The 144179-nt window shown below is 40.8% G+C and overlaps 2 protein-coding genes across 2 annotated transcripts in view; both read left to right on the forward strand.

The window, feature by feature from the left end:
• Window positions 1-6017: 6017 nt before the first annotated feature.
• Window positions 6018-79072, forward strand: GAK (cyclin G associated kinase; the record flags this gene model as incomplete). Its single annotated transcript, XM_082012892.1, has 28 exons — window positions 6018-6159; window positions 18865-18926; window positions 20355-20414; window positions 22686-22800; window positions 23233-23375; window positions 25131-25256; window positions 26408-26497; window positions 32056-32191; window positions 32785-32897; window positions 33467-33578; window positions 35668-35791; window positions 44564-44613; window positions 44706-44854; window positions 48053-48175; window positions 52322-52455; window positions 53674-53868; window positions 54827-54944; window positions 57974-58053; window positions 58409-58602; window positions 60451-60609; window positions 61366-61839; window positions 63823-63993; window positions 70011-70145; window positions 70497-70616; window positions 74031-74243; window positions 75649-75797; window positions 77160-77336; window positions 78971-79072. The coding sequence occupies 28 exons, from the start codon at window positions 6018-6020 to the stop codon at window positions 79070-79072; spliced, it is 3966 nt and encodes a 1321-aa protein (XP_081869018.1).
• A 38047-nt stretch (window positions 79073-117119) lies between these two features.
• The window catches only part of PIGG (phosphatidylinositol glycan anchor biosynthesis class G (EMM blood group)), a gene marked incomplete at its 3' end in the record, with an annotated part of 92318 nt that continues 65258 nt past the window's right edge, over window positions 117120-144179 (forward strand). Inside the window, exons 1-7 of the mRNA XM_082013634.1 lie at window positions 117120-117227; window positions 118391-118600; window positions 120116-120304; window positions 121830-121968; window positions 124441-124653; window positions 133514-133731; window positions 136522-136803. Coding sequence (XP_081869760.1) covers window positions 117135-117227; window positions 118391-118600; window positions 120116-120304; window positions 121830-121968; window positions 124441-124653; window positions 133514-133731; window positions 136522-136803 — 1344 coding nt within the window. The 5' untranslated portion in view covers window positions 117120-117134. The remainder of the gene's footprint in view (window positions 117228-118390; window positions 118601-120115; window positions 120305-121829; window positions 121969-124440; window positions 124654-133513; window positions 133732-136521; window positions 136804-144179) is intronic.

Genomic DNA, 144179 nt, shown 5'->3' on the forward strand with positions numbered 1-144179 from the left:
GTGTCCAGCGCTGCAATAAAGGTGTCTGCTTAATAACACTTTGATATTATTGAGTTTAAATTTCTTTAAGTTTTTTGAATCATATGGCGACCCAGATGGGACATCCTCTGTTTGGCTGTGGGACCCAATGAGTCTGGGACTTTCGTGGGTACCCCCAGAGATCTTTTCCGGAGAGACTCCTGTCCTCAGTCAGATCACCGCAGGAACAGACAAAGACCCTCTGCTAAGAAGACATCTTTAAATCTTGAATTTGGTAATGATCAATTAATTTGGGGACCGTCCATAAGATGTGCACACAGGTCGGCGTATACCAGGTTGCTAGCACCTTACAGGCATACATTTGGGGGACTTATGTCCCATTTCGTAGGGGATTACATCCCCATTCGGAGGGGCTTAGTTCCCATTTGGTAGGGGATTACATCCACATTTGGAGGGGCTGCGTCCCCATTTGGAAACAAGATTGGTTAACTGTTATCTGACTTTTGGCTAATGCATTTCAGGTATTGATTATTGGTTTGTCATTTATTGGATTTTTGTTATTAATGGTAAAATTTGCAACAGATATGGGAGAGTCACAGAGTGGCCAAATTCTAAAGAAAAGTCCATTGGGATGTGTTTTACAGTGTTGGAAAGATCGCATGGGGAGTGCCAGGAGGAAATGTCAATAGAAAAATATTAATTAAGTATTGTAATCAGTGGTGGCCTCTCTATAAATTAGATGATGGAGAAAAATGGCCCTTTAATGGGACATTAAAATATAATACGTTATTACAATTAATGTTGTTCCTTCAGAGAGAAGGAAAATGGGATGAAGTGGTTTATGCAGATTCATTTTTCACTCTGCAAAACCATCCTGAATGGCAGAAAGAATGTGGAATCAATTTAGCACCCCAGGACTCTATGTTCCTGGCGATAGAAAAAGACAAAAATAAGCGAAATAGGAAGCAAAAAAGATGTTGCTCGGCTTGTAGCATTGGACAAAGATGTTTACAGGTTCACAGAATGGATTAGAGGATTAGAGGATTGTTTGACCCTGATTGGGAGGATGTACATGCAATGTTGGATGCGGTGTTTAGTAAGGCAGAAAGCAGATGGTTGTGAGAGAGAGCCCCAAGTACAGGCTCTGTTTTTGGCTGGAACTTTGCTGGGAACAGTGGATAACCATGTTCTGATTACCAATCCTGATTGGGACCCTAACCAGCCAGGAGCCTGGGACTTATCAATGCGGTACAGGGAATGGATTGCTTATGGAATAAGAAATGTTTATCCCAAGTCAGTAAATTGGTCTAAATTGTATGAAATTAAACAAGACAGATGATAGAAAAGAATCCCCTACTGATTTTTGGAACCGAGTAAAAGAAGGGATGCAGAAATATACTCCTTTAGACCCTACCTCTCAGGAGGGAAAGGGTCAGTTGATATTCCTGGTTTTGGGACAGCTGACAGACAATATCAGGAGAAAGTTACAGAAAGTGCAAGAAACAGATGTGAGAGATTTAGAGAAATTGCTGGAGACTGCTTGGCAAGTGTATCACAATAGAGACAGTCAGAAAGAGAGAGAGAAATGGGCAAAACAATTGCCAATGCTACAGTGGCTGCTTTGTGCACCACAGGGGGCCAGGTAACCTCTCGGAACCCACCAGGAAACACTAACGGGAGGAGAGGAGCCATGAGAAGTAGTGTAAGTGTCCCATCTAGGGGAAGTCAACCCCTCCCGAAAGATCAGTGTGCTTATTGTAAGCAAAGGGGACATTAGAGAAAGGATTGCCCGAGACTGGGCGAGTCTGTGATGATTACGGACTTGGAAGATAATTGACAGGGACAAGAGGAATCTTCCCTAATGGAACCCTTGGTAAAAGTTCAGCTAGGGAAAGAAGAGAAACTTGTAGAATTTTTATTAGATACAGGTGCCACATTTTCAGTATTAAATCAGACCTTATTACCTGTGAGTAGGCAAACTGTTTATATTGCGGGAGCAACTGGACAGGCTGAAAAGCGTTCTTTAGAAACTACTAAAATTCAAAATTGGGAAAAGTGTAAGGATTCATAAATTCCTCTACCTGCCTGAGGCTCCTAAACTATTTTTGGGAAGGGAATTCTTAGAACAACTGAATGCTGAAATAGGATTTAGAGATGGAGAAACTGAATTTAAAATACCAGAAGAGAACTATGTTGAAATTTTAAGTTTGGCTCTTACTGAACCCCAAATTAGGGAAGAAGAAATTATACAAGAAATAAAAGGCCAAGTATACCCAGGAGTATGGGCTTCAGGAATACCTGGAAAGGCTAAAAATGCAGAATTGGTTGTTGTTAAACTGAAAAAGGGAGCACGACCTGTTAGGGTAAAGCAATATCCCCTGAAATTGGAAGACAGGTGAGAAGTGAAAAGCATTATAGGAGAATTTATAAAATTCGGATTATTAAGTGAATGCTCTTGAGAGTGTAACACTCCTATTCTGCCTGTCAAAAAGCCTGATGGCAAAGCCTATAGATTGGCACAAGACCCATAGGCAATAAATAAGATAGTTAAAGATTTACACCTGGTAGTGGCAAACCTATACACCTTATTGACTAATTTAAAAGAAATGACTCACAGTATTAGATCTGAAAGATGCATTCTTTTGCCTCACCTTGGCCCCTGAAAGCTGCAATTTATTCGCCTTTGAATGATAAAACCCCGATTCAGGATGAAAAACCCAGCTAACTTGGACAGTGCTACCCCAAGGATTTAAAAACAGCCCCACAATCTTTGGAAATCAATTAGCTAAAGAATTAGAGGCCTGCGAAAGACCTCTAGGAAATGGGATTATTTTGCAGTATGTAGATGATATTTTGATAGCCACAGAAAAGGATAAAGAATGTAAAGAATGGACTGTGAGTTTGTTGAATTTTCTTGGACTAAGTGGTTACTGAGTCTCATTACAGGGATGCCCAGATCTTGAAGAAAGAAGTAATATACCTGGGATTTGTGATTTCTAAGGAACAGAGACAGCTCAGGAATGACTGAAAAGAAGCTATTTGGAGGTCTCCAGAACCGACCATGGTAAAAGAGCTTTGAACCTTTTTGGGAATGACGGGTTGGTGCCGGTTATGGATCTATAATTATGGACTTCTGGTTAAACATCTGTATGAACTACTGAAAATAGCCAGACACAATTAATATGGGTTGATGAAGTCAAGAGGGCATTCAAAGAACTGAAATTGGAGCTAATGAGGGCTCCAACGCTGGGCCTACCTGATATAACAAAGCCCTTCTGGCTGTTCTCGTATGAAAGGCAAGGAGTGGCTTTGGGAATTCTAGCACAGACGGTCAGTCCTCATAAGCGAGCAGTAGTGTACTTTACCAAACAATTGGATGAAGTCAGAAAAGGATGGCCAGGATGCCTGCGGACAGTGGCTGCCTGAAAATTCACTTTGGGGCAAAAGATGATTGTGCACACTTCCCTTGCTGCAACTTCCGTTTTGGAACAAAAAGGAGGACATTAGCTCTTGCCATCAAGGTTCCTATAATATCAAGCAATCCTTGATGGAACAGGATGATGTAGAAATTGTCACATCTACTGTTATAAACCCTGCTTCTTTTTGGCAGTGATAAGCAGGAAATGGAGGCTGTGGTACATGACTGCATAGAAACCACTGAGATCGTGTACGTAAGCAAGCCTGACTTGAAGGAGGAGCTGCTGGAGGAAGCTGAACACACTTGGTACACTGACGGGATTAGTTTTGTAAAGGATGGAGCTCGAATGGTGGGGTATGCCGTGACCACCACAGACCAAGTGGTGGAAGCAAAGTCACTCCCTAAAGGTAACTCTGCACAAAGAGCCTAATTAATTGCTTTAGTAAGAGCATTAGAGCTTGCTGAAGGACTGCAGTGAATATCTGGACAAATTCAAAATATGCCTTTGGTGTAGTTCATGCCCATGGGGCTATGTGGAAGGAACCGGGACTTCTGACAGCCCAAGGAAAACATATTGAGCATGCTGACATGATCCTAAGACTTTTGGATGCAGTACAATCGCCTTCGGCAGCTGCAATTATGCACTGCAACGGGCACCAAAAGGGTAACACTGCTCAGGTAGTGGGGGATAAATTGGCAGATTATGAAGCAAAAAGAGCTGTGGAACAAGGTGAGGTATTAAGTTTGATTCCTGAAAAAGCTTTGCCACTACCAGACTTGGTTGATTATGATAAGGATCTTAGATTAATTCAAGATTTGGAAGCAGAAGTTGAATCATCAGGTTGGGCAAAATTAAAAGATAACAGAATAATGGTTCCCTTTAGAATATTAGGGAAACTGGTAAAAGCAGAACACGACAAGACTCACTGGGGAACTGAAGCCTTGTATAATTCCCTATGAAGCAAATAGTAGCCAGGAATTTGTTTCAAAGTGTAAAAAACATGGTTAATAAATGTGAAATATGCTCAAAGAATAATCCAAGGTAGAAAATCTTGTAAAATTTGGAAGTATTGATAAAGGGAAAGTTCCAGATCAAAATCGGCAAATAGACTTTTCTGAACTCCCAAGAAAAGGGGGGTTTCGGTATTTGTTAGTATTAACAGATACCTTTTTGGGCTGGCCAGAAGCTTTCCCTTGTAGGACTAATAAGGCTAGGGAAGTGGCACGAGTACTTTTAAACAAGATTATTCCCAGATTTGGAGTACCAGCAGTAATATCTTCAGATAGGGGTACTCATTTTTGTGCGCAAATAGTGCAACAAGTTGGTAAAGTTTTAGGAACAAACTGGCAACCATACACCCCATTATCACCCCAAACTATGTGCAAACAGTTAATCACGAGGAAAGCAGGCCTCATGAAAATTAAAACAAAGAAGGGTTAAGAGCAAGGACTGAGAGATTAATGAGAACAGAGACGATATCTTAACCTTGAGCATAGAGACAGACTGGCAGGAGTGCTCCAACAAGGATGATAAGAAGGAACCGCTTGGCTGGACAACAGAAGGGGTGAACATCCAAGGAGAAGAAATTATCCTTGAGAGACCTGTGACCATAAAAGGGAAAAAGGAGTAGGGGGCTACCTCCCCAAACGACCACCGATGACCACCCGAGACCCCTGCGCATGCCTAATATAGTTTTGCAATGCCAGCATTACATAAATGTAATAGATGAGCAAGGAGGCAGTGATTTCTCAGAAAATGTCTGAATATTCATGTCTTTAGGGTATATAAAGGATGAACTTTTGTTTCAGCGCATGCATGTTAGAAAGAGAAATGTTCCATGCGTCCAGCGCTGCAATAAAGGTGTCTGCTTAATAACACTTTGATGTTACTGAGTTTAAATTTAACTTTTTTGAATCAAGTCTGTGGGAGAAGGGCACGCGCTACCCCACTGCCATCTAACGCAGGTCCCAGGTACCAACAGGCGGAACGCACTCTCTTGGTGACTGCCAAGCTGCTGAGCGCTAACGGCGGGAAAAAACCTGCCGCCCAGTGAATGGCGTCCCTGCTCCCTGCCCGCGCTCTTAGCCCCGGCCCTCCCTCCCGCTCTGCTTCCCGCCGCCCGCCGTCGCAACGCGTCTCGGGAAGCCGCCGCAGCACCTGGGCCAGCCTTTCCCGGGCCTCCGGCTCCAGCGGCGGAAAGCCCGCTGCCCCCTCCCGCCCCAGGACCCGCAGCCTGGACGCTCCCGGCCGCCCCAACCCGCCTCCCCCGGCAGCCCGGCCAGCCACCGCCTTCCGCGCGGGAAGGTGAGCTCCGCCTCGCCCCGTCGTGCGGCCGCTAGGGGCGAGGCTTCCCTCCAGTGGGGAGGGGCCGTCCGTGCGGTGCCCCGGCTGGCTGCAGCGGCGGGCGGGGCGGGGGCGGGCTGGGAGGAGGTGGCGCCGTGAGATCATAACTGACGCAGCGCTCCCGGAAGCAGCCGAGAGCGAAGAGAACGGCGGCCGAAGAGGTGGCTTCGTGTTGGTGCGGTCGGTAGCTTTGTGGGGCCACCCCAGCCGCCGCGCTCACCTCCCCTGTCCCCCTCCGTCTCGGCTGCCGCTGGCTGGGCAGCGCCTGCCGGCGCCATGTCGCTCTTCCAGTCCGCCCTGGACTTCCTGACGGGCCCCGGGTCCCTGGGGGCCGCCAGCCGCGACCAGAACGATTTCGTGGGGCAGACGGTGGAGATGGGCGACATGAAGCTGCGCATCAAGCGGGTCATCGCGGAGGGTAAGGGCGGGCGGTGCCGGCGGGCCGGCCCGGGCGGGGCGGGGCTTCCCCCGGGCGCCGGGCCTCCCGCTCCGCCTTACCCCTCGCCCCTGTCTCCGCCGAGAGGGCTCCCGTCTTGGCAGGCCGCGGCCTGCGAAGGGAGGCCCGGTGGGGGCGAGGCGGCGGCCGGCCTTTCCGAAAGGGCTGTTGCCTTCTTGTAGCTGCTTTAATTAGGGGCCACGCGTGCCCTGGGGTAACGTAGGTGCCGCGGAAGGCGTTTCGCCAGGGTCCGGTGTAGGAGCAATACTTGCTGTTACTGTTGTCGGCTCGCTTGAGGAATACCCGTGGAGAGCCAGCGTGTTGCGTGGCGACGTCCTTGCCTTGCCTTATGATTTAGAGTAATTTCGCCTTGTAACACAACTCTCAGAGGAGTTTATGATCTCCCTAGGAGCTCATGGAAATAGTGAATTACGTATATATTTTTGAAAGAATGACAACCTATGATACTATGCCAAAGGTGCAAGTTTGCCTGTGCCGTTTTGGATTGTTTGGAAAACTGTGAAATGCAGGAAAATATATTAACTTTTAAACACAAATATCAGGAGGCAGATCTCGTTCTACCTATAGACTTTGCCAGAGTACACGTATTAAATGTCTGGGTAGTTTTCATCCTCAGTGAATTTTTGGGTAGGCATCTTGACACACTGCTTGCTAGCCTGTTTTAAAAGAGGTGCAGTGTTTGGTGTGTGCCAATTACTTAGAAGTTAGCAGAAATTTGGATCTTGTTGTGCTTGTGGTGGTCAGAGGAATTACTTTATTTCTTCAAGCAGAAGAGACATTGAAGGCTTGTCTAAAGCCTAAACTGTGAATTTCTCGGTATTAATGCAGTTGCATAATTCATTAACTTCGTACAGGTCCTTGATGTTATTTAAACACCCCAAAGCTTTATTCAGAGCTCCTTTTCATTGTTGAAGTTATTTTCTGTAGTTGCTTCTTGTACTGTCTTCTATTTAAGCAGTTTTATAAATAGATTTATTATTTTTTCTTCTCAGTAGGTTTTTGTTGAAATCTTAGTGACCAGCATGAAAGAAAAATTCAGTTCTTCAAGATTAGCTACTTCAGTTAAACCTCCAAAAATTTGCTTATATAAAATAACAGGACATAGGTCTTCATCACTGTTTTATCATCTTAAGGGCAAATAAGTTTTTAGTTTAATGCTTAAGCACTTTTGACATATGATAAGAAACCTGGCAGTTTTTTAGGTAGTAAAGTGCATTTAAAACAGTACTAAAGGTCAAGTCCTATTCTGCCTTCTGCCTTCAGCCTTTACTTACAGTTTCTTTACGAAAGATTCAGTCACAGTTGTGTGTGAAATATAAGCACTCAATATGATATGACTGCAAGGTGAATGCTAAAGAAACTGGCTGGTGCTGCTGATACCATGACATTCCTGCCAGGAGTGACCACAGCAGTTTCCAGAGAACAGCAAAGTGAAGGGCAGGAAGCTACGTTTGAGATGTCTGCTGTTTAGTTCTTGGTTCTGAAAGAAATATTTCAAGCTCTACCTTGGCAGCAGCCTACTGTTTCCCAGGATCTGACAAGGGCTTTCTAAAATGTCAGGGGAAAGATACCAGGTTAGATAACTGAAAGCAGATGGGGACATGCTTTAAGCCTAGTGTTCTTGAGGGTTTATCTGTAACCACCGCTTCGTGTTCCATGTTTATCTCAGTATTATGGTTTTATTTCATTATGTTTTCCCTGTATTTCCCTAACTGAAATTGGGTCTCTCTGCTTGCTTTTGCTGGAAAGTAAGACTTTCTAGCCAACATAGCTGGGCTAAAACAACCCTTAGGGTATATTCAGTTTAAATATAAAATAGATATAAAATATGGAAGTGCCAGCCTCTCTTGCTGTCTTCAGACTTGAATTTGTCTTTAGCATATCATTTATTTTGTTGCTGAAATTTAATTTATGTTTGAGTTCTGCAGTTGTGTTTGACATCTTCTGATGCATGCTTGCATAACTGTGGCTTACAAGCATCCCCTTCCATGCTGACAAATATAGAATCTGTTTTTCTTCTAAATGAGACCTTTCATGCCAAATCCCATACTGGAAAGTCAAGTGCTACTTTCTGAATTTAGATTTCAAATCCATGGTGAACTGTCTGTGATCTGCCAATGCAGAAAGATGGACTTTTCTGTAAGATCATATGGTCTGCTTTGTTTTCAGTTGGTGTGAACAGAGTCTGTGGACTAGCATTACATGGTCATATGTCAGCATAAGTTCAGTTGTTCTCACACGCTGCAGCTCTTTCCAGCTCTGTAGTGTGCTGTCCATCTGTGTTGGTGCAAATACACTTTGGGCTGTGCTGTAAGCTGAGACACTAGCTGTGTGGTTCACTTGGATGCGTCTCCCCATTCATTTTGCAGAAGTACCATGCTAGGGCTAACTGAAAACGTGGTGTGCTGCCGCAGGAAGCGGAGAGCAACCCCGTGGAGACGGGCTGGTGGTGATCTCTAGCACTGATACTACCTCCAAATGCATGAACAGGCTGTGTCATAGGATGGACTGAGTGCTCCTAGAATATGGTCTCCTGTATTTTCTACTTGGGCATTTCAGTAGCTCACTGCAGTTAAGAAATTTTAGAGAATATAAGTTGGGGCCTTTACATTTAATCCCTACTTGCCCTTCGTATGATGCTGGCTTCAGGTGTCATGGTTCTTCTGGATCCTCTAGTTAAGTGCACAGACCACCATGCAGTTTTACTTAAGATAGTCATTGATTATGATATAATCAATGTCACAATTGATTATGACACAATAATTACTATGACATACCTAATTAGTAAATATTAGTAAATGTAAGTATTTCACACTTTTGTGACAGAGGCCCCTCTTTTATATGCCTGTAAGTCACTTGCCAGTCTGAGTATTCTGTACTTGTCTCCCTCACAACATGGGCATCTGCTCTCACCAGGGTGCCTGCATACACATAGTCCAGCTACCTGTGATAACAGTTCTACAAATGCTTACTAACATGTTTGATTTTTATAGGGTTAGGTGAAGGTGGCTTAAACTGTAGTCAGATCCCTTGTTGTTCATGTGAACTGTGTGTGCATTTTCATGCTGACTTCTTCAGTTGACATCCTGGAGTGTCCTTCCCCTTTGTTCAGGGGTGTCAGGGTTCCTGGATTAATCTGTACCAGATAGTTGAGGGACTGAGACAGTCCTTACTGATTCAACGATGGATATAGCCTGTGCATTTGACCTCGGGGGAGAGTGGGGAGAGCAAGTGACCACAGCAGGCTGAACAGTAGTTTTCAGCAATTTCTTGTTCCTTGCTCCTGAAAGCTGGCATATTTGCACAGACGAACAACCTTGCAAATTTATTTTTCAAATGCTGGATGCTGCTGGCTTTCATTTTTGCCTGTGTTGGACAAAGCCTCTCTTATAGATCTTATGCTTGTTTACCTGCTAATGGTGACACTTAAAGATGATGGATAAGTGAATATGGGGAATTTCTTCATCTCCGCCTATACTGTAGAAGGAATAGAACCCGGTCACTGAGGTGCCAGAGTAGTCATTGGGGGACTGCCAATGCTAAAGATGGTCCATGAATTACAGGAACTCGTTCTTCATTCTGTCTAGTAATGATAGTCCAGTGAGAGGGTAAACTGATGTGAGAATATCGTGTCCGGTGACATGCACTATCAAGTTCCAAAATGACAAAGTTGAATTTTTTGAAAATCATAAAATGTACAGTTGTAATTGTACAGCTAGCTTTGGTAGGTAGCTAATTGAAGAGAGAGGCCTGTTTGCTGTATGCTGAGTGAATGTTTAATAAAATATTGCTACCTTTTAGAGCACAAATGAAAGACGGGATGATGATTTGGTAACTAAGAAAGTTATTGACAAAACTCCTTATGTGCTTAAAAATTATGCAGTCTTTAAATATAACCATGTTCTTCCTTGAATGTTTTAATTTAATGTTTTTTGTAAAAGCAGGTAGCTGTTGCATTGATGGGGTAGCAGAAACAGTTACAGCAGTTCATAAATTATGTCATACCTCTTGACAAAGTAAAAATGGAATGTGTAAAAATACAGAACCTCTATTCTAGAGATCCTTCTCTATGAAAATAGAGAACTTCATCTTTATGGTGATCCATGGAACAAAACCTGATACTTTTCAATCTCTTATAAGGTTGAAAGGATGAAGGAATCTCCTGCACGTTTTATGTTATGTGTTTGGTTAGATTAGGTTACGTTTTTAAAAATTCAGTTGACAACTTCACTAGTGGTTCCTACTACCACTCAATGCATAATGTAATATCCCTACAAATACTCCACTGCCAGTAAGTGAGACTTTAATTTTCTTATTGAGTACTGCTGTTGGGTTTTGTAGGTTGCATAGAAAAGATGAAATTATTGTGTCCTATTTAGCTCTATGAAATTTTCTAGAACAGTGATCATACTAACAGAAAAATAATCTTTAAAAAGTTTTTATTATTTCTCTCCTGGCAAGCTGTTAAATGAGATAAACCACATAAAATACCTCTATTAGTCCTCTCAGTGACTTATTTTGAAACACTTTGAGTTACTCCGTTTTTTGATATCTGTGCTAAAGATTCAGGAGACCACTTTGTCATGATTACTGTTTAAAATTACAGTTTTCATCTTTCTCAACAACTAATTCAACTGCAGTCTGATTAACTTTTGAATATACTATGGCTTTCTCTTTAATTCTTGTGCATATAGTTGCTGTTCTGTGAAGTATAGGCCAAGTCTTTGATTTTATGTGAAATGGGACAGTGGTATCTTGGTTCAACTTGAAGAATTTATATAAAACAACTCAGGCTCTTGTGAGTGGAAGGCAGTGATGGAATGGAATGAGCAGCACTTGTCCCTCAGAGCATATTGAGAAATATACTGTCTGCTCGTCTGTAATGTGTTTGAAACTTGTTTGTGTTACTGCTTTAGCCAGGTGCTCTTTGGCCTGACAACTATGCAGCAAAAGCTGAGAATAAGTGATGAAATTAGTGTTCCAGTGTGTGTGAGGTTCTTCTGCAGAAGAATCAGGGGGTTGATACCCTCCAGTGAAGTCAAAGATGGAGATTTCACTATTCATGTTAATACCCTAATGAGCAGATTCTTGTGGGGTGCTTGCCAGCTCTTCAGATATCAGTTATATCTCATGAAACACGTTGACTTTATAGTGCTGATTTATGCATGGGATAGCTGAGGGAAGTTCCAGAAAATGGCTTTTCAGACAGTGGTTAGACAAAGCAGTGAAACTTCTGTGCCGTTTCATCATAACTTTCGTTGAGACTTTGGATAAAGTACAAGTTTATAATACACTCAGAGTCCATTTACCCTTGTTTTTTCTTCCAGAGAATGGGTTTTCCTTCCCACTACATTGTTTTATTTGTCCTTGTCCCTCAGTTTAGAAAGAACCACTTTGAGTATAGACATGGGTTTTTCTTCCTTCTTGTGGATGTTAGGACTGACTTTCAGTTCCTGCACCATTAAGTCTTTAAGGCTTTTTGGTATGACTTAATACTAGTCCTTTATTTTTTTAATAGAGAATTTTCCTCTCAATAGAATTGTATTTTGCAAATAAGACAAAATTAATCTTCCTTATGATGTGCCACTTTGTTCAGTTGTGCCACCATAAGAAGGAAGTCCTATCCCAGATGGTTAACGTAGTTTATCTGTATGCTGAAAAAAGCCAATGAAAATCAGGATTGAGATATATGGAAGGGAATTCCCTGAAATCTCGCTTTTTTTTTTAAAGGTACCTGGGTAAAAAAAGGAAATATAATTTCTAGTTCCTCTTTGCTTAACTATCCATGTATGCTTCACAACTTTCCAATGCTTTTGTTGCTTATTTTACATATGAGACTGAACAATTGAGAATAAACCAGATATACAGTTGTGTGAAAAGCAGGGAACAAGCAAGTTCTGTAGCAGGCATTTAACAGCTGTTTTTCATGTGTGTTGATTTCTTATGCTTCCTTTGAGCAACAGGCATGAGCAAAAGAATAAGAGCACAGAAGAGGAGAAACATGATGACAAAAATGCATTATTCAAACTGAGCCGAGTGTAAAACTTTCACCATGAAGAAGGAATCATTCCTTAGAAAGGTTAAGGAATAGGCTACAGACTTCATTTTTTTTGGGAGTTTAAAAAAGCTGTCGTGAACTGAAGCCATGTATGTGACTTGTTATAAGCTGCATTCTGACAAAGTGAAACTTGTGTCTGTCATTAAAGTATCAAAAAAATGCTGCTTTAGACTTCAAGGCTCCTTCAGGATTTTGAGTTACAGGCAATATTATAGTTTACCAATTTTTTTTTTTACAGTTTTCAATTTACAGATTTTACAGTTGTACAGTTTATAGGTACAACCTGATGGGCTCTGCAACTCCTGGATCCACAGGATGGTGCTAATGTAATTAAATGCTGATTTTTGGATATTCATAAAACTGGGCAGCAGAGGCATGATAACAGTCAAGCTTCTGTGCACATTGGTAGTTTGATTTGCTGGCAAGTGTTTGGAGTTACTATGAAGGAAGGAGGGCTCACATCAAGTCAAAGAAGTTGCAACAGCCTGTGTTGTAAAGGATGAACTGATAGTTACTCTGCAAACTATATGTGAGGCAGATGTCCTGGAAGTGGGGAAAAAAAGATGACAACCCCTAAAGAACAACTGAAGCACCCTGACCTAGCAGCATTCCAGTTCACATTCCCTTTACTGTAAATGTAGAGAAGTTTTTGAACATGATGCAGAACAGTGCTGTTTTTTAAAGCCTGTGTTTCTCAGTATAGCAGTTTCTCCTTGCAGGGGAGCTCTGAAAGTATCAAGGTGTTCTACCTCTCCACGTCTGAAGGTTATGGGAAAAAGTCCAGATCTTTGAGTTTGAGCCATGCTTCATTTTTAAGGCAGTTTCATCTTGTTATTAGGACTTTGCAATTGTCACAAATTGCATGACTGGACTTTAAAAGACATGCTTATCAGTTAAGCAAAAATTAATTAAACTTAAATATATTTGGCAATAATGACAGAGCATCCTTTCTGCTTTGATTAAGGTTGTTGCTTGTACTCTGATAGAAAAGCATGTGTCTGCTTGCAGGTAAGATGCACTGTAACTTGTAGTCCAGGCTCAAATTAGTGTGTTTCAATCAAGCTACTCAAAATTGATATGGGAACAAATCTGGTCAGTATTTGGGAGGGGAGCGGACAAGTCATATCAAATAGTTATAAACAGGAAGTTATTCATACCATCCCTTTCTCATGACTAGTGAAGTGTGTAATGAAATAATGCATCACAGTAGCAAGCAGTTTTATCTTGTGCTTGGTGTCCCTGTTATGATGCTTCACTAGTTGACAAGTAGGAAAACTGTCATTTCACTGAAATGGTTTGTCTGAATAAATGATGAAGATGGGAAAAACAGGGACAGGATAAAAAAACCTGACGTGTTTTAATTCCAATTTGATTGGTAGTACAGTGAACTTATTTGATATTATGTGATGCCTAGGTTTAACTCAAGGGAGAGGCAAATCTCATGACTGGAAAAGGTCTTCTAATTTTTATAAGAGGCGGATGAAGTACTGACAGGAGCAATGCCTGTGGGCTGTGGTGGTGTAAGGATGAGTCTAGAGTGCTCACTATTAAAGCAAATGAGGTAGGGTTAGTTCTCTGCTAGGAAAGGAAGTCATCAAATGGTCTCAATGTGGCCAGGAAGGTGAGACTGGTATGCTTTGTGGTCTAGCGTGTTTCTCTGGGTCTGCTATGGGGCAATACTGGCTGTTGTACTTCGACTACTCCATTTTCATGAATTGGTGTGCTCTATAGTGAATGTCTTATGTGTAAGTTTGTGTCTACAGAAAAGAAAGAAACCCAGTTTTCTTCTGCCATACTTACTCTGGCAGAAAATAATTATCTGAGACCATTCTTGAGAGTTTGGGCTGTGTTCTGAAGATGGGAATATGAAATGCTTCAGCAGTGAAACTTGCCTCAGGTCAGGTGCTTGGATGGGTGTGTACATATGGTAACCTGTATGGGGAAATACTAAGATTTTGCTGATAAAAAAAGCTTCAGAAAATTGACTTCAAACCATCTACAGATGTTTATATGAGTGGAAATAATGAGTGAGAACACCCCAAGTAAAACTACATTCTTTCTACACCAGGAAAGAAAGCAAAGCGGTCCTTCTGCTCTTAACTTACATTTTGTCATTTGCCTCAGTTGGGTCTACTATACAGGTGTTCATTCATACAGGTATGTTGATGTAGGGGTGTGATCGTTGACTGATGTGTCATGACTGTGAAAATTGTTGACTGTGAAATCATTGGTGTGGTTATAGTTAAGCAGGTGAAACTGCTTTTTTTTTTGTGGTGGTGTTTTTTTTTTCCAAATTATTTTGCAAACTACATTGGTCAGAGGGCCTGGTGTAAACTGTTAGGCAAAGGAGAAATTTTGCCAGTAAAGTTGTCCCTATTTAGGGTATATAAAAACTGTTTTAACAGACTAGCTCTACAAGGAAGCCAGCATCAAACCCTAAATGAAACTGCTTTTAATAATGAAGCAGTAGGACTAATTTTGCCTTTCAAGAAAGAATTGTTTTCACCAGTAACAGATGGCTTTAAAAAAAAGTAAATTATAAGTACCTTCACAACTTATTGTACCTCTTTTGATATCCCAGAAATCTATACATGTAAAATTGGTATCAGCTGTAGTGCTGCAGTACTAGTGAACTGATCACCACCTGGAATGAACAGTGTTGTATGGAACTGAATTGTGTTCAGGTGAAACAATGAAATGACAGAATGAGAAACTTGCTTAAAACTGATGTTTTGACAGGGGCATAGCTGTAAAGGATGACATTAGCGGCCACAGCAGTAAAATTCTCTATAAAATGGGTGCAATGAAGTAGGAATTTAATCAGGCATGATACCACTGGCTTTCGTTTAGAGTTCTGAAAAGTTTAATGCACTTAACTCTGTGTTTAGCATTTCAGTACTTGATTTTAAGGTACAATCGCTGAAATAAAAGCGTATCTTTTAAGCTACTTGTGTATTCTCAAGCTATCACTAATTTAATGATATTTCTACCTTCAGCTTTCTCTTCTAATACATCTGTTTATAGGTTGTGAGATCCTACTGCATAACTATGGCTAGGAGCATTGGTAGTAATGCCACCATTGAAAGGGTCTTAAAGAAGACACTCTTCATTACTTTTCCTTTGTTAACCCATGGTATGAAAATAAATAAACGAAGTATTCTGCTAATATAAATTAGCATAAAAGTATAAAAATAAAAAAATAAACGAAGTATTTTGCTAATATACACGTTGAGTCTCACCAGCTTTGAATTTGACTTAAGCAAAATCTTAGTTTGGACACTTTGTATGCAGATTTTACTGGATTTCTAGAAAAGGTCAATTATGCTTCACTTAAAGTCAAATAGCTGTGCTTTAACCTAAGCAAAGCTTGTATTAACTTGTGTTGTCAACAAGAATTTATAATTTTTGAATGGTTTGCATTGCTAGGCCAAAATGAACATTTATGATTTTCAGTGAGTATTGAAACATACAATTGGTGTATGTTCTGAAGTTATGAAGCTGAATATAAAATTGCCTTAGAATCCTAGTTAGCAATTAAAGAGGACTGAAATTAATTTTTTCATTTGGAAATGAGTTTCATTTAAGTGCAACAAAAATTACTTAAACTTCAGAAGCCTTTCTGAGGTGGTTGCAATGTTGTGATTCTGTTAAAAAAACCAGGCTTTTCTATTGAAATGAACTTGTGTGGTTGAGTTTTAGGCATGAATTTTGAGATTATTTGTGAACTGAGAGTGAAAATTTCAGGCAACTGTGAATGTGTCTAGAGTTTTGGGAGGACTGCATGATGACCAGCACTTATGTGAAAATTTGAAATATATCTTTTTTGAAGATGTACTATAATCTTTTTTAGTGCGGTAAACTACTCCTTTAACTCCTTTGTACTCAGTGTCCACAGGATTAAGCTTAGCCATAGTGTGAAACTTGGTCTCTATTTTAAGCATTTCTTATATTGGAGGAAGAGTTTGCAGGAAGGCGTATCAGTTGAAATAGTTGGAAAGGTAGCAAGGCCTTTTTCAGAGTTTGAGTCACCTTGGTTGTTAGTCAGATATAAGCTTGGAAATGGGGGATTGAATTGATTTGATGAGTTAATTCTGATGCGTAGGTTCTTTCACTTGTATAATTTCCAGGAGGGCATTTGATGCATTTGAATGAAGCATGGTTATATTTTGCAGTGCATGTATGTGAGTCTGTGGATGCTTGTATTTGTAGAGGTACTAGCAAGCTGTATGCTTGAAATGCAGAGTTAGACTTACTCCATTCCAGGCCTGGTACAACCCTTGGCAGTGTACACAGCTGAGCTGAGCTTGCAGAATAACTGTTCACTGGTTATTAATTATTAATCTGGGGTGCCTCTCTCACCATTTTGCTCTTAAGTGCCTCCCAGAAAACTAACTGTGAGGTAACTTTGTGTACTAGAAACTTGTGCTGTCCTGAAGGCTATAATTTTGTAAATCAAAGCATATGTTTTCAAGATGCAGCTTGCAAGGTTATCAGAATAAAATAAAAGAAATATGAATCAAGATGAATGTAAAGACTTTCTTCTGTAGGGCCATCAGTACTTTCACCATGTAGAAGCTCGGTGGGATCTGTGTAGGGCAAAGACATGCAGACAGTAGCTCTGGTGCAGTGGCTGGTGTACACTGGTGTAGGGACTTAAAACTCACTGGGACAGTGGACTCTGAAGCCTGGGGCCTGCTTCTGAATGTGAATAGGGAACTGGCTGGGTTCCCAGAACATGGCTTCCCAGCACCCAGCTTCAGTAGAAGGACGACTCACAGATTTTCTTGCTTGTTTTGCCAGCTCTGTGAAATCTTTAAACTGTAATCATAACTGATCAGCATTGCCCAGAGCCATGTTTTTCTTGCATATGTTCAGAAAGGAGAAAAGTGTTGTCAGGTAATACTCTTAAGATGGTGGTAAGTGCAGATTGTCCCACCAGTGCCCAAAATGCTGATTGTAATTACTGATCAGGACACTTGCACTGGGGGCTTTAGAAAAGCTAAGGGAACTTGCTATTCTGGGAAGTACTGAACCTGATTTTACAGAATGTGTCTGAGTAAATGTATAAACACAATGCATGCATGGGTAATGTATGCTGGGACTGAACTGCAGCCCTTGCTGTCTGTCATTTTTGGTGTTCTCATTGATAATTTTAACTCTTCTATGGTGCACTATTTACACTCTTTTCCTTGTCCTTCTGTAACTGGGACCTTGGTTTTGCTGTTTCTGTGTAAAATTCTCCTTTAGATACCAAAAGCAAGCTCCAATATCCAGGAGCTTGTCACTTACTAGTTTCATGTTGTGATTGCTATTGGGAAAGTAATTGTATGTGGGCAGTACCCACATGGCAGTACCATTCAGGAGTCTTGGAGAACAGTGATGGTCAATTGCCATGTAAAACTTTTGAGAGTACTTCTTGAAAAGCCTTGTATTTGATTGAATTGCACAAAGCAAATACTGTGTTCACTTCAGCCTGATGTTAGTATTCCTCATCCACAGAGAGGGTATTGGCTTGTAACATGACTGTACTGATTTGGATCCTGCATCTTTTAAAAGAAGTGCCTTGTCAACTTGTTTTTTGTCTGTGGTGTTTCATTCTTCAGTTATATTACTCTTAGCCTTTTTGACCAGTAAAATTTTGTAGTTCACTGACACCTTCTATGCTTATTCTCCAAATTCTTGCTAGAGAAGACATTGTGAAGTAGTTCAATGAAAATAAAATTTATATTAAAGGAGTAGAAGGCAAATCATGAAAGTTTGTCACTTTGGCTGTTAATCTACTAGAGATGCTTTGCAGTAAACGGAGTGCATATATGCAACCACACTGTTGGTCTAACCACAAGGACAACATTCCTCCCAAAAATGGAAATGACACTAGGATCTTTAAAACGGAGTAGAACTGTACAAATATGTTCTTTTGATACAGTTAGTTTAACATAATCAGCAGTTGAGAAAACTTAGCAGACCTGTAACTCTTTCTCAGTCTTTTTTACTTTGTGGAAATTTGCACAGTGTTCTTGAGCAAAGTGGTAGTATTTGATGAAATAGATACTCTGACAAAAGGAGTTTGAAGGAAAGTAATGTTGTATGGAATGACAAATTGCAATTTAGCAACAGCATCACCCTTATTGGGTGTGTACTTCAGTGCTTGAAAACACTTTCTGCTTTTAATATGAAGCTTGAAGCATGGCAATTATCCTAAAAGTATGAGGAGGTGTATACTTAACATTTTATCTTCCATGGAAATTGCTATTTTTATAGGAACACTAACAGTGTAAACCCAAGAATTAGTTTAATTCAAATAATTAGGTAATATTGTCTGTACTGAATCTTGGTTTTATAAGGACCTGCATTAAAAAATTACTCTGTGGGAAATCTGCATGTGCAGACTAACAAAATGCAGGAAAGTAACAAAGTCAGTGTGCTTCTGGCATGTATAAAAGAAAGGAAGAGAGTATCTTAGATTCCTGGCAAGCCACTGAATATCACGTATACTTCTTACATTCAGAAAAGCATCTAAATTCATGTATTAGCTCTGTTAGACTTAAAAAGAATTATTTATCTGAATGTTGAAATAAAAATTGACTTAATGTACCTTCTTCTTGTAGGTGGTTTTGCTTTTGTGTATGAAGCTCAGGATCTTGGAAGTGGCAAAGATTATGCTTTGAAGGTAAAATGAATTTACTTCACTACAGGTTTATAACGTCTGTCTTTTTGCTTGATGCTTTAACATGACAGTTAGTCCTTGATGTACGCCACTGAACAAGTCATTTGGAAAAATCCACAATGATGAAGTGGTATTTGTAGCACACTGTACCTATATTTAGAGTCGTCATTCCTTTTAGAACCCTGCATTTTATACTTAGATGTCAAAGATGGGAATTGTTCTATTAGGTACTACTGCTGTTTGTCTTCATTTGGTCTAGAAATTCATTACCCTGCCCCAAGCATTTTGTTGCATGGGTAAAAAGAATCTTCCCTACTTACTTGAAGTGGCGTACAGGATTTTTTCACCCCTCAGAAGCAGATTTAGCCTGGTGGTTAGCATACCTTTGTACTTCCAGAGTAAATTTCATCAGTATTAAAAATAATGTTCCACAGTTTGACTTGTTGATCAAACATTCAGCCTCGTGCTTTTCAGAGACACTCTGCTGGATTATTGTTTTCTGAAGGCTTCTAATAGTTATGTAACAGCTGAAAAACTGAAGTCTTATGGAAAGGACAATAAAGTGAAGTCATTTGCTGTATTTTGCTGCTAAAAAGTCATGGCACTTGTGTTCACTACAAAATGACTTCATTTTTGGAGTAGGGGTGTTATGTGGCTGTATCAGTGCAAAGACATCCATCTTTGAAGAGAAAGTGAGAAGGCTAGTAGTGTAAAAGGGTGGGAGAGATAAGATGGCATTATACCACTGGTAATGACTTGGCCTGGTTTTTTACTTTCATACCACATGCTACAGTAACAAAACATGTGATCAAACCCATATAGTGTGTTCCAAATGTCATCCAGAAGTAGCCTCATTTAAAATAACAGATGGAAGGTGAACCATTACTGTACTTCCTCTGTTTTGTAAGACTGGTGGCTTGTAGCAAATGCTCAGATTGATTCTAGTCAAATGTTGACTCAATATGAGCAATACTGGAAATAGCAATGCTTAATTTTACTGCTGATTACTTGGGTACCATTGAAAAAGTTGGGCTATGTAATTTGGAAGAAGTTTTATTTGGAGTGGGTTGAAGATTGTTACAAATTATTTGACGTGAAAGGTGAATCTTTTCTTGTCAGGGCACAATTCTGTAGCCAGGAGACTTCAGTGTTTTATGCAACAGAAAACTATCAGAGCAGTTACTTTACGAGTGTCAAAGGTTATGATGACTCACTTATTGCTAAACCTGAACAGTACAGGTAGCTGAAAAACTGGGTGTCGTATTTATGGCAGTATGTACAAATGTACAATAAGCTCACTTTTTTTACTGTCCCATCACAGTTCCTTTGGTTTTTTACTATAACTTGTCCTTTGTGTTTTGGAAAAAAATCTGTGCACTGTTTTTCTGTAAGTTATAATAACTATATCTTAATTATTCTGTTTTCTGATAGCGATTGTTGTCTAATGAAGAAGAAAAGAACAAAGCCATCATTCAGGAAGTTTGTTTTATGGTATCCTTTTCTGGAACATATTTTTATGTTTGATATTAGGCAATTTAATGGAAACATTTGTGAGAAACAGAGGACTGCTCTACAGTTTCAGTTATTCCTATGCCATACACTGCTTAAGAGGACTGACATTCTGAGGAAGGTCTGGGTTCCTGGTTTGTCATGAGTCTGGCACCAACATCCAGCAAGTTCAGTTATTCAAAAATTACGGGAATTTAATGTGTGCAGATAACTTTTGTAGCTAGTGTAGATTTTGTCATGTACTCTGTCTAGCAAGAAATGAAATTCTTATTTGGGCTTTCTTGCAGTCCTGTGACTGTGGTCAAAAGACCTTTCGTCTATTCAGATGATACTTAGATCTTAAGTAGACTTGCCTCACGTGCACTGGATTTATTGCCTTTTGACTACACAAAACTTATGCTTGTACTCTCAATGTTTCTTAATTTCTGCCTCAGATGCATCTGACGTTAAAAAGTAATACTGAATATTAAAGGAGGGAATTTGAGTAGAATCATAGAATCACAGAATAGTTTGGGTTGGAAGGGCCATTTAAAGGTCATCTAGTCCAAACCCACTGCAATGAGCAGGGATGTCTTCAACTAGACCAGGTTGTTCAGAGCCCTGTCCAACCTGACCTGGAATGTTTCCAGGGATGGGGCATCTACCACCTCTCTGGGCTACCTGTGCCAATGTTTCATCACCCTCATGGTGAAAAATTTCTTCCTTAGATCTAGTCTAAACATACCCTCTTCAGTTTAAAACCATTACCCCGTGTCCTATCACAACAGGCCCTGCTAAAAAGTCTGTCCCCATATTTCTTATAAGCTCCTCTTTAAGTACTGAAAGGACTTAAGAATACATACATCAGAAGCAGGAAGCAGATGTTTCTCAGTGTTGTTGCTGTCCTTTTTGTCTTCAGTGATGTTAGATGGTAGGTTATAATGTAATCTCAGAATGTTTTCAGTCTTTGGCTTTAGTAGACTCAGTATTTGCTCCCCAGCACCTGCTCTAAGACCCTCAGTTTGTTTCAAGAGTCAGTGAGAAGCTATGGTATGCTGTTTTGTTTTCTACTCCAACTATTCAGCTTCATTTTGAGTTACCAGGCAAAACCACTGATCTTCATTTAAGCTACTCACATATTTCTTTTTATGATTACTGGCTTGTTGGGCAAAATCTTACACTAAACACTGTTCACTAGATGTACACTTGCAAAGAACGGACTACCATAGCACTATACATTTTCTAGCTACTCTGACTACAGCTTGCCAGGAGTGAAGAACTGCATGTTCTTTGGATGTTTTTTCACAACTGAGGTTCATTAAAGCATATGTACGACATGAATGAGGGTTAACTGTTGCTAATGTACCAAGATATAACTGTGAAATTGAATTAATTCCTCCAGCTCTGAGAAAAAGGTTGTGAAGAGATGCATAAGGTATAAAACAGTTCTTTGGATTCATTCTAATCTAGTGGATCCAGCTTGCCCCTTTTTTGTAGCTTTGCTATACTTATGATGTCTTTTTCTTTTCAGACTTGGTGAATGCATCTTGTAAATAGAGTGTATTTGTCTCATAGGCTTGAGTCTCAGTATATGAGCACAGTGAAACACATCAGAGCAACACAAATAGGCATGATGCAGTGTAACTTCCAGGCAGGAAGTTCCAGGCAGGGAACTTACATTTTACTCTCCTTCACATAGTTCAAAAAATGATACCTTGGATTTTTGAACTGGAAGTGAAACATGACAAACATTTAGTATGAAGAGTTTTTACTAATGATGGCAGGATAAGTAAGTCCTTGGTCTTCTAGAGCTTTTATTTGTTTTGAATTTTATTTTAATTACTGAAATTGAAGCATAACATACTTGCTTTGAAAAGACAGGTGTTGATACCATAGCCCTTTTTTGATCAGCCAGCTCAAGAAGCAGCTGATAATTAAAAGGTCTCTCTGCTACTTGTGTAATGCCTTGCAGTCATTGTCAAAAGACAAAATGAAGTAACTAGGCCTGTTATGAAGTCCAATTTCCTCAGAGCCTTAATCACAAGGATTTTTTTAAAATGTTTTGACTTTTCATTATATTACTTTCAGTGGCTTCTTTTAAGTCTGTTTTTTTCAGCTGAGGCATGGTTTCCCTGTTCTGCTTAGTATTTTAATTGCAGCTGTAATGCTTTTTGTGGTTTTAAGCTAACATTGCAAATGAGATGTCTGTGAACTGCTGTATAAAATAGTATGAATAAACTTGGCAGTCATCTTCCTTGAACATGTTATCTCCAGAAAAAACTTTCAGGTCATCCCAACATTGTCCAGTTCTGCTCTGCTGCATCTATAGGAAAAGAAGAATCGGACACGGGACAGGCAGAGTTTCTTTTGCTTACGGAGCTGTGTAAAGGTAAACTTTATTTCTTTTCCAGCAATGCATGTTGCTTCTGACGGCTGTTTTGCACAGGGTGCTTCACAGCTTAGAAGCTTTGAAAGCCTCTTAAAGGTAGCATAGTTCAGTGGAGGTAGAGTTCAGCCTCATCTTTTATAGGATAAGCATCAAGTTCTTTGAGGCTGAAGTTCAACTGCATCTTAAATATAGGATAATCATTAAGTTCTTTGTTTGAGACTACTCAGAGGAAAAAAGGAGGAATAGTTCCTTAGAACACCATTTCCTTTGGCACTGCAGTCGGTGTGGGTTTGCCATTTTCAGAAGATCCATCTAATATTACAACTCAAGGCTATAAATGTTCCTTGATGAGAAGAGTGTCTATTCATGCCAAGCTTTCAGTATTTGTGGTCTTCTGTGTGTGCTTATATGAATTTCTTTGATTTTCTGCAGGACAGCTGGTGGAATTCTTAAAGAAAGTAGAATCCAAAGGACCTATCTCCTGTGACACAGTTTTGAAGATCTTTTATCAAACCTGCAGAGCAGTGCAGCATATGCATAAACAGAAGCCTCCAATTATCCATAGAGATTTAAAGGTGTGTTACAACATTTATTTAAATGCTGAATTTTTACAATTCTTTCTTACTACAATCAGGAGCCAAACAGGGATCACTTAATGATGCTGCCCTTCCCAGAAGGCTGAACTTGGATCAGCAGCATAAAAACCTGTAGGTCAGAGTTTTGAGCCAACCTCAAATGAGACCTGAGATGCTAGTGTAGCATTTTTTGGCGGGCGGGGTGGCTGGGGGGGACACACGGGCAGGCAGTAGGGTGGAGTCCTGACAGGTTTTTCTCAATTATTTTGACTAAAAGTATAAGGATTTGTGAACTTCTACAGTGCAGCTTCTAAACAAGTTCACCTTCATAGTGGTGGCTGCTTCTGTCTTCCTGTGGTTTCCTTTTCTTGCTTGTCAGTGTAGTTTATTCTTGTTCCTGAACCCCTTTGGATGAAGTTCTCACTTAAAATGCGTGTAATCAGCACTGGAAGAAACCAGCTAGTTAGAGTTGTAAAAATTCTAATCAAGTTAGAGGGCGATTTGTAAAACAGCAGTGCTTCTCTGACATTTTAATTGTCTGAATTTGATCTTTTCGGGATTTGCCATGCAGCACACAGCTAGTCTGTATAACACAGTTTGTAGAGCCTGTTAAAATCTGAATAATCAGGTGGAATGTTTTACATTATTAGCAACCTTTACCAAAGCACAAAAACCAGAACATATGTGCACAGAAGCTTGATCTCTGGTCCTGCTGTGACCATTTTTAGTGTATAAATTTAAATTGGTGTTGAATGCCCACCCTTCTTATTGTATATGAAGATAAGCAAAGGTTATCCAACAGAGAAGGGAATTCAGATTGCTTATTGAGATTGTTACTCTAACCGTATCATTAACAGAGCTTACGTCTTCCTGTAGGTTAATCAAAATTACTTTTATGGTGGAAGAAGTTGGAAGGGGCATGTGTAAGGGAGGTTAGTAGGCTGTTCTGAAAACAGGTTTTGCAGAAGAAAGTCCAGAAATGTTACGGTTTCAAAGGGAAAGGGGAGACAAACCTAGTTATCTGAAGTGTGGTGTTATAACGTTATTCATTTGCATCTTAACTTTTATACCTTTTCCTGACTTCATACAGAGATAAGAATTTTCAGCCTTTTGTGGTTATGACCCCACAATACTTCTGCCCAATACCTACTTTTACCCTCCCCTTAAGTTTCTTCCCCATTTTACTTAGCAATCCAGTTTTGGATTTTATGAAGTAGAAAAATGAACTATTCAGGCAGCACATGGTCCTCAAATAGCTGTTTTCTGTCTCTGCCCAGGGTCACGGCACCTCTTTCTGTGTGTCTCCTGGCAGCCTACTTCTCTACTAGTACCTTCCTGTTTTGCATCTACAGCAGTTCTAACCTCCACTCCACTGCAATTAAGCTAACAGCGTTCAGTTTTATGCATGAAGATATTTGGATTCCAAGATAACTGCTTCTGCAAGTGGTCTTCTGAAAAACTGGCCTCTTAGACATCAAGGAAATGATTTTTTTTTTTTTTTCCCCCTGCGGTTTATTTCTTGTTCTCTTGAATGTTTCCTGCTTGTAGTTTTTGGTGCTTCCTTTTAAAAATTGGCTGTATTACTACCATATACTTCTACAGTACTGTCTGAAATCTTTGTGCTCCTGTAAACAATATTGTGGGCTAAAGTGAGTATTTTTATATATATGCACAAATGAGTTGATGTTTAAAAGCATGTATGTTAGTGTACGGAAAAAAGACATTTTTACATTATTATTCTACCTTTTTTTGAAGGTGGAAAACTTGCTTATTAGTAACCAAGGGACGATTAAACTTTGTGATTTCGGTAGTGCTACAACTATAGCTTACTATCCTGACTACAACTGGTCTGCACAAAAAAGAGCACTGGTTGAAGAAGAGGTGAGACTATTTTAATATGATTAATCTTAATATCAACAATGGAGTCATTTAACTGTTAATATTAATGTGATATTGATTCATGGGATTTCCAAGATGACTGAAAATTTTCAGTTGTGGTGTTGTTTGTAAAGCTTTGCTTTTGTATTTGTGTTGCCAGAGTTCAAACACTGTCTGCAGTTATCAGAGCTTGTGTTTTGTAGCTGCGTATACCAATTCTGCTTCAACTTGAGCAGTGTCCATTCTGCAATCTGGTGTGAGAATAGAAGTGTTTACTAGACCTTCTTCTAATTGCACTCTTGACAAGAAGTAAAAAATTGGTTATGTCAAAGTGACTTCTACCTTCTCATCTGTTTTTCTCAGTTGAATGATATATAAAGAAGCAGCAGGTCTGCTCAGCAGAATTTGAATAGGCAGTATTGCAATGCCTTTAGGACTGCAGTGACAGTGTCAAGCATGCAGTGTGTTTTTGCAAAGTGCGTTTGTTCTTAGTTAAGAGTTGAGAGTAATGCTGGTAGATCTAATCTAATACATCAACTAGACTCAGACTTCTAAGTATAGAGAAATAGTGACACTTAAAATTCATGTGTGCAACTTCTGATATCATGAGTCTCTAAACTCCACCCGTGTTGGAATCCAGCATCCTTGGAGAGCAAGCCATTGGTTTTTGGAGAAGAAAAGATGGTGTTATACCACTGCCTTGTATATTCTATGCAAAAATATGGTAGAAAAAGTCTCTTCTCCTTGTGAACATAGCTTAACTCTTTGGATGTGTTTGCACTGTCATTAAGTGTGATGAGGAAGTGAGAAATACACACCGGAGCATGAATTAAGTTTTTGGTTTATTGCAGATTTTCTGTATTTGTGTTCATATTCCTCTTTGCCTCATGTAGAACAGTAATTTTATTTTACATGCTTTGTGGTTTGGAAGGACTCTTGAATATCACAATGTTACTTATTTAAGTACTACCATCTTTATCCAGCCTTATATCAAAGCTGTTGTGGCTATTGCAGGATTCAATTGATGGCTTCTGCCTTGACAAGTATTTCTGAAATTAATTTTCAAAGTGAGAATGCTATCCATTCTACATGGAGAGCTGTTTCCTTGGTTGAATTATTCAAGTTTCTGTTTCAAGAAATTCTGTTTTCTGCAGATCACAAGGAATACAACGCCATTGTACAGGACACCAGAAATGATAGACTTGTATTCAAATTTCCCAATTGGTGAAAAACAGGATATTTGGGTAAGAAATTTTTCTCTTGCTGTATTTTAGCTTCTTATGTCATAGTGAAACTGATTTTGCAGTCTTCATGTTAATTTGTTGATTAAATAAATAAAAGCACCAAAACAAACATAGGATAGACTGTCTTATGTCAAAATAAACTTAAATGGTATGAACTGTGTATCTAAATACTAAAAAGAATGAGACGCAGTATTTGAGTTTTTCTCCCAGATCTAACTTGACTTCCACTGTGAGAGGCAATGCTAAATTCCTTTGACATTCAGTAGAATGTCAAAGATCAAACTGTTACCTAGCTTGATCTTGCCACCCTAGGGACAGAATGCTTACAGTCCGTAGGTTCCAATTCTTGCCTTTCACACTCTGCCATGCATGTAATCCTGGGACAGCCTATTATTGAGTTGCAAATGGCTATGTCTAGGTATTGTGTCTGAATAAAATACTTACAGATAGCAAGGATGAGAACAACCCAGAGATCATTCATGCTTTGAAAGGATGATAAACTGTTAACATTCATTAAATGTTAAAATCTGTAGCCAGAATTAAAGCTAAATATTAAATCCTCATTTGTAGCTTTTTCAGTTGTGTAATACTGCAGTAGTATTGAGGTACTGCCCAGTGATTTGTGCTTAGGGACTAAGTTTAGTGGATGTCTTTTAGAGGCAGATGTCAAGCTGTTTGGCTGTTAGGTACGTTGGCAGTGTGTCAAAGGACAAATTGAGAAAATGTAGTACCGGTACTTCAAAAGTTTTTCTTTTGAATCTCAGAACTTCATTCAATTTCTTAATTTAGTTATAAGATATTGTGGAAACTCTTATTCAGCTTCTACAGCTGTTGGCGACTTTCCTCTGACATTTGAAGAAGCACCAAGAAAAATACATTTTTCTGACCATTTGGTCATTTCACATGTGTTAAATACTGTCAGTCTCGGGCAAGATTACATCCAGTTAAACACAAAGCTAGAAATGCATTTAACAAAAGCTTCACTCAAAAGCGCAGTTGCGATTTATTTTTTGTTTAGAATAACTGTCTGTTAGTGTTAACATGGTGGTTGTTTCCTCCTGTGTCTTTGGAAGATCTGTGCCATTTACCATACCTTTTGTTGGAACATGTTTTGTGTTTTTTTCCTTTACACTCTGGGTTCAATGAAAACGTGCAAAGTATTTGGCAATAGAATACATGGAAGCATAACTGATACTCTAGTTTGTGGTTAGGATAAACAAAGCAGTTTTCTGAAGAAAGCAAGTAGGGTGAGTAACACTCATGGTTGTGGTCTGTGTGCTTGTGACTGTGAGCTTAAAGCATAATGGAGATAAAGTCTTAGAACAGCAGCATAGATGAAACATTAGTTATCAACCACATAGACTCCACAATGGGAGTGCAATTTAGATATTGATTGTAAGATCAGAGGTTTTTAGGCTTGACCAGCTGCTTTCTGTACATTTCCTGCCTAAGTCTAGAGATTGTCAGAAAATAAACACAAATACCTTTGTTCCACATTTCTGGATTTAATGCGATTTCCTGAACTGAAATTCTCCATTGGAATTATCTTTTGGCTTGGAAGGGCCTTCATATGCTCCTATTCTTACAAATTTCTGAAAAAGCAGAATAGTGGGCTTTGGAATATGTTTGTTAAGGAGCAAAATTTCAAAGGTGGGTTGTCCTTACCAGTATCTTATGAAAAGTTTTTCTAGTCAGTACAAGACATCTTGCAGGTTTTAATTCTGTGTGAGCTTGAATGATCTCTTTAGATTTCATGTAGTTTAATACTGTTCAGAAAGTACTTTGGTGTAATACCTGTGTGTCATCCTGCAGCTATACTGTAGAACTTTTCATCATTTGAAGTGTGCTGCATATTGCCTGAAGCTGGTCAGTGGAAAAATAAGAGTATTTTGATTTGTTTCAGACAATCACCCCCCCACCAAACACTACCACAACCTGCCCAAAACTCCACTGTCGTTTTATGGTAGGGTTAAAGTAGCTGCTGGTAAAGGCCCAGTAGCAAGTCAAAAAGTTCTTAGTCATTTTTGGCCACTTTGTTACGCTGCTTTCTTACCTTCTGGCATGTGAGTGCTCAGACTGAACCAGGCAGCTTCTGTAGAGGGACTGTCTGCAGCTTCAGGGCAATGTTGTGGGGAAATGGCTCTTCTCTTAAATGTATCCATGCTGAGGCTATCTGAATGGCGTTTGCTTTGAGGAATTGCCTTGCTGCAACCGGAATGGCTGTTTAGACAAATTGAATCATAATTGGTGTTTAAAATATTCAGAATATATTACTGTTACAATCCAAAGTTACAGATAGGAACAGAGGGGAATGAAAAACATTCTCTAGCAATTAAAGCAAAGAACAAATCTAAGTGCTCTCTTTTCCTGTGTGTTCAGCTGATTGCCTTTGTGGTCTTCTCCTGTGTGTGGCTGTGAATGCTGTCTTCTGATGTGCATGGTGTCTCAGACTGCAGAGGGTGTAGTTTCAGTCCTCCAACGAAGTTATGATCTGCCTTCTTTGTAAACAGGCATTTCTGTGGCAGAGCAGCTGATATTTCCTGTACTCCCCTGCTGGATTAATTAATGTGGACTGTATGATGCTTCAGTGTGTACATGACACAGTTTTTTATCAACAGACTGACAAAAATGTACTTGCTTTACAATAATACAGAATTAATATATGCAGTTTATTTCTGGCCTTGGATTGAGAGACTCAGTATGTGTTTTAGAGTAACTAAATCTCAAACCTTTGAGACTTCAAATCTTTGAAACTGTTCTTGGCATAAATTGTCAACCAAGGAAGGTTGGAGACAGCGCATGCAGAGGACTGGAGGCAGTGAACAGATTTCTTAGCTAATGTCTTCACTGGCTTGTTTTGTTTGTGGAGGCTATAAAAGCCTGTATGATCAAGCAACTAAGCTGGGGTTCAGAAGAAACTTTGAGGAGGAATTTTCCAGTGTGTTGTGCAAACATTTTCTTGGAGGTATTGGATGCTTTATCATCAAACTTTTGTAGGCCAGATGGAACGTGGTTCTACTACAGTAGCATAACTCTGCCAATATGTTTCATATTTTAACTGATATGAAAAAATATATGTGAACTTACATTTACTTAAGTAACAGGTGAAATTACTCTAACTGATCCATAACACCTGGTCTGTTCAGAGATTAGAATTCAAAACTGACTTCTGGCTTTGGTGGTTTTTGTCTTGTCAGGTTGCACAGGTCTCAAGTCTCAAATCCTGTTCTTGAACATACCTAGTGTTACAAGACTACTTATTTTTGTATATTGTGAAAATCATAAAATGGATTTATTCTAATGATTTTTTTAAAAAGACAGGAATAGGAGAATCCCTGAAACTGAAAATTTCCATGAAAGGGAAAAAACTACCACAAACCTATTTAGGAGCGGTATTGCTGCTTGGAGCTCTCTAATTGACATGCCAAACTAATGAATGTTTCACTAAGTGTTCTGTCCTCAGAGAAACATCAAGAATAATTATTTCTAAAAGAGTGTGAAGCTGATCTCCAAAGCACTGGGAATATATAGAGTTGCATGAGTCAGTGTTGATGATTGAAACCTGCCATTTGCAAGCAGTATTAGGAAACTTAATTTCATAGTCTAAAATTCTGCTTTAAATATCATTGCCTCAATTAAAGATAGTACAAACAAGAAGAATCAGCCAATGGGTTCATGAATCGGAAAATTTGTATTTATAAACTTTTTTCAATCTGTAGTAAGTTTTAGACGAAGAAGGTGGGTGCTAGAGAGCTCCTTTTGTCCACAGCTGTGGGGACCTTCCAACTTCCTGTAGGACCATGATGCTGTGTATCAAAGGATATGGGATAAGGTGTAGAGGTACAGCATAAGGTGTTTCTTTATCCTTGGGTCAATATCCTTGTATAAAATTGCAACACACCTTTGAGTCGTGGAGGAGGAAGAGGACAGAAGTATGCCATAGTCTGCTTGTGTCCCTGTCTGGGACTGTAACTGTCAGACTCCTGACATCAAGTAAGGCAGCCACCCTCTGTTGCCACGGGCAGCCCCTGCCTCCATGCCTGGGGCTCTCCCAGCCTCATACCAAGCTTGTCCATTCCATGCCTCCCTGATGGCCAGGAAACACCCATCCTGGCCCAAAAATGCTGGCCACCACCAGTATTCTGCCCATTGATACAGCCGTTACAACACTAGGGCTAGTGCCAGGAGCTCAGTCCCAGGATACCCACTGAAAAAGGGCAGAGAGCTCCCTTGGCCTGTGGCTTTGGGGAGCTTACAGCTCCCTGTAAGACCACAATGGGGCAGGAGTTTGTGTAATCACTACTGTAGATGCTAACAGCTCTCCAGCACAGGGCACAGGAGGAAGTGGACGGGAGTGTGCTGTGGTCTGCTTGTTTCCCTGTCTGGACATTGAACTGTAGTACAAAGCAGCCACTTTGTCACCACCGGCAGCCCCTGCCACTGTGCCCTCCCCTCGCTACCCTTGCTTACCTGGCTGCTCATCAGTGTGCCGGGGCTGGCACAGCCCTTTTTATACCCATCCTGAGCTGCTGGTGTCACGAGCTACCAATGTTCTACTTGCTGTGACACCACCGTGACATCTGTATACTGCTCATTGGGTAAAAAAATGGATGGATGGCTAGGCCCAAATAATTGTGGTAAATGGAGTTAAATCCAGTTGGTGGCCAGTCACAAGTGTGTTCCCCAGGACTCAGTGCTGGGGCCAATTCTGTTTTAATGTCTTTATCAATGATCTGGATGAGGCGATTGAGTGCACGCTCTGTCAGTTTGCAGAAAACACCAAGTTGGGTGGGAGTGTTGATCTGCTTGAGGGTAGGAGGGCTCTACAGAGGGTTCTGGCCAGGCTGGGTTGATGAGCTGAGGCCAACTGTATGAGGTTCAACAAAGCTAAGTGTTGAGTCCTGCACTTGGTTCATAACAACTTTGGGGAAGAGTGGCTGGAAAGATGCCTGGTGGAAAAGGACCTGGGGGTGTTGGTCGACAGCTGACTGAATATAAGCTGGTGGTGTGTCCAGGTGACCAGGAAGGCCAATAGAATCCTGGCTTGTATCAGCCAGGCCTGTATGGCCAACAGGACTAGGGAATAAGAGCAGCGAAGCTGGTGAAGGACCTGGAGCATAGGTTCTGTGAGGAGCGGCTGAGGAAACTGGGGTTGTTTAGCCTGGAGAGAAGGAGGCTGAGGGGAGATCTTATTGCTCTCTACAACTACCTGAAAGGAGATTGTGGTGAGGTGGCTGTTGGTCTCTTCTCCCAAGTAACAAGCAACAGGACAAGATGAAATGGCTTCACTTTGCTCCAGGGGAGGTTTAGATTGGGTATTAGGAAAAATGTCTTTACTGAAAGAGTGGTCAAACATTGGAACAGGCTGCCCAGGAAAGTGGTTGAGTCACCATCCCTGAACGTATTTAAAAGATGTGTAGACATGGTGCTTAGGGACCTGGTTTAGTGGTGGACTTGTCAGCATTAGGTTAACAGTTGGATTCTATGATCTTAAGGGTTTTTCCGACCTAAATGATTTTGAGATTCTATGAAATATTTCTGCCTTTATCTCTGTGTAGGCTCTGGGCTGTATCCTGTACTTGCTGTGCTTTAGACAACATCCATTTGAAGATGGAGCTAAACTTCGCATAGTCAATGGAAAATATGTCATGCCACAAAATGACACCTGCTATTCTGTGTTTCATGATCTCATTCGTAAGTTTACCGTGTTATTTAATTTGATGTCTTTATGGATACATCTTACTATTGACGATGTCGTATTACTGATAGTTAAATGTTATTGGTATGTGATGGGGCAAAAGGTTAACTGCAGCAGCTTCTTGTTTTATTAAAAATTTAATCCATTGTCAAAAAACTTGAAAAGTTTAGATGAAACTTTGGGGTTTTTAGTGCTGTTCCTTGTCTTGCTTAGGATCTGAGTTAGACCATAGGAACAACTAGTGTTTTGATCTGATTTCTTTGAATTTGCTTTAGAGATTATATTCTTTAAATTTCAAATAGATTACTGGTGACTTTAATTTCAGTGCCAGAAATATGTCTACAGCTCCAACAGTATTAGATATAAACTTACTTCTGAGTTAATTCATTAATTAACTCTAAAGTATATTCTTTGAAATACAGTAATACCTGTTATGACAGTGATATTTGGATGTGGATTTAGCAGTTGCTCCACTCTGTTAATGCGTTTGATAGCTTGTTGCACTGGAGTGCTCTGAATAAATGACTAATCTTTCCTTCAAGAAAAGCTCTGAAGGGTTTCTGTTACGTGTCTGAATCTCCTTTTTTAGGCTCCACTTTGAAGGTGAACCCAGAGGAGAGATTGTCAATCAGTGAACTTGTGAATCAACTGCAGGAGATTGCAGCAGCTAGGAATGTGAATCCTAAATCCCCCATCACAGAGGTAAAGATTTTCTCATAAGGAGTATTACTGATTAGGTCTCCTTTCTCTCCTCTCTTATCCAGTGAGTGTGAGTTTAGTAGCAGATGTCAGAGCAGGTCCTCTGTTCCTTACTCTTTTGAAAATTTCACGCTAACTTGTTTTGAAATTCACTTCAATTGATCTGTGTCACTTGTAGGATCTTTGAAAGTAGGCCTTTTAGAGCACAGAGCTTGCATGATATTAAAGGAATCTAGTTGTTCTTACTGCTTGTTGAAAAACTTCTCATGATCTTGGATCACTCTTTAGAATGCAGGTGCTGTTCGACATGTTCTATCTAATCATAGTTAACTTGCAGAAAAAAAAATCTAGTATAGGAAGGCATTGCCTACACTGATGTGAAGCCCACTGAGGTGTCTTCTGTTTGCTTAATTTGTAAAATACTGCAAGTGAATCACTTAGTGCGTCTTAACTTCCTGGCTTTCTCCTGAGATTCAGCTTGCTTGTTCTCACCAAGTAAAAGTAATTTACAAAGCATAACAAGTTGGCTAAATTGGCAAGAAAATACTCATGGTGAGTATTAATCTCCTCAGCTCCTGGAACAAAATGGAGGCTATGGGAACAATGCTCAGCCTCGGTCATCTGTGACTTCCATTTTACAGAGCTCGAAGCCAGCAGGACAGCTCAACAATATGTACAATGCAGGTAAGTGCAGAAAGAAACATCATCTTAGCGTAAAACCAACTGCATATCTTGTACGTGTGGAAAAAAAAATCATTTTGGGATTTTAGACATTTTGCACAATTACTAGCTATTTTGCGTTTATATCACTGTTTCTAACCTTGTTTTATTTTTTGCAGGGTCTGAATGTATATTGATACATGCAAATGTGAATTTCTCAAGGTCATTGCTGGGCAAGATAAATTGGGTTTCCTATGTAAAACAATTGAAACTAAAATGCATTACTGACCTGTAGAGGTGGGAGAGTTGAAATAAGTGAACTTAAACTTGATGAAAGTGATGGATACAATAAACAATAATGCTCCTAAGAACAGGAGCTGTAGATAAAGTAGTCTTCATATTATGACAAATGAATAAAAATTGCTTATTTTAAACCAAAAACTTTCTGATTCAATGAGGCAACTATACTTGAAAGTATCTTGCACAAAGAGGAGAATTTAAGAGGAATTTAAATTTAACTGTTAAAAATGTCAGAAGTGCTGTTTTTTAACTGAAACCTTGTTACTTTGTGGCAGAAGTTACTGCAATTAGTACATATCCCGAGTTTGTGCACAATATTGGATCCTTGGTGTAAGAACGTGACAGTTGTCTTTTGCTTTCCAAGGACTACTTAACATCAGATACGTTACAGCTTAAAAAGATAGTAGCCATTCTGTGGCTTTTGGTATAACTTTATGCTTGGTCTTGTTGCTGTCTAGTGGCTGAGGTAGGCCAATAAACGTAGAAGCAATTGCGGGGATTTTGACTATGGACCAGAGTAATTCATTAATACTAAGGGGTTACTGACCTGACATGTATTTATTTTAGCCTGTGAGAAGCCTGCAGCATGTAGAAAGGCTTCTGTAAGCATCTGGGGTTCACCTCTCCCTCCTCTCTCCCCCCAAAAAAGACTTCTGGTCCCCTTTTTGATAGTTTGAAGTGCATTGAACAGAGTGATCATAGTCTAAAGCTGTTTAGTTTCATCACTTCCAAAAGACTCATGTCTGACAGACTCAAAAGGAAAAAGCAGCAGCCTAAACTCAGTTTATTTGTTATCCAGTCAGAGGAGTTGTGGTTCTGTGTGAGGAAAAACAGTAGCTGGACTGGAAGTACTAAATTGTGTCAACTAAAGCACATCTCATGACACAATTAAAAGCTGACATACCCATTCTGTAAAAATAGGTATTCCAGAGTTCATTCAGTTGAAAATATTTGCACGTAATAAAGAAAATGAGAAACTTGATACTTACTTGCATCTAATTTGTTATTAAAAGATAATCTCTGCACCCATCTTATCATATATCACGTGAATATGGAACATTACAATTCATGTAGAAGGTATCAAGGGAATATTTCATATTGTATTCAATTTTCCTTCCAGCTTGATATTTCTTGCTTAATATTACTTATGCTGAATTGCCAGCGAGACAGGGGATATTAATGTTCTAGGGAAACTTTTAAGATGGGGTAATATTTATTGCAGTAATGTTATCTGTATATCAATTTCCTTGGAAGAATCCAGCTTCCTAATAGGATTATAATCAAAAGGCTCTCTGGCCATCTGCTTTGTGCAAGAATGAGTACTGTTTGTTATATACAGTCATGTTAATAGGGATGTTATGCTGGGATGCTGTGCTATCTGGGAAGTAGAAGCTTAGAAAGTAACTGAATTAGGCCAGCTGCTTCTGAAACCCTGCACTGAAATGTCTCTGCTGGGGATGCTTAAGTAGATTTGCTAATGATAAGCTGCACTATGAGAGTGATACTAAAAAAAGACAGTAATCTGCTGCACTGGCAATATGAAATAAATGCTTTACTTTCAGAATTTTTTTACCTTATTTTCTCTTAAATGCAAACAATCAATTAAACAAGTGTTAAGTAATTTGCTAGTACTTTGTGACCGCAGGAAGTACTATTTTTTTGCATGGGTCATAGTTAACGAGAACTTTAGAACTGTGAGCAAGGCATAGCCTGTATGTGCATTCACTTCCAGCTGCTTAGGCAACTTGCTTTAGTATGGAGCTCATTCCAGGATATGACTTAAAGTACAATTATTTTTATTCGACTACTCTAGGCCTGACCGTTGCGGAATGTGACCAGACTTATGGAGGGTTCTTTGATATTCTGAGGGGTGGAACAGAGCGATTTTTCACTAATATTAAGGATACATCTTCTAAAGTTATCCAGTCTGTGTCCAAGTGAGTAAAAAAAAAAAAAAAAAGAAATTAAAATTGTGCTGGTAAAAGTTCTAAATGAAAGATGAGGAGCTTATTCCAGAAATGATAAAATTCAGCATACTTTTCCAAGTATGAGCTCTGATAGCTGGTAGCTAGCTATGAAGTTTTGTGAATGATATAAATATAAAAGTTACTTTAGTAATCATGTACTAGAAATGAGAATTTTGGGGGCAGAAGCCTGTCCATAGGTACTACTTTCCCTGCTGTATTTTAGATTCTGAAAGCTTGGGTGAGATGAGCAGGTGGGGGCTGGGACAGTGTGGAGAGGTATGGACTAGGGCTTGCATGGTTCAGAATGAATGAATTGACTTAGTAGATAGGGCCTCCATGAATAAGAGAGGAAGAAAAAAACATGGAGTGGTGAACAGTACAAATAAAGGGAAAGGAGGTGAGAATTAAAACTGCAGGGAAATAATGTATGAGCTCTTCTGCAGTTTAGTTTTCAGGTGGAATCCTATGCCCTCAAGGCAAAGCGAGAGGATCTGCACTGTTTGTCTCCTTTGCCCTGCATTACTTGGAAGAATACTCTCCTGTTTTTATGTATGTGTTCTCAGATACCTAGTGTGTGATTCTTTTAATCAGATTTTCAGTCCCATTCCAAATGCTTCTAGTACCTTTATATGATCAATATTAATCAATCTCTGATTCATAGATTTTTAACTCATAATAAAATTTTATGCAGTGTAAAAGTTTCTTCTTAATTCTAGGGAGAACAGGTAAGTCACTGCTGAATACCATAACTGAACTAGAGCTTCTAAAAGGAGGGTTTGTGGCCCTTTAATTGGGATACTTCACAATGGCTTGTGAAGTTTATTGCTTGCAACATGTTCTTCTGTCACTGAGTCTTAACTTTTTCATAGTGCTGCTCTAAAATGTTTGTAATGGTCAGATAAGTTAGATCTGTAGATCTTGCACCTCAGTAGCCACTTCAAGTGCATTTTTAGCTGTTTGGTCTTACACTTAATTTGTCTAAACTTCCTGTGTGTGGCTTAGGCCAGGCACTCTATTTTCAAAAGGTAGCAAAAGCTATGCAGCTTTCATTTGTCCTTAAGCTTGCTACACAAGCGGTTGACACAGTAGCATCAAACTTTTCACCCTGGGGAAACAACAGTGACTCAAGAGAAGACGAGGAGGTGTGCAAGGGGAATGAACTGTTGCATGATGAAAAGCGGTGACTTGTTAGCAGCTTAGGAGAACTATGGGAATTCCATGTATGAAGTAACATGATGAGCTACAACTTTTAAGCAACTGCTCTCCATTTTATTTTTGGCATGTGCTGTCTTGCAGGCCTCTGTTCTTTATCTCCTTGTACCTGCTACCTTCTGTGGAACTGATCTTCTCCCTTCCTCTTCAGTCCTACTTCTGTTCCTTTTGTGGTATCTTGTTAAACGAAATTTACTGTGTGGTAAAACATGGAAATATTCTGCAGATTCCTTGCCTTTGACAGCTCTACTATTTGTAAACTCCAAGGTACTTAATTCCTTGTCTTAAATTCTGCGAGTTTTGCTTAGATTTAAGTCTTGCAGCAGAGAAATTACTTTTCTTCCTTTGACAGATAACACTTAAATTCTTCTTTACCTTTGACAAAGTTATAAGCACTACTTTCCCATGCCTGTGTTCCTGTATTAGATCTTGCTCCGATACTATATTTTGATTGTACACATTGGTTCTGAAGTACTCCTGCACTTCAGTTTCTTGTGCTCTTGCCTTCACAGGACTTTCTGGATTGTTGTGCCTCCATCAGTCAGCTATGTTTGAAGAAGTTTCTTCTTCGTGCTCTTGCAAGTGGTTTCTTTCTTAAAGGCCACTGGAAGTTTTATTACTGTTTTGAATTTCATCTTGTGCCATTTTCCCTTTATCTAGTGGTGGATTAGGACTATCTAAAATTGTCTTTTTAATATGGAATGGCTTATTTTGTGCCTGCACGTTGTTTTTATTTCTCTTACCTAGCAGGTGTGTGTGGCTTTTTGTTTTGTGTGATTTCCTGTGGTTCCATAGTAAGTGTAGTGATCAAGGAGTAAAGCAGTAACTGTACATCCAACCACATTTGCAGAGCTTATCTGGCAGCTTCTGAAGTATACCACAGTGAGTACTTGCTGTCTGAAAAGATGCTGTTCAGTTCATATGCTCTTCTCTACAGTTGTTTAGATTATGGTGATTGCTGAAATTAAGTCTTGCATCTATCTTATTCTTAGAATTCCTATGGTACTTCTGAACTGCTAGTTAGTGTTCTATGGATGAACTATAGGTTTGGCACTTTAGTTAGAATCCCTTTTTGACAAAAATGAGATGGAACTTGAGGCTTGAGTCCTGCACAGAGCCTTATCATTTATGCCTTAAATTTGTGTAGGACATGAGGAACTGTTGGAATCCTCTAAGCTGCTTCAAACCTTATCTGGCATGACTGTTTACTTTGTGGTAGTGTTTGAGCCTCTGTCAGGAATGTGAGTGCTGTTAGAGACAGTTCATGTCTTGTGGAACTTAATAAATATTAGTCAGAGAAGTTCTTTACATCTTATTTGTATTAATTACAGAAAGTCACGTGGGTATTTACTAGAATTGAGTAGCTTGTGAATGTAATTTGACCTGGTTTTGGTTTGTACCCCTTAATGGGTGGGAGTATTGTAATATCCAAATTAGATCAGAGCCACAGGCCTTTTCCAGGTAACGGGGGGTACAGTACTTCCATGGTCTGTGATGGGTTGACAGAGGATTGTCAGACAGTGTATGTTAAGTCCCAAGGTTCATCATGAGGAGATCAGCCCCTCACAGATGTTTAGTCTGATTGAATAAGGGTTTATATTTAGGTGACTTGTGCACATCACCTCTGACAGAGCATGTGAGACTGTCAGAGTGTTGTTTAAGCTTTGCACTATCATAAACAAATCTTGGTTTTGTGGAGGACGCTCTGTCTTCATACAACTACCTTTTTGTTTTCTTGTGTTACCTATGTGGATTTGGTCATTGGGTTGGGGATTGAAAGAAAAGGAGGGAATGCACCAAGGACACAATTATGCTAGTGAGAACAAGTTGCTTCAATACTTATTTTCCAGATAATATTTAACCAATACTGAGAGAGAAACTCCACTAGTAATTTGCCAACATTCTTTAGTGGCCGTTAGTTCTGTAACTTTCATTCCATGATAAGTCTGTCATGTATTTTGAATCTTAACTGTATTTAACAGTTCACTGAAATGGCAAAACATGAATTAACATGAGCAATTCTTAATGTTATGCAGGACCTGAAGTAGTCTCAGGTTTTTTAGCATTTAACATTCACTGTGCTGCTGAGGGTCCCAACACTGGGCTTGTGCATTCTTAAACTATTTATGCTTTAACGAAGCCGAAGTGTGTTTTGTTTGCATCTACTATAGGACATACCTGTTCCTGTCATGGTCATTCTCTGCCTTTACAAACTTGTGTTGTGGCTATAGCTGACGCTGTCAGGGGAATGTGAGGATACCTCTTCTACTGTGGCATCCTTGACTGACTGCCTTTCCAAAACTCTTCAACCAATATGAGAAGCAGACATTCTGGAAAAACTAAAATTCCTCTTCCTTGTTGTGCATTTTCCTCACCACACTTAATGCATTCCTTGTGTTGGAGTCTGCAATCTCATTAGGTAGGCTTTCTCCTTCCTACTAATAATTGCTTTTCTGAATTGTGGAGTTATTTTATCTGCAGACAAACTTCTTTCTCACTGAATCCAAACTACAGTGGAAGAGTTAGTGTTTTGTAGTTGCTACAAAAATTAGGTTTTTTTCTTCTCTGTCATAGACACATTTATCTTAATTCAAGTTTTGGTCTCTTTGTTTATCCTAGTAAGTGAAAGTCTGAAAACTAAAACACATGTCACAGGCTACTAGGAACAGGGGAGTGAAAGAGAGCCATCTTGTTTGTACCACAGGCCACTTCACTTGCAGGTGTCACAATCTCTGTTGCAGATTCAAGTCAGGCAGAAGCAGTTTATAGTTACATGAGAGAGAACACAGAGCAACAGAAGTTCAGCCCTCTCTTGATGCCTGCTGACCAAAAAGAAAGTAGTAGGGTGTGTATACACATAGAGGAGATATGCACTGCTCTGTGAAGTGGCCAGATATGGCAAACCAGCGTCTGCGTAGAAGGCAACTTTGTTCCAGCAGATGTACCTGTGTGTGCCTGATAACTGCAGCCTGATAGTCTGATACTGATAGTCTGCAGCCATGTGGCTTCAATATACCTCTAATCAGCTTGTCCACCTCTCACTTGTGACGCTGCTGTACCCCAACCAGCTTTTATGCTTATTAAGGTCTGCATCCACACAGCTTACAGATGCCCTGCCAAAAAACATACATAAATGTTTAAGAATCCAGTCTTCACTGGTATTGAAAGGCAGCATGCAAAACTTATGATCAATCTTGTTTTGCTTTGTCAGAACAGTCTGTTTCACCAAAGAAATTACGATCTAGTAATCTAGGGAACAGTTAGCTGCCTTTTATTGTGTTGGGTTTGTGTGGCAGGGTTTTGGTAGCGGGGGAGCTGCAGGAGTGGCTTCTATGAGAAGCTGCTAGAAGCTTCACCTATGTCCAACGGAGCCAGTGCCAGCTGGCTCCAAGATGGACCTGCTGCTGGCCAAGGCTGAGCCCATCAGTGATGGTGGTAGTGCTTCTGGGATAACATATTTAAGAAAGGGGGAAGAAAAATACTGGACTGTAATTGCAGCTGGAGAGAGGAGTGAGAATATGTGAGAGCAACAACTCTGCAACCACCAAAGTCAGTGAAGAAGGAGGGGGAGAAGGTGCCCCAGGTGTTAGAGCAGAGATTCCCCTGCAGCCTGTGGTGAAGACCACGGCAAGGCAGGCTGTCCATTTGCAACCCATGGAGGTCCACGGTGGAGCAGATATCCACCTGCAGGCTGTGGAGGACCCCATGCCAGAGCAGGTGGAGATGTCCTAAAGGAGGCTGTGACCTTGTGCGAAGTCCATCCTGGAGCAGGCTGCTGGCGGGACTTGTGGACCCATGGAGAGAGGAACCCATGTTGGAGCAGGTTTGCTGGCAAGACTTCTTGTAACCCTGTGGGAAGCCCACACTGGAGCAGTCTGTTCCTGAAGGACGGCACCCTGCGGAAGGGACCCAGGCTGGAGCAGTTAGTGAAGAACTGCATCCTGTGGGAAGGACTCACGTTGGAGAAGTTTGTGGAGGACTGTGTCCTGTGGGAGGGACCCCAGGCTGGAGCAGGTGAGGAGTCCTCCCTCTGAGAAGGAAGAAGCGGTAGGAACTATGTGTGATGAACTGACCACAACCCCCTGTGCTGCTTCTGGGGAAGACAGAGAAAAAATCAGGAGTGAAGTTGAGCCTGGGAAGAAGGGAGAAGTGGGGGGCAGGTGTTTTAAGATTTGGGTTTAGTTTTCATTATCCTACTCTGATTGGTTTGGCAATAAATTAAATTTCCCCAAGTCAAGTCTGTTTTGTCTGTGACTGTAATTGCTGAATGATCTCTCCCTGTCCATATGTCGACCCATGAGTCTTTTGTTATGTTTTTTCTCCCCTGTCCAGCTGGGAAGGGGAATGATGAAGTGGCTTTGGTGGGCACCTGGCATCCAGCCAGGGTCAACCCACCACAGTTTCTTTGCTGCTAAGGTAATTTTGTTTCTGGTTTGTTGCTGCATTAACGTTTTATTTCATGGATCTGTGTTTCACTAGGTGGTTGAATTACTAATTCACTTTTATTAAGCAAAACCAAGTGAGAACAGATTGATGTGAATTTCAGTGCTGCATTTCTTCCTGGCTTTTAAAAAATAAACTACGAAAATGGTGGTGTTTAGCTAATGAATAGATGTTTTTCTACTCTTGTGAGCATAGAGATGTCTAGAGGAAAATTGCTTAGTATTAGAGCATTATTCAACTGAAGGTAATGGTTTGTGTGCTCACATTGTTGCTGTCATTCTTTATTCTTTCCTATCTTTAGCTGTTAGTAACACAAGGTAATTATGCACTGTTGTAGAATTTTGTGTTGTATGCTAACTAATAAATAGTGAGTTTATTTTGTGAGTTTAATTGTTATTTTAAATTAATTTGCTGGAATGATGTTTAGTATTAGTTAAGGTCCTTAAGTGCAGCTGTTCTCTGGCAAGGTTGATAATGCCAACCATTTACACAGTGAAAAGTTTTTAACATCTGATTAAACTTCTGATTTTGTTCAGGTATTTATTCTGCAAAATGAGCATTCCTATCTTATTTGCTACTTTTCCCATGACTTCTCACTAAAAAGCCTTGAAGTAGCCTGATATCATCAGGAAAGTTGACTAAATATTGGTGTCATAACATACTTCCCTGTTTAGCTTAATTAGAGCCTTAAAAAGTACACTGAGTTTTCCATATGGATCACAAGCCAGAAACCCTCCATGCAATCTCCTGATTTGTTTGCATGTTCTGCTCTTATTACATGCCAGGAACATCACTATGTAAATGTTAACATGAAAAGTAAGACCTTATTCCTGATTTTTAGTTAGAGATTATATCTTGAAATGTGTAGGAATGCTTACTGGTGTGAAGTATATGCATTTTTTCACCTTCCTGCCTTTTAAAGCCATCCCAGTTACCAGTCTGACATGAAACACTTCACTAAGAACAGAGTAGCTTGTGTTCAAGTCTTACTACTGAAATAGCTCTGAAATCTTCAGAATAAAGTTCAAGGAATTCAAGGACAAGGTCACATGTTTTAGGAGACTTGTGTTGATTTTGCAGTTTAGCAGGTATGTTTTAATTAAGACAGCACAAACATTCTGAAGCTTTTTCAGTTGTAACAAGCATACAGATTTCTCTCCTGCAAAACAGCAAGCTTGAGCTGGCTGTGTTCTGTTGTTGACATACCAAACTGCACTTTTTCAGCAATGTGTATATGGTGAGATCCATGCTCCTAATAATGTTGCATTTTAGTTTAGAGTAATGTAAAAAGCAAACCTGAATTGAGTGGTGTTGCTAGTGAGAAGTCAATATCTGAAAGTGTTCCTAAAGGAATGGGTGTGAGGGCTGCCTTATTTTGCTCTTTAGTTCTGTGTTTCTGTTTCAAGTTGCTGCTTAACCTCAGTGTTACAGCATTGAAGAGATAAAGGTTCTTTGTTCTCAGGCTATTGTATTAGGTGGTTCTTTATTTTGATATTAAAAAAAGTTGATATAATCAGTGATCTGCATGTTTTCTTGCTTGAAGCTAGTGAGTGTAAACAACAAATAACATTTGATGCAGTCATGTAAAGGACTATGCTCATCACTAGTTGTAGTAAGAAATCATGGTAAGCTCAATGTAAATTTCTGCCTTAATTCATTTGGCTTCAGCAGTGTTACCACCTGAGCTACATGATGAAGTCGTGTCCTTCCAAAGGTGCAAAGAATTTTGAAATAGTGTTTACTTGGCCATTTTGTCTACCTCCTTATGCAAGATTTTTCAAGGCTGAAGTTTTTAGTTCTTTGTCTAGTGAGACACTCAAAATTCCTTATAGTGATTTCAATTTCTCTTCACACCTTGGGTCATTATTATTGTTAGGACACTGATTATGCCATTCTGCATAAATAATGCTTAATGTCCTAGCGTTCAGGACAGCTGTTCTTTCCTTACCTAAAATCTTCCTCCCAATCCTTCTAAATTCAATAATCTTTTAATCAATTCCTCCAGACTCCTTCATGTTTACTAGCAAGCAGCAAGGAATCAAAACATAATGTTCTCTCTTGATGTTTCAAAATTTGAGTGCAATATCTTAGGTCTGCTCTTTCAAGCAGCATTGTGAAACTTTGTAGTAATACAGAAGTATTTCTTTGATAGTACCTCTGCATTCCTTAAACATGAATCATAGAGTTGTGATGACATTTGTACATTCTGGAGATACTATGTTACTGACCTAAGTTAGAGATAACTAAACCAAATTCTGTAGGTGAGGCTTGTTCTTATTTTGCCAATTAGAAGCGCAGGCCTGTGTGATTATACTCAAGTGTGTTGGCTTGCACTGGGGCTCTTCAGTCTTCTTCTTGAGTGTCTTTGTCCTGCTACATAGCAGATGTCCTAGAAACAAAAAAATAAGTGGCCTTAAAATAGTAAATTGGCATAATATGCGTGATTAGGTAGAGATGAAGGGAATGGACCCAAATACAAAAAAAAAACCCAACCCAAATGCTGGGAGGTTATTTTTCAAAAAGACTGCTCTTTGTGCACAACTGTATGAGAAAGAGATGGGTAATGATTAATGCCTTGCTTACTACGGGAATTTTGGAAGTGAATTTGTGGAGGAATGATTTAAATGGGGAAGGAGATTCTTCTCTTCATATGGAATCCAGAAATTGAGCAGCATCTGGGCCAGATAGTAACATGCCAGTTACATCATTTGACATTTCAACAAATGGTCTTTGTTTTAAGCATTATCATGTCCTCCATTAAGGATGTTAATGCATCCTCATTAGGCTTTCAAACTGATACCTACAGTGAATATTTATCAGTAAGAGCAGGGGCTAGAGGAATGAGTTAAACATTGAAGGCATCTGTACAAAATCCCCAGAGATGGTTCTCTTGTGACTGATGTAAATGAGTAACTGTTCAAATACGATGTCTATTCTGAAAACATTGAAGTGTCAGATAACAAGCCTCAGATGGAAGAAATGAAACATTATTCATGGTGGTGGGTTTAGCCTGAGAGACCTGGGTTTTAGACTTACGGCTTGAATGGTTCTATTTCACAGTATTAACTGCAATGTGTTCCATTTCAGTTATGCAAAAGGAGACTTGGATATATCATACATCACCTCCCGAATTGCTGGTATGATAGCTATGTCTCTCAAGAATAATTTCTGATTGTTCTTAATACATGAAAACTGTGAATACTTCACCTGGTGTTTGTTCTGTCTTCAGTGATGTCCTTTCCAGCTGAAGGTGTAGAATCTGCTATCAAAAATAACATAGAAGACGTGCGGTTATGTCTGGACTCTAAACATCCTGGCCACTATGCTGTGTACAATCTCTCTCCAAGAACATACAGGCCTTCAAGATTCCATAATAGGGTGTGTATAGTTTTTGTGTATTTCTGTAAAAGGTCTTTCAACACAATATCTTGATTATACCTTCAGCTTTTCATTGTGAAATATGTTAAAGTAGGCTGTATAATCAAAAAGATGACAAAAGTATAAACATAAGGTCAAAGACCTAACCTATGTTCTGCTTATCTTTGCTTTCAATCCAAACTTAGCTGATGCAAGACTAGTCTTACTGACTAAAGTCTGTGTTTCCTAGGCTAGTGATATCTTTGCAAACACGTACAGGTACCTTACATGTCTCAGATATAAATGGAAAATACTTAATGTAATTAAAAATCTTACTAAAATTTCATTTACCTACATTCAGAGGTTTTCCTTAACAGAGGTAGTATTCCTTTGGCAACTGATTTGCACAACCTGTTCACTGGACTTTCTTCTTGTACTACTACATACCATTTGACTCCCATATGGCTTAGTCCTAGCTGACTGCATGTTGCTACTGCCTGAAATACTGGTGTAGCTCAGCTGAGCCTCCATTAGCCTTTCTGGCTGTTTCTCTGATACTAAAATGATGACACTTGCCTAATTCAGTAACCAAGGTGGTGAGGACAAGTTGTTAGGTGCTGAGATACTGGACTTCAGTGTCTGATCCTTAATACACCCCAGCTATCCTGTAAGTAGCTCAACAGTGGAGGCCATTACTGTGTTGTGAGTTGTCTAGCACTGGCTATGTTAAACTTAACCTAAACAGTCTGTAGTGATCATACCCCTTCACCACAATACTGACAGCCTAGAGGGAGAGTCTAGAAGTGTTTATTTGTTACAGGAAGCCCCTTTTGGGCCTTATCCTCCAGAGCCATCCTTAGCATTACTTCAGTTATCCAAGTTCACTTAACCTGTCAGGCTGAGATATGTTTAATGTATTCTATCCAGTACTTGTCACTTCTTCCTTTTGTTTCCTTGCAAACTTGTAGACAAGACAAAGTATTGTCACACCTGAAAAAATTATTACTGCCTCTTTGGGTGGAGGCAATTAACTTCTTTATCTGCATCTGGTTCAGTATGAGGTTCAGGCAGAGGCTGTTCAACATGGAAGGCAAAGCTTAATCATGCAGGAAACCTCCTGCATGATTATTTGGAGCAGGTACCTCAAAGCAAAATCTTCAGCAATGCTTTTTAGTGATAGATTGCTGGAAAGTCCCCTGAGGCTGACATAGCAAGCTGATTTATTCCTCATCTTACAAAGCTATCAATTTCTATTTATGGAAGAATTCTGTGACTGGGAAATTTTTTACCCTGGGTATGGTTTTTTGGCTATGCAAGTCTGAGGTGCCTGTACACTGATATTCCTGATGTATTGGTACTGTGAATGGTAATATGAGCAGAGGTAAATCTACTGGTCATCTGGAACTCTTCTGGTCTACATTATCTTTTTGATGCTTGTTTTGTCTTATGATCTTTGTTTTTTCCTGGGAAACAAAGTTCGATCACAATTTGTAAAACATTGTAGGTTCCTGCCCACTTCATTGGCTGCGAGTATTTAGGAAGTTTCTACAAAACACTGTCTTCTGTTTAAAAACAAAAAAAAAGCAGCTGTTTTACTTGAAAAACAAACTATAAATATGTTGGGTAAATATTTCCTGTCCATCTTTGAAACCCAGATGCACAATGAGCAATACTGACCAACTTAACTTCATTATTCAGTGCTGGGTGAGAGCAGCCATGTAGGACGCTAAGGAATCTTACTCTTTCTTTAGTGTCTGCGAAGGATGATTGTGGCAAGCCTTAAACTTTATCAGAGAACAGCTTCTGAAGTTCTTAATTATGATGCTTGGCTTAGTAGGTGTTTATGAAATTATATATTCTGGCTTTCTTGCTACATACTATGTGTATGGAACTTTTACAAATGTCATTAACCTTGGTTAAAGTTAATGGTAGTTTTGGAGTCTTTTCTGCTAGTTTGGAGGCATCCTTGGAATACGTTGCTCAGAAGTTGTGCACTCTCCATCATTCTGCTAATGATCAGAACAATTTGAGCTTAAAACATAGCCAGATGCAAAGAAGATGATGTTGTATGGTATACATCTTGTAACAAAACTCGTGTTTGAGCAGAAAGTAAATGGTAAATCAGAAAGTCAGTTCTTTCTGCTTTTTTGAATACACCTGCTTTCCTAGACTGTTTTCTGGTTTGTAGCTGTAATGCTGCAATATGATTCTTTCACTGCTGTTGTAATATTTGAGATATACTTAAGCCCATATTGAATCCTGTGGTGAACAGGAATATAAAGGACTGCTTGCCTTAGCTTTTATTTGTTCAGTGGTGACTTTGTGTAAGCTTTCACTAACAAAAGAATGTTCAATTTAAATCTCTCACAAAGTAGTGCTTTCTGAAACTGCCCTCTCTGATTAAAATACTTGAATACAGTGAAAAGCAGCAGGAGACTTTGTATGTCAGAGTGTTTCTTTCAGCGTGTTTTCCTGAGCTTGGTAGAAAAATGAACTCACTGAGAATTTTTTGTGATGCTCAGTTCAGGTAATTAATCTCGGAGTAACCCTTGTACTCATTTATGTTAAGAAACTGATAGCTGTAGTTGCTGATAGCAAAACTTGGTCTTCCACATTCAATTGTGGTCCTGGCTAAAAAGAAAGAAGGAAAAAAAGCTTGCTTTGTAAGTTGCTTCCTTAGTCCTGGCAGAACATCTACTCTTCAGGTGTTGCAAGTGTTCAGGGATCAGGGTTTGTATACTGCACTCTGAATGGACAGCTGATTTTAAGAACATAGACTCTCAGCAGTAAAGCTGATTATTTGGTAGTGTTTTGTAGCACTAACTGCAGAAGGAATATTACTTAACTGTTGACACTCTTTGAATAAAGGACAAATGTAAAAGCAAACAAAGTCTTTCTGGTTTTGTTTTTGCTTAAGAATATGTGCATCAATCAAGTTGCAAGGTCTCTTACTTTATTTCTTACTATCTGAAATTTTCTTAGTCTGAGTTGTTGATACTTCTAGTGCAGCGGACTATAGACAGGACTGGAGTTTTATTGCACTTCATCCTATATAGTCGTACTGACACTGTTTGTAACTACTTTTCTTGAGCATCTTGCTTAATTTCTACCTGAAGGTGTCATTACAGTGTAAAATTGCCTCTTATATACACATATTAAGCTATGCAAATGTATGTGATTATGTAATCTTGTTTCTCACCTCTGCTGTCTCTGTTGCAGGTTTCTGAATGTGGCTGGCCAGCAAGACGAGCACCAAATCTTCAGAATCTTTATAGCATATGCAAGAACATGCATTTATGGCTGAAACAAGACCAGAAGAATGTTTGTGTTGTGCACTGCCTTGTAAGAAATTGGTTTAAGTCTGAAGTGCTTTGCTCAATCCAACTTTAAATTATGAATAAGGATACTAGTATCCGCTCAGTTTGTGAATATTACTGGCTTCACTGTGAGAGCTGGGTGCAATTCCATCCTGCTATGTCTTTAGGAAAGTTATTTGCATACATTTTCTCCTTAGGCAAATCAGTAGGGTAATGTAGCTCTTGCCTTCCATGCTACATGGAAGTAGGCAGTATATAGGAGGGATTAAGGCAAAGTAGCCTTTGGGAGACAGAATCTTCTCTACTATTTCAGTGTTTGCTCTAATTTTTGTTCATATTTCTGAGTGACAGCTGAATGTACGCTGCTTTTCCCACTACTGTTCATTTAGAATGTAATCTCTATCTGCAGAATTGCAGAAACTAAGTGAGCTAATTAAGTGAGCTCATTGGTGATGTCAAGATTGGAGGCAGCCTGGGTTGCAGTGATAATGCAATGGTCGAGTTTGCAGTCCTGAGAGGTATGGGGCAGGCAAAGAATAAAGTCAGGACCCTGAATTTTAGGGAAGCAAGCTTCCAACTCTTCAAGGGAGGTAGTCAATAGGACCCCCTAGGAACTGCACTCAGGCACAAGGGAGCAGGACAGAGCTGTCAGATCTTTAAGGATGTTTTCCACAGAGCACAAGAGCTCTCGATCCTCAGGTGTAAGAAATCAGGAAAAGAAGGCAAGAGGCCAGCATTAATGACTCAAGATCTGCTGGTCAAACTAAAGGGCAAGAAGGAAATGCACAGGCAGTGGAAGCAGGGATGGGTATCCTTGGAAGAGTACAGGGACTGCCCAGTTGTGTAGGGATGAGGTCAGTAGGGCCAAGGTGTAGCTGGAGCTGAACTTACCAAGGGATGCAAAGAGTAATAAGGGTTTCTACAGGTATGTCAGCCAGAAAAGGAAGGTCAAAGAAAGCATACCCCCCTTGATGAGCAAGACTGGCAAACTGGCAACAACAGATGAGGAGAGGGCTGAGGGACTCAACGACTTCTTTGCTTCAGTCTTCACTGGCATATTCTCTTCCCACACCTCTTGAGTGGATGGACTGCAAGACAGGGATGGGAGGAGCAAAGTCCCTCCCACTGTAAGAGAAGATCAGGTTCAAGATCACCTGAGGAACCTGAACATATACAAGTCTATGGGCCTGATGAGATGCATCCCAGAGCCCTGAGGTAATTAGCTGAGGTAGTTGTCAAGCCACTCGCCATGATTTTGAAAACTCAGAGCAGTCAGGTGAAGTCCCTGGAGATTGGAAAAAGGGAAACATTGCACCCATTTTTAAAAAGTGTACAAAGGCGGAGCCTGGGAACTACCGACCTGTCAGCCTCACCTCTGTGCCTGAGAAGACCATGGAACAGATCCTCATAGAAGTTATGTTAAGGCACACGGAGGACAGGGAGGTTGAGACAGCCAGCATGGCTTCAGCAAGGGCAAGTCCTGCCGGACCAACCTAGTGACCTTCTATGATGGAGTGACCATATCAGAGGACAAGGGAAGAGCTGCAGATGTTGTCTGTCTGGACTTCTGTAAGGCCTTTGACATGGTCCCCCATGACATCCTTCTCTCTTAATTGGAGATGTATATTGATGCATAGATTGTTGAGTGGATGAGGAATTGCTTGAATGGTTGCATCTAGGTGGTAGTGGTCAACAGCTCAATGTCCAAATTGAGTTTGGTGGCAATTGGTGTCCCTCAGGCATCTGTATTGGGACCAGTACTGTTAATATCTTCATCAGTCACATAAGACAGTGGGATCGAGTGCACCCTCAGCAAGCTTGCAGGTGACACCAAGCTGAGTGGTGTGGTTGACATGCCTGTGGGATGGGATGGGATGTCATTCAGAGGGACCTGGGGAAGCTTTGAGCAATGGGCCTGTGTGAACCTCATAAGGTTCAACAAGGCCAAGTACAGGGTCCTGCACCTGGGTTGGGGAAGCCACCAGTATCAATACAGGCTGAGAGCAGCCCTGCTGAGAAGGACTTGAGGGTACTGGTGGATGAGAAGCTGGACATGAGCCGGCTATGTGTCCTTGCAGCCCAGAAGGGCAATAGTGTGCTTAGTCTGGTAGAGATAGAATGTTTTAGTCTACTACACTTTCCTGGGTAACAAAACATAAGAGTTACTCCTTGTAAAGGTGAAACTAGGTAGGTCTTTTGATCTTTTACTGTAGAAGTTTGCAATAATGCAGTGTACTGTTAAATTTGTACATTGTAATTTGTCCAGTTGAGTTGAAACTGGTTTAAATGACTTAGTCGAAAACAAGGTTTAAATGGCAGCTCTGCGCTTCAGCTGCAGTTAAGTCTTTCTGGACTGGCAATGACTGGGAGCTGTTTTTAACTGCAATACTGTTCTGTTGGTATAAAGACTGTATGCCAGAGGCTGGACATCTGCACTAACACTTTGCTCTGTGTAATTATTTGGGGCCATGCAGTGGTGTGGTCATCCTTGAAAACTTGCACAGCTTTTAAGAAGGTATGAGTACAAGATCATCTTGGTGGAATTTAATAGCAAAGAAACTTGCAACTGGGTATGCTGCAGCTCTTTAAGTGTGCTTAAGTGTTCCATCAGATTTGGCTTGTGTTTAAATGAACGAAGTTAAGGTAATTATACACACACTAGGAAAAGTTATGTTTAACTTATTTTATAAAGTTTGTTTCAAAATAGTTTAGACGCAAAAATCCTTTAGCTTTTTGGTGCTTTGGGACAAAACTTAGGCTCAAAATCTAGCTTTTTCCAATCGTTGTTTCTCATTGCTGCCTTAATGATTGTTTATGCCTGAAGATTGTTTATTTTGGTAGCCAATCATCCTTGTAAAAAACATATAAGGAAAAATGGAAATTCTTACCAGCTCATCTCTGGGAATGTTTCTTTTGTTCCCATTCTGCAGCTTTCCAAGCTTTTCTGAAGAGCAGGGTTCTGTCATCAGATTTGTTTACTAATGAATAAGATTCTTTATTTTGTATGCCATATTTTTCTGGTTGTAAAGTGGTCTTTAAAGTCTTATTAAGTTGTCCTCTGACTTCATGCCACAGTTGAAAAAGATTTGCTGTGACTTGCTTGCTGACTACTTTACAGTGTTTTTTTTCCACTCAGTATGATGCTTTAATTAGGAAGTGGCTTTGTAATGCAAATGTACATAGTGTTGTTTCATTCTTCCCTGGTGTTCGTTAATGTTTTGTCCTAAGTGTAGGCATCTCAGGATAGGGACTATGTTTTTGTTCCATCTGTGAAATTTAACTGAAAGGCAGGCTCCAGCCCATAGAATCATAGACTAGTTTAGTGACTTCTGGAAATCATTGGGCTTGCTAGTTAAAGCAGCGGTAATAATATTGCTTTGCTGAACTGCTCTGTAAAGATCTGGCTCTTATGGTGCTGGCAGGCCTTCTTTTCATTGATCTAAGTAATAGTTAGAACAGAAGCCTGGCTTTGAAGGAAATGCCTGTTAAAACAAGTTGAGGAAAAACATTTCCTTCCTCCCCACTTCCACACTTAATACCAAATGACTGGAAAAAAATCTGTTCCATGTTGCTAGCAAAAGAACTTGAGAGGTCCTGTTCTGTCAGCCACTACCTGTTTGAATCTTCAGTCTTCTCTAACATAGGAGTGAACCTGGGATGTGTTTAGCTGTGGTCCCTGCAGAAAGACATTCAGTATTTTAATTTCCTTCTGTTAGTTTTGTGACAAGCTATTAATCTCAGACAGTCTTAGTCAGAAGACTAAAGAGTTTAGTGTGGCTTAGTTTTTCTGAATCTTAGGACTTCTTTTGTAGCAGAAGTCCATGGTTACCAGCCAAAAATAGCACTGAACTGAGGCTTCAGGTAGCAGCCAGGAAACAAACTTAAAAATGGGTATTAGTGATAGTAAGGTAATAAACATCTATTGAAAATTTCAAACAGTGTTAAGCCAAAGCAGTTACTCACATTTGAGGAAGCAGGTAATAGGTAGTATCTTTTGTATTGTGTGGAAATGAAATTAAAGCATTTCACATGCAGATGCAAACTTCAAATCTAATGAGTGCACTAGGCCTTGGACTTCATTACGTTAAAAAAGGAGATAGCATGTTCTTCAGTAACTTCTGTAATGCTTTTTCCACTAGGTTTAATAACAAAGTTGCAATTTTTTTTGTAGGATGGAAGAGCAGCATCTGCTGTTGTAGTTTGTTCTTTTCTGTGTTTCTGTCGTCTCTTCACTACTGCTGAAGCTGCAGTTTATATGTTCAGTATGAAACGCTGTCCTCCTGGCATTTGGCCTTCTCATAAAAGGTATGGTATTGGTCTGTGGAAGCAAGTAGTTAACGAAGCTGTGAATATGCTACTATTTTTACAGGATGCTTGTTAGGAAGATAAATTATTTCTATAGTGTCTATGTTCTAACAGCAAAATACTTGGAAAAGCGGATGTATCATGAGTGGAGAAAGTAGTTCTGAATTTTGGAGCCCTTAATTTAGTTGTGATGCTCTTATCAAAAGCGAGTCAAGTATGACTTGTAGTGAAGAACTGTTAGGAATGAAAGCAAGGGTATGCAGTGCTTTTGAATGCTCTCAAGTATAATATACTCTTCCACCTGTGTAAGACTTATTCCATGTTTAGTAGTTTGTTACAGTAGGTTTCACCGTGCCAGAATACTGCAAGTTCTATTGAAAGACCAATAATGATTTGTCAATCTTTTCTGTTTAGGTAAGAATGCCTTCTGCTTTTTAAAGGAGTGCATGCAGAAGTGACTTTGATATACTTTGACAAATGTTTTCAAATGATTATTTGATTTAATTTGATAGATCGTATAACAAAGTCTCAGTAGCAAGTGACACTGGTAGTAAGGGTGTTTCCTGCAAAAAGGATTAGATTTAGCAAGGTGAGAAGTCAGGATTAGTTAAGTGTAAATGACAGATTATGCTGTTGTACAGATTAACTTTGAGTATATTTAATGGGTCCTCTACAAAATAACTTACATTAATGAGGATAAATTTAAAGCCCTTAGGAAGCTTTGAGTTACGAGCTTCAGAATTGCTGAAGATACGAAATATTTCTAGTTGGGTGTTTTAAGGCCTTTGGAAAGAGCGGCTGGTTTGTTTTAGAAGTGAATATATGTAAAGCTACAGACCTAAGGCAGGGTCTGGAGTTGTCTGGAAGGCGGGACACAGGTGCAGATGAGTTCATACGCAGTGCTGCGTACAATTTTCTGGGCAGTCTATTTTTCTGTTGTGATGCAGTTATCAGGCTTTTGTACAGAAACTGTGTTGCTGGCCTTAAATTGAGAGGCTGGCTAGGGTTAAATAGTTCTCCATGTTTCTATTTTCCTTTTGTGAAATTCTATCAGATTTGAAAATCCATTTGCTGGAAGTGCTGTTAAGTGTTCTCAGTGTTTTATTGCTATAATTTGTCACTACTCAGTGGCTGGGTATGAACAGAAGTAAACCTATGTGTTCACCTATTTGTAGAATTTGGATCTCTGTCTAAATGAATACCTTTTGGTTTTGGCAGATACATTGAATACATGTGTGACATGATGGCTGAAGAACCCATTATTCCTCACAGCAAGCCCATACTTGTCAGATCAATTGTCATGACTCCAGTTCCTCTTTTCAGTAAGCAGCGTAATGGCTGCAGGCCTTTTTGTGAGGTCTATGTGGGAGATGAGAGAGTAACCACAACCTCTCAGGAGTATGACAAAATGAAGTAAGTACAGGTTATGATTTGCTCTGAAACAGCACGTTATGTTTTTCTAGACTAACTTAAATATGAAGTTGTTACTGTGAGAAGGAAGCATGATTTTGCATTTACCAGTTGAGCAGAAAGCTTCTTTAACATGTGGACAAGCTCCTCTCTCCCCCTCTAGTTGATCTTGAAAGGTAAATTGTGGGGAAGAGAACATGGTTATAATAGCAGCTTGGATCTGTTCCCACGGAAAGTGGGGATGATGGTGGGGTGGCACATTGGGAGGCAGAGGTGAGCAAGTCTTACCTTCCTCTTGCTCCATGTGGTGTAAACTAGGAAGATTGATCCCTGGTGTACATGTACTTAACTGAACATGATGTCTCAGTCATGGGAACAGTGAGGATCCCCCAGGCACTGTAGCTGTAAGGGAGTTCTTATTAACCCCTGTACACCTCCTCCGGTGTCTGCTATTGTAATACAGCACAGGAATTGCAAATGGTACCAGCAGTACTAGGTGTAGGTAGTCACAGACAGAGGGATGATGAGACAATACTAAAGTCCTTCTAGCTTTCCTATAAATCCAAGCCCCTAAAGAGTTTAATGAATTTGAAGAGAGCAGGAACAGAAACAGCTGTGGGGTGTTACAGTTTTTCTCTGCACCTTTCTTCAGAACAGCTTTCTTCATAAAATCCTGTCTTACATTCTTCAAGGAGCTCCTTGAATACATGTTTCTCCCATGTTTGATTTGAGAACTATGGGTCTGTATGTCTGTTTCTCTGCTGTAGGCAACCGTTAATCTTGTTATTTTTAGAGCAGCTTTTAAGTTTTAATCCTTTAGAGCAAATTCCTTCTTCGCAATAAGAACTTGAAGCAGATTTTTATAGGTTGATATTGAAGGCCTTGGAGAAAGCAAACCAAAGATGAAATAATACAGTATTTTTTTAAAACAAATTTAATTGTGGTTATGTTTTTTCTTCAGGGAGTTTAAAATTGAAGATGGGAGAGCAGTAATTCCACTAGGTATAACAGTTCAGGGGGATGTTCTCATTGTGATCTATCATGCCAGGTCAACACTAGGAGGCCGACTGCAAGCCAAGGTAATGATAAATTTAACAGCCTACATGGAGGACTTGCTTTTTCTTGTTGCAGTTTTGTATCGTATTTGTATTTGTTATCTCATCTCATATTTGTTATTTGCTATTCTTTGTTCAAAGAAATGTGTGAGGTTTCATGTACTCGGGAATGCAAAGTATGTCCATTCTTTAGTGCTCTGCATGTAGATGATTTGGTAAGCATTTCTGGAAATTTCTTCAGTAGTGATAGCTACTATATTTGCATGGAAAGCCTCTAGCCAGTTCTTTGAGGCAGCAATTGTTATCTGTTAGGTTGTACAACAAGCCAGAACTTTTTAATTCTGTACAGACAGACTGCAACCAAAGGAAAAAATACTACTCAATAGAATAGTGGAATTCCAAGGACTGCCTGTACAAAACAGGCTAGAAAAATCCATGTGGTTTTGTACCCTATTTCCAGACCCAGGTTGAGTTTTTATAGCTGATTTTCTTACTGGTCTTTGTTCTCCTAAGGAGAATGCATGATTCCTTTTTTTAATTCAACTATGGATGTAAATGTATTGCAGAATCACAAAAAATTTGCTAATGAAGCCTGTCTTCAAATTTCTAAAAGAAGCATCTGTTTTTTCCTCCAGATGAGTAACCCAAATTAAACTTGGAGATACATGTAAAAGGTAGGAAGGGTACTGCAAAGTTTAGGGTATCTTGGAGCATTGTGAAAATTGATCCAGAAATGGTACAGACAGTTTCCATACATTTGAGGCAAACAAGCATATTCATGCATATGTACTATTGCTGAAATAAATGGTTTTCACTGTTTTTTCTACTTTGTGTGTAGGAAAGTGAGTATCTAATCTTGGCATGTTGCAGAGGTTCAAGACTTTCTTAATGTCCCCAGAGTGCTATGGGGCAGATCTTCCAGAGCACCCTAAAACTGAAAGCTCAGCAAAGTGATTCTCTAATGCACAAAAATAACTAGTGTATGGTTCAAGGTCACCAGTGAAGAAGGCATACAACTGGGGAATATTCAGCAAAGATTAGCTTATACTTCTTGTGCAGTCAGTTTCATTGATGATAAGGTTTCTTTGTGGTTTCTCTGTCATTTATTCACTGATCGGAAAAGATTAGAATTTTCTCATCCATCTGCTATAACACGATACATCAACAGTGTTTGTGATAATCCTGGCTTGGAGCTTTGATGGAACAATATTCAATGTGTCCTTAGTTTACATACTCTAAATTGCTTCCTGAAGCTCTCTGCAGAACTCTTACGGAGATCAGCCAGATTTCATTATTACTGTTAAGTGCCTAGAGCTGGGCATTGTGAATGTCTTCTACTTGCTAGTTAGTCTGAGAGAGGATTTACTTTATCTTCTAGGAAATTAAGAAAACTGATTTAATCGGGTGTTCAGGTTTTCATATATAGTTAAGAGTAGAGATGGATGGATCAGAGAAACTCCCTCTAGTATGTCCATGTGTCTTCTGTACTGAGGAGCCCAGCACTGGACACAGGACTTCAGATGTAGCCTCACCAGTGCTGGATAGAGGAGAAAGATCACCTCCCTCACCCTGGTAATGCTTTGCCTGTTGCGTGACTTCTGGTTATGATGTTCAATAAATGCCCATTTACAGGGAAAGCTTTCATAATTCAGTTTTATCATATCATATTTACTGGACTCTTACTGTGTGACTTGCTTTGTAAGGACTGGCAAGACTGTTCCACATATGTTGTAACAGTGTGCCCAGGTAGCCAAGAAGACGAAGAGCATCCTGGCCTGTATCGGAAATAGTGTGGCCAGCAGGAATAGAGAAGTGATTGTTCCCTTGTACTCAGCACTGGTGAGGCTGCACCTTGAATACTGTGTTCAGTTTTGGGCCCCTCACTACAAGAAGGACATTGAGCCTGCTGGAGCATGTCCAGAAATGGCAACGAAGCTGGTGAGAGGTCTGGAGAACAAGTCTTAAGGAGGAGTGGCTGAGGGAACTGGGGTTGTTCAGTCTGGAGAAGAGGAGGCTGAGGGGAGACCTCCTCACTCTCTACAACTACCTGAAAGGAAGTTGTGAGGTGGGTGTTGGTCTCTTCTCCCAAGTAACTAGCGATAGGATGAGAGGAAATGGTCTCAAGTTGCGCCAGGAGCGGTTTAGATTGGATATGAGGAAAAATTTCTTTACGGAAAGAGTGGTCAGGTATTGGAACAGGCTGCCCAGGGAAGTAGTGGTGTCACCATCACTGCAAGTGTTCAAAAAACGTGTGTATGTGGCACTTCAGGTCATGGCTTAGTGGGCATGGTGGTGTTGGGTTGATGGCTGGACTTGATCACCTTAAAGGTCTTTTCCAACCTTAATGATTCTATAAAGCCAGGGGACAAATACATTATGGATTTATCTGTTTGCTGTATTTTGGATTTGTGCAAGACCAGGAGCTACATGAATCTTCTATAGCAGCATTTTCTGGACTCTCACATGCTGATCAGGCATGGGAAAATAGTTTCTCTGTCAGCAGAATAAAGAGCTGAGAAGGTTGAATGGTTATAATCAATCAGTTTGGAAAAGTGGTGTAATTCTGTCTGGGATGAATGGCTGACTTCAGAACTTGCACAGGAAAAAACTCTTTGCTTATGTTGTGAAGTGTCCTTTTAGATGTGCTGCATTTAAAACTTCTGAATGGACTCCTCTATATAGGTCATGTATTTCTTGATTAATGTATTGCACAGTGAGTTTTTCTGAGTGTATGTTATTCAGAAAAGGGTCATGCATTTTCATCCTCTAGAACAGGATCTGGAAATGTTTAACAGACTTTGATATGAGGTTAGTGATGAGACTTACCTGGTTCAAGGTCTTTTGTTTTGTTTCCGGTAGTAATAGATTTATCTACGTTCTGACTTTAAGCTGCATTTAAATCTCTCAAGGTAAAGCATACATGAAATTAATCTGAAATGGTAGCAAAACAAACTTACAGATACTGAGAATACTTTGCCTTATATTAAAGGCAGAACAGTGCATACTTTTCTTGTGGACTTACGCAGTTTCCCTGTATTTCTTGTTTTCTACAGATGGCTTCGATGAAGATGTTTCAGATTCAGTTCCACACAGGTTTTGTGCCCCGAAATGCCACCACAGTGAAATTTGCCAAGTATGTTGACACAGTTTTGTAGGAGACTGGAAGAAGTTTTCTTTGAAACTGTTTAACCTGCCAAAACAACATATGGCAGGAGGAGGAAATACAGTCAGTGGAGGAAGTAGATGAGTAACTTTGATTGCAATAGGATTCTTTTGTTTTCTCATCTCAAGGAAACCGAAGGTTTTGTGCATTATACAAAAAATTTCTGTATCAAAATACCACCTGTTTAAAATACATGTAAAAATAAGCAAATACAGCATGTTTTAAACCTTACACTATTTGCTTTAAAGTTTTGTGTCTTGGACTTCAGTGAATTTAATCTAGTTAGCCATCAGTATCAAGAATCTATGTGTATGCATCTTTGCAGGTATGATCTGGATGCCTGTGACATACAAGAAAAATATCCTGATTTATTTCAAGTTAATTTGGAAGTAGAGGTGGAGCCTAGAGATAGACCTAGCTGTGAACAGCCACCGTGGGATAACATGAATATAAAAGGACTGAATCCCAAGATCCTTTTCTCCACCCGAGAGGAACAACAAGAGACTTTATCAAAATTTGGTAATGAATCTCTTGAAAAAATAAAGAACATGATACAGTTAGAATGTACTTAGTGTTTGAGACTTTTGTTTTATTTCTGACATTCCTTTAAGTGAAAGAAATTTAAAATGTGTATTTTTTTTAAATAGCACTTGACTTATGTTGTATGAAGGAGCATAAATTATCCTTCAATAATGGATTATAATTATCCTTGTCTTAACTCCACTGTCATTACATTTGCTTGTTGTGAATATCCTATTCGCAGGAATTTTAGACAATGGCATTGTGACAGCCAGAATTTGTAGGCAAAATATCTTGGAAGAACTAATTTGGCTAAACTGGCTCCATTATCATTTCACTTAAAAATCATCTGAGCATTTCTCACAAAGGTCTTAAGTAAAAATGTTTTTTTATCAAGGTCCTTCTTGCATACAGCCAAATAATGCTGTAATTAAATTTCTGAACTTTTCCTAATGGAGTCCAGCAGACATTTAGGTTTTTTAATACTATGTATTCTGTGCTTCATCTGTAGATGCCTGCATTAATTCCAGTTAATGCTGTTCAGTATCTGTTGTCTTCTCCTGGTATCACTAATTAACTTTGACATTTTCCTTAAGGCTCTTAAGCCTTCTCTATGTGTCCAGAATAAAAAGCATGATGGAGATTATTTTGGTCATTTTAGTACACCATACATGAGATCTTACTCTCTGCTTTTCATGTGGTACATCTTAATTACATTTCTTTTCATACAAGACAGTTGCTGCTGTCTTGTCTTTTTTTTGCAGGGTATGTTTGGTCTGTATTATGATTTAGGTCATCTTCTATTTAACCTGGCTTACATAGATTTTAAAAATCCTACTGTGAAAACAACTCAGGTCACTGAAATTAAGGTGTTTCACTGATAATGAGGATCCATAAAAATTACTGGGTTTTTTTTAAGTTCCTTTAATTTCTGATTAATAACTGAAATGTAAGAGTTTCAATTTCCATTGAAAATATTTCTTAAAACTGGTGGCAAGGGAATAGGACAAGAGCAAGTACTGTGAACTGTTTGTATAAAACTTGCTGTATGGAAATTGAATTTGCACTATTTTATTAACCATGATCTTTCATGTGTGTTTTCTGAGACTATTTTTTTCAGCATCTTGGTAAGCTACAACTGAGTATGTGGAAGGACAGTAAAAAAATGCTCTACCAGTTTGATATTTAGATTTAGACAAACAGCTTTCTCCCAAGCATTTATCTCATTCTTTTCAAACAGTGGATTGACACTTATTAACTTAGGGAGTCGTCTTATTTGCCTTGAGGAAATCTCCTTTTCCAGAGGTGATATAGCAGACTGTAGCTCAGCCCAGCTCAGTCTTACACAAGAAATGTAAGGAGTAATTATTTGTGTATTTTGCAGCACACAGTATATTACTTAACAAACATCTCAGAGGAGTCGACAACTTCATGTTCTTCTCTGGCTTTATTCTCTGGGTTTTACTATAGCTGCATTTGTTCTTTTCTGATGTTCCTTATTGTAGATGTTCATAGCTCTTGCATATTTTACGGGATGGTCGGTACAAGTGAGGTGTTAATTACATTTTCCGACAAATGTAAATAGAATGCTTCAGTGTTTTGCTATGAGTCTGATTTGATATAATGTTATAGTTGAAAATAGGGTCTTATCAGCTCTCGCAGTTGAAACATAGCTAATATTGCTAATTTCAAATGGGGGGTGGGATTTTGCCGTTGCAGAGTAATAGGTACTTTGAGACAGTTGTCTTGCTATAGCAGTCAGTCTCTAAGTCAAATAACAGCTGTTATGACTAGGATTGAGTATTAGAAGTTTCTCTCAAAGGGTTTGGCTTAAAATGTATTTTACAGGGAAACCGGAGCTGCCTAGACAACCAGGTTCAACTGCACAATATGAAGCAGAAGCATCCCAGGTGGAGCAGTCTTCAGAAAGTGCACCTACTGATACAGAATCCCCACACAGCAGTAGTACTGATGCAAATAACTTCTTTCATTCTCTGGACTGGAAAGGTATAGGTTTTCCTTTGAAGTAACTGTTTGTTTTGTGTTTGTCTTGTACACCTTCCAATGAGTGCTTAAGCCTTCACAATTTCACCAGGCTGTGTCAAAAAGCTATTTAAATGAGTGAGCTCTGCAGGTTAAAGTGGTCATTAGACTTCATTTTGATAAATGCCAAGTAATGTTTTTTGGTATTGTGTGTAACTTAACTGCTGAGCTAAATTTTTCTCTTTCTGCAAAAATCCTAACTGTAAAGGTTTTCAGGGAAGCCTTTGCATTCCCACAGCCCCACTTAGGCTAGCTGAGGAACAGAGGAAACAAAGTAGACTAGCCAGAGGGATCCAGATCAGTATGTATGGACTGAGAAAATGTAACTTTATAGTGCCTATTTAAGTCCTTTCTCTGGGTTCTGCTTTGATGGCAAAACAGCCAGTAACTGCTTATGCTGTCACTGAATGCTATCATTGAGTTGAGTGATCTTCTAAGCCATAAATGATATGACACACTCTGATGTCTATGTCGAAGTCAGTCTCATTTTGAAAAAATTGGTAATACCTGCCCTTGCAGAGTGGCAAGTATGGTAGTGAGCTGCTCCTTTGCCTGTGCTATACAAAGAGGTGGTAGGTAACAGTTCTTTTTTAATCAATTCTTTTGTGAGCATTGATTAATTAAGGGTTGATTTTGTATGATCTCACCGTATAAGTCTGTCTTATCCTAGTTGGCAGAAGAATCCTGGTAATCTAAAGCTGTTATTTCTTTTTATTCAAGAAGGAAAAAGTCCAGAAAGTAGAGTAGAGGACAGTTCATCTAAAAATGATCGTCTTCCACTCTCTGATGACAAAGAGGAGAGTGATCCTTCAGATGAGGAATTCCCTACGTTGCCAGGTGAAGAAAGCGCAGTAATTGTTGATGAAAAACACTCTCTTACTCCAGAAGGAGAGTTGTTTTTTGAAGCAAATTTTGGAGCTACACCTACACCGATACAAAAAACTCTTCTTGAGGAGAATGTAGACTTACTGGGACTAGACTCTGATATTTCACCAGAACAGAAACAACCTATCTCAGAAATGAACTCTTCATCAAGTAATGCGGACTTGTTGAACACTATGTTTGTGGACAATGCGTCACAGATTTCAGAAGAGCCCACAGGAGATCTTCTTGGACAAGGAACAGATTTCTTTTTCAGCAGTCAATGTCCAGCTGCTACTCGGGCTACATCTTCAGCAGCAGCCATGTCTTCAGGTACAAAAATTTAACATCAATACTCTTCGGCAAACAGATAAAAACTGCTGCTTGCATTATGCTTAGAAAATGAGTACCTTGTTTTGATCCGTACACTGAAGACATGTTGGTCTATAGCAAAAAGTCTGCATAGAACAGGTGTTTTTACTGCATGAAGGAGAGAAATTGCTGTAGATATGTTGCCAATATCCTATTAGCTTTAAACCATGTAAACAGAAAAGTATCACATTTTGAATTTAAAGGAGATTCAGTCTTATAGAATCTATAGCTTTCCTGTACAAACTTTACGTGCTAGATCCTTTTCTAAATTGACGTGTAAATAACTTCTGCTAAGGCATAGAATTGTAATAACTTACTGCCTTCTTACACTTTACGTGAAGTAATAGCATTAGATGTGGTAGAGCTGTGCTGCTTAGGTCAAATGTCTGTGTGGGATTTTTGAGTGTTAATCATGTAAGACTGCTAGGCAACTGGAAATCCTGTAGATTACTGTTCAAACCAGTAGGATAATGCTACTGCTTAAATGTGTTTTTCCTGCTGGTTTTACTGTTGGCAGGTCTGTATCCTGAAAGAGAATGTTACACACTGCCATCTATTTGGTATTTAAAACAAGATGTTTTAGTTTAGAGGTTCTGTTCCTCTTACCAATGGATACTTAGCTCTTTGTCACCTGACTAAACTTTGGGGAATAGCAGTTCTCTGCCTGAAGTTAACAGTAAGATTTTTGGGAATGTTAATCAAACTGGGAGACTGTTACAAGGCTTAGTTTATTTGCGCAAGGTTCATTTGTTTGGACTAAAAGCTGTAATCTACATACAGCTGCAGAGTGTTTTTTGTAGAGGATTTAGGTGATTTCAAATATTTCTTTCTTTTGAAGCAATTCAGTACTGAACTTTGTTGCTGTGGTCAATGAGGAGTCACTTAATTTACCTTTTTTACATAGGCAGAAGTCTGTAAAGTAGAAGCTTTATTACTTTATCTTTCTTTAACTATGCCTTTCTTGTATCTACTCCATAAAACACCTGGTCAGTAATCATGTGTGACTCTCATTCTACCTTTGAATTGGATAAAAGAAGGATAATTGCAGAAGTGAAATTTTTGGCCACTGTGTTTCATTTTGCACATTAAATTTGTACTTGAGGTTTTGTCTGTGTGATGCTATAGTAAGATAGCTTGGTGACAATCCAGGTTTCTTTTTTGACGTGGTACTGAGTCTGCACAATGTGATCATCACTTCAGGATGTACTAGGGCACTATGGCAGGATTATTCCTTCTCTTCAGCTTCTGAGTGAATCTGGCAGGAGTCCCTGAGCTCTTGAGGATTCTGACCCTAGAGGGCAGCAGAAACAGGAAGATCTGGAGCCATGATTCCAGCAGGCTGTCACATGTTGCCCCATGCTGACTATAAATACGCTTCCAATTAGTTTTTTCTTTGTTGTGATCACTAGAGACCTGTTGAAAGCCTTGCTTCTGTTGATTTTCATCCTTGAGTTAATGCTCTTTCTATCCCGGAGTCACCAATGCCTTCAAGTCAAAGTGGTAGTATGAATGTTTTATTTGATATTCTTTTTAGTAGTTGAGTAGTCTGTTTAGTTTAAATTCTTTGGAGGTTTGGCATTATAGAACATTTAACAAATGTAGTTCTTCTGTTTGTATGCAGCTGATCACTCAAATTTAAGGTGTGTCTTACATGAATGAAGTTAACCAATGTTACTGAATGTATGCAGCCTTGTTAAGGATTTGTGTTTGAAGACGTAGCTGTTCATGTTGTGTATAGCTGAAATACTTTTTGTACCAACATGAAGGTACAGATGTCTAGAGGAAGGGACAGATAGTGACTTTTTGCCAAAAAAATTCTCAGAAGGCTCCTGCAGTTACCAGCATGAACTATACTTTTTGTCTGTGCCCCCAGAGGAGTAAGGCTTTTTCAACTTTGCTTATTCTAAAATTGTCATAAGATAATTTTGTTTTCTTCTCTTTTAGCTGATCCTTTTGACCCATTCACAATGTCATCAAGTTCAGAAAATCAAGCCCTGCCTGGTCCAGACCTTTTTGGGGACTTTCTTAATCCAAGCTCAACATCTACAGCTAATACAGTTCCTTCCTCACACAGTTCACTTCCACCTTCTTCCAGCTCAGATTTCTTAAATTTAGGTAAGTGTTCTTCTGGTGTTCTGTTTCTCAACAGTTTCTGCTCCTCTGCATTTGTCTTTCAGCTTAGCCAAGGTGGATTAGTGTCTTAATAGATCCACTTGTTGTGACTGCTGTTTTAATTATCTCTGTGTTCTGGCAACACAGATAAAAATGCACCAAGTAGCAAGGGTTTCCTGTATATTGTCATGCTAATATTTATGATGCAAAGAGGATTTCTAGCATCGCTAACCCTCTGTTAGGAGCTGGAATTTCCTTGGAGAGCTCTTAGAATTGAGGGTACACAAGCACATGCAAACTGACTTTCAAGATGGCAGAATGCTATTTTGATTGTATTCGGATTTTAAAGACTTTCTGGAAGCCTTGGAAAACAAATGGGCAAGTCAAGTTACAGTATAGCCAGTTCTTAAAATGCAAGCTGAGGCTAGCTCGGACCTTCTTGACCTGAATGCATTCTGGTAATACACTTACAAAGTACATTATGTAATACTCTAATCTTATTTCACTTAATTTCGCTGATGTATTCTTGGTAAAGCCTTTTCCTCATGCATTTATTTTAAAATCTATTAGTCTTTAAAGAAAAAACTTTGTGATATGTTTGGTCTTCCCATATCTCCATCCTAAGCACATTATTTCCAAAGTTACTAAATAGAGCTTCTAAGCATGCTCATGCTTAAAAGAGAAACCCTTGCAGAAAAGGTGGAGTGGTAGAGCCAGAAGTGTTGCTTTTTAAATCTGACTTTCAAAGAAAAGCATGGGTCCTGTCCATAGGGGTGGGAGTTGTGATCAGCTTGTGACAGCTCTTCTCTGCTGCTCTTTCATCCCCACACTGTTCTGCTCCTGTGTGGGTCCTTCCCATGGGATATAGTCTTTCAACAACACGGGTCTCCATAGGGTACAGTCCGTCAGGAACAGGCAGCTGCCACATGGGTCCTCCAGCACTCCTGCTGCATGGTCTCCTCTCCACAGGCTGCAGCTTCATCCAGGGCATGTCTGTCTGCATGGAGTCTTCCACAGGGCTGCACTGTGGCTATTTACTCCACTGTGGTCTTCTCCATGGTCTGCAGGGGAATCTCTACTCTGGCCCCTGGAAACAGTTCCCTCTCCTCCTTCTCTGACCTTGGTGTCTGCAGGGCTGTTTCATTCACACTTCTCTCACTCTCACAGCTGCTCTGCAGTGTTTTTTACCCTTTCTTACATGTGTTTTCTCACAGGCACCACTGTCTTGGCTGAGGGGCTCACCTGTGTTCTGCAGTGGGTCTGCTGGAACTGGCTGTGTCCAGCATGGAGCAGCCCAGGCCTCTCCTCACAGAGGCAACTCCTGCAGACCCCCACTTGTAAATCGGAGTTAGTTGGGAATGGTGGTATCCCGTTCTTCACTGTGAATTCAGGAGAATTTCTTCCCATAGCTTATTGTATGTCTTTGAGTTGCCCCTTTTTCTTGGACAGTTGGTCTAGTTGACCCTGCCTCTGCATGGTGCAGTCTGAGCGTTAGCTACAGAGAAACTGGATAAAAAAAAAGATGCATTATTTTTTTGGCTGAGTGCTTCCTCCTTGAAATAAAAGGCTAGCCAACTGATTGCCCTCTCTACTGTGTATTTATGCATTATATTCCAGCTGTGGTTGATTCTGCTGAGATGATCTCACTTGCCACTTACTTTGGAACATTTTTGTTCTGTCCTATAGATACAGTTACACCTGTTTTAGTTGTATACTTGTGTAGTTACCAGTGGCATAAATGACACTTTTAGTTATGACACTATTGTCACTGCATGAGGTTACCAAACAGGTGATTTTTTTTTTTGTTCAGAAGATTTAATCAATAGTGATCTGTGGAGCATCATCTCAGCCAAAATCTATCTCACCCCAGAGGCAGGGACCTCTGGAGATCTAGTTGGCCTGCTGAAAGCACGGTCAAGTAGAGCAGGCTGCTCAGAACCATGTCCTTGCTGATTTTTATTATTTCTGAGGTTGCAAACTCTACAGCCACTATGGGCAACATGTGCCAGTGTTTGACTACTCTTAAACAAAAAAGCTTCCTCTGTTTAAATAGTTTCTTGTATTTCAGTTTGTGCCCGTTGCCTCTTGTCCTTCCACTGGGCAGCACTGAGAAGAGTCTGTCAGTCATCTTTATTTCTTCCTTTTAAGTATTTATACACATTGATAAGATTGCCCACCCTCAGTTTTTCTCCAGGTTAAACAATATCAGCACCCTCAGCCTGTCCTCATATCAGAGGTGCTCCAATCCCTACATGACAGAGAACCCTTTATGTACTAAATCGAAGTTTGAAAAATACATAAGTGTGAAATTCTGTTTTACCTGCAACCTCAAGGAGACTACCATCAATGCTCAGCTGTTAGTAACACTTGAGGAAGTATAGAAGAAAAAAAAGAAATATTTTGACATGTGATTTCAATGCTTGTTGTATTATGGCTTACTCTTTCTGATTTTGGTTGATAACTTGCACCCCAATAAATGCAGTACTGTTCCTGCTATTTTAATGTAATTTCTGGAGCTTTCTGTCAACATAGGGAAAAATATATGGAAAATGTACCCATATTCTTCTGTGGCCACACTTGCAAAAACAAGTTCTTGTCAGTAGCTGGAAGAGTGTCCATTTCTCTTTAGTAAGTATCTGTTCAGTGAACATTTTTGAGAACAGAATTGCTTCATTTGGATATGCAAGTAGCAGATCATTTCTAATCCAAGTTGAGTCACAAATGTATTTCCCGCTGTGAGAATGAACTAATGTGATCAAAAGATAGCAGGAGATGTGGAAGGTGATCAAAAGAAACCTGTGACCAGTCTTCTGAGTAGAAGTTAGTTTCTGTGATGACTATTCGCAGTCAGACAAGGTTAAAAAAACCTTGTGTCTTGGCTTTGGCTGGGATAGAGTTAATTTTCTTCCTGATAGCTGGTATAGTGCTGTGTTTTGGATTTGGTATGAGACCAATGTTGATAACACACTGATGTTTTAGTTGTTGCTAAGTAGTGCTTACATTAGTCAAGGACTTTTCAGCTTCTCATGCCCTGCCAGCGAGGAGCTGGGAGGGGTCACAGCTGGGACAGCTGACCCAAACTAGCCGAAGGGGTATTCCATACCGTATGACATCATGCTCGATTATGTAAACTGGGGGGAGTTGACCAGGGGCCCTGTGGCTCAGAAACTGGCTGGGCATTGATCAGCAAGTAGTGAGCAATTGTATTGTGCATCATTTCTTTTTAATAAGAATAATAAAAATGATAATAATAAATTTATAATGAATAATTATTTAATAAGATATTGTGATAATTTTATAACAAATAATTATTTAATAAAATTATCATAATAATCTTCTTTGCTCACCTATTAAACTGTCTTTATGTCAACCCATGAGTTTTATCCTTTTTTTTTTCAATTCTCCTGCCTATTCCACTGTGGGGTGGTGGTGAGCGAGCGGCTGTGTGGTGCTTAGCTGGGGTTAAACCACAACACCTTGCATCATACTAAACCAGCCTCTTAGTTCACAGAAAATCCTGTTGTCCTCTGATTAAAGGATTTCCTGTAGACATGACAAGTTAAATAAAGAAAACCTGATGTGAAGTTGTGTGTAGGATATACTAAAACAGAGGTGTCTTATTTTGGGAAGCTGGAAAGTGTGATCTGATTACCACCAACTTATGCTTATGTCTTAGCTGGCTTGAGCAATGTTAGTAAAGAACTATGCTCTGACCTCCAGTGGTTTACTGCTGTATGGCTAAGGATTATAAATGTGCACATTAAAGAAGAATTTACAAGCAGGTATGGATCTGTTTGCCCATGATCTCAGTTGCTTCAGCTTTCAGAATATTTAGCTATGCTTCATGTTTTACCCTTTCTTTAGATATTCTGCTCCTCTACTTTAATGTGTGTGTGTATGAGCTCAAGTGTTCCAGGTTACATAAATAAGGGTTTAATTCAATATGCTCTTGTCATAAATCTTCATAATAAGTAGAAGTCAGAGTATCATGTTGCTAACACTATTTCTTGATGTTAAAATCTGTTGTTATGTCCAAGTTGTACAACCAGAAAGAATATAGCATAAGAATAAACAGCTACAGGAGGGACTTCTTATCTGTTCAGTATATTGCACATTGTACTCCATTGTTTCAGATTTTTCTGATAAAGTGTGGCGGATATATGTGAGCTTGTACTATTCATAATGAATTTACTGCTGTACATAGCAGTAGGCTACTACTTGCTTTTTTTCAGGGTGGGGGATGTGATGAACTTGACTGCTCTGAAACCAGGAGTTATAAAACACCTGATTCCCATAGTGGGTTCTCAATCTTTCAAATGCTATTTTATTCTTATTTCTCTCGACTTGATTTTATCATAGTTAATTCCCTAAGTGTTTGTAAATTTCCTCATGCCCCTGTAAAACTTGTAATAGTAGTGATCATAAGCCAAAATTATTTCTAGCTTAAAAATCAACACTAATATAAATTCAAGGCCTACTTAACTTTTGGGAGTGGCATGCAGTATAGCAAACTTTTAAACTGATGAATAGACGCTTTTGGATACTTTGATATTTATAGCCAGTGACACTGCCGTATAGTAGATAGCAGGGGTCCTAAGTACTGAGGCAAATACATCTTGTTTCACCCGTGGTTTCAGAGGCAGGGCTTAAGTCTGGTGAAAGGGCTGAAAATTGTACTGTTCTTTCAGAATACTTTGGTGGCTACTTTGTGCAATTTATTCTGATGTTTTCGTTCACATGCAGCAGAGATGACCCTGCTCTAATACAGGCTCTTGGCAGACATTTGTTGCAGAGTATTTTAAGTGCTCTCTTTACAACTGTAAGATCTAAGTATAAATAGAATCAGTGGATTGAGGTGGTGGAGAAGATATCGAATTTGCTTCAAATTATTTCCTCAAATGAGACAAAATAACTTACTTGATATTAATATTCAGATGTAAAGTTGAGAAGCTGAGAGAATTGGAAAGCTGTGATGTAGAAGTCAAAACATCCAAAGCATCAAAATGCCACTGTTATAAGAATGGCTGGGTTAGCTTTCCAAACTCTAGGTCTTTGGAATGTCTTAAAGCACCACCAAACATACAGGTTTTGCTGAAATATCACCTTTTCCTGTAGCACTGACTGTTGTCATAGAATTGAAGGGGTGGTTCCATTCAAAAGCTGTCCTGCTTCACTGTGAGTCTCTACAAGCTGTGCTTAAAGGGAATGCTCAGAACTAGCATGCAGCTTTGAGTGTTCCATACCTAGGACCTGTCATTCTGAGAGTGGCTCACCTCATACTGTCTGTGAGTGAGAAAGGGGAGAATCATTTGCAAGTGTCAGGGGTGGCAGTTAAAACCTTATGGTGGATGTGACACTTTCTTTTGAGAAGTTAGTTGAAGCACCTTGCATCTTTCTGAATGTAACTGTTTCATTGTGGCATGGTGGTTTTGCTTTGCACATAGGAAAACAGCTTTTATCTATGGAACTAGTGATTCTCAATCTTTTCCAGGAAGAGATCGCTCTTCCTGTTTCCTGCTCTTTAATTGCATGCATTCATTCATGTGTTGAACCTAAAAGGGCTGTTAGTTTATAAGGAGCTCCCTTTGTCACATGAGGCCTGGGGCAGGCAAACTTGCAGTTTGAAGTGATCTGGCACCACCTGTGTAGCACCCAGACTGCTGAGTGATATGGAGCACCACCCCATAAAGCACTGCTGCTTTCTGATTACCTGTTGTGCTGCCAGGAACAGCAGCACGCCCTTTGCCCAGGAGACCTAAGCTCTTAAATTCATAGCATTGCCTGTGCATGAAACTCTATGAAGTGCATCAGATATTTCCAATGGAAATTACAAATTCCAGCGGTAAAACTGTCCTGAGTCCTGTTTAAGACTGCATGAGTTACGGAGAAATTTAAATAAGCCATGTAATGGCCATTGTAGCTGACCATGTCATTCACAGTTCTATTGGTATTGGCAAAATATGATTATTGTGATGGTTTTCTTAAAAGAACAATCAAAAGATTTAATTTTTCTTCTGTAGGGTATCTGACATCAGAGACACCTAAAATATCATCTTCTACAAGCCACCCAGATCTCTTAGGTGGATGGGATTCTTGGGCAGATTCCTCAGCAACCAGCAATGTAGCATCACCACAGTTGAAGCCTCTTTTTGAAGGTATTACGAAATTTATTCTGTAAGAGGAAATATGGAATACTCCAGACTTGGACAGTTTTATCACCTGAAACTGCTGAACATGTCTTCATGCCTTTTTGCTTTGTTGCTTAAAGGATTCCATGCTCTTATGCTTACATGCCACTTTAGTAAGGCACTTTTGTAGTTTTTCAAAATTCAAGGCAGAGGAACCAAATAGTTTGTCTATAGCAATGGTCATTCTTGTCATAGTTTAAAATGTCATGGAGCAGAGTGCTGGGGAGGTTTACAGAAGGTGTTGTGGAAATAGTACTTTTGTTCATTCTCTCAATTTCCAAATACACCAGGTACATGATATGCTTTCTTATTATACAGGTCAAGCTTTTACGACAGGGAGTCAGTCCAGTGTGTCTTCGGGTCTGTCTTTCAGCCAGGCTAAATCTCAGAACTTTGATCCTTTTGCTGACCTTGCCAATCTTGGATCTGGTCTTCCAGGTAAGATCTTACTTTTAAGAGACTATACTTAATGCCTTTATGATTTGATTTGCTTCTTGTACTGATAAATCTAACTGGTAGCCTATGTAAAGGATGTTACCTATAAAGCCTATGTTCCCTTTTAATTGTTAACAACCAGTTTGAGGCAGTTGCTGAGAGCAGACAAGTAACAAGAAAAGATTGATTCTTCACAGAGATTGTTTGGAACATCCACAATAATATGTCAGAAGGTAACCACAGTTGTGATTTAGAAACAGTGTATGTAATTAATACTTGAGAATCTATTTGAGAAGGTAAGAGAAACCAGGCGTTCCTGATTCAGTAACTGAGCATGAGGTTTCTTATGTAGTGTCGATTGATACTGTGCTGTGAAGAATATAAAATAAGTTGGATGAAATTCTGTGTTAGATCCAAAGTGACAGTTGTTTTCCACTGAATTCAGTACTTTTCTTTGAATTCAATAGGCCTTCATAGCTCTGGTACTCAAATCTGTCACATTTGTAAGACGAGCACAAATCAAGCCCATACTTGTACACCAATACCATAAGCATTATGAACATTTGTCAGTTTGCAGTGATGTGCATAAGAAGTTATGGAAGATGAGACACATCGCAGAGCAGCACTTATCCCAGGATGTTATATTCATTCCAAACTCAGGAATTAGCCCTGCAGCATTCTTAAACAGCAGAAAAACTAAGGGCAATAAAATAAGCTGTGGTCCTTGCATTTCAGGACCATACTGCCATAGCAAATGGCTGATCTGTAGCTGTTAAATGTGACTAGCTGCCAAGAGTCCAAGGAACAATTTGGAACAGCCTATAGCTGCTGAGTTGCTTAATTGCAGAAATGTGCTTTTCCCTTAGCTTGGAGCTGACAGGTTTTATCCTGTTGCCTTGGCAGTTAGCATTATGTATTGAATTGCGTACCCTCTTGGTGGATTTATCTTATATAAACAGAAGGTAACATACAATATTTGGCTTCTTGTTGCCTGTGCATAATTACTTGAAATATTGTAGTGTTGAAGCAGCACCAATAGGGCTGCTCTGTAGTAAACAACTTATAAAATTTTTCTAGTTTAATAATTCAGGTTAATATGGACTTGTTAAATGTATAAATAGTGTGATGGTAAAAAAATCAATTTATCTTCAACTTGGAGATGCAGGTATAGCCCATATTGAACCAATGGATGAAATTGTACTGATTTTAGAAGGACTTGAATTAATTAGTTTTTCAGTTAATTTTCAATAGGAAAAATTACTACATTAAAAAGTAGCCAGATGTCACTGTGCTGGTTGACTTTCTCAGGCTTGAACTGAATTTTCAGGGAGTTATAAGAACTGGAGTTTAGACTCGGTGTTGTATTTTTCATAGGATTTTCTGGCCTTCACATGCAAGTCATTATTCTGGAACAAGAGTTATGAGACTGAAAGCTGCTTAATTGGGAATGCTATACAAACAGAAAAGAAACAATAGCTAAATGTAGTTAGTAGTAGTGTATTAGGCTAGTGGTAGGATACCAACAGTGTTCTGTGATAGTTTGTGTTCTCACACTCTTCATTTCTAGGAATGATCTTGTACGAGAAAGGAGTGTGGTGGCAAAAAGGTGCTGCTGACAGTGAGGTGTTGGCTTGTCCTACAGGAAGAGTTGGTTGGCCTTGGAGATTGGAATAATGAATATAGAGTGCTTTGAAAGCATAGAATGAGTTTTTTTCAGTGTGTAAGGTCATATACTCTGACAGGGATTTTTTTCTCTGAATTTCACAAGTTAGAAGTGACTGAAGACTGAGTTGATTATGCAGTTGGGTACTTTCATGAAAAAACAGTGCTATCCTAGATTTTGTCGGGTGTTTATACAACGTTTTATCAGGTGTGGTATTTAGAAGTATAGTATGGTATCTTGTACATGGCCCTGGGGAGACATCCTCTTGTGTAAGCTGTTACAACTATGAGCAGCAGCTACAAAAAAGAGCATTCAGGAGAACTGAGGTGTGGGGACCCAGTTTTGAAAGAGGAAACAGATTACATTGCTGTGTGTACTCAGACAAGCTTGGGGGTTTTTTCTGATGCTTTTTGGTGAATAAAAGGAGGGGAAAATAGAAGCAAGAACAAGTAAGTTTAAACTGGCTAGGGATATGTTTGAGCTGAAAGTTAGGCTCTAATCAGCAGCAGCTGGTTAATAACATGTGGACATACAAATACTAATTCACTTTTCTCCAAGAAATAATGAGATAAGATCATAAATTTGTCATTCAAGACTAAGTGATAGTTTTCTGGTTTTGAAGTGTCAGTATTACATTCATGTTATGCTTCATGGCTGGCTTCAGGTGTGTAACCTGACCACTAGTCTTGAATCAGTGTTCTGTCATTTTTAAGGAATTTTTCCAACATGAAGAGGTCTTAATCTGTTTTAGGATATGTAAGTGTGGTATAAAATGATTCTTTTCCAAAAATTCTGGATAGATCTAAATTCAGTCATCATGCTACTTTTTCCTTGTGATGGGTATATGCAACTTGTCAAGGGAACTGAGTTTCTAGTCATCTTTCCAAAGGCAGTCAATCAAGGGCAATTTAATGGTAGCTTGGTTTAGATTAAAAAAAATCTCATGTTTAGTCTCATCAGTGAGACAAAAAGCTGAATAAAGAATTTAAAAGGTTGGAGCTTTGTTTTGCTCAACTTACAGTGAGTATTGTAGAGTGAAGAAAAGGCCCTGTGTGTTCTTCCCAAAGTGAGTAGCAGATGAAGCTGCTAAGCAGTTTTACTTATGCTGGTTTAATGAAGGGAATAGGATACTAAAAATTGAGTCAATATTGTGTTGATAGAGGCCTATAGATCACACCAGGGTAATTACAACAGTATCTCCTGCAAGCTTCAGTGCTTTTTTACTCCTGTGCAACATTCCCTGCCAATGCTGCTGTGGAATAATCTTCTCATCTTTCTAAAGCAGTAGTGCAAGAAATCACCAGAGACTTTTTGAAAGTGTTAACTTGAAAATATTGGCAATATATTACATTTTTTTTATCATATAATTAGTTTTTCAGTGTCCTCTGCATATTAACAGACATTGAAGTGTAGCAAATTGGAAGGCAGAACTACTGTCACTGCTGAATTATTTTCTGGCCTTACACATGCCTGACTGATCAGACAAGAGCAAATGCTTCTGCTAAAACGGACAGTTGAGAACTTGAGTTGTAAGAGGCTGGAAGACTTTCAGTAATTACTCTAGCTCCTGCCATCCAAGTTATTTGTTAATGAGACGCTTAACTTCATTTTACACACACTTTTCTGGTACACTTTCTCTTGTATAGTGGTGTCACTGTAAACTGTATGGTTAGCTGTCAAGACCAAACTGTCTTACTTGTATTAAACAGGTGACAGATACAGAGATGAACAAGTAATTTAGTATTTATTGTTAGGTTCCTCCAGTGGTGGACTCTCGAGTAGCAGCTTTGGTCAGAAGACTGCTCCATCTCAGAAGTTGGGAAATCAGTGGCAGAAATCCACAAAATCACAAAGTACTTCATGGCAGTCCCAGACTAAATCCAGCACAGCAGGTAAACCCAATTACACATTAAACTTCAGTGTTATTGGAGGACGAGAAGAAAGAGGAGTCAGAACCCCAAGCTTTGGTAAGTTTTCTGAAGGCATTACTTAAAATGGCCTGTGTGAAGTTAGTCAGATGCGCTGTTAACTGCAGAAACTCTTGTACCTTCATCTTTTTATTTATATTTAGGTTGTACCTAGTAGAAATCAGAAAAGAGCTTGGCAAATCTGGTGTCCGGCTTTTGCAAAGCCCCACTAGAGTACTGCAGAGACAAGCTGACCATGGCCCACATATTTGCAAGTTTGGGCTTAAAGTCTTAAGTCTATATTCGCTCACCCACATGGGTACTGGTTTTGTATCACTGGTTAAAAAGGTAAATTTGATCTATCCAGGGAGAGATGGTCAATAGCATTTCTTCATGCTACTCCACTTGTGATACATGGGTAAAAGGATGCAGCATTTTTTCTAGCTGACAAACAGTTGCTAGTCTTAATTAAGACTGAGGTTAAACTTGCTGGAAATTCTTGTGTTTCAAACAGGGATGGGGATAGGAGCAGGTGGAATCATTCTTGGGACCAGTCCCTTAATATGTTCCAACTAAATAGGCATGGCCTCTTCTACATTAACCTTCTTGGAAAATTTTATTTTCCTCATGTATTTTATTGGCATTAGTATTATGCCTCCCTCTAACTGTAAATGAACAGCAGGCACTTCTGTAAGTTGAAATGATTCTGTTGATCTGTATCTGGAAAGAGGTGGTGGAGATGCAGTTGGCATAAGTTGCAGCACAGGCAAGTCTGATTGGAGAAAATTAAAAAAAAAATTCAATTAGCATGACAAAATGCTGAAATGGGGAAAGGGGTGTTGTGATTCCTCATCCTTGAAAACAGGTGGACCTCAACTGGACAAGGACCTGAGAAATTTTACCTAGTTGTCCCTTTTTTGAGTGGGGATTAGACTACATGATATCCAGAAGCCTCTTCAGAATTCAGTTATTCTACAGTTCTCAAACTTGTTGGTTCTATAATGACTATTCATATTGATATTTTATACCTTTGTTACTCTGCATAAGTTTCAACATACTTAAATGTTGACTGTGTACTTTTGATTAGAGCATTGACTATATGGTCACTTGAAAAACTGCTGCACAGCAGCTAGAATTACTTTGCAGCGGAAAAATGGAACCAATTCCAAAATCATGAGTAGGTAGATGTGTATTCCCTAAGTCTACTCCATTTTTGAAAAAAGAGGACATGCAAGTATTTAGTCACATATATGCACATGAGGTTATTGGTTCTGCTGGACCGAAAGCTTATCAAAAATCCCTTTTTATTCCTATCCTTCTGTTAGTCTTGTGGAGTTTATCAAGCCACTGAAAGATATTTATCATGGTAATGAGAAATGTCATGCAGGTGTACTGAAGTGCAATGTATTTCCCCCATTAATGTATTCTCCTATGTAATGTTACATTTAATGTTCTTCTTTCATAGGTCAAAAGCCAAAAGTTTCAGAAAATGACTTTGAGGATCTCTTATCTAATCAAGGGTTTTCGGCTAAATCTGATAAAAAGGGACCAAAGACCATTGCTGAGATGAGAAAACAAGAAATGTCTAAAGATATGGACCCCTTGAAACTCAAGGTTTGTTTAACAGTCATCTTGATTTAGAGTGAAAATCTGAGCTTATACTTAGAACTGCTGATAACAGAGCAGAAGGATGCAGTGACTAACAGAGCAAACTGATAAAGCAGAATGAAATTTTATCTGTATTTAAATAATATGACTGTAGAAGTTCATTAGCATGAAGAGTCAGTTGGCAATGAAGCAGTGACAATAGCACAAAAAGTGTGTGGATGGATGTTTGTGTTTCTTTAAGGTAAGTTTGGAGATTTAAAGAACCTGTTCTCTTGTTAAAGTCCATTTCTTGAAGCCAGAACTGTTGTTTCTCTGTAGTGTTCCCAAAGGTCTCCTTAGAAAAGATGAATTTGGCTGATAATACAAAACTACACTTTAAAACACAGGCAGTTGAGAATAGATGTCTTCAGGGTGATCACTTGCTTGCATTTACTGGTTAACAAGTGCTACTGCTGTTCTAAGAAATTACTAAAAGATGGAATTCTGGAGGTGGGGGCTATAGAACTAGTCTGTGGTATTACCTGATCAGCTCCTCAGATTTTTTGATGTATTACTCATAACATCAGATAATATGCTTTCAGTTTTGTAGTCTAAAGACTACAAAAGGTGCTTTAGAAAAGTTTATAAAAGCTTTGGAGGGATGCTGAAATTTGTTTTCACAAAGTGTCTTACCTGAAGAGAGTGCGCACAGCTTGCATGTGCACAGCTTTTAACACAAATCACCATAAATGGAAATTAATACAGATTTCTACTTATCATACTTGTTGCTGATAAAGGGCAGAGATTTACATACATACTACATAACGCGGTGATTAATGAAGACACTGTTCAAGACACTGTGACATAGTGATATTGCTGTTAAAGTCTGTGAAAGTCTGCTGTTAAAGCCAGTTTTTCTAACCAACTTTTAATGGGGATATTACTGAAGTAAATGTTAACTATTAATACAAGTGATCTGAAACTTTTGTACACATCAAGTAAGAATTTTATTAAATTAATGTTGTGCACTGACAAGGAGTTAATGTAATTATAACAGATGTTTTTAGTTACTCCTGACAATTCTCTTGTCACTAGTTTTACAGGGGTTTGTAATATGTAACTATCTTGGTACTTTCTCTTGCAATGACTGGATTTCTGCAATAAACTAATAACAAGAAGCTACTCCCTAGTGGCAGATGCAAAATACCACTTTTGAGTGGCTAGTGATCTGGGTGTCGGAAAGAAGAATGTAGTAAGACAGTTGGACTTGGGTGAATGCAGCAAGACAACTGTACTTGGGTCTTAATCTTGTAAAGAAGGCTATGTCTCTAGTAGACTTGAGAATGCTTTCAGTGCTGCATTCATTTCTGTACATTCTGCTTTTCCCAGATTCTTGAATGGATTGAAGGAAAGGAGAGAAATATCAGGGCGTTAATATCCACTCTTCATACAGTGCTTTGGGAAGGGGAAAATAAGTGGAAACCAGTCAGCATGGCAGATCTAGTAACTCCTGAACAAGTGAAGAAGTACTACAGGAAAGCAGTGCTTGTAGTTCATCCAGATAAGGTGAGTGTGTTCCTCTGATCTTCTTTCCTTTAGAAGGAATACAGACTGCCTTTACCACACCATACTAGTCACTGACCGGTGCTGCAGCCTTGCTTCTTGATCAGCACCCTGAATGATGCTCTTCATTTTGCTTCTGCTGTCTTCTGAATTTGGTGTTCAACTGCATTCAGGAGGTACAGGATTTTTCTTGTCATCCTAACAGCACAGAATTCAACAGAGGAATGTTAACAAATGAAAGATCCCATGAAGGTTGTATTGAGAACCAGAGTCTGTTATACTGGGTTCTGACTGATTGCCGTCAGGTTTAATGCAGATTTAGTGGAATCTGCTTTATTTCTACGAGCTAATACTTAAGGTCTTTTAGGACTATTCACCAGTGTATGAAGACTCAGAGACTGCCACAGCAAAACTGGTGGGAAAAACCTGCTGAATCTCCTTTACTAAACAACTTTACTAGGAACTAGAAAAAGTAAATTTTACTAGAGTAAACAAATTAGCATGTGAAAAATACGTGATGAATATGACATTCCAGTTGTCTTTTTAAAGTATTTATTATAATCCATTGTGGTTTGTTAGTCTCCCAATGTATGAAGATAGCTTCTTGTTCTGAGTCATTGCTCTAGGCTCTGTTTTAGGGATAAACATTGAATATACCTGGTTTGAATTTTCAGGCTTGCCTTTGCTGGTGGTTCAGTGAGCAGCAGTCTTAAGTCCTATATCTTCTTGTATCTGTAACAGAGAAATGACATTGTTCTTTTCTTCCCTTTGTCCCTTTCTGTTCTTGGCATGTGTCTTCCTCCACCTTTGTGGTAGTTTTTTGGTCCTTTCTGTAAGCCCCTTAGTGCATCAGTGTCAGAACACAGGTCTTTTGGAGGCATTTTCTTCTTTCTTGGTGGGTTTTTTTTTTTGCCACTTTGAGTTAAAGCAGTCTCTAAAAGGATATATATAGTATGGCAGCTGGCAAAAGCCAAGCAGCAGGAGAAAGGGATGGATATTGGAGAGCACTTTGGGGTTTTCTTTTGTGTTGGAAAGAACCTGTTAAAATGACTCACCTTATGGGACTGGATAGTTACTAACTGTGGGGTCTGGCCCAGAAGCAGGGCTGCTGTGAGACAGGCAGAGAATCAGGAGTATACCATCTTCGAGTATGGAGGCAAATGCACAGGAAGTGTTATGTTGTTAACATTGAATCTTTACACCATTCACAATGAGCCACAGATTTTTCTCCAAGAAATTCCATCCAAAAGGAGTAGCTTTAAACAGTGCTTAAATTTTATTCTTGTAAAGACCTACTGTAAGGTCTGTCAGGAAGCAATTCCAAAAATGACTGGACTTAATGATTAACTAATATTAACTGGAACTATTTATGAAAAGAACAGCTTGGAACTGTTTTTAGCTAAATTTCAGTTATTTATGAATTGCACTAAAAGTCTGAATGAAGGAAACCAAGGCTTTGGTTTTGTTTAAAATACTCATGGCAAACTTAGGATAAGATTGGAGAGAGCAAAATCATATTCACACAGCAGTCTACAGTCATTGAATAAGATAGCAAATACAAAAGGGGTGAGATCTTTCCTAAGTCACATAATTCCTAATATTTTTATGCTTCTAATGTTCTGGTTTTTTTCAAACAGGCCACAGGACAACCTTATGAGCAGTATGCCAAAATGATCTTCATGGAATTGAATGATGCATGGTCAGAGTTTGAAAACCAAGGATCAAAATCCCTTTTCTAAAACTTTGCCTTTTACAGAACTACTTTCAAAAACTGGAGCTGAGCATTGCTGTGACTCTCACGCCTATGATCTATGAAGCGCTTTTCCATGATTTCAGCACAGTTTCTAATCTGTGGTCATGTATTTTGTAAGATGTAGGGTACAAAGCATTACATAGATGCATTAAGAAAACAGTTGCTCAGTACTTGAAGAAATCAATCTGGGAGTAAAGATATCCTTTCAGTTTTATATATGGTAAAACAGAATTTCAATGAAGCTCCATGATTTCTGGTATACTAGTATTAATTCTCAATCATTCCAATTTCATTGATCTTTGCTTTGCCTCTGCCTTCCCCAATTTGTGTGTTACTTTCTGTAGTTTTGTGATTCAATTGTGATGTTTGGTGCCTGTCGCTTTATAGTGCTTTAGTTAGCAGCAGTGAATTTGCTTGGCTTAGCTCAAACCTGAAGGTGTATATTTTCATCTGTATTTTATATAATCAATCTGATAATTTTGTAAATAACGTTTTCTGACAATACCTGTGTTCCTTACAATAAATTAACAATTGTTTAGCCGAAAAGACCCCAAATGTGGGAAAGACAGCTAGGGTTGTTCTTGATTTTAAATTTTTTTACATTTCATGAATCTAGAAACAAATCTTGACTTTAAGGTCTGCATGTTCCTGCTGATTTGTTATTTATTATGAACGCTTAGAAGGCAGTACTCTGACCAGTGCTTATTTTCCTAGTTCTTTAAATGGTGTCTTTTGCTTCTGATTTCAGTGGAACATTCCTTCCATTGGACTTCAGATACTCTCATAGAAATAATTATTCTGAAACTTGAAGTGTAAGCACAAAACATTTTACTTTGCTTTAATTTGTCTGAGTAAATACTACATTACTCGTTATCATCTGGAGAGCATTTAAAGTGCTTTAAGACATTTTGCTGCATGTCTGAACTTCTATATTTTTGAGATATGCATGACACCAATGTATGTGAAAACATGGGGTGTATTGGTAGACATTTTTGCTTACCTACCTTCCATGCACTGGCTAGTGAAAGATGAGTAGAGACACAACTTGATAACAAAACTTGCCATGCTTACTCATCCCTATACAGCAGGCACATTTTCACTAGTGCTGGGGTGAATGAATGCAAATGACCAATGACTGTTATACTCTGTGTAATAACGTAATGCAATTTTTGTATCAAGTTTGAAAATGTTCAAAGTTAGCATTGTCTTACTGAAGTTTTGGGAGCCATCTCCTGGAACAGTACAGTTGGACATTCAAGGGGATATTTTGATCATCTTGCCATTTTATACATTTTGCATGCTTAATTGAAGGGAAGTGTTATCAGAGGTAACTGTTCAGCTGAGCAACATCTGAACAGATAACATGAGATTCTAATGCCACCTGAACAGTGTGTTGGATGATGTTTTGCACTGCTATGCCAGCCTGAGAGGTGATGAGTTTAGAGACTTATGAACATAGGCTGCAATTTATAGTCTCTAAGCTCAGATCTAACACAGTTACGTATTAAACTCTGTTAAAAAGGTTTTTTTTGTGTGTATATTCACATTATTCAGCTACTGTGATTTTTTTTTTTTTAAGATGGAAGCAAGAATCAGTTGTGGATCAGGAAGGTTATATATTATTCATAGCTGCAGTTGTATTTCAGTTACTGCTTTGAAGCAGTCTTAAATCTCAGTAGATTTCTTCATAAAAACAGGTAACTTGCTGTCTGATTTAGAGTAAGAGCACTACTTGTTTTCCTTAGGACACTTCATTAATTCTTTGTATGTGTGGTCTGCATCCATGGAAGTGAAAGGCTGTTTCTGGTAGGATATATTTGATGGAGATCTGCATGGCTTTTTACAGTTCTAGGCCAAATGATATCTAGTAGTAAGTTTAAGACATGCACAGATACATAATGAGTGTGACTGCACTCCTATATACAGCTGACATAGCATTTCTGAGGGAGCTGTTTTTAGTATGGAAGGACTACTTTAAAAACCCATGTTCCTTTCAGACATACAGGCAACTTAAATCTGAGGGACATGCTTCTAATTGCTTTCTTCTTGAAATATTTGTATAAAAAATTAAAACTGAAAATTGGAAGGAAAATATCCTTCTCTGCTTTGTGTGTTTGGTAGCATCTTCTGGATGATGTCTACATTCCTGTTTTATTTCTCTACTCTTACTTGCAAAATTTTCTTTAATAGCAGAGAAGAACCTTAGATGTGATTTTAATAAGTGAGCAGGGAAACATGAGTGCAGGTGTTTCATTTGGAACTGAAGATCTCTTGAAATGGATTCCCCTTTTTAAAATTATGGAAAATTATGATGTTTGGCTGTGGTTCCAAGAACCATTTGATAATTACTGAAACTTCAGTCAGGTTGACAGGACCCCTCAACTTATTTTATGGCTTACTCAGCTCTGGCCCTCAGTGGGGGAACTGGCTGATTTCTGTATCCTCCTCCTTTCTATGTAGTTGAATTTTGTTGCTAAGAATCTGAGAGGCTCAGTTTGGTAAACTCTCAAATCTTGACAATTAAACTATTTTGTGGGTTTTTTTGGTGTGTCATTTAGCTGTGTTGCATACAAGAATGTGCAAAAAGTTGCATTTCAGTAAGGCCCTGTAAGCAAACTTTAAAAATTTAAGTGATCAACATTGAACATAGTAAACTGAAGTTTTGTTTTCTTTAGAAGATAAAGCAGCATGAGAACCACTAAAGGTGTGTCATAGTGCAAGGCTTAACATATTAAATTTTTTAGTTACAGGAATCTGGGAAGAGGGAAGTTAGGGTAAATTTTATATAAACATATGTTGAGTTTTAATGTTGCTTCTAAAGGAGATGGTCATTTGGAAGAAAAAGCCCAGAAGTTCTGTTGGAATTAATCTTAAAACAGTAATAAAAAATGGTAAAAAAAACCAAAAACAAAAACAACCAACCAACCAAACAAAAAACCAACCAACCAAACAAAAAACCAACCAAACAAACAAAAAACCCCCCAAAAAACCCCAAACAGAATAAGGGCTTTTCAACCTTTCTTATGGTTTGTCCTTCATTGTTAATTGGTTGTCTGCTGTATGGGATAGGACTGCATTCAGACTATTACACACACTTCACTGTAGCTGTATTCTTAGTGTCCCCAAGCTGGAAAGCTTTTAGAATAGGCTACAGAAAAAATGAGTAAGCTGAGACTTGGTTAGATACTGTGAATTCTCTCTGGGCTTAAAATTTATATTTTCCATTCATGCATATTGATTGTACAGTAAAATTTTGACATGTTGAAGTGAAAACATGCCCTGAAAGCTAGACTTTGTATCTTCTGCTGTCTGCAGAGCTTGAGGTTGAGGTAACTGAGTGTTGCCAGTAGGTTGTTGATATGTCTACCAAACTTCATATGTGGCACTTCAGGTTCTGTTGTGAAGCATCTCCTTGACTGTTGCACCAAATCATGGTGCCTTTTGGCCTGTGTTTGTAGTTCCTTTGTCTGTTAACAACAACTGACTAATACCTTCTTTGCAGTCTACTAGTTCTTAAAAGTGAGTAGCTGGACATGGTTATTGCAAGAGCAAAGAAAAACAATACAAAATAGATTAAGGGAAGGATACAGAAGAACATCCAGACTCTAACCAGCATGTCAAATATTGTTTTCTAATTCTTTCTTCATTGACCTATTCCTAGCTACCTCTGCTAAAACCAGGTCTAGACTAGTAGAAAGAACCTGGTTTGTAGCCTCTTTTTCCAGCCCTTTTATAAATGCTACTGACTGTATATAGACAAGTGGCAGTACCAAGTTCTTGGCTTCTTTTGCAGAAGTTGCTATAAAGCAAGGCTTAAAAAATGATAGGGCAGGTTTCCACTAGTTATTTCTGAATTAAGTTGCCTATGTTACATTGCTGTTAGATATGGAGAGTTAGGCAACTTAACTCCTAAAATAGAGATCTGTGAAGAAGATTTGGTGTTAAGAGTATGTGTGGCTAGAACCTGACGAAGTGATGTGTTTTGTCCATGTTGGAGGAAATCAGTTGGTGTCTTTAACTTTGGGCATGCCTGTTCTGTGTTTCCTAGTGCTGTCAGATTTCCTTGAACTTAGCAGCAGGGAAGAGAAAGAAAATGAGCAGTTAAGCACTTACATTCTTATCAAATCATGGGGTTATGCTCAATATGGTTAGTGGGTAGCGATCCCAGACATCAAGCCTGGGAGGAAAAGTTCCTCTGCATTGTCACTTGGGTAAAGTTCAGATAGTTTGCTAATCGATGGTAGCTTCCTTCCACAAGTACAGAATGGAAAACCTGCAACGGTGCTGAAGAAGTACATTTCCTTGGAACAGTGTCTAAGTCCTTGGCATTGCACCTGTGAGGGTAACTAGTGCTCATGAAAAATGCCTTGTTTACCTCCATCTTGATAATTCTAGAAAGTTCCTCCAATGTTGTCTTGCCAAGCATAGAGTAACAGTTCCTGAATGCAGACTACATCTCAAAGCTGCATGCTTGGATTAATATTTTGCACAAGCCAAAGCAGAGTTTGAGTGTAACTGAAAACTTGGCTGTCCTTTGGGACTGCTGGGTTACGTGCATCATTCCACCTCCCAAGGCCAGGCTGCAGTTACCCCAGCAGCGGCAGTAGGTTTGCATAGTCATTGGCCATTATGTTCTCTGCTGCTCATGGGACTATTTCAGGGGTAGCATAAATGTGGAAACCTTGTTGCTCCTTAGCTGTGTCCTTAATTGTCTTAAAATCACAATGTAACGAATGCTTTGTAAATAAGTTCAAATTAGTCTTGTACAGTTGCCTGTGCTTTGAGTCAGTTGACATTTTCTGTCAAGAACTTGCAGGTGATGGACCTGTGAAGGCTGTAGAAGGAATGTATCACTTTACACCCCTTGAGTCTGTCTCTGGTGCAGAGTAGCTCTTGCTACCAGATGCCCAGTGACTAGGAGCAAAGAGTGACTCAGCTGAGCTGTGGTTCTGATCCTGATGAATCTTGCAGTGCTTGCTTGCTCTTGGGGTGAGCTTATTGTAGACTGCAGGTTAGACTGCATTAAGCTTCCAACATGTGCTCCAAAAATACAAATTCAGTCATTTTTATGAAGGATACATGTTGTCATAGAAGCTTTTATTACCAAAAGAGGATTAAGAGGCATTGTGAGAACTCACGAAACTCCTTAGTGGAATGTACTGTATATTTGCAATGTAGACTTCTGGAAGTGATTGTCATCTCTGATAAGGACTTAGCTTACTCTGAAGTCCTTTTTGTATTTACCTGTAGTTGTGGTTGTACTTTCTATAACTGTAATTTTTTTCTGGTTTGGAGTATGTGGAAGGACAGAACAGATATTCAAGTCCTGTTTTTTTGCTATCTTTCAGGAAATGTAATGTACTGAGTGATTTCGCTACTAGTGAAATGAAAATGATACCTGTGTGTATATAAAGGTAATATAATCAAATTAAGCCTTGTTTAAAAGTAGATTTAATGTTTGGAACAATGTCCTTGAAGAGAATATTTTGCTCTGAAATGTATTACGACTTAACCAGTGATCAATTAAAACAAGCAAAATTACTTTGCATGTTTCTTTCTTTAATCTTTAGCAAGGGAGAAATGACCTAAATACCCAAACCATTTCCACTGCCTCTTTCAGAAATACATGCAAGTGTTAGAGAAATGGTTCTCATTAGTATGTTGAGGTTGACTGAACCTCTTAGAAACCAAGTGTCTCTTCAGAAGTGTCTCTTCTCCTGGTGGGGAGGAGTCCCTACAGTGTGCTCTGTGGTTTGGCAGCTCAATTTCCTAGACTGCTGTCTGTACTGGGCTGTGAGGGGTTCTGGCACAGGACCTGGTGCAATGCAATGCCACCCTGTCCCCCAAGGGAAGCTCTTGCATAGGTGCATAACAGTAATCAAAGGGAAGGAGAGCAGGAACAAGTGGGCAAGACTGAGGCAGGAGGGAGGAATGAGCAGCCTGTAGGGAGGGTGGGGGAGCAGGACATATGATGATGAAGCACTGCAGATACAGGGAATTTGTCAGGGAATGCTGGACAAGGGGCAGTTGCTACTGGGACTACTAACAAGGTGCCCAGAAGCATCTTTTGGCTCCATGCTGTCAAACAAGAATGGGGAAAGCAAGGTCTCTTATAGTTGGGAACAAGCCACTTGGTGACATTGAGAAAGTTTCTTGGAAAAAAAAAAAAAAATAAAAGCATAGCAGTGTAGGATGACCACAGGGGATCCCCAAGGAGAAGGGCAGAAAACGGGAAGGATATGGGAGAATGGATGGTCATGACCAAAGAAAGATGGTTGGGATAAGCATGTTGCAGGAAAGAGAAGCATTAGCAAGCTGAGAAGCAAGCAAAGCAAAGTTCTGTTAGGGAAAGGCTACTGCTGTTGTTAGTGTTTTTTTTTTATATTCTGCTTACTATTTTGAATAATTTTGGTTTATAAGCACTTAATATTAAGATGGGCCTTGTAGTATTTTCTCACCAAATAATTTTTCTCCCATACAGAACATGTTGCTACTTTTGCTGTTAATCTGTTTACTCTTAATGTGCAAAGCTGCTGAAAAATGTATTCATACCTACTCCCAGACCTTTATTCTGCAGCAAAGAAGGATAATGTTAGTTGCATCTTTCTTTGCCATATACAAAGCCTCTGGCTACTCTGACGTGCTGAGTTGGGAGTGCAATCCACAGCAGATGGAAATCCTGCGGTGTTAAGCTGGCAGGTATCAGTAAGTAGTTACATCAGGTAGGCAGAATGTGTTATGAATAAATGGCATGGCCTTAAGCTCAACATCAAGTAGGGCAAACAAAATGGCAAGAGCGAATGGGGGATTAAAAAAGGCATCAGAAACACAGTGCAGAACACCGTGTACTCGGGTGTGCAGAGCAGCCTGTAGCAATCCAAGCCAAAGCCTTCTAAATCTGCACTGTAGACAGCTGATCCGGATGCTGGAGTGCTGAAGAGGATACGATTTGCCCTGCCTCAGCACCGCCTCTGTTCTGAGGCTGAGAAGAGGACTTCTGGCAGGCTTATACCCTCTATGGCAGAACTGAGCAAAAGGCACTGAAGAAGGGAAAATGGAGCATGTAGGGTAGGTAAAGACTTAAACTGGAAGGATCCCTTTCAGTACAAACTGTAAGGGATTTGTCATCTACTATGATCTGTAAAACAGTGCTGGCTGTTCTGAGGTGGCTTCTGCTTCTAATGAAAGGTCTGGGCACACACAAAATAATGACTGTGACATTCTTTGGTGTGCAATACTGATGGCAGACCCAAGAATTAAGAATTTATCTTTCTATGGGTGCTTGGGGGCTCACGTTTAGTAAGGCCTCACTTGGCCATTACAATCTGTGAAATTCTCTGCTTGCTTCCTTGTGCCTGATTTTGGTGAGCAAGAAGACAGCAGAAGCACGCTGCAAGTTGCACTCTGAGGAGATGGGATTGGCAGTGCGCTGCCTCCCTGCCAAACAATATGCAATGTATTCAGCTGACTTCTAATGTGGAAGATAAAACCTGAAGGGACAGCTCATCTGACTTGTGCAGGAAGCTAATTTAAATGACAAGCCTCTTCACAGGTCAAAGATTGCAGCTGCTAAATCTGTTTATTTCTCCTGTATGAAACAAACTGAAATACCTAGCTGTAGATTTTGAGTACCAGCCTAAACCTTTCTGGCTTTGGAAAGAGGAATGTTGTGTTAGTGGAACACTGTCGTGGTTTAGCCCCAGCTGGCAACTAAACCCTACACAGTTGCTCGCTCACTCCCCCACGGTGGGACAGGGGAGAGAATCGGAAGAGTAAAAGTGAGGAAACTCATGGTTTGAGATAAAGACAGTTTAATAGGTAAATCAAAAGCTGCGCACACAAGCAAAGCAAAACACAGAATCCATTCACCACTCCCCATGGGCAGGCAGGTGTTCAGCCATCTCCAGGGAAGCAGGGCTGCATCATGCGTAATGGTTACTTGGGAAGACAGACACTGTAACTCTGAAAGTCCCTCCACCCCTTCCTTCTTCTTTGTCCCAGCTTTATATACTGAGCATGATGTCATATGGTATGGAATATCCCTTTGGCCAGCCTGGGCCAGCTGTCCTGGCTGTGCCCCCTCCCAGCTCCCCGTGTGCCCCCAGCCTTCTTGCTAGCGGGCCAGCACGAGAAGCTGGACTCTCCTTGAGTACTTACCAAGTAAGTAAGCTCAAAACATCAGTTATCAACATTTTCTCACCCCAAATGCAAAACACAGCCTCACACTAGCTTCTGTGAAGAAAATCAACTCCTGGCTGAAACTGGGACAGACACCTTATGTAGAAAAGTAGAATGGAAGTGCCTCAAAAAACAGGCGGAAAGATGCTGTTAATGTAGGAATGTCATGTGTTGCGAAGTGCTGAGTGTCGCTCTAGCTTGGTGTTTTTGCTCAGTGCTTCCACTGGGTCTGTCCTCCTGATCCCTGCTGACTAGGTCCTGTCAGTTTCATTATGAAGCTCAAAAATGCTGAGTGATGTTGACAGCCTTCCTAGTAGCTGTTAATGGAGTGTTTGACCCAGAGCCTTCCTCATTGTCTTTGGTTACACCACTTAGCTTCCTCCAGGCTTCTGGAGTTTCTAAAGCAATGGATTCACCAGACCTCGTGCAGAAACTGACCTTCAGCAAAGCAGAACCAGAAAGTCAACCCAAAGTAATGAGGAGCTGTGATATCTCATGGCTCCTCCTTTCCTGCTGCATGCCTGCTCTGTCTGCATCCTTGCTGTGGTTCACCCTAGAGGCAAATAAGGTGCCAGGTTTATTATAGGGATGTATGGACCATGAGAACTGGACTCCTACAAGTGTTTGAATAGATTGAATTAAGGTTTTTGAACCACTGTATAATTTCACTCAAACTTTTTTTGCGTATTATGGCTAAACTTGCCTCTCCTGCCCTCACTGACTTCGGAAATCAGGGATGAATGCAGGGATTTTATTACCAACATCTTTTTTTTCCATGACTATCTTGCTTCACCATGGAAGCTGCCCTCCCTTTTCCTTCTTCCACTCCCACTTCTCATGAGACTTTGCTGCTGCTCCTACCAGCATGAGCCTAACACTTACTAGACGTGAAAATTCATTGCCTGCTTCTGTGCCCACCTGCTGCAGCTGCTTCCCCACCTGTGCAAGGCATGGGCCACTTTCAGACCTTTGTTTCTTCTCCTGTGTGTGGTGTCTTGAGGAAGCACATCTCCCATGGAGACTTGAGCTGCAGTTGTTTACTCTCTCCAGATGTGTGGGGGGAAAAAAAGGTGTTTGGGGATTTCACAGAATCATTAAGGTTGGAAAAGATCTTTAAGATCATCAAGTCCAACCATCAACCCAACACCATCAATGCAGTAGGTGATAAACCTCTCCAGAATCCTGTCAGGAGAGGAGGGAAGGTGACGAGGCTGTGGCCGGCACAGCTCGGCCAGAAGAGGCAGCTGCTGCCCTTACTGGAGGGGGCAGGAGCTGGGGGCTGAGGGGCACCAACCTTCTGCTGTGCACCCCCCCGGGATGGGGTGGCAGCTGTGTTGCTCCCTTGAATAAAATGCACCTGGGCTGCACTTGGAATTGTTTGTCAGAAGTAATTACAGTTCTTTGTTTTGATTGCCATCTACTGGCAGAAGGATGTGTTCACAGAATCACAGAATCACTAGGTTGGAAAGGACCTTTAAGATCATCAAGTCCAACCATTAATCCAGAACCACCATGTCCCCTAAACCATGTCCTGAAGCGCCACATCCACACGATTTTTGAACACTTCCAGGGATGGCGACTCCACCACCTCCCTGGGCAGCCTGTTCCAATGCCTGACCACCCTCTCAGTGAAGAAATTTTTCCTAATATCCAATCTAAACCTCCCCTGGCGCAACTTGAGGCCATTTCCTCTTGTCCTATCACTAGTTACTTGGGAGAAGAGACCAACACCCTCATCGCCACAACCCCCTTTCAGGTAGTTGTAGAGAGCGATAAGGTCTCCCCTCAGCCTCCTCTTCTCCAGACTAAACAACCCCAGTTCCCTCAGCCGCTCCTCATAAGACATGTGCTCCAGACCCCTCACCAGCTTCGTTGCCCTTCTCTGGACACGCTCCAGCACCTCAACATCCTTCCTGTAGTGAGGGGCCCAAAACTGAACACAGTATTCTAGGTGCGGCCTCACCAGTGCCGAGTACAGGGGCACAATCACTTCCCTACTCCTGCTGGCCACACTATTCCTGATACAGGCCAGGACGCTGTTGGCCTTCTTGGCCACCTGGGCACACTGCTGGCTCATATTCAGCCGGCTGTCAACCAGCACCCCCAGGTCCCTTTCCGCCGGGCTGCTCTCCAGCCACTCCTCCCCAAGCCTGTAGCATTGCATGGGGTTGTTGTGGCCAAAGTGCAGGACCCTGCACTTGGCCTTATTAAACCTCATACAGTTGGCCTCTGCCCATCGATCCAGCCTGTCCAGATCCCTCTGCAGAGCCCTCCTACCCTCCAGCAGATCAACACTCCCACCCAGCTTGGTGTCATCTGCAAACTTACTGAGGGAGCACTCAATTCCCTCATCCAGATCATCTATAAAGATATTGAACAAGACTGGTCCCAGAACCGAGCCCTGGGGAACACCACTCGTGACCGGCTGCCAGCCGGATTTAACGCCGTTCACCACAACTCTCTGGGCTCGGCCATCCAGCCAGTTCCTCACCCAGCGAAGAGTAAACCCGTCTAAGCCATGAGCCGCCAGTTTCTCCAGGAGAATGCTGTGGGAGACGCTGTCAAAGGCTTTACTAAAGTCCAGGTAGACAACGTCCACTGCCTTTCCCTCATCCACTAGGCGGGTCACCTGGTCATAGAAGGAGATCAGGTTGGTCAAGCAGGACCTGCCTTTCATGAACCCATGCTGGCTGGGCCTGATCCTTTGGCTGTTCTGCAGATGCCCTGTGAGCACTCTCAAAACCAACCGCTCCATAATCTTCCCTGGAACAGAGGTCAGGCTGACAGGCCTGTAGTTCCCAGGATCCTCCTTCCGGCCTTTCTTGTAGACGGGCGTCACATTGGCGTCACGTCCTGGCTTCATCTGTGGGCACAGCTTTGCTTCTGAGCTGGCTTCTCCAGTGTAAGAAAGGGAAAAGAGTAAAAAGTTTACTCTTTTTTTGGATTGATACATCCAGTTATCGATGCAAAAGAGTAAAATGTTTACTCTCTACTTATACCACTAGTTACTTCATCAACATCTTGCCTTAGCTCTTCCTGTGCATTGCTCATTGGCATGCCACGTCCTTTGCCAGGAGAAATGCTCTGTTAATAGTGGGCAATTTCTTTCTGCGTGTTCTTGGGTACATTGAGGATGATCTTTCTGTGTTTTAACCCCACATTTGCTAATAGTTTATACCTTCTCCTCTCCTGTGTGCCCACAGGGTTAATTATATCATGATTACTCAAGTTTGCTGTTTCTTTGTATACAACATAATTTCTTAGGAAGGGAGAACTGCACAAGCTAAACAAAACTTATGCTAAAGGAGTTAAGCAATAGTGAAAAAAAAAGTGTAAAACCACAGGGTAAGAGCAGACACTGGCCATTAGACAATTTTGCTGCTGCAGCTAGGTCAAGATAGAAAATTATGTGTCTGATCCTATGGTAAGTTGTAGGTGATGCATCTTCACTAATTTTGCAGAGATGGCTCAAATCAAGCACAGATAGGTTCAAGGCTTGTCAAGACTTGAGGTCTATTTTTATATAGGTCTATATTCTCTAGTCTACAGAGAATAAATGTTGTAGAGCTTGAGCTCTGTTATGTGTGTGGCTGAGTTACAAGGGTAACTCTAGGTGAGAAAAGGCAAGTCCAAGGCCTCTTAAGACCTGAAATTTCAGAAATTCCTGCGTGCCAGTGACACGTTTGTGGCAAGCAAACACCCACCTTCACCTGTAAGGAGTTTCCAAGGTTGGAAGGAATGAAATCCTTCAAACAGCCTACAATACCATGGACTTTGCAATGGTGGGAGGTCAATACCTCTGATTATTTAGATAGCTTCTAAAAAGATCTCAAGTACCCTTAGTATGGGTCCTACAGGCCTGTGTGTTTCCATATTCACATTTTTGTGTCTGAGGTAATGTTTGCCCTTTGTTTATACATCCAGTTATTGATGCTGAAGCTGTTCAATTGTCCAGCAACGAGCACGAACAAGAAAGCAGCCTGGCGCTCTTGGCAAACGTGTGCTGAAAACAAAAGCCTTGTTTTCAGATACGCGGCTTTCGCAGATTTATCTGCTTATTAAACTCACTGCAACTACAGTGTTGGGAGTCACCTGAAATAGTGGTGGTTTTTTTCTGTTTTTCTTGCTATGGTGTTATTGGAAGGCTGAAGGGGTTCCCGTGGCATTAAGTATAACTGCAGTCATACCTCCACTTAGCTTTTTAGCTACAACTCAGGTTTCCACAGCGAAGACCAGCCTGTGCAGTTGGGTTCCTGGTTTGGGCAGATGTGCCTTCTTGGTGATAAGTGGGTGCTGTGATGGCTTGGGCCGTGCCCCTGAGCTTGGCCCAGGGGTGGGTCTGGGAGAGGCCATAATCCTTGGTGGAGGAGAGGGCTCTGTGGCATTAGCAACAGGCTGGGCTGTCTTCGCAGCAGGAGAGTTCAGTAAGAAACTTACGCTTTGCAGTTCTGCTTTCTGCTGAAGGGCAGAATAGATGTTGAAGTGCTAGTAAGATGCAGCTGAGCTGTCTGAATAATCCTCTAATAAACTGCATAACAAAGAAGCGAATTCAGTAGGAGATCAGCTGTTTACGCTGGTCCATAATTGATCTCTAGCAAATAACACATCCACTTAGCATCTTTCCTGCTTTCAGACATGCCAGTATGGACCTTTCAGCCCTGGGGATGTGGAGGATGAGGTGGCACGAGCGATTTCCCTTCTCTCCACTTGCAACGCCATGTTCTGTGTAGTCACCAGGACTAGGCGCAGCCCGGGCGGTGGGAGCCACTGCTGGACAACGGAACCACGGGGCTTTCACGAGCCGCTTGCCGCTACATAGGCTGGTGGTTGCGGTGTGCTAGATGCCAGAAATACCCTGCTAGGCAGAACTGATTCTGCTTCCGCCGCTGTAGGCTCAACACCGAAATCTGACAAGGGAGCTGGCTCAGCATCGCTGCAGGGAGGACTGTTTGCAGGAGCTTGCTCTAGGGCTTGTAGGGGCTGCTGCCAGAAGCAGGGCAGCTCTGGGATGCTGGGTACCTGCTGTGGTCTTGGACCTCTCACTTCAGGGCAGACATTTTGGAAACAGGGCATATGACACCTGGGAATCTGCACACTGCTTCCCCAAGGACCCCGTCCCCAATCCACCTTCCTTGCGTGGTCTGGGCCCCTCAGCAGGTTATTGGTGCATTTACTCTTGGGGCTCCAGGGCAGATCAGACCTTGGAGTTTCCGGAAAGCTCCCTGATACGCTCTCTGCGGTGGCGTGAGCCTGAAGCATTGAACAGCCGACCATGCAAGCTTAGGTTTAACAGTTCAGCATCAGAGAAGGGACCTTCTCATGTAATGACAATGTACCCTTTTGTGCCATGGGCCAAGGGACTGAGTAAAAGGAGTTGGGTGCCCTCAGCCTGTCCTTTGGAAACACATGCTTTCCTGCTCCTGCTGCTTCCCCCGCCATACCTCACGCTTCGGCAGAGCAACCAGTCCATTGCTGTGCATCCTGTAAACCCCGTCCCAAATGCCTTGGAGCGAGAGGTGGTCCCTGCCCCTGCTCCTCTTCCTGTCACAGCAGCTACAAAGTGTGGGACACAAAGTTCTCCGTACGGTCCAAAGTTCCACTTCTTAAGCCTTCTGCACGCCCTTCTCCAACAAACGCACCTCTGCCAAACGTAACAGCGCAAGAGGCTCTGCTGTTCAGCCTGGTGCTTCCCGCAGGCTCCCCTCCGGCTCCCTGAGCCCGACGGTTGCTCGGAGCCGCGGGGCATGGCGCTTTTCAAAGCTTCCCACCCTCTGCCCCAGGAGCTGCCCTGCAGCTGGGCCTGAGGCTGTGAGGTCTGCGGCCAGCACTGGCTGTGCTTTGGCCCCGGAACACGTTTTACTTATGTACTTTGGAGTCCTGCTGCCTGTCTGGGTGCATGGCTTGTTGGGCTGCAAGCGATGCGGAGCCCTGGCACGATGCACGCCGTCAGTCGGGGGGTGGGGGGGTCTGGATGGTGGGGACCGGGTGGCAGCATCTCCTTCCTGTCATCCGCGCAGCACCGTCTGCCCCCTCCTCACGCTCTCTGTGTGCCGGAGCGCAGAGAGGCTTAGTTTGCTAGTGAGGGGGTGCGTTGGATATGCAGAGCACGTTCCCATACGCATCGCTGGTTTTACTGCCTAGGAAAGCTTTAGTGGCCGTGAAATGAGATAAGCCGAACAGTGTTATGTTGGTATCGGTGGACAAAAGAATCGAAAATAAGGGTTCTGCGTAACAACAAAAAAAGATGTATTAAGTCTGATGTTAGATGGCTCATGAAATAATTAGCGTTTCCAACTGTGTCCTAATTTCAGCCAAAAGTGAAAATACAACAAGATGAACAGAAAATGATGGGTTATGCTTTTGGAACAAGGCACTTCAATTGAGCCAGATGGGCCCAGATGTTTCTTCCCAGTTTGACTGAAATGATCACCTATTCAGAGAGAAATGTTGTGGGAGAAACTGTAACAAAGATGGAAGAGAAAAATTTCCACAAGCAATGATTACATTAAAGGTACTTCAGGCAGCTCTTACTGCTCTAGTGAGGCTAATTGTGTATGAAAATAGGAACATCTGAAGGCTGACTTAAAGAGGTGCTTAATGCTGCTCACACTTCAGTTTGCATTTTGATACAAGAAAGACTTTATAATTAGTCTCCTCTCTCATCAACTGGCTTTGACTCCAGGTTTCCTTTTGGTCACCTGCTCCTTCTGATCCTGGTTAATGCAAGCAGACCTCCTCCCTCTGTGTCTCAGCTTTCCTGACGAGTTTGATAACATCAACTATTTTTCTTCTAATCAAAAATAACCTTCTAGTAAAAATCTTCATTTTTAGAGTTTCAGTTTGAAGTTGCACCTGAGAGGAATGGTTTTATATCATTGCAACCTTCGACATGAGCAACCTAACCAGAGATCTTTGAAGAGTGTCTCACACCACAAAGGTCTCCCTGCTTCCCTCCCTGCACACGCATTTGAAGCTGCCAAGGGGTTATGTGTGCATGGGGTGGTGAGAAGCATGAATGCACTCATATACAGATGTGCCCACAAGAAAAAGTGGAGATTTAAGATCATAATGTCAGGAGTCTGGTAGGTGTTAAGGAAGATGGTGAGTCCATCAGGCCTGGAATGGGTTTGGTCATGGGGATGCTTGATCTGTTTGTCCTGGGTGCTCCCCTGCTACCCAACCTGTGCTCCTTGCTCTCCTCCTTATCCTCCTGGCTGCAGTCAGTCACATGTGGTATGATCAGAAAGAAGGTTTGGTTTATTTTTCTGCCCCAGGCTGTGGTGGTCAGGTGCAGGACTGCGTGGCAGTTGTCCTTGGACAGCCCTGACTGCATACTTTAGTATCCTGTGACTTGATCCTCCTCTTTGCTGCCCTTGTCCTTCCCTTTCTCAGCTCAATCCCCTTCCAAATAAACAACTCCCTCCACATTACTGCTTCTCCACCAGCTCCAGTTTTGCCACACCCATACTCAAGTTTGGTATTTCTGGTATGGTTATCCATACAATCTCTGTCCTCTCTGCTATTACTGGTGCAGTTCCCGGGTCACTGCTAGCCTAGCAAGAGTTGTTTCCCTGAAGGTCCCCAAAGTTCCCCTTCCTGTGAAGTTCATCCACTTCTCACATCTTTGAATGGCCAGCCTCATGGTGGCTTGGAAATTTCCTTCTTCCTCCATCACACTCTGTCCTGAAGAGCTGGCAGAGTCCCCTGCAAGGCCATGTCCTTATACTGATAACCGTCCATGGGTTACCAGTACTTCATCTCCGCTCGTCTTCATCACCGCAGGGAGGGAGAGAGGCAGTGCAGAGAGCAGCCACCCAAGTCATCCCTGCCACCACTTTGCAGGGAGGGCAGGAAGGACAGGTGAGGGTGCGACTCAAGAGTAACAGACAGGATTCAGCTGCCTTGTGACTGACTTTTCATTGAAGCTCCTGTAGTATCCTGATGTCCCCAGTTCCTCTTGTAAGACTCCTCTGGAGACTGGGCACAGCACCTCCTCCCTCCCGTGTCCACCTGGTTGTGGGAGCATCCCAGGTATTCTTCAGTTTCATCTTCCCCTCCTTGGACAATGTGCCACCACAGAGCTGGGACTGGAGCTGAGATACTGTCCCACTCATGTGCGTCTTGGACATTGGCCTCATGCTGCAAGGCTTCCTCCTGCCTTGCAAACCACCCAGAGGGTTATTCTCAAGGGCAGCCCTCAGGGGTGTTGATGGGAAAATGAAGTAACAACTTTGGCACTAAGAAAGTCTTCTGAAGAAAACCTCCCAGGTCTGGGAGTGAATTTGCCTCTTCCGAATGCTGTCAGAGTTAGGAAAAGGGTCCTTTCCTGCCTGGTCCAGCCTCCAAAGTGCTCCACTGCCACCCTCTGTGTTGGAGCTGTGGCTCTTTGCATCCCTCCACACCCCCAAAAGGAGGTGACAGCCCTTGGATGGCATGCGGTGGGGCCTCTGCCTCTTCAGAGAGGTTCACTGGGAGCTGTGTACCCTTCCTCCATGAGCTGCATCTCAATCCAGCTCAGATGGGGTGGAGGGCAGGGGACCATCGGTATTACGCTAACTAACATGGAGGAGCAGCATTTCTCTCTCAGGTGCGTGACCTTGCTCCTCCACTGCTGGGAACTGTTTCCTGCTAGATGGTTTCTCCCCAGGCTGGTGGAGCAAAAACCTTCAGGGAAATGCACTGCTTCCTTCTCCTCCCTGCTTGAGAGCATTTGACTGAGGGATTCAGATTTGCTTTACAGCCAAACAGGAGACTCTTTCCTTTGGCTAACCCAGGGCAGCACGTTTCTCACCACATGCCTAAAAGGCTGTTGCAGAATGGCAGGGGAGCAGGCACAAACACAGTGTCCAAGGCGATGCTTGAGGCATGGTAAGCTGCTGTATCCATCAAACACACCCAGGTTCTTCTTGGGAAGGCATTCTCTGAGAGCACTGGAGAGCTGGACAGCATGGACCAACAAGCAACCCTGCAGAGGCTTGCTCGTCTTCAGCTTGGCAGCTTGGCAGCTTTCTTCCGAGCTCCCGTTAAGCACGGCAGCCATTTGATGTTCTGGTGCTTTCTCTGGGGGCCTGTTTGCAGGTCTCAAAAGGTCTAGAGCTGTACTGATAGCATAATAGTCTCTGAGACAAACTGCCTTGTAGTTCCTATTCATCATATAAGAAAAGCTTAAAGCTGTTCGACAAGTCTTAACTCTGCTCTGGATCCCCATATGCGGGTTAGCCACTGAGAGCCCCAGGGAAGCAGAGCTAATATTCGTGTTCGGTGGTTCCAAGCAACACCGCAAGCCAAACAGCTGATAAAAAAAAATATATCTTATGAATGTAGTAACTCCTCACCACTCCCTCACACCTGTTACCTAGTGGCTTACAAAATCTCCTTTCAGCTGATGGGAACAAAGAGGCTTTGTTTCTCCCTCTTTTCAGTAGGTTTCTGGGTAGGGATTAGTTGCACAGAAACAAAAATTACATGAGTTCCTGGCCTGATCTTGATGTAGGAAGACAGTACCTACACAACACTCTGCCATCCTGGGTACAGCTGCAGCAGAGAGCCGACCAGCAAACAGCAGCTGGAAGGGGGGAGATGCAAAGGCTCCCTGCGTGTCCTTGGGCAGTATAGCTGCAGAAAAACACAAACCTGCTTTGAAATAGCCTTGGTAGCTGGTTACCTGCAGCTATCGCTACCCCAGGATCTCAGAAGTGCTGGATATTCATTTAGGAACCATGGGTCTTTCCTCAAGCACTTCTGTTACGATGCACAGAAATGCATGAACCACAACTCCCAAATGGAGAGTGCTCCCTGTGTGCACCCTGGGATGTGGGAACATCGTTCCCTCAGCTTTGGCAACCCAAATGCAACATTACTGATGATCTGGACAATTTTCCCCTTCTGACTGCATCACAGGCTTTCTTTGGTTTTGTTTGCTTGCTTGTTTTCTTGGAAATACAGGGCGGCGAGAAGATGAGATAAAGACAAACTGCAGCACTGTGAGGCAGAGCGGTTCTTCAGCAGACTCACAGAAACTGTCCTAGGAGTGCAAAAGCTATTCTCATTTCTCTGGTTCGTGTTGGTGTTTGAACACTTGGCGTATGAGGTACGGCAAGAGTCGCTGAACCCTAATCAAAGTAAGTAACTTTCAAAAAAAGAGGAACAGCTTGACAATGAACTTGGGCACATTGTTTTTCCCCGACCAAGGAGTTCAGGCATTTTGAACCCTCGCATTTGGCAGCTGTCACTTGGAGGGACCCCTCTGGGGGGTCCTGTAAGTATTTCCAAGAACTCCTTTCAAGCAGAAGCCAGTTGCTAAACCAGGCACAGAGCAGTATGAATATTTATTCAGCCTCAGCTCTGCCCCTTTGAGCATGACACAGTAGCTCCCCATCGCGAACACCCTTCTGATATGAAGTCAGCAGGACTGCGGCTTAGACTGAGAGTTGTTGTTCACAGCAACCCTGGGAAGCAGCTTTTCCTATGCTGGAAACACCGTGCTCTGCTTCCTGGCAGCCTAGATAAGGGCAGGGATGCATCTGCCAGTATCTGTACACTCTAGTTTCTTCCAAAGGAAATACATCCCACCACTGTTGCTAAAGGGATCTGGTTGTCTCACTGGGTATAAATACAGGTTTTATTTTTTTGGAAGCAGAAACAAAAAATCTTCAGCAGTCCTCAATTTAAAAAAAAAATTATTTTTTTCATTAAATGTACGATGGTGAAATCTTACCCTGAAAATAGCTGATCTTTGCTGCTGTCGCAGCCTGTCCAGGACATGTCTTCTCACCTAGGACAGGTGACAAGTAACATCAGAAAGGAACTTTTTTTTTTTTTTTAAATCACAAGGGCCAAGTCGCTTTAATAAATGTTATCTGGTTACCAGCAATACAGCATTGAGTGAACAGAAGCCACCTATAAATAAATGATGACTAGCTCTTGTGAACGGAAAAGTCTGCTTTACCACTGCGGTTGGGATGGCTCCCAGTAAAGGCTCTGGTTCAGTCCTGGGAGGACTTACTGTCAGCATGTGGGTTACTATCAAAATGAAAATGGCACAGGTCCTCATCGCCGCAAGCAGCTGCACCTTGGTCTGCCACCGCACTCCGCAGAAAGCTACAGCGGGGGCTGTTTGCTGCAGTGAAGCGCCTGTCCTGTCCCTGTTGTGCCCAATGTGTTGGCCAATCAGGCAGACTCAGCTGCAGACTGGAAGAACATGCTCTTGCCAATACAAAGGCTGGACTCCAGATTATCAGGTAGTATGTGGCTCAGAGGCATCGTCTTGGCTTTCGAACTGTCATCCTGCAATCTAGTGACTAACGCACAGAGCTACTGGCTTGAACGTCAAGTCACCTTAGCAATGGGCTCCCAAAAATGCTGCCTTCTCCCCACCTTTCCTCCCATGGTTCCCTTCACTGTAGAAGCTGGCTTGTGCTGACCCATGGGCTGTTGTGGGAAGCCAAGTTCCTTAAGAGTCTCAGTCCCTTGTATATTTGGGCATCAAACCCACTTCCACTACCACGCACAAGAAACCAGGTACCTCCAGTGGCCAAGCCCTGGCCTGGCACCAAGTCCCACCAGTCAACCACCAGTCAAGACTGGGTCCCAAGCTAAGGCAGCCACTGGCAACCCTGTGTCATCTTCGATAAGGGGTGTCCACACCTACACAGTTTCAATGGACGTTCTTGTACCACCTGAAACCCAGGCATGGACCAAGCTCTCTTACCTCCGAAAGCCCTGGAGAGAAAATTGGCTTTAAATGGACGATCACAGTTAGCACAAGTGGCATTCTCCCATGGTGTCCACTGCATCCTCTCCTGAGCAGTGGGCTGGGAGAGGCACCTGTGGGTGTGTCGTCATTGGGTGCCTCTACACCTGCTATGAATCATGAAGGGGTCTGCACATGCCCTTTTGAGGGGCTTTGCGGGGATCAGGGGAAGCCCCTTGCAGCTGAGGGACTCTGCACTGCCTGCCCTGGAGCTGAGGGAGCTCCCTGAGACAAACCCCTTTGGCAGCACTGTATGTGCCACCCAGCATCCCACCACCATGGGGACGTCCAGTGCAGAGGAGAAAACACACCATGCCTGAGCCCCTCTCCTAGAAACATGTTTCTAAGGGTCCTCCCAAGGGGAAAAAACTCATGATTTGGGTCACTGCTGCATCCTGTATTTTGTAAACAACCCTAGTAAGGATGCCACTTGTTCCAGGCATCATGCAGAAATAAATCAAATGCCTCATGAAAAGACAGAGAAACCTGTGCCAGCCTGGATCCTGTGTGCAACTATCCCCCACCCCTCCAAACAGATCCTGCTCTAACAACAGCATTCTGTCTTCCTCTTTCTCCCCAGCTAGCGTCAGGTCTAAGAGTAACGAGATTTGGGAGTTATGCTGTTTTAATGATATGATAATTATTCTCCCTCTGCTCTACTTCCAGGCTCTCTGGCATTTGGAAAGGTCAACGGTTTAATTCCTAAAGGAACTGAATACATATTTCTCTTGTATCTGAAGAACTGAATGAAAGAGATGGTGATTTTTTTGACACTCTATAATGGGCCCCGCCTAAAACTTTCTTCTTAGTCTAATTCCCCTGGTATACCTGCATTACATGGACTTTGCAACTCCAGCAAGCAAAGAAGCTCTATCAGCAAAAGGCATCTTTTGCCAGTTGGTGTACAGCATCTATCTTGTCTGTGGTAACACACCTCTTAAAGAACACTGTTTTGTGAAAACAGAGGACGCAGCATCTATGTGACAACAGCCAAACGTGCTGCAGGGGGAGTCAAGCTGGGTGCAAGAATGGAGAGCGATGGAGCGTGTAAGAGAGCTCAAGCGTGGGCGTAAGAGCGCCCGTGAACAGACCTACAGCTGTACCTTAGGAAGGATGCTGAGAGAAACTTCCCCAAGGACCTGGGGGGCTCCGGCTGCAGCTGAGGGGAATTACTGAGTGCTGGGAGGACGTGTGCCTGCCAGGAGCTGCCCGCCCTGCCTGAAAACTGCTGTGAGCTGGAGGGAGTTCATTTACTCTGCCTTTACTTCTGTCTCACGGACGATGAGTTTCCTCAAGAGCAGGTTGGCTAGCGCCTGTTCTGACAAAAAGCTGTGCCCAGTAAGGCTAATGATGTCTTCAGGGCTGCACCATGGCCAGTGTAGCCACAACGGAGAGATGGCCAAAATATCTCTTGTGTTTGTTTCTTCAGACTGAGTGGGAAGGTGGAGCAGTGGGGTTCACTCCAGCAGTAATGGCTGGGTGACTTGTTCTGCTTTCCTTGCATAGGTAAGAGGGAAGGAGGTTGGTGCCTACTGTTCTCCCTCCAGACTCAGCAGGCGTAACATCAGCTCTGTGGTGACCCTAAATGTCAGGCAGGTATGCATGAGGACACAGAGCCTGTGCTGTCGTTTAAGCGAATTTCCCAGCCCCTGGTCTCTAGATGAGAACTGAGTTCGAAGGGTTAGCTCAAGAGAAGGCAGACTTTGCAAAGGAACTGAAATTAGAAGTAAGGTATTGAAAATGAACTGTGTATTGCTGCAGGTGAATTGAAATGAATGCACTATAAATATTAAACAGAATAAATAGCATGTGATATAAATTCTATAAATACAACAGAAGGGAATACTTGTACCAAACATTTTGAAATGTTGAAGATGTTAAAATACCACAGATGGGTAGCCAAACATTGCACAGACTTCTGATGCAGCCTAGTTTTATTTTGGTTTTACAAGAACTAGCCTTGCTCTCTATCTTGTAGTCAGTTTGAGCTACTAAACTGTAAAATAAACAACAAAAGTCTTCATTACTTCTGCAGCTTCTTGTTGAAGACCATGTTTTCTGGTTCCTCTTTACTCTTTGATCCAGCTTAAGTTGAAAGTCTTAACATAATACTCATAATCCTTCAAAGAAATCAAAGGCCTCTGAAAGAAATACGACAATATATTGCCTTAAAATGTATTGCCTAAAAAAATGTATTACTTACCTTGCTCTCACCAGAAAAGCTACCTGTCAGCTGCTGCCATTTCACTGTAGTCCTTAAGCAAAATCTCACGGACTCATTTGAAAATACTTGGTTTCAATGGGGGAACACTGTGCTCTGGAGGCTTTGTAAAATAAACTCTGCCTTGGTAGCATAATAAAACGGGAAGGTTTGAAAGAATTTTCAGAATTATTTTTTTCAAATGAAAAAATGGTTTATACTGAGAAAATATAACAAAGCTGCTGCGTGACTATGGCTTTTGCATCTAGAGCTGTGCTGGTACTCCTTTCCTGGAGTGGTCCTGGCTGTTGATCCAGCAGTGGGCACCGGTCCGTGCCTGACCCCGAGACTGGCCCCATGCAAACAGTCGAAACCTCCCACAGAATAAAGTTCTGCTCATTCTGAGTGGGAAAAGCAGGTCCTTGGTTAACTTCACTGCCTTTTTCTGATCCTATTCTTATAGCAGCTGTCCCCAGATGGCACTGTTTGCCCATTTTATGTGTTTTTTCTTGTTTACTTTTTTTCTTTTTTAAGTTCATAGGCAATGTACAGTCTTTGAAGAAATGCTATATTCTTCTGTATAGAAGGAAGAGTTGCTTCCTAGGAATCATGGCTTGGTGACAGGATTGATTATTTCTTTGTGTATTTTAGAGCCTCCCCCATAAAACCAGCTTCATTCTTTTTGACTGCCAGTATTTCACAACGCTCTGCTCTCCCCAAACCCCTTCTGACCGATCTTCTCTCTCACCTCTGAATATTCTTCAAGTATTGCAGGCAGCAAGAAGCTGATAGAAAGATGCTGCTGTACCTGGATAGATGGTATACCCTGAAGCATCATACTCACAACCTTTCTTTGCAGCTTTAAATTTCCATTCTAAGACCGTCAAGGGTCTTCATGTTTCTTTCCCTTTTTTGATGTCTTTTTTATGACTGCTTCCATTGTTAACTCATACCTCAGCTACTCAAAGAAAACCAAGACGACTTTGATATATTTTTCTCCAGTTAGAGTCGCAAGCCAATAACGGACTTCTAAGATGTTAATAACCTCTAAGATTGCTACTGCTATAGTTTGAGGAAAAGCCGAAGAATAATTTTTGTTGTTGCATTCAGTACCCAGGAGGGGGACATAGGACTAGGTAAAAATAGAGTAACATGACGGACAGAAATGTTCAAGGAGAGAAGCATAGTGGCACTGAAATCCATTCTCAGATGGAGACGATTACGTTCCTCATCTACTAAGGGAAATGGTGAGGTTCAGAAAGAAAGAAAATGTCTGTTCAGTAAAGTCATGTTAAAATGACAAAATGGGGAAGACAGACTTACTGTTACTCACCTTGTGATGCTGAGGAATTTAGAGAAGGAAGGACAGCGGCAGTAGGTGCTGATTGCAATAGCCCATTCAGAGACAGGTCCAATCTGTGATGTCCTATGGGTCGCAACGTGTTTACATTTTTACTAATAATTTTTGGCACAAGAATTAGAACTGGATTATTTAAGGAGATGACAGCGATGACACAGCATGAGTTTCAGTAACCTAAAGTGGTAAGATTATGCTCTTTAGAACCAGCAGCCAGAATCTTTGTTATCAGCTGGAAATAGATCAGAGGTGGTGTAGGAGAAATGAAACGTGTGACAGAATGCCAGTTACAAGATGATGGGACTACTGGTGGGGCACAACTGTGGAGAAGCTCTTCAGCTACGTCATGGCCATTGCCAGCAGAGAGGAAAGAGAGTCTCACAGTCACATATCGATACCGAAATGAGGCCCAGTGTGACAAATTATAATCTTGGTGGGTGCAGCACAGCTGAAAGGTGCTGTGGTGCAATTACAGTGTCCTCTACAAAGTCGTCAGTGCAGGGGGATGGAAAACAAGCTGGGAGTGAGGGGAGCTAAGCTGGGTGACACGCAGTGCTGGCACATGAACAAGGGATCACCAGTATGTTGAGGGTGGAAATTAGCAGCTTTTTAGTAACTGCAAGTCATCTTTTTGGAATAGCCTAAGAAGCTTGAATAACAGCAAGAGGGAGTGTGACGAGTTGATGGAAGACAGCATAGAAGATGATGAGAAAGGGATGGTTTCAGTGGCTGAGGGTTACCCTCACTTTCCTGTGCCATTTTGCTTGAAAAAAGTTGTGATTTGTCATAATTAGTTCTTCCTTGCAGAGTTGTATTAGACAACTTTTTGAGATTGAGCTTAATCACTGTTACAAAGTAAAAACCCACACAAAACAGAGGGAAAAACAAAGAAAAAAATCTTGACCTCCTATTGTAGCTATTATACTGAGTGATCTTGGTGTTCTGGGTATGCTGATAATTAAATTTGCAGTTCAGTCTGCTGCAGCTTAAAATGGAGTGCGTAATGGAAGACTTCTGTTTCAATAAAAGAGAATACTCAGATGCCTGTCCTAATACTAGAAGCATTCAGGGAATGGAAAACCATTCTTAGCAGGGGCTATACAGAAATCTCATTTTCTTGACAGTTCTTGATTCTTAGTTACAGTAATTCTTGTGCTCATTGAAAGCTTTCAAAAATGGACACAAAATAGCCCTAACCTTTTTTTCCCCAGCTATCAGGAACACTGGTGACCCTTGAAAATCTTCCAAAAGCTCAGCCAATTTCAGTGTTGCTGTGACCCAAGTCTCATTCTCCACCTACACTTTGAGAAAATAGGCACTGAGAATAGCTAAAATGAGGGAGAAATCTTGCTTAAACCTTGTTTCACTTGATGGATGTGCCAGAAGCTGATTTGGAAATGAAAAGAAAGCTCAGACAAGGAAACTTTTCCGGTCTACCAGTGCAGATAAGCTTAACAGCCTGCAATTGGATATAAGGACTCCTTGCCCGATTTCCTCCAGAAATAGGACTTAACAGGCTCATAGTGTCTTTATACGACAGTGTCAGTCCATCTTAACATTTCAATCCCCTTGTCAAGTACAAAGAAACATGGCAGAGAAGCAGCAATGCTGCATGACTTGGGGAGACAGGTGGCTGAGTAAAGTGGGGTCGACCTATGAAAGGCTGGAAGCAGTAAAGCAAACTTCTGCCTTATTAGACCTTAGGAATCCAAAAATTTCACAAATGCCTCAATGGCAGGAGAAGTAAGAGGTCCAGCCACCTTAAGAAATGATGCTGTAGGAAACCTAGATGGTTTTGGTTTTCTGCTTGGCAAATCACCATTTTCTTAGCCCGGCTGCAGTGGGCAGGTGTGAATACGGGGACAGGTAACTCAAATGTGGTGATGCAGATAGTCTGTTTCAGGGACCAGCTTCCCTTGGATGACACTGCACCAGGCTTGGCTCCCTGTGGCCATCGAGGCAGGCTGAGTTCCCTTTGCCACCCTGTGCTCCTTCCCAAGGCATGCAACAACTGACTCGCTCTGAGCTTCACCCCACAGAAAACACAGCACTCTGCCATTGCAGAAACAAGCTGGGAAAACCCCCAAAGCAATGGTCTTGGAGCCCTAGTTGATTGGGGTGCTGGGGAGAGTGGGCCCAGGTGCGATGCAGAATGACTCTGGCCCGCGCAGGAGCAGCTGGCCCTTCCCCGCAGGGGAGGAGGTGGGTACCTCTGCCTGGCAGGCTGTTAATTGGTGACGAAGCCATCAAAGCAAGAAGTCCTAGCTGCAGGGTATGGGATGAGATTTATCCTGAAAATATAAGCTCCTGAAAAAGTCTTTGAGAATTTACTGATGCCACAGTTTGACGATGCTGATTCATTACCTTAGGTGACAACAGACTGCTAAGTTACTCTTTCTTCCCCCCTCACAAACAGCTTTTAATAATTTTCCTGCCGACACATTCTTGTTTCCTGTGCCTGCACAGGAACAAGCAACATTTCCTGACCTCTCTGCTATACACTGACACGTGTATAGCCACTACACCCTTGTATAGGTTCAGCTTCTCCCTTGGTGATGTCTTGGCTACTCAGCATGAAATTTGACAAAGTGCACATTTCAGTTAGCAAATGGGCAAAGAGCCTGCACTTTTAATGCCTGCTAGCCTTCCTCATGTTCTTCTTTCCTCAGCTAAACAGCTGAATAGCACCTGAGCATTAAGATGAGCAGGTTTATGATGCCAGCTTGGTACAGCATGGCATTTCGCAGCAGTGAAAAGCAACACATAAGGACCTCTCTCCTGGAAACAAGTATTTGTTGTAAGAAGTGTCAGAGAAGAAGCTGGTTTCTAAAACAAGAAATGCTCACATTACACATTGGTATTTGTTAAGATAAAGAACATGGTGTTTAGCTATTAATAAATATCTAGCCTTCAAATACATCAAAGACAGTGTTACTGAACATCTGGTACCTACAGATAATTTTTAAGTTAGTTCATTTTAAAATGAAGACTTGGGCTCTCAGCAACTTGATCTAGTTGAAGATGTCCCTGCTCGTTGCAGGGGGTTTGGACTAGATGACCTTTAAAGGTCCCTTCCAGCCCCAACTATTCTATGATTCTATGTGAGGCAAAAAGGCTGTAAAGATAAAAATAACTTGGCTAGGATTTCTTACTTGCAAAGGTTATTTCAGTAAATTTGTATGCCATGGAAGAATGTAACCACATTTCCTACTTCAGCATTGTAATTGTTTATCACCATTGTTCACAGGGACCCAGGAAAAGAGAATTTCTGCACCATGAGAAATTCTCAGTAGGACAAAGATGATGTGACTAAAGACACCCCTAATAGCACTGGGCAGATCAGGCGAAGAGGGCTGGAGGGGCCTGAAGTTGTCACTTGCATGCTGGGGACAAATGTACTAATGTCATGGAGAGGGAGTAGCTAAGCAGTCTTGTTTCTTGCAGCTGTGGGGTGCAGTTGCTGGATTCCCCAGTGACCAAGATGCAAACATGGTCCTTGCGTGTGTTCTGGTTGGGATGTTTCATATCATGCCCTTTTTATTCTACTGTGGGTAGAACCCTGTGGGTTCTTTGGCACCTGCTAAGGGGTCAGCTTACACCACAGAGGGTTTTCCTGGTTGGGGCACTGGGCACTAATAGAGTCTGTTTGCTGTTTCCAGTTTCTCATTAAACCTGGAAGAACCTAGTATCACTGGCAACCCTGTTCACTGCCTCTTTAGAAATGAGCTAAGGCTGCCAGGAAGCGCAGGAGAGAGACTGCCAAACATCGAGCATGTCTGCACAAGCTTTTTCTTACAAATAAGAAGCAGGGTAGGAAAGAAAAGGAGGACATGATAAGAAAAGGGGGCAAAATTATAGGGAGGAGGGCTTTTGGTCAGCTTTTGTGTGTAAAGCAAAGCTATCACTTCAGCTGTGCCCTGATTTGGCTCTTTCTCTCAGTGCCTGCCCTGAAGGTTAGATGGCTAGCATTATTCTAGCTGGTGGAGTCTGCTGACATTTGGGGGGTTTCAGACATTTATACCACCATAATCAGTCCATCTACTTAAGTGGTTTTGGAATTTTTCCTTGAGGACTTATTCTTTTTCATGCATGTTTTATCCAGCCCATGTAGACTGAATGAAAAACTAACATCGGGTCAGAGCATTCCGAGATGTGTTCTACCTCGCAGCACTTGTGGGGATCAGGCTCAGCGATCCCAGATTATGCTTGCAGCTCTCAGAGAACCTGCCTGGATGGGAGCACAAATGCAGTTCTAAAGCCAGGGCTTTCTTAAGTGGGAATGACTGTTTACATCTCTGTACAACCCTGTGCAGAGAAAGGGTGATAGAGGCATTGCTACTAAGCAGCGTGAGCTTTGAGCACAGGGCTCTGGGGGAAACTAACAAGCAGCCTCTTTTTTCAATTAGTTCTTGCTCTGCAGCTTTGCTTCCCCTTTGAAAGCGAGTAATTTCATACTGCAGCAAGGAGCAAGTTGCAGTCTATGGAAACAAAACAGACTTTGGCTTCCTACAGCTCACCACCTCAGGGGTCATCAGGTGTTATCTTCTTCAGTGATCCCTGGCTGCCTCAATCTCAAATCCCATAAGCTCTGCAAGCGTGGTCTCCAAAGTATCTAAACCTGAAGGTAGTGCGTGTGTGCACATGTGCATGTGTGTAAAGATAAGCAATCAACCATCTGATGTGGAGAAAGCTATTAAATTATTTTTTAATATATTTTTGCTGTTTAGTTCTTCTGTGTGTGCAGAAATTCCCATTCAGTCTCAGATTTGAGAACCGGGTTTTACAATGATAGTGCTTCTGCATTGTCTTTTGCCTCAGCAACTAAAAACCCCTGGAGACTTTGCAGGGCACCAGAATAGGGGAGAGAGATTCGCACTTCAGTAGACAGTCTTCGATAACCTTTTCTGATGTTTTACCATGGCTTAAAATGAGCAGAGACCCAACATACATTCAAGTTCACAGAATCACAGAATCACTAGGTTGGAAAGGACCTTTAAGATCATCAAGTCCAACCATTAATCCAGCGCCACCATGTCCCCTAAGCCATGTCCTGAAGCGCCACATCCACACGATTTTTGAACACTTCCAGAGATGGCGACTCCACCACATCCCTGGGCAGCCTGTTCCAATGCCTGACCACCCTCTCAGTGAAGAAATTTTTCCTAATATCCAATCTAAACCTCCCCTGGCGCAACTTGAGGCCATTTCCTCTTGTCCTATCACTAGTTACTTGGGAGAAGAGACCAACACCCTCGTCGCCACAACCCCCTTTCAGGTAGTTGTAGAGAGCGATAAGGTCTCCCCTCAGCCTCCTCTTCTCCAGACTAAACAACCCCAGTTCCCTCAGCCGCTCCTCATAAGACATGTGCTCCAGACCCCTCACCAGCTTTGTTGCCCTTCTCTGGACACGATCCAGCACCTCAACATCCTTCCTGTAGTGAGGGGCCCAAAACTGAACACAGTATTCTAGGTGCGGCCTCACCAGTGCCGAGTACAGGGGCACAATCACTTCCCTACTCCTGCTGGCCACACTATTCCTGATACAGGCCAGGACGCTGTTGGCCTTCTTGGCCACCTGGGCACGCTGCCGGCTCATGTTCAGCCGGCTGTCAACCAGCACCCCCAGGTCCCTTTCCGCCGGGCTGCTCTCCAGCCACTCCTCCCCAAGCCTGTAGCATTGCATGGGGTTGTTGTGGCCAAAGTGCAGGACCCTGCACTTGGCCTTATTAAACCTCATACAGTTGGCCTCTGCCCATCGATCCAGCCTGTCCAGATCCCGCTGCAGAGCCCTCCTACCCTCCAGCAGATCAACACTCCCACCCAACTCGGTGTCATCTGCAAACTTACTGAGGGAGCACTCAATCCCCTCATCCAGATCACCAGTGAAGATATTGAACAAGACTGGCCCCAGAACCGAGCCCTGGGGAACACCGCTTGTGACCGGCCGCCAGCCGGATTTAACGCCGTTCACCACAACTCTCTGGGCTCGGCCATCCAGCCAGTTCCTCACCCAGCAAAGAGTAAACCCGTCTAAGCCACGAGCCGCCAGTTTCTGCAGGAGAATGCTGTGGGAGACGCTGTCAAAGGCTTTACTAAAGTCCAGGTAGACAACATCCACAGCCTTTCCCTCACCCACTAGGCGGGTCACCTGGTCAGAGAAGGAGATCAGGTTGGTCAAGCAGGACCTGCCTTTCATGAACCCATGCTGGCTGGGCCTGAGCCTTTGGTTGTCCTGCAGATGCCCTGTGAGCACTCTCAAGATCAACTGCTCCATAATCTTCCCCGGTACAGAGGTCAGGCTGACAGGCCTGTAGTTCCCAGGATCCTCCTTATGGCCTTTCTTGTAGACGGGCATCACATTGGCAAGCAAGTTGCCAGGTACTGAAGAATGGAGAAGCAATAGAAAAAATTACTGTATGTCCTTCTGGATATCTAACTACATAGTCACGCTTTCAGAGTGTCAGATCACCTTGGAAAGTCTTTTTTTTTAATTACAGCTTCACTTAAATTATATGCTACACACCCCCTGTATGTAAAAACAGTGGCTTTTACTCACACCAGTCAATTTTGCCACTGTCCCCTTTCCTGCTCCTCTTGTGTGTTCACCAATACCATACTGAATTTGACAGGGACACGTTTAAGAAGTATCACTACAGAATTAATTACAGAAAAGGGATGCTTGTTTAAACCACCAGCATGAGATGTGCACATACACAACCTTGTCAAGTTCAGAAGAAATTTGCAGGTTTCACATAAACATACACAGACACACACTCACATATGAAATCCTGTCAAATTAGGACCAGAGAGGGAGAATACCTGAGGCAGTTTAAAGATCAAGGTGGTAAGCTGCAGATCCCCAGAAATTATTAGCTTAACAGCAGATAAAGAGACCTGAGAGCAATCCTACAAGGGAATCAGTCAAAATAAGGTTAAGTAAGAGAACGGGAAAGAAGAAAAAAAACCTGAGGAAACTGGCTGCATTTTGGCTTTATTTGAAACTAGAAAAGAGGGGAAGATTTGGCCTTTTTTCCCAGTCAAAATGTGGAACATAAGAAGTTAAAGAATCAGGAGAAAAGAAGTTGGAGAAGTGGATGTGCTGGGTACTAACATGTGCAGTGTTTCATTAAGTGCTGGCAGAGGACACAGAGACTGTTGGAAGGTGGCATGCTCCTCCGCCATGGTATGCTTATTCCTGAAGGAATAAGACAACTTTTTGTTTAATCTGCTTTTTAATTGTTGCCCTAATAGAAAGCCTTTACGTGCCACACGTTGGGTGGCAAAAAGAACTGTTGTGGTTTAGCCCCAGCTGTCAACTAGGAACCACACAGCTGCTTGCTCACTCCCCCACTTCAGCGAGATGGGGGAGAGAAATCGGGAAAAGAAAAGAGGCATCAGAAAGCTATGAGGGATGCCAGAGAGGTTAACAACATCACCTGGCTGCTTTAAGTGTTGGTTGCAAAGAGCATCACCAAAATGTGTTCCTACTGGTTTAGTGGAAGCAGTGGTAGGCCAGGTGAAGACAAGGCTTGGTTGGCTTTCTGTCTGCTGATTTCTCAGCAGGTTTGGGGCAATGCCTCCAGTGAGGGCTCAGCACAGAGCCTTAAACTCCTTCTTCTTCCTCAAGACACAGAGAGGTAAGTTTGCTTGCGTGGCTCTTCACAACAGCAGCAGTAGCAACTTGCTGCTCCTGCAGAGAAAGATGCAGATTCATCTCCCAGGTGGATGAGTTGCACTGTGCTCCAAAATGCTTGCTGGCTCTGATGGAATGACAGCCTTCTGACTGGCATGAATTGTGCTTTACTGCACAACCTTTCCTGACGCTCTGACACAAATGTTTAACCTTCTAAAGGCTATTTAAGTTAGTCGGCATCTTTTGGCATAAATTGGTGCACACAACTCTGGTTGTGTGCTTACAAACCTGGGAGCACATAAACATTTCCTCCAAACTCTCATGAAATTACCAATTCTCACAGGGCATAAATCTGTTATGCACAACAGAAGAGGTTACACCCAAAAACTTGTAAAATGGCCACAGAAATGCACAGCAGTGATTGTGAGTATATTATGCTACAATATCCTTGTAGACTCATAGACAATTACTCAGTCAGATCTAAAGTCTTGTGCAGCACTCAGACTTTTTCCTCAATATTTGATGCCTGCAGTTAAGTGCAATAATAATGAACTTGTAAGCACGTTGCTAGAAGAACTTGCCAAATGGTGGTGGGGGTGAAATGGTGATGCTACTCAGTAAATGCCCAGAGACAGGTCCTGGGGAGTGAACCACATGCCAACTAGTGTATTTATGTCTGTGGAGTTGTTCTTTTGCCTGAACACAGAAATTGATCTTATTTGGGAATTTGAAGGTGTGAATCATGCAAAAAAATGCAGCGTTTGGGGAATTTCCAGCTTACCCCTGAAAGCGAAAGTGCTGTAATATTTTCCTAGGAAATAAAAATAAGCCAGGTATTTCTTAGTTACTGTTTTGTGATTTATAAACAGCACTTGCACTAGGGCACTTTGTGTTTGTTAGTGGAGTTAACCTTTCTTACTTTCTGCTTGGAGAATCTCACTCACTAGATCCAGGTTTAAAGGAAATCAGAATATGCCCATAAAAAGTATCAAACACAGCTTTTCTGGACATACAAATAATGTAACCTTAAGGCACGTTACCTAAAGATATGTTAGAGCTTGAAGAACACACACAATGGCCTGCAGTAAAAGCCAGAAATTTCCTTTTGCCCTTTCCTACTGATCTAGAAGCCTTGCATGTTCTCTCTGAATGTCGTTGCACTGTTCATAGTCAGCTGCAGTTAATTACTGAAGACTAACTTTCACAGGCCTTGAAAGCCATGCTTCTGGAAAGAAACAACCGAATTGTATCTACAAAAATGCAATTTATTTTTAACATAAGGGCTTTGCATCTTCTTAGGAAATGGAAATGTTAGAAGCAGTCTGAGTAGAAGCATGAGGTGGTAAGAGGGACCAGAAAAAAGCACGTACTACATGGCCTAAACGTAGCATGGTGCTCAGGGATGTGTTACCCAATCTGCCACATGGGCAACATGAACCCACAGGACACGAGTTCCTTGATTTCTATGAACCCACAGGACATGAGTTCCTTGATTTCTTTGCTGTACTTGGAGGCCCTAGGAAAGACTTGGAGGGATATGAAGTTATACAAGCTTTTATCCTGAACCCACTCACACAGGCCTTTCGCATCAAGGCAGCTTTGCCTACTAACTGCTGTTGCAAAGCCCAGTATAGACAGCTGGACAGCAAAAACACAAACTGACCAACCTAAGTGGGAAAACACTCTTAAAAGCATGGTGTGATGCATTTGGCCTGCCTTTACACAAAACAGATCTTACTTTTGGAAATGGCCAGCAGGAAAACTGCTCTGGAGCCCAGTTGCATGGCGCTTGTAGAGTTCCATCAACATATACATAGCTATGGGATGATGGATGTAAACAGGTGAGGTGCCACACTGGCATCAAGCTGTTGCAGTGCACCTTTGTCTGGTAACAGACCATGATGAGCTAAGCCTGTGAGGGAGACTGCCAGACAGGCACTCTGTGGCTGGTGAAGCACTGTACTTGTCAGATAACGGAAAAGGTGCTGCTCACAAGTAAAGCTAAGGGTTATTATGTATGCTGCAAAAAACCATAAATCTTTCTAGCAAAGAGGTGGGACATACAGAAACTGCTTCAGTAGAGATGAGCAGCAGTTTTGCTTGGGGAATGGAATTTTGAGTTTTGAGGCTATCTTCCTGTACCAATGTGCAAAGCAAGACCAGTACCAACTCTGCTTCACTTTGCAGAACGTCTTTTAAATTACAGCCTTTCAAAAACTTAGTTCTTCTCTTCCATCTGCCCTGACTCACCTGCTAGTCTGCTTCCTTTCCAATGGAAAGGTTAAAAGGTCACTGCTATTCATTAAAAAAAATGGGGGTGGGATGCAGACCATTTTGCTTGCCAAACACCTGCCACAGTCACCAACTTCAATTTCCTTCCTCACCTGCCATGCACCCCTTGTTGCAACTTTACATAAAATCTGTCATCACAGCTTAGGCTCCAAACCTGTGCCAGGCTTCAAAGCTGTGTTTTAGAGGAAGCAGCTCACAGCACTGCTAGTTTCTGGAGCTAACATCAGCTCGCAGCACAGGCTACACAAGCAAGTGGCCGCAGCACAAGTTACAATTGGGAAAGCTGAGGCCCTGACACCTCGGCGTTTTCCTGTGCCTTAAGCATCACAGCTCTGAAGAAGGACAGCCTCACCCCGCTATTGCACGGCCGCAGAAGGCTGCAGGACAGCGCAGGACAGCTCGCGTCCCAGGGCCCTTCGAGCACCAGACTCGCCAACCCTTAACGCTACGGTCCTTCGCCACCCGCTCCACGGGCTCCCCCACCAGCGGCGTACGCGGGGCTCAAATCCCGGCTACGCGAGACCCGCGGGAGAGCAAGGGCTGCTGGGAAGCTTGGCCACCCTACCCCCATGCTGGCCTCTCATTGGTGCGAGTGCCGAGGTCTATTTCCGCATCGGGGTCACACCTCTCGCGGAGAGGTTGGCTGGCCACTAGCCAATAGTAGGGCTCAGTGATCAAGGTACATTGGTCGCTGGTTGGTCGGCGGCAGGGGCAGGGGCGGGGAGAGGTGGAAGGGCGGAGCGCCGCGGGTGCCGCCCCGGGGAGCCGGAGGAGCGGGGCCCGGTGGAACTTGGTGCCGGCGGGCGAGGATGCGGTTGCGCTCGGGTGTCTTCGCCTCCTTCTGTCTCCTGGTGCAGGCCCTGGGGGTCGCGCTGTTCCTCCGCGGCTTCTTCCCGGTGCCCGTCAGGTCCCTGCCCCGCAGAGAGGCCCGCGGGGACCCTCCCGCCGAACCGGCCCCGCCCGGCTCAGGTAACCGGAGCAGTCCGCTCCTCCCTCCCCCGGTAGCCGAGGCAGCTCTCCTCCCCCGCAGCCCAGCACGGGCGGCTCCTAGTCACCAGGGCAGCCGCCCCCCACCCTCCCCAGCCCGCAGCCCCGGGCAGCGGTTGCTGCGGTAAGCCGCCTCCCTGGCCCGGCCTTGCTGGCCCCGGCTCTGCCCAGCTCTTCGGACAGCGCCCGGCGGGCTTGGAGGCAGGGCGGCGGAGCGCCGGCGGGGCTGGGTGTCTTGCCGCTCACCGTTGCGTCTGCCGCCGTCGGTTTGTGTTGGGTCTCTTGGGTTGTGAGGTTGCAGAGGCAGGAGTAGCCGGTGCGAGCCTGTGCCAGGAGGCCCCTCGGTGCCGCAGAAGAGCTTTCTGCAGCACCATCGTGTTTGGAGACCCGTTTCTGAAATAGTTTAGAACTTAACTGATTTTGCCCATAGTTATCAGTCACTGCCAGCAGTATCTACTCACAGATGCAAAAATCCTTAAGCATCAGCTGTCACATTTTTGGACGGTGTGCTTTTCTGTCATTTTATTCCCCTATCTCTGATGTAGCCATCATACCCATACTCTTTAATGCAAAGTTGTTTGCAGTAAATGATACCATTTCAGTTATAATGCTTCATATGCTTGCTCTGTTAACTTTCTGGTTGTGTTGTGCTTGAGAATCAATGTTTCTGTGAAGCGTGAGTGTCTTAGTGCCACTTTAGTGGGACTTTAACACTTCAGTAGTGAGGAAAGCAACTGTAGTAATTCAGGTTTCCTTTGCAGTCTGGTCAGATTGCAAAATGCACAATATTGCTGTTCTGAATCATGGTCTCTACAGATCCTGCTGTATTCCTTAGCTGAAATTTTGAAACCAAAGTTTTCAAGCATCTTTTTGATGAAGAATTGGTAGAGGATGTGCTGATACATAGCTGTCCTATATGTCCAGTCACAAGTTGTATTAAAACAGTATGAAGAAGAGGAACATGTACTTGGTGGAGCGTTCTTCACTAGTGTTTGAAGCTTGCAGGGTGAAACTTCAGGTTCAGTAGACAGCTGAATTGAGTAGTACTGTACTTGTACAGAGCTCTTGCTTGGGAACATTTACTTGTAGTTAACTTGGTGGAACAGAACTGTAACTGCCAAACTGCGTCTTTAGCTGCTTGTTATTGCTAATTCTTCTAAAGTATATGACATTATGTATGTTGGGCCAGGCTCACTTAAATTGCAAGAAACAGTGGAAGGAAGAAAAGGTTGTGCTGATATCAGTTAAGCAGGAACACTGAAAGAGTCTAATCTGGTAACAGACCTGAGTGGATGCTGCCAAATGGCAGGTTGCTTTTTAGCTGGAGATTAACAAGACTGTCAGAGATGTTTGATAGGCTGCTGCGAGTGAAATGTTGCATTCATGTGTGTTTATTAGCAGGAAACTAACACGGAGTGAGACTCTGTGTGAGAGGGAAGTGTCAGACAATTGGGTTTTGGAAAGACTGGTTTGAGTTGACAAGTATAAATGTGTACCACAGGCTACAAACAGTTTAAATTTAGGCATGTTCTAGTAATTCTAGGCACAGGTAGGCAAAAATGGAGTGACAGTGGAAGAACACTTCTTTTCTGTAGTTCTTGGGTTACAACAGAGTGATCTCTTGGTCTGGATGATAAGCTGTAAAGGCAGGGGATTGCTTACTAAACCATGATATAGAAGGCTTTCAGCCTACCTTAGATCTGTTCAGAAAAGAGTATTTCTTCAGTGCTTCTTTGCTTCCTGAATGTTTCACTTTGTGAGCCCTGACTGACATTGAATCCATGCCGTCTTGCCTGCCGACTGATAAAATTGTGTAGCTGCTTGTATAATAGAGAATCCTTGCAGCACATCATTGTGGTGATTTTTTGGTAGAATCTGTGGTTTTGTTCACTGCTTACAGAATTTTAGCTTTGTTTAAAGTAACTGTTTCCTAAATAGCCATAGTATGGATAAACAAGCATGCCACATAGCTAAAGCAACACATTGTGCAGCTCTTGGTATCTTACAGTAAGTATTTTGAGGTGGCTTGTAATCAACTCCTAATTCCTTTGCACTTCTCAATACTTTGACATACAGGATGGAGTTGTGAGTAGGGTGTATGTGTTTGTGATCTGAACATTTTTGGTGTCCAGCAAGTTTTGTTTCCCTAAGTAAGAGGATAGGAGACAATTGTGAGAAAGATTTAACTAACAACAGTACATCCAGTTGTGTCTTCTTGTTTTTCATTGAGAGCCAAAGCATGCTAGCTAAGTTGATAATTCAAGTCGTGGAAAAACAACATTATCATTTTAATCATGATTGCTGGCAGCTAGCATTTTGTTGTTGTTGAGATTTCCTTTTTCCTCCTGCTCTGCCCCCTCCCCCAATTTCCTTATCTGGGAAAATCGCTAGTAGTAAGAAGTCTGTGAATGTCAATTTATTGATGCTTTTCAAAATGTGCACACATCTTTTCCTTTCAAACTTCAATGAAACTATGTACCCAAAAATACAGTTTCTGAGGTTGTTTTTTGAGGTTCTGTTGTTAGACACAACATTATCTATGAATTCAGAAACTGGTTTACTCCAAAGGAGTGTAAAAAACATAGCTTTATATAATGTGTGTACTGAGAAGTTGATTCACCACAATGTTGTCCAAGTAGAGATTTGTGGGTAGGATCCATTCTACTTCCATTTTGTCCTCCTGTGTTTTTTACAGGAAGAGGTATGGGACCCATAGAGATTGGGCCAAAAACTGCTGCTGTAAAAGTTAAATGTCACTGTGTGGACCAAGCTCAATGCAAATGAAGAGTTGCTGTGGCCAGCATTAAGTCCATACAAGAGAAAGAGGTGGACTTGAAGGCATGACACTGCCCGCTACCTGATGCACAGCAGCATTTTGCCCATGTAGCATGTTCAGGGGATTCTGGAATTGGATTTTGGCCCCGCAGCTGCCATCACCGAACTATCTTGGCATACAGTTTTCTACCTGGAAAGTCGCAAGTGTGTACAAATATTTTCCCTTCAAACTGCAGTGAAACTGTCTCTTTCTTTGTCATTTTCCTCTCTTATGGTGGGATTTGATTGAGAGGCATTGCTTGAGATATGTTCTGATGTGCAAAACTGGGTATTAGCGCAGCTGGATGCTGCATCTTTTTTCTAACAAAAGTTGTCTGTCAGAGATACGTAGTTCAGCTTTACTAAATTAACCAGAGAGAAGATAGAAGCTATGCCTTCTTATTCCTTTGAACATTCTCCATTTTGTAGCTTTTCCTTAGTTCTCCTAATTTCATGTTGTACATTCCATTCACATTTTGTTTTCCTTCCTGGATGCTGGATTTTTTGTTGTTGTTGTGCCATTCCTGTGCTGGATGGCCTGAAAACTCAGCTTGCTCTGATTAATTCTCATGTTTGCTATTGCTTGTAACTTCTCACTTCTGAACGTAAAGTCAACAAAGAAGTTGGTAACACTCATTTCTGTGGTGAAGTTGTCCTTTAACTTCTGTCTAACCGTTGGTAAAATCTGCTGGTGATTTATATACCCTTATTTTGTTCTTCAGGAGCGGTTTCTAACTGGACCAAAATTCCACCGCCACTTTTCAAAAAAGTTGTCATTGTGCTGATCGATGCTTTGAGAGATGACTTTGTGTTTGGATCCAAAGGTAAACAGTTCATGCCATATACTACACAAGTTGTTGAAAAAGGGACATCCTACAGTTTCATTGCTGAAGCGAAGCCACCCACTGTGACTATGCCTCGAATTAAGGTAAGTGGCTTTTTTCCAGTTAGGGTTTTTTCATTCGAGAAAGTTTTAAAGGCTGGGTTGTTTCATATGCTCAGAGTTGGTGTAAAGGGCAGGTTTGCTGTTTTATTGCAATTTGTGGCTGAAACTCGGTTTGCTGTAGTAGTGCATGTGATAGAGTCCTGATTTGCCGTGACCCAGTGGTGCTTTCTGCAGGAAAGGTCAGGTCAGGTATTGAAGGAAAGTAGAGAGGCTGAGTAAGAGGAAGAGGTGGCAGCTGCCACTTAAGTCACTTTGCTTTGTTTTGTTCCTTTATTTGGTAGCTTTGTGGTGGGAATTTCTGTGAGAATCAGTTAAGGGCAGTTAAGGCCCTGGTACAGCTTAAGTGATTGACATAATCTTTTCATTTGTAATCACGGGGAGGCAGTAGCCTCTCAGTTGTCAAGTTTTCCAACTATCTTCTAGGCAAGAACTTTTTTGTTGATATTTCTCTGTGTTCTTGTAACTTCTGATAGGAAATCCAGTTTAGTGTAAATTTATTTTGCCATAGGGATGTTTTTGCAGACCTTAAAGAAAATTGTGCCAAGTTCCAGGTAACTAGAAGATGAATTGTCATTGTGCCATCAAAATACTTTATTATCCAGGCTTCTCAGTGATGGATCTGGGTGACGTGTCTTTCATTGAAGAAGCTGAGGGAGTGAGCTTTGGTAGGTCAGCTACAAGGCCAGTGAGAGAGTGAGGAGGAGACAGTCTGGTTACTCTTGATAGGTGGACTTCATTGCATTTTCCAGAAGATTCTTAACTATTATTTTGAATGTACTGCCATTGTAGTTGTGTTAAGTCACTTAGGCCTTCTAAACTGTCTTTTTGGCGATTTAATGACCAGTAAATTAAGCTAATTTCAACTAGCATACAAAGTCATTTTGCTGTCCTCTAATTAAGAAAATATTATTTTTACCTTTCTGTAAAGCAGTTACTACCTCTAACATCAGCTGGCACTGTTTTGTGGCAGGTGATGGGATATGGCATGGAAGCTCATGTGTTCTTTTACTTTATTATGTTTCTTTATTGAAAGTATAATTTCTCTGCCCTCTGCTTCATTGCTTCCACTTACACTAACGTTGTCTTCTGAGTACTGGAAACTTTTTGGTTTCTGTTAATATAACTCTTTCCCTGTTTTATGTTAGGCTTTGATGACGGGTAGTATACCTGGTTTCATTGATGTTATTGTGAACCTCAATTCTCCATCTCTGTTGGATGACAATCTGATATGGCAGGCAAAAGCAGCTGGGAAAAGAATAATTTTTTATGGTGATGATACTTGGGTTAAATTGTTTCCAAAGCATTTCGTGGAATATGATGGAACAACATCCTTTTTTGTGTCAGACTTCACAGAGGTAAGAGGCTTTATATAAACCTAAGCTAAATAATGTGAGTGCAGACACATAGTGGCAACTTCTAAGAATGAATGAGAAAAACTATCCTTGCTCTGAAATATAAACCTGGCAGTTAAACAGAAATTGGGTTTATATGTGTTTTCAGTGTTGGCAACGTGAACCTAAGCATTTCAGTCCCTCATCTATATGCTGTGGGAATTGTTTGGATGATACGGTAACAGAGTATTACTGTATAACTTTCCTAAATGTAAGATATTCTCACAAAACTTGTGGTAGGAAGTTAGACCACTTGCTTTGTTTAAACATGCCACTATCTGCGTTTCCAGTTTGCTATCACATTTGTATTAGTATATGCCATCTTTAAAAGGCCCATTAGTATAAAATCTTGGTCTCTTAGAGGCATACTTTCTATAGTATTGTATCGCTTTTCTAACTGGAATATAAGTAGTGCTTCAGTATGTTATCAAAGAGGGAGCATAGAAAGAAAATGAAAAAAATTGTGAAAATTCTTATTCTGGGAACACTAAAAGAGTGAATGGTTTGGCAATTTTAGTTCACATTTTGAACCTTTATGACTTGTAAATCTCAGGCTATTGACCTGCTGCTACTGTTGTAAGTATTTTATTATCATGTTTAAGGAAGTTAGATAGGTCTAACGTGGATTGGAATACACTTTAATTGTTTACTCTAATGCAGAAGCATCAACATGGAGTGGAAAAATGGAAAAAGCATGTTGCTGGATCTGCAATTATATGGATCTCAAGCTCTTTATGCGGTCTTTATGCTTTCTGAATATAGTCCATTAAGCAGAAAGCTTTTTATAGTCTTTTAGATAGTTATATCCAGTGTCACCATAGTGGTGAAATTTTGTAAGGATTTTTAATACCCAGGGAGAAACATATACAACTAAAAATAAGTTGTCAACCTAAGCAGGAGAACATGTTAGCTAGGCCCCAAATAGCACTTTTCACATGATTTGGCTTTCTTGCTGTGTTGTCAGTTCTTTTTCTCACAGCAAGTAGAATCTTATTCTGTTTGCACAGTAGCAAAAATTGAGTTGAAGCAGCAGGAGTGGTTTTTTTTCCCCTGTGCTTTCCAACCGGAGAGCGGCTTTTCCCTGTACCTGCTTCTTGTGAAGTGATAAATCGAAAGTGTGAAGGATGAAAGTGACTGAAAATTTCTTGAAACAGTTTTTAAAAGTATCTGTGGAAGCATGACAACCCATCTTCTCTGTTTGTATGTAACATGGTGTGGTCATAAACAAAAAAGAATGAAATGGGGTGAAACATCTGTTTTGCAAGACAGATTTTTTTGACTGTATGTCATTGAACTAATCAATCTGATTTTTTTTTTCTTTTTTTTTCCTTCTTGTTAACTTTGTGAGTGACTGTAATTCTCATCAGCTTCTACAGAATTTTCATGGGATTTTCATGGGTAGTGCAATCTAATTTTTCTATGCTTTTTACAAGAGGGAAATTTTTTTAACCTTTTAATTGTTTTCCTGTTATTTCTGAGGTGGATGATAATGTTACCAGGCATTTGGATAGAGTGCTAAAGAGAGAAGACTGGGATCTCCTAATATTACATTACCTGGGATTGGACCATATTGGACATATGACTGGGCCAAACAGCCCATTAGTGGGACCAAAACTTCGTGAAATGGATAACATCCTGAAGAAGATTCATATTTCTCTTCTTTCAAAGGTAATACAGCTCCTTCTTGGATCAATGTCTGTTAGTTGTGGACTGATGTAAAAATGCTTGCTTGTTTGTGGGTGGTGGCTTGTTTATTCCTAGACCAATGTGGGTATTATTCTGTTCTTTTCATTCCCTGGCTGTTGCCCAATTAACAGTATAGTATAGCATGTTTAAGGGTTTACTGGCTGACCTTAGTAACATCTGTTAACAGTCTCTTCTGAACAGCTGTGGCAAATAACTCCCCCTTGGTGGGAAGAGGAGAGGAATCCATGTCAAAATTCTCTTATCACTCGTGAATTAAAATGGTGGTTGGTGTGCTATCTAGTAATGAAATCCAGCAGAAAGAATAATAGGCACATATAGCTAAGTGGCTCTGATTTCTACAGTTGTGAAGGCATACCTAATTCTTAAGATATTGAAGAGATTCAAATGGAAATGTTGATTGTAAGCAGCATTTTTCTTATGCTAAGTGTAGCACATAATTACCAAATCTGAATCTGTTTTTTTAGATTTGGAAATTTAGAATGTCACTTACTTAAGTAGTCTGGATATTGAAATTCCAAGTGGCCTGAAGCTTTTTTTGTGTTTGTTTTTGGCAACTGCAATTCACAATAGCTGCTTGTAAAATTTAATAGTATTTTTAAACAAATGGATACTATTGTATGAAAAAAGAGGTTGAGTCCTGCTTGTGGAAGTTATAATCTCATAAACGTTGCAGTGGTTTTACCACAGTTTGTTAGTATGTTTTGCTTTTGCCAACTATATGCAAGCCTTTATCTCTGTTTTAGAATACAGAAATATTAAAAGCACTTTACTTTTGGATACAACAGGTACTGGTAATAACTAGAAATGACAAAAAGCTGCTTTGTAATGGAATGACAATATTTGTTTTCTGCCGTCTTTGATATGTTAGCCTAAAATTGTTGGACAGGCCTCCCTTGCATTTCTGTTTCTCTTTCTTCAGAAAAATAAACACCATTTGACATCAGTCATGTCAGATTTCTACCCCAAAAGCACTTGAGAGACTAGAGACTATTAGAAATAGGATCATATTTTTATATTAAATTTCTATTATGTTAATATTTACAATATGAATAATTTAGCATTTATATTATATAAAACTCAATTAAGCTGAAGAAATGGAGGCAGGAATACTTCTTTGTTAATGCTTCTGCTCCTGGACTGCTGATTTTCTTCCCACAGTATGGTGACCTTTATTTAATCCTTCAGTCAGTTTCCTGTGACTCTGTGAGGGTTGTGTTTTTTTTTTTTAAAGCTTTTTTGTGTTTTTTCTAACATACTGACAAGCATGTTAGATATATATGTGTGCCTTAACTGTTAAAATTTAATATTATTGCATAACACTTCGTTCCAGACATCTCTTGTCATCGGCCTCAGGTGTTGTGAACTATTTTAAAAATTGGAATTTATTTTGAGAAGTATCCATGGGTGAAAAAGGTAAAGATAGTGAAGCATTATACATACACATTGTGTTTGTACAGTAACTTAAATTTATTTCTGTGACTTGCAGGAAGAAGCTTCTTTGCCCAATTTGCTAGTTGTTTGTGGGGATCATGGGATGTCTGAAACAGGTAGTCATGGTGGTTCTTCAGAAGGAGAAGTGCACACACCATTGCTGTTTATCAGCTCCGCTTTTGAAAAGAGAAGTGGTAAGGACCAAAGAAGCTTGACCTTTTTTAGAACACATTGCTATTTCTAATTTATATTAGCTAGAGAATTCTTCCTGAAAAATGCTTTGGTTTGTTCTACAGATATCTGGCTGTGTGAGCCAAAACTCTGGTTTTAGCCAGAGTTTGCATCTGTGTCATGGTGAAACTATGACTTAAGCTTTGTAACCAGTGAGAGAATTGTGTATTTCTCAGATGATAACCTTTTGCAGCACTGTCCTGCTTGAGTGTTGAAAGCTGTTGTCAGGATCCTGGGATACTGATTAATAATAAGATTATGCTAATAGATAGGATTAGAAGTAAAATCACATTTGAAGTGAGTTTTAAGTTTTGTCTTTCTTGGCCAGCATATTTCCCTGGCTTCCATTCTTCCGTCTCAGACAGGCAGGATAGAGGAATGAATGCCAATTTCTCATGCTGAGAGTAACAGGGAAGAGGAAGAATTGCTCTTGTTAAAGAGTGAGAGATGACAGCAGTGAAAACATGACTATTGATTGGTAAACGTTAAGGAAAGAAAATGGAGCATGGCTGTATTTACTGTATTGGCCAGGCAATTAATTTTAAATCATTGATGTGAGTTTATCTGTTTCTGACGCTCATTTTTTACTTGTATAATGTCGCTTAAGGTAAGAGGCAAGAAGAGAATGGTGTGGTGGAGAATCTTTAGTCTAATTTGTGGAGTCTTGCTTAAATATATTCCTTGACTGAGTGAATTGGTGAAATGTAGTTGCACTGGGAGTGAATATTTTCTTCAAAATAATACTTCCCTCTGCCTTTCATTCTTCCTCTTGCTCATTTCCATCTGATATCTTTGCTTTTAAAGCCTGTTGGCAGAACCTTGCTGTGTTTATCTTGCTGATGGTTCCTGCAGCACAATGAAAGTACATTTATCTGTCTGTCATTTATAAAGCTGTTATCCAGGTACAATAGAAAGCATTGCTTGAGAAGTCATTGAACTCTTTTCAGATATAAAACCAAAACAAAGTCAAGAGCTGACCAAAGCTCTCAGGTAAGTTTTTGCGTGATAAATTTCAGCTGTATGTGTTGACAGCCAGGCCACATGAGTGTAGATTCTGTAAATGCAATCTCTTGTTCATTGGGTTTAGTTTCTGTTAGGTTTTAACAGAATGTGCAGTTTTTACAATACAGTGAAATATATCTATTCACCTGTCTTTTGGGATTGAGTTTGTGATTTCTAATGATTCCCATGTAAATATCCAGCAGCTTGCTTCTCATTTTTACAGTAATCGGAATTCTAGTAAAGCAGAAACATTCTAAGAGCAGTCGCTCCTTATGATCCTACTGTAAACAAAATGTACTGTTGTTAATTTGGTAGACCTCAAAATAGTAATACTGTGGGCTTTTGCATTTAGTATGCTGTCAGAGTATTACTTGTGGAACCTTCTACAGAGATGTGTCACCCATGGTTGGCTTTTTTTAACCAGTTAAGAACTTGCCTTTAAAGATGAAATCTGAAAACTTCTGACATACAGGCACTCATGCAATGAGGCTTTAGGGATTATAGATGACATTCCGTGCAAGTATGGGATTAATCAGAGCTAGATGAGAAATGAGAGAAGTTCTAATGTTCTTAAAGGGAGCCTTGAGAGTAATAAAGACTGTATATATAATTCTTTCTGTACTGCACATAAATCAAAACACTCAGTGCCCAGAGTTACAAAGAGAACAAAGTAAAAGCATAATAGAAAAACACTGTAATATAACTAGTAAAGCACACAAAGAAACAATTGGCAAGACAATCTTAAACAAAAGGTTACTTACATTAGTGAAATCATTCACGTATGTAGATGTCTGTGGGACTGCAGGCTAATCCTGATAATTGCAATAAAGTAATGAGATCCTGCACAGAACCCATTAAAAATCACTGGGTTTGCCTACATGGAGCCATGGATTTGGGCCTCAACATTCTTTACCTGACCTCTAATTCTGTTTGACTAGCAAGCTGATTCTAATTAAATCTTGAGCTGTTGTTACTATATTGAGAATCTTCCAGAATGCTGTCAGCATTATTTTAGATTCTCATTCTTTGTTCATGCATTAAGTTAGTCTACTGTAGTGCCTTCTCTCCTTTCTTCTGTTCTAATGTAAAAGTTATTATACCCTCTTAGGATGTAAGCTTCAAGTTGGTATTATGGTGATCTCCTGGACCATGTCTTTTCCTACTTGTACTTGCATAACATTCATGTTGTGTTTACAGTAGTTGCTAGCATTGAAGAGTGATACTTGCTGAGAATTGAATGCATTTTAGTTTTATTACAGCAGAACAAAATCGCTCAGCTCTCTGTAGGTCACTTGAAATAGCTGAAAACTAACAATGGAAAAAAGACCTAACAAGATGTCAGCTCTCTCTGGAGAAAGAGAATGGGCCTATTATTGAAATAATCTGTTGCGCTCTCTTTTTTTTCAATTTTTCCATCTTTTTTTTGATTCTAGGTCCTCTAACCCATCCTGAACTTGTGCAACAAACTGATTTAGCTAGCACACTGGCAGTAGGTCTTGGTCTACCAATTTCAAGAAACAGTGTTGGGAACCTTATATTGCCAGTTGTGGGAGGCAAGACAATGAGAGAACAACTACGTTTTGTGCACTTGAATGGGTTCCAGCTTAGCAGACTGCTGCGAGAGAATACACCTGCATATGAAAAAGGTAAATCAGCTAAAAAAAAAGTTACATATACAAAAGAAGATTGTTTATAACACAGTTTGGACTTCAAGTTCAAGAGTATAGCATGGCACTGCAAATTAGCCATTCAGTTGAGAGCAGTGTTCGGAGAAATGATGCTGAGTTCAGTGTTTACTGTAACCTACTCTGGCACACTGCCTCTGAATAAAGTTTTTTTTAATGGCCAGTACTACTCCTAGTAGGCAAAAGAGTAGAAATAATGATCAAAGAGTAAGATTAAAGTAGAACTGCCAGTATAGTTAAATCCCAGTGGTTTCATATCTGCTGTTTGTGGGGTATCCTACATAGGGCACTGATCCTGAGCTATCTGGAAGAATAGCACAACAGAGTGAATTTTCTAGTTTAAATAAAAAGATGCTTCAAGTAAAGCTGGAAAATAATTTAGGTGAAGTTATCTTTTAATTCATTCTTGTGTGAATTTACTTGGAGTGAGAACCTAGAGAACCGCAAAGTTGCTTATTAAAAACACAGATATGTGTGCATATATATATATGTGTGTGTGTGTATTTGGAGAAAAGAATAAAAAACAAGTGGAAAAAATAAGCCAAACCTAGCAAAATGTAGTATTCTGTTAGGAAGCATGATACAAACTGCAATATAAGTAAGCAAGTTAATATGATAATTATGTGAAAAAAAGAAAAAACTGAGTCAGAAGATGAAGGAGAATATTTTAGCATGGACATGTGAGGTGGTGTTGTTTTAAAGTGACTGTGAAGCTTGAAGTCCTTGTCACTTGATTTATAATCTGTTGAATCATTAAAATAACTGGATAAGAACGCAGAGCTGTGTTACAGCTATGACTAATTAAAGTGGATAACAACATGAAGTTTAGCAACATGATCATTGTAGGTCAAGAATTAATTATCTTTCAACGTCATGGCTTCTAATCATAATTAAAACCTGTCCAGGAGTCTAACAGAACAATGCTGCTTATGGTAGCAACATGTCAATAGCAGGACTCATGCTCCATCTATTCTGTTTTTTTTTTCTGTGGATTTCCTCAATTAGCCCAGTTGTGTCAAGTGAGGAAACTTCCCCTGTTGGTGGAGTTCAGGAGTTCAGGATATGGCTGTGTTACTGAAAATTCCAACACAAAGCTCCATCTGATAGTATTCCTGCAAGCACTGGTGAAGCAGACTGAAGTTTCTACCAGCTTCTGGCTTATATCTGCACTTTCATTTTATTTTTGTCTGGGAGCAGCTTAATTCCAATTGTAGCTTTTACCTGAGAAATTAAATAAACTGAGAAATGGCATAAACTGCAGCACAGAAAGTTCCACCTCAAGATGAGGAAAAATTTCTTTACTGTGAGGGTGACAGAGCACTGGAACAGGCTGCCCAAAGAGATTGTGGAGTCTCTTTCTCTGGAGACCTTAAAAACCCAACTGGATGCTTTCCTGTGCAATGTGCTCTAGGTGACCCTGCCTTGGCAGGCACGTTGGACCAGATGATCTTCAGAGGTCCCTTCCAACTCCTACGATTCTGTGATTCTATGAAATCAAAATTGCTGCAGATGGAAATGTGAGAGTTTTTTATGCTTGTGACTGCAAACTGCTATTAGAGGTGCTGCCCTACTGGAAGGGGGCTGGGGGGGAGAGCATCCATGATGAGCTTCTCTTCTTTCAGTAATGGGGAGTCTCAGTAACATGGAACTAGATCCAAGTCATAGTACTTTTTTTTGCGGAGTGTTAAGGTGAATTCTCCCTGTTGCTGTAAACTTCTTAGAGGGTCTTGTTTTTCTTAGTGTCCTAGATGTGGAAGGCTGTAGCTTAATGCTTTGGGCAGGATGATTACAATTGGCAGGAAAAAGAAATGTGCTCTTTGTTTAGTGTTGTTTGATTGATGTGGATACTTCAGGACCTAGAAATACTAAAGAAAATGTCACAAACTCAGTGACTAATGCTGCATGTAGTTTAAAAGCATGCATTAATGGCCCTTTATTTTTGGGTTGCTTCTAAGTGAAGATAAATACCATCCCACCTATCCCATTACAGGCACATACACATGTATGCATATATGTTGTGATTCCTATAGGAAAGGGATTATTTTGTAAAGAAGTAATTATGTTCGGTAATCAGATTCATCTAAAAGAAGGATGCCAGTTTTCATAAAGGATAGGAAGGAGGACCCTGGGAACTATTGACCAGTCAGCCTCACCTCTGTGCCTGGTAAGATCATGGAACAGATCCTCCTGGAAGACACATCAAAACACATGGAAGACAGGGACATGGTTAGAGACAGCCAATATTGCTTCACCAATGGCAAATTGTGCCTGACTAATCTAGTGGCCTTCTACAATAGAGTAACAGCATCAGTGGACAAGAGAAAAGCTGTGGATGTCATCTACCTAGACTTCTGTAAGGCCTTTGACTTCTGTAAGGACTCCCCCAGCATTCTTTGCTGCTGTATTAGAGACATATGGATTTGACAAATGGACTCTTAGATGAATAAGAAATTGACTGATAAGAAATAAGAAAGGATGACCATGCCCAAAAAGTTACAGTCAATGACTCAATGTCCAAGTGGAAACCAGTGACGAATAGTGATCTAGTGACAGATGTCCCTGCCTGTGGCAGCGGCAGTGGACTAGGTGATCTTTAAAGGTACCTTCACTTCCAGCCTGAACCATTCTATGATTCTGTAATTGTAAATTGGGAAGGTGAGGAGGGATAGTTGCCCTTTATGTAAGAGAGCAGTGGCAGTGCATGGAGCTCTGCCTGGGGGTAGATGATGAAACAGTTGAGAAATTCTGGGTCAGGATTAGTGGACAGGCTAACATGGCCAATATTGTTATGGGTATCTGCTACAAACAGTCTGATTGAGAAGAATTAGTAGGTCCTTCAGACAACTTGAGGAAGCCCTGTGTTTACCATCCATGGTGCTCGTATAGTGCTTCAACCATCCTGTTGCAGTTCAGGCTAGATAACTGGACAGTGAGGTAGACTGAAAAGTGGCTCAACTGTGGAGCTCACACTGTTGTGATCATCAGCACAAAATCCGCCTGGAGGCCAGTCATTAGTGATGAACACCAGAGTTTGACACAGGCTGATACTGTTTCATATCTTCATTAGTGACCGGGCTGGTGGGACAGAGTGTCCTCTCAGCAAGTCTGCACACAATACAAGACTGGAAGGAGCGGTTGATACAGTACGTGGGTGTGCTGCCATTCAGAGGGATCTTGACAGGATGGAGAAATGGGCTGAGAGGAACCTCTTAAGATTCAGCAAAGAGAAATGCCGAATCCTACACCGGGGGAGAAATAATCCTATGCACCAGATCAGGTACTGACTGGCTGGAAGGCAGCTTGGTAGAGGAGGACTGGGGGTTGTGGGGGACACCAAGTTGAACATCAGCCAGCAGTACACCCTTGTGGAAGGAACGCCAACAGCATCCAAGGCTGCATTGGGAGGATGGTCATCAGCAGGTCAGTCCTTGCTCTTTCTTCAGCTGTGGTGCAACCACATCTGGGGTCCTGGGTCCAATTCTGGGTTCCCTAGTTCAAGAAGGTGAATGGCCATGAAGGTGGTGAAGGGATTGGAGTATCTGTCATACAAGGAGAGGCTGAGGGTGCTAGAACTGTTCAGCATGGATGGAAGACTCAACAGGGATCTTATCAATGTAGGTAATGCGTGATGGGAGGGAATAAAGAAGATTAAACCAGTGGTACCCAGTGAATAGACAAGAGGCAGTGGATGTAAATTGATACACAGGAAATTTTGTTTAAATGAAAGAAATCCTTTTTTATATAAGTGTTGTCAAACACTGGAATGAGTTGCTCAGGGAGGTTGTGGAGTCTCCATACCTCCAGACCTTTAAGACCTGACAGCACACAGTCCTGAGCAATGTGGTTCTCATACTGCTGTGAGCCTTTGGTTTTTATTTGTGGACCATCTGGTCACTCATCAGAGTTGTGCTGACAAGTCTTGGGCCATACCACTTCTGAATTCCACAGACAAGCTGTGTTGCCAGGTTTTTTGAGGGAAAGAAACACCAGAAGATAACCGAATTAGGTATCTCTCTCACATTTGCTGCTGCAGGTTCAAGCTTTCCAGTGCAGATTCTCGGCTGGCAACAACTGGTGGATAATAATGTTTCAGTTGAATGCTAAGAGAAATGCCTGTGACTGGAGTTGCAGTTTAAAGTGAAAAATACTTGCAGGGATAGCCTAACCCTTGCTGCTTTTTTTTTTTTTTAAGTATTTTCAACTCTTCAGCTTAAAAAGAGTAGGTTCTTCTGAAGAGGAAAACATGGACTTCTTGTGGTTAGTATTGTAATTTGCAGCAGAGAGATAGGGCACCAGCTGTTAGTACCTTGAATATCATGACTGAGTCATGGTAAGAAAAGATTCACCTATTGTAAGCTATAACATAATGTATACATTCATTTTCGGTGCAATGTTAGTTTCTTTTTTAATGTAAAAAGATGAAGTCAGATGTCAGTTGAGATGAATCACAATCAGATGGAAGGCAGAATGACTTTTACATACTGTTTCATGAAGAAGCCATGGAGTTCCCTGGATTCAGCTGCTCCAATGTTAAGAACAAACTGGAACAGTACACAAAAATATCTTCAAATGTGTTTTAAGTGTATTTGTTAATAAAGAGCAGAATAGAGGCAGTTCAGTAACTTTTTTCTCCCCCTGCCCCCACAATGTTTGCTCATGCAAACATGCATTTTCAAACCAAGAAGTGGTACAGCATTTCATGGGTCTTGGGTTTTGATTTATTGAGGTACAAAAGAATCTTCATGGTTAAACCTATCTTCAGGTAAATTAAATTTTAAATGAGAAACTCTATGCTTGACTAAGAGCTTGATTGTTTTGAAAATGACTTTTTAAAATGTACTACTAAATGCTAATGTGAGGCATTAGTTTTTAATTTGGCAGAGATGGACGCATGCAGCTAAAATAAATTCCAGAAAAGGAGAATAGAAACAGCTCGCAAAAAAGCAGCAGCTGAAAGAAGTATCTAGAAACATACTTTGGGTTTCTTGGTGAGTTCATACTTCAGTGTATGAAGTGGGAAGCTGTAGGTATCTAGTAATGCTTCCCTCATGTTCTGAACTTCTGAACATGCATTTGAATGATGAACTAGGGTTGTTTCTTTGAAAGGCTTTTCACAGTGGAATGAAGAGTCACGCTTGAGAGCAAGTTGGATGTTATTAAAATGAATGTCACAGGAACTAATCCTGAACTTGTATTAGATGCATGTGTTGATTGAAATAATTTGGTTGTTACTAGGAGATTTATATATTGAAACTGGAGGAGTCACTTTTACATTATCCAATCTTTTATTATATTTAAAATGTTTTTCTTTGAATGATTTTGCTGCTTGTGACTGGAACTAAGTGAAATTGTTATCAAACAGATGCTTGAGAAGCATAACCATTTGCTTGTGATAACATTTGAGGGAGACTGAAGAAGAAATTGCTGATGTAATACTACGCAAGTAAACCATTGTCAATGCTTTGGGAAACCTGTAACTGGGCAAGCTCAGTTTGGATTTTGCCTCAAATTTAACTTGCCTTATAAGTATCCCATGCAGGAGTGACTTGCAAATGTTACCAACCAGTCACCAAAATGCTTCTCCAACAACCCAGAGTCTATGGCCCTTCTCATTTTATACTTACTGCATACAAATGTGCCATTGAATAGATGTCATTGGAGTTCTAAAGGAAATTTGGTAACCATGGTTCTTTATTCCTTTCTGCAGGATCTTTAAATCATTCACTTAATATATATCGAAGATATAGATGTGGGTTTGACTAAAAATAATCATCTTTCGTAATGTGGACAGAATGGGTTTGGTGGGCAGTATCATGGAACGAGGTAGATGAGAATGAAATAAAAATGCTAAAAAGAATGAAGAGGAAGATTGGGCAAAAAGCATGAAAAGGGAGCAGAACAGGAGCAGAAGAGAGAATTTATTTACATTTCTAAATATAACTTGAACTCATTTCAATGTTCTGTTTAATAGTGTCATGTCAAATCTCAGATTGATTAAAGCTTATTTTAGTTGATCCTTTCTGCATTTCCTGAAAAGTATGAATATTTAACTCTTATTTCAAATATACTGGAAGAGGAACTTTCTAGGGAATTCACTGTTCAAAGAGCTATGGTAAGGAATTGAAAGTCTCCATGTGCACTGGCAGCTATCTTGATATGCAAGTGTTTGCTGCTGGCTGAATTGTACTTTCTAGCAGATACCTGCAAGCCTCCTGGGTAGCAGGATCAGCGTGCTTTGGAGTCTGTTAGAAGTCTTGGGAGACCAGACTGGACATTCTGAGTTAAGCACTGCTTTCTAAAATTCTCACTTTGAATTCAGCCTGTAGTAGATCACAAAGTGTCGTGATGTGATAAGAGACTTACAAATGGTAAGCACAATTCTTTCACAATTGCACAATAATTGTGAATAGAAATATTTCATTCATCTTCAGTCACTTGAAGTAAAATTAAAAATGTGTCTGGATTTAATCATGTACTTCTGCTGAAAGGGCTGAACAAAAAACATAGTGATTTTTTTTTTCCAAGTCTGATCTACCAGGAATAAAAACAAGCTATAACTTATGTCTTTGTGACATCAAACTTACTTCAATCATGTTTTGACCCTTGTAATCTGAAACTGTACAGCAAATATTTTGCCCTACTTTTAGAAGGTAAGGACTGCAAGATGGGAAGATAATGATAGGCTCATTATATAAAAACTTCCAAATTGGCCTTTTTGCCCTTAAGTTGTCATTAACTTTCAAGTGAAATTGCAGGGAAATAGCTAAGATTATTAATGTGAAGTGAAACTAAACATTTATTTCTTGCAAAAAATACAGATATATGTGAATGTTCACACATAGCATAATGTCCAGTGAGATAATGCTTTTGCTTTCCTTATGTTGTTGACTGAATTTATGTTGTGGTTGCAAACTATAATTAGTGACCAATATTTTAAATACCATATGGCATGTTGGAGCATAGGGTGATGCACCTATAAAATGAAAAGGGAAAACATAATCTGACGTGCTTTCAGGAGCAAGACCATTCTCCACATTTGCAATAAAACACAAGCTGACCTAACTGTTCTATTTTAAATAAATGCTTTTGAAATTAAACTTACATGAGGTGAATAGAATGCTTTTCAGGTGCATGTAGGACTCACAATGATAATTTTGTGATAAATTGTTATTTTTTTTTTCCTTTATGCTTGTAGTGAGTGTTTACGGTTTTTTCCATGTGTGGACAAAATGATGCTCTTCTGTTTTTGCCTGCAGAATCTGGCTGTTGTCACTGCTGAATATATCTTTTTGGGAAGTAAAAAGGCTCTCAAACCTCAACTTTTTGTGCTGCAGCTTTTTGTGTAAATGTTTAGTAATGGGAAAGTTGATGATGAAAATCAGTGGTAGTTGATGGGAGAATAAAATAGTACTTTCAAGTGTCCTTTGAATCGACTTGAGTCATTGTCTCTCCACACCTACCCTTTGGCGTGTATGAACCAGAACAGTTGGTGTAAAGTAAGGATTCTGTGGAATAACCAGTGAGGTGAAATATATGTAGGAGAAAAGCTACTGCTGCTGTATTTGCAAAGGACTCCTAAAATACAGGATTTGGCTGTTCGCTTCTTTCCTGTGTCTCCTGTTGTCCTCATTCATGCTTTTAAAATAAATTTAGAATAGAGTAATGCAAATGTGTTTTTACAGTATAAGAGAGAAAGAAAAGAAACTGGAATGTCTCTTGTATCTATATTAAAAAGCATACTCACATTAAAACCTGAGCCCACAGAATTCAATGGTTGATTTAAAATTACTTTCTTCAGGGACATAGTGTAGTGCTAATCTTTTCCTCCTCAGTTCTGAAAGTAGACCACAGTCTTCGTATGTGGTGCCAGTGTTCACCTGCAGTCCCATTTATACATATATTTATCAGAAGACTTAATCAAAACTACATTTCTACAAGAAAACGTTACCTAGGTATAGACAACAGATATGTGTCCTGGAGGTTGGGGGTTTTTTTCTGAGTTTTTCTTAATTCATTATTTGTTTTGTTTTGGTTTTTCGTTTATTTTTCTTCAGGTCAGAATTTTTTTAGATATAGATAGGCCATCACGAAATCACCTTCTGCCAGAAGAGTCTTGCTTCTATAGGTTGGTGGCAGCATCAGGTTTTCTGTTTTTTGATTGTTAGACAACAGACTATCCTTACACTGTAGCAGAATTACTAAGTTTCACTGCTGAGGATTGCTTTGCACCAGCTCAATAGTCCAAAAGCCTAGCCTGAAGCTAAACTCTGCACTTCAGCTGATAACTTTTCTATTACTGCTTCAAAATCTCACATCCTGCGTGTTTAACTTCGTGTTACCAACTGACTCTCGTTAGCTTTGCACCAAAATTGAGGTCCCCAATATAGTATGTGTGTCCTTTGTTTCCTCCAGCGATCAACTATTTGATCATTTCCCACTTGGCTTGTACAATATGGCCTGGATAATGAGTGGCTCCAGTGGAAAACATGACTTTTTTTTCAGGATTTAAAACATTTGAATAAGTTTGTCCTGGAAACTTTTGTCAGAGTGAATGGATGTCTTAATACATTTGTCACTTTTAGAGGTCTTGACTTTTTATCAGGTTAGGGATTAATTGCTTTTATTCTGAGTTACTGGCTCATTATGGTCTTGCTGCTGGAAGATAATGTAACTTTCTAGGTGTGAAAAAATTGCCAACCCCCGTAGCAATTTTTTTAACACTATACAAGCAGATATAAAAATCACATCTCTAACTAATCCTCCTTTGTTCATGGATCATTTTACCCCCTCTTTTTTTTTTTCTTTTCTTCCCCCATCCTAGATCCTGGATATGAACATTTTAAGATAGCAGAAAAGTCCCATGGTAATTGGATCAAACTGTATTTAGAGGGGAATAATTCAGAAGTACTCTTAAATCTTGGCAAAAAGGTCCTGAAGCAATATTTGGAGGCCCTGAAGACTCTGAGCTCTTCACTAAGCAAACAAGTGGCACAATATGACATGTATTCGATGATGGTGGGGACTGTGATCATTATGGAGGTACGGAAATACATCTTTCTGTGAAAAAGCTAAGTGCACACACATAGGAGTTTCTGGTTTTTAACTACGTAGTGTATACTCTTACTGGTCTTTAGAATAACCAAGTATGAATGCTCAGAGCTGGCTGACTTTCTGCTTGGATGAGGTTAATATTATTTTTAAAGTATAACTTGGCCTTTAAAGTGATTCAAGAGAGGTTTTGAGATAAGCTACTTATGTTTTGATCTAGCTAGTTACAGTAAATGTGCACATGTGCTGTAACTGAAATTAATCCCATATTAGTTAGCCTTCTAGCCTACTTTTTGAGTACCCTTACTGTATTGGGGAAAAAAAAAAAGGTCTGACAAGTAAGTTCCCAGCTGTTCCTCTTTATCTAACAGTGAGTGTAGCTGCTCTGCTACTGCGTAGCTGCTGTGTAGCTGCTCAGAACAGGCAATACCTTGTGTGGGCAATCTTCGTAATTCCAAGAACTGTTCATTGTATTGATAGGTGTAGAGCCTTAAAATAAATACTTGCTGTAAGGTGCTGGGTTGCCACTTCATATCTCATGTAGGAATAAAGATAAGATACCCCGTGTCTGGAATTTTAAGCGGTTCTCTGCAATTGATATATTGGGCAAGTCTCAAATGCTCGAAATGCCCTCTGTGGTAATACTCCGAGAGCCATGCTGAAGGGGTACCGTGCCTGGACATTGAACTTTTATTTACAGAAGCTTGCACTGACCTTTTAGATTACACGAGTGTCAATTTTTGTAACAGTAAGCATTGTGCCCTTGGGTGGTAATAAATCTCACAAGCTTCATTTGGTCCTTGCATATGTGTGGTGCTGTACAAGACTGTGTAGTTGCTGTAGTAGTTGCTGTAGCACTGGTCCTGTTCAGTGAGTGGAATGGGTAACAGTACATGAGCAGCTCTTTAGTATTTGAGTCCCCTTTGTCCTGGCAGGACTCTATGCCTCAACTCATCTACACTGTTCTCTGTGCACAGAGTACATCTGAAATGGCTTTCTGGTAGACTGCTCAGTGGGGTTTATCACACTGCTGGCCCCTTCACAGGAGTTAGTTCCATGGTGCCCTTGGGAGATGAGATGATAGGTTCTGTTCCTGCTTTACATATGGCAAATCTGGAGGTGGACAAAGCTAAGCTCAAAGCTGAAGTGCTTTTTTTTTTTTTTTTTTTTTTTTGTTCTTTTGTTTTGGGAACTGATGCATACAGCTCTTGACAGTTATTTTTGGACCTGAAGCACTGGATTTTTTTTCTCTGCCCTGCCTCCCCCCCCCCCCCCCCCCGAAATGTAGGTGCTTACTATTTCTACAAAACAGATCTCTGGTATTTTACTCAATGGGCCTTCATCAGAAGAAACATACAGCTACTAACCATGAAAATTTTGGTTGAGAAGAGCTTTCTCAGCATCGCTGTAAGACTTGGTGCAAAACTGCTGGAGTTTTTTCTTTTCACTAGTGCAGTATTCAAGAAACTGCCTTGCTTTCCAAAATACTTGTTTTCCACTCTCATTGAATAAATAAGGGTAGGGAATCTCATAGGTAACTTCAAACTACACCATGCTATAAATGCCATTTATCCTGTATTTCAGATGAGGAGAATACTTCTGAGACATGAACTGATAACAGTGCATTTGCTCAAAACAGCTAAATTTAGATTTGTAGATAACTACAATTTGAGCTTTTTCCTATCATGAGTGCTGTCTTTGTTTTAATTGTAAATGCTGTGTTAAAATGTAAGACCTAAGCCAGTTTGATACTGAAACCTCATATTTTCATAACCAAGTGAACTGTGTGAAGTAGAATATGAAGAAGAAGGAAGACTACTGCAATGTATTGGATTTTTTTGGTCTACTTTACTGTAGCTCACTCCATTGTAGGAGAAATTTTGGCAGAGGTCTTCAGAAGTGACTGAAGGATTGCAGGTTGGCAGTGATCTGATATAGTTGTTTTTATCTTGATTTGTTTTGGTCTTGCCCTAGCACAAGCTGATTGACCTCAGTCTAGTCCAAGCTCCCTCCGTGCCCCTTGCAAAGCATTTTAGCATGACTGAATTTTCCCTTTACTTGTGAAAGTTTGTACATGGGTAGCAGAAATGGTTCATCATATTATTATTCTCCACTGCTACAGTTACCTGAGAGGAAACTTGGGATTCTGCCTGATCTGTGTGCAGGTTAGAGCAAAGCAAAAGTAAAACTAGTAAGTCAAATTAATGTGAAAGGTACAAAAAAATAAATACCCAGAGAATTGATAAGCTTGAAATGCAGCATACACTTGTGTGATAGTATAAGAACTTGCCCTGGTCTGGGAAGCTATTTAACTCAGCAGGATCTCTGTGCGTGTGTGTCTCACACATTGTGAGATAAATGGTCTTTGGCAGAATAGATGTATATAACTTTAGGCATTTACAGGTGACAAATAATGGGTCAAATTTGTTCGCTTAGGAACTGTTTTGGTATTGGGAGTTAAAGCTCTTACTTTTGCAGGGAATGAAGATCATGCATGTGATCACCACAGGTGAGGAGGCACATGGTATTTTATTACACTCTGGTAACTTGCGTGTCTGAGCCCTTAATAAATGAAAACACAATCTTTGATTCTCTCATTTTATATGGTAATATCTTACTGGGGACAAAAAATCCAGCATAGTTCTTCACAGTTTTTTTGATGAAGTATGTATACTAGCAGAGTGACATGGATGACAACAGTATGATTCTTTTGTGTGAATTCTCACTGTATGTTTTAGCTAACCCCAATTCTTTAAGTATTAATTCTCTACTTTTTTCTAGGTTCTGCTGCTGCTTTTGCTCAGTGTTCCAAAAGCCCTGAGCAGCCGGGCAGAATTTGAAGTGCCCCTCTCCCCTCCACTATTCTCTCTGCTGTTCTACTTGATGTGTCTGATGCTGTGTGCAGTTCACGTCATTGTATGCACATCGGCAGAAAGTTTATGCTACTTTTGCAGTATGTCCTGGTTAACAGCAGTTGGAGTGATGATGCTAATTTCTGCACTCATGTGTGGTATTTTATCTGCCATTGCAAAGACCTTTGAGAACTCCAGACTTCCACTGAAGGTGAGAGCATGCATTAATTGCGATTCAAAATGTTTTGCTCTTTATGGCACACTTTCAGGTAAAGTCTTATAGACACTTTCTCTGAGTGTACTTAAAGTCTTAATTGAAGTATGGTGTGTTCACTGTGGCATGATACTGATTGCTATAAAATAAGCACATAGAAGTGCTTATTTTCACATGACTTGAAAAAATGTTCTAATTAGTGTAAATCATTTTGCAGTTGATTTTATGAGATCAGAAACAGCTACACTGTGTACATATTTTGTGCTGTTACACAGTGATGTTTCACAATTGCAATTAAAACAGGATGTATGATATTTTGCAGCAACATGCACCGATCATGATCTGTCATTTCCCAAATACCACAGCCATTAATGCTCTAAGACTAAGAAAATACTTTACCAGTACCCTTTCTTATATCGGTATTCTTAATCTTTTTTTAAAAATAGTTTTGAAACTGTAACAGAGGGAGCAAGATTCATCTGTCTCTTCTACATTTTAAGTTAAACTTTTAAAGTTTTTTAAGTTTAAGAAATTGAGTTTGTTAACAGTCTTTGGAATGCTAAGAAATGTTCTCAATTGTATGAGCAGTTACCTTTTCTAAAGTACCTGATGAGTTTTATTGTTGTATTGAATATAATTCAGGTAATTCCAAGGAAATAGGATTTGCAATGTCTTTTCTGTCACTGTGAAACTCAATATGCCATCAACTGTCAGTCACACCATAAAATCAGCTTTGAGCTCATGCTTATTAGTCATATCTTTCAAAGGTCTCTGAAATTCAGTAACTTCAATGCTCATACTGCACTATTCAGTGGTGCATCCCTGAACTAAAAGTTATGCCCTCCTCTCCTGAAGACAGCTTTTTTCCCCTTTTCAGTTTTCTTTAGTGCATCTCACTTCAGTGTATTGAAAAAGATTAAAATCTTCATAGAATATGGTGTTTCATTCTTATGTTTATATTGTTGGCCACGTAAGACTTAGGTCTGTCTGTTGACCATTTAGATAGACTAAAATAGAATCACAGAATCATTAAGGTTGGAAAAGACCTTTAAGATCATCAAGTCCAACCATCAACCCAACACCACCATGCCCACTAAACAATATCCTGACGTGCCATGTCTACACGTTTTTTGCACACTTCCAGTAGTGGTAACTCCACCACCTCCCTGGGCAGCCTGTTCCAATGTTTGTCCACTCTCTCTGTAAAGAAATTTTTCCTAATACCTAGTCTAAACTCCTCCGGCTGCAACTTGAGGCTATTTCCTCTCATCCTATTGCTAGTTATGTGGGAGAAGAGACCAACACCCACCTTGCCACAACCCCCTTTCAGGTAGTTGTAGAGAGTGAGGAGGTCTCCCCTCAGCCTCCTCTTCTCCAGAGTGATCAACCCCAGTTCCCTCAGCTGCTCCTCATAAGACTTGTGCTCCAGACTCCTCACCATCTTTGTTGCCCTTCTTTGGACATGCTCAAGCACCTGAATGTCCTTCTTGTAGTGAGGGGCCCAAAACTGAACACAGTATTCAAGGTGTGGCCTCACCAGCACAGAGTACATATATATAATCACTTATATTATAATTATACATATAATTTTATAATAACTTCCCTACTCCTGCTGGCCTCACTATTTCTGATAAAGGCCAGGATGCTGTTGGCCTTCTTGGCCACCTGGGCACACTGCCGGTTCATATTCAGCCAACTGTCAACCAGCACCCCCAGGTCCTTTTCTACTGGGCAGCTCTCCAGCCACTCTTCCCCAAGCCTGTAGCATTGCATGGGGTTGTTGTGACTCAAGTGCAGGACCCAGCACTTGGCCTTATTAAACCTCATACAGTTGGCCTCTGCCCATTGATCCAGCCTGTCCGGATCCCTCTGCAGAGCTCCTACCCTCCAGCAGATCAACACTCCCACCCACCTTGGTGTCGTCTGCAAACTTACTGAGGGAGAGTAACAAGTCAGCTAACAACATTTGCCTAATGAAATCAGGGAAAGAAGTTTCATCTCAGGTATAGATATGCTAACAGAACAGTCTTTATAAGCATAAATTACAGTTTGCTTTTGGTACTGAAAATTTTTGTGTCCAAGATACGTTAATGTTTTACTGCCAAAGCTAGTGATGCTTGTGTGGGCTTTTTTAAAGGCAAATAAAAGACGAAAGTAAAATTAATCAATGTGAATGGAGAAATCTGCTGAATGGGGTGTCTTGTTGGGCAGTTTGTTAGCATTGTTGGTATTTAAGAGTGTGTTGGTCTTTCAGTGGACTCAGTTAACTCAGTAGTTAACTAACTTCTGCCATTTCTTAGTTGTTCAACTTAAGGCCTTTATTAGCTTTCTGTATTTTATTGTAAACAAGGTAGAAGTTATTCTTAGAGAAAGTAAAAGTATATGGCCTTGAAATAATACCTAACGATGCCGTGTATTCTGTAGAAACTTAACATTTACTTGCTGTGCAATGATAAAGAAATACAACTATGGAAGACAAGCTCATTTTTCATCTTAGTTGTTACCAGTTTTTCTAATTTTAGCGAACAGTAAGGACCTAAAAATGATGATGTCTAGACCTGCATAAAATTTACCTTCTACTTCAATGGAGTTGAGAGCAGTGACATTGGACTATAGATTTCTCCTCCAGGTTGATAGTCTCAAAGCAATTCAGTCTTTCTGTGACCGGAAATTTTTCTTACATGACACCCACTGCTGTATGAGTAACTTTTTATGACCCAGGAAAAATGCTTTCCTACTAGGTCAAAGACTGAAATCTAGGAAGACGCTGCTGTTCCTTGGATATTACTAAATTTAGAATAGGCTGTTACAGAGTATTGGTGACCAGGTACGAGGTCTGTCTTTTTAGTTTGGCCTTAGTTAGGGTTTCATTCCCATCTGTTTTTGGCACATTTTCATCCTTGTTGGTGAGAGACAGCTGCTGGTGTGAACAACTTCCTGCAGGTGGCTTATGAATTGCTAATACAGACGCTCTGTCAATGATAACAGCAGCAATTGCAAAATGTCTCCTTGTATTCAAAACTTGAGTTGGATGGAAAGGCTTTTCGTATGAAACAAATTAGTTGCTACATCCCTGATGGAAGCAAGTAATTCCTCAAGGTACACATAAAAAGAAGCAACCATATAATCCATGCTATTACACTTTTGGAGTGAACCTTTCTGAGGAACTTAGAGGAGGAAGTGATATTTCCGTACCCACAATCTGTTGGCCATTTCTGATGATTCCACCTCGTCAGCTTTGCCCAGGGAGCATGGACAGGAATATGTGTGAAAAGTCTTTATCTATCCCTTCTGTTTCAGTTGTCTTCCTTTCTCACCCCTGGTTTGTCTCTGCATCTGCCTTTGAGAACAAACTGAGCCAAACTAGGCGAACTGATTAGAAATTATATCCAGGATACTGTTTCCAGTTTTATCTTTGCCTCTAGCGCTCCACATTTTGCATATGAGAGACCACTGCAGCTGGAGCTTTCTCCCTGGTTGATGTTAGAGCTTTAGCCCCTGTTGCTTGAAAAAAGATGTTGCAGCAGCATCTTGTCTCCTCTTCTTCTGTGGTATCAATTATGAGACCATCTGGAATTTAAGAAGTGGAAAAATCCCACAAGTGAAATTTGGTGTCACTGGCAATTACACTTTTGTCATTTTAGGACAGGGATGAGTTAGTGTCTCTTGGACATGAAGATGTTGATTTTCACGTCAGCTTTGAAAATACCTCCATTTGGCTGTAATGGAACAGTTATGAATTAAAGCATTTTCTGTTTGAACTAGAAGGGTGGGGAAATATTTGAAATTGGTGCATGCATGTTTTCTGGAGTTTTACCTATCTGGGATCTCGGGACATGCCAGCAGATGATCAGATCACCTGCTTCAAGTTGATAATATGTGAATGAGGAGGTTTTCAGCAATATTTTCTAGAAGGTTTGTGTGTGTATTTGTTTTTCCAAGGCTGTGCCAGATAGAAATAAAAAATACTGGATTCTCCATCCTGGGTCTGTCTGTGATCATATTCCTACCTGAGGCGTATCTGAAAATGTGAGAAGCTGAAGTATGTCTTATGAAGTGCAGGCAGTAGTAATTCTGTTTGAGGCAGACATGACTTTGTATCCAGACCTGTAGAAATCCCTTTTCATTGTCCCATCTTCAGTCCTATTCCATGGATGACTGGATTGCTGGATGTGTCTCATCTCATCAGATGGGCTTTGCTGCCTCCGTTCAAGTTCCAAAGCAAGCTTGAAATATTTTGTAGGTTTAGTTAGTACATTCCTCTGTTCCAGACAGGTATACAAGCAGTGACCTGGATTTGATTTACATTTTTACCAGTCTCAGGGTTGTTGCAGAACAACATGGTGAGGTTTTTTTGCAGGTGACTGCTTATACAAAGGTAGAGCCTGGAGAATGTGAAAGGAGCGGTGGATAATCTGGTGTTGCTTCCAGTGTGGATACGAAAGGTTATTTATTGGTAACTGGGGCACAAACACTATAATACACAAATGTTCCTGTCCCATCTCCATCCCCTTTTCCAACTAGACTTTGGGGGAGAAACTGGTTGTCTGTATATGCTGTGTGTTGCTCTTGAAGGGCCCTCTATGTGAGGTAGGAGTATTACTTAAGCTAAAATATCTCTGAATCCAAGTGTCTGTGACCGTGCATCTCCACAACGTGAATCTGCATATGGGCTCCACTTCTGAAAGAGCTCTGAAGCCCTGTTCTCCTGATGGCAGGAGTAGAATCCTCAATCAGCGTCTTGCCTGTTAAAAACACTAAAAGCCTTTTCTAAGCTCGTGCTATACGATAAAATGTAGGTATTTTAAAAGTAATTAAGATAAGCTCTCCTGTTAATGGCTTCAGAGCTTTTTTTGCCCCAAATTGTTTCCATTCACATCTAAAGATTTCTCTGAAGTGCTTCTCATTTGTAATGCTTTTTTTCCACTGTGCCTGAATATAGAAACTGATTACCAAGTTGATGAATTTTCTGAAGACCAGTGCAGGCAGTGCTAGCATCTGCTTCCTGACTGCTATTTATAGGTTCTGATTACTGTGTTTCTAGCAGCACCAGTCCCTTCTTTTAATGACCCTTCAGGCTTTAAATAGTTCTGCAGCCCTTCTCAATTTCCAGAAAATCATCAAAATTTTTAACTTCTTATTCATTGCTTCACTCTCATTGCGTGGTAGTTGATTTAAGTACACTATTTACTACTACTAGTTGTATTTTTTTCCTATTTCTGACAAATAAAAACCAAAACTTTTGTGTTCTATTTTCAAAAAAACTAAAAGCTTGTGAAATACAGCTTTTAAGAATTTTCATTATGCAAAATTACAGTATTTTTCATTTTATAAACGAAATATACATCTTTCTGCTTATTTTAAAATACACACTCCTCTGTGGGACATTCTTTACTGAAATGAACGATAAAACATTTTTATGCAGTTGTACCTAAAAATTTTTTTGCATTTTTTGTCTTGAGAAGAAAAGGAGATGATTGGATGGTGCCTTAACTGCGTACCTTTCAAAAATGTTCCCAAACTGCTGTGAAAATGTGTGGTCTGTAGTACTCTGGCAGAGGAAAGTTACCATCATTGGGAATCAAGACTGGGTGCAGGGAGCTCTTTTTGAGCTCGTAAGGAAACAGAGTGATAAGTATTGGGTGATGGTGAACATGAAAAATAAAACATTTGTCATCTGAAAAGCCATTGTAAAATTCCTCAGGCATTAACTATGGTTGCTTAATTTTTGTGAAAAAGAGCTTTACTCTTAACCATGCAGAAGCCACATAAGTAGAACTGGACTCAGAAGATAGACTACAGGAGGTTTTATTGCAAAGTGAGTAAGAGGTAAGTTTTGTGGGCAGAGATGCATATATTCCATTGTTTATGTACTGGCACTTCTGCAAGCTAGCAAGGTGAGTTCAAAGATAGGGCAAGGAGGTCAGTTTCTGTATTACTTATTACTAATGCTGATACATCAAATGTTAAAGCTACCTTGGCTTGGGATATTATAGACTTAAATTGGAAGCCTGGCATCTATAAATTTCTAAACCAAAGATTCTGTATTAAGTTTTTTTGCCAAGATATTGGTGCGAGTCATACAAGTCTTAGTATCTTCAGTGCCTGCTGAGTTCCTGAGCGTTGGAGGTGTTCAGCAGCTAGAAAGACAGAGCTGTGAATATCAGAGTAGGACCTACATTTCTGTGCTTGTAAACCAGATCTAAAAACTAAGTACAATTTAAGTAATCGAAGGTCAGGCTGTATAAAAACTGAAATGATGGCATATGGGATTGCCAAAAAATTTAGAAAAACTTAATGAAGCTTTTTGCAGTATTTGTAAGATCAGTGCTCAGGAGATTATAATTTGCAGGATAGTTTTGTATTTTGCATAGTGAGTAACTCTGGTCTGAAATGTGGTTTATCAATAAATGCCACTGGACTTTAACCCTTTGATGAGAATACAGGAGTAAGTTTTTTCTCTTTTCACTGGAGTTGTGAGAGTCAGAAGAGCAGGCAAGAAGTACACATTTCTGATTCTGGGACATTTCACACTAACACCATCATTTTCATAAGGTTTTTGAATGTTCCCCATTAGCAGTACATCACTACTTCAGTTTTCACATCAGTGCTGACAGCAACCAGATAGAAGAGAGCAATCTTTATATAGATTTTATGTCTTATAAAGATGACGAATTGTATTGAAAACTGACTCGTTCTTGTTTGTTGAGGACCTCAGGTTCCTTTGTCTCTGCAAGCAGATGGTGCTTATGGGCTCGCTTATTATTTACTTAGCCAAGATCTTTGAGGTCAGCATGGTGGAATTACTGGAGTTTAAGCTTTCTGTAGTGTAGCCATATACTGTTCTTGTCTCAGCTTTGTGAATTTCATGGTCTTCAGTCTGTGCACAGACTAGATCTTTACCTTGTCCTTTTGTTCTGAACACCAGCCTACAGTATTTGATTTTCAGAGTAGAGTGGTAAACAAAAAGGAGTGGTCTTTAGAGCACCGAAGAAATTTCAAATGCTAGTAAATTTAGGTTGGGCCTGGGCAGTTTTTCAGATTATCACTGTTCTTGTGCTAAATTTTTAGTGTTTCTTTCCCACACTGTTATTGTTGTGTGTAACCTCATGGGAACTTTTTGGTTTTTGTTTGTGTGTTTGTTTTTTTTAAGTGTCATGACTTTGGTGTAATATATTTCTTTAACAACACAAGAAATGGCGGTGATGTGAGTACGTCATCACTCTAACTATACCTGCTGCACTGTTTCACATACATCTTATAAAATCCCGATTTTGCAAAAGTTGTTTTCCTCAAAGGAAAATTCCAGATAGAGTTAACTAGCTTCTTGCATCAAGTGTGTTTGTTGTCCTCTCCGTGTTACATGTCTTGCT

Source organism: Phaethon aethereus (assembly GCF_964289735.1).
Source record: "Phaethon aethereus genome assembly, chromosome: Z".
Lineage (NCBI taxonomy): Eukaryota > Metazoa > Chordata > Aves > Phaethontiformes > Phaethontidae > Phaethon > Phaethon aethereus.